This window comes from Rhinolophus hipposideros, assembly GCF_964194185.1.
Source record: "Rhinolophus hipposideros genome assembly, chromosome: 25".
Taxonomy (NCBI): Eukaryota; Metazoa; Chordata; class Mammalia; order Chiroptera; family Rhinolophidae; genus Rhinolophus; species Rhinolophus hipposideros.
In genome coordinates, this window is record NC_138071.1 from 14,458,975 (window position 1) to 14,603,153 (window position 144,179).

The 144,179-nt window shown below is 43.5% G+C and overlaps 5 protein-coding genes across 9 annotated transcripts in view; 4 read left to right on the forward strand and 1 right to left on the reverse strand.

The window, feature by feature from the left end:
- The first annotated feature begins 11,264 nt into the window (after positions 1-11,264).
- CPA2 (carboxypeptidase A2) lies at positions 11,265-33,924 on the forward strand. The gene is made up of 11 exons (XM_081038534.1): positions 11,265-12,260; positions 14,682-14,763; positions 15,408-15,542; positions 16,690-16,785; positions 18,501-18,602; positions 20,527-20,625; positions 21,963-22,073; positions 23,187-23,277; positions 24,892-25,091; positions 27,143-27,227; positions 33,417-33,924. The coding sequence occupies exons 1-11, from the start codon at positions 12,196-12,198 to the stop codon at positions 33,602-33,604; spliced, it is 1,254 nt and encodes a 417-aa protein (XP_080894660.1). The 5' UTR covers positions 11,265-12,195; the 3' UTR covers positions 33,605-33,924.
- Positions 33,925-35,940: 2,016 nt separating this feature from the next.
- Positions 35,941-57,421, forward strand: CPA4 (carboxypeptidase A4; the record flags this gene model as incomplete). 2 transcript variants are annotated; one of them, XM_081038457.1, is made up of 11 exons in its annotated part: positions 35,941-36,008; positions 41,385-41,466; positions 41,899-42,033; positions 43,098-43,196; positions 45,889-45,990; positions 47,135-47,239; positions 48,013-48,123; positions 49,257-49,347; positions 50,862-51,061; positions 52,178-52,262; positions 56,082-57,421. In XM_081038457.1, 11 exons carry the CDS (start codon positions 35,941-35,943, stop codon positions 56,267-56,269), a joined length of 1,266 nt encoding a protein of 421 aa, XP_080894583.1. In that variant the 3' UTR covers positions 56,270-57,421. The 2 variants fall into 2 exon arrangements, with proteins under 2 accessions (XP_080894583.1, XP_080894584.1); XM_081038458.1 differs by lacking the exon at positions 43,098-43,196.
- An 18,694-nt stretch (positions 57,422-76,115) lies between these two features.
- CPA5 (carboxypeptidase A5) lies at positions 76,116-94,436 on the forward strand (the record flags this gene model as incomplete). 2 transcript variants are annotated; one of them, XM_081038720.1, is made up of 11 exons in its annotated part: positions 76,116-76,231; positions 77,390-77,471; positions 78,517-78,651; positions 86,250-86,348; positions 87,557-87,658; positions 88,819-88,920; positions 89,271-89,381; positions 89,831-89,921; positions 93,166-93,365; positions 93,652-93,736; positions 94,214-94,436. In XM_081038720.1, the coding sequence occupies 11 exons, from the start codon at positions 76,116-76,118 to the stop codon at positions 94,399-94,401; spliced, it is 1,311 nt and encodes a 436-aa protein (XP_080894846.1). In that variant the 3' UTR covers positions 94,402-94,436. The 2 variants fall into 2 exon arrangements, with proteins under 2 accessions (XP_080894846.1, XP_080894847.1); XM_081038721.1 differs by lacking the exon at positions 93,652-93,736.
- An 8,931-nt stretch (positions 94,437-103,367) lies between these two features.
- On the forward strand, positions 103,368-109,781 carry CPA1 (carboxypeptidase A1; the record flags this gene model as incomplete). The annotated part of the gene is made up of 10 exons (XM_081038316.1): positions 103,368-103,432; positions 103,920-104,001; positions 104,446-104,679; positions 104,906-105,007; positions 105,416-105,517; positions 105,697-105,807; positions 106,474-106,564; positions 107,083-107,282; positions 107,803-107,887; positions 109,594-109,781. The coding sequence occupies 10 exons, from the start codon at positions 103,368-103,370 to the stop codon at positions 109,779-109,781; spliced, it is 1,260 nt and encodes a 419-aa protein (XP_080894442.1).
- A 4,268-nt stretch (positions 109,782-114,049) lies between these two features.
- The window catches only part of CEP41 (centrosomal protein 41), a 42,162-nt gene continuing 12,032 nt past the window's right edge, over positions 114,050-144,179 (reverse strand). Inside the window, exons 2-11 of one of the 3 annotated variants that reach the window (XM_081038728.1) lie at positions 142,994-143,057; positions 133,107-133,154; positions 128,840-128,901; positions 127,773-127,842; positions 124,042-124,186; positions 122,366-122,517; positions 121,894-121,961; positions 120,727-120,841; positions 119,860-120,075; positions 114,050-119,187 (exon numbers count right to left, since the gene is read on the reverse strand). In XM_081038728.1, coding sequence (XP_080894854.1) covers positions 119,039-119,187; positions 119,860-120,075; positions 120,727-120,841; positions 121,894-121,961; positions 122,366-122,517; positions 124,042-124,186; positions 127,773-127,842; positions 128,840-128,901; positions 133,107-133,154; positions 142,994-143,057 — 1,089 coding nt within the window. In that variant the 3' untranslated portion in view covers positions 114,050-119,038. Of the gene's footprint in view, positions 119,188-119,859; positions 120,076-120,726; positions 120,842-121,893; positions 121,962-122,365; positions 122,518-124,041; positions 124,187-127,772; positions 127,843-128,839; positions 128,902-133,106; positions 133,155-137,037; positions 137,226-142,993; positions 143,058-144,179 lie in introns of those variants that run through there. The other 2 variants (XM_081038729.1, XM_081038730.1) reach the window with 2 other exon arrangements.

Here is a 144,179-nt window from a genome sequence, read left to right on the forward strand (position 1 = left end):
GTTTTTAAATAATATTGAAAACAGTACTTTTTTCAGCCTAATAATGATTCGAGTGTATTGGGACTAGGTGGGAGGTAGGGGGCTGGATTGAGGAAGGGTGTGCAACTGGGAAGGTGTGGAAGAAGGTGACTTGTATGAGGGCAGGGTCCAGGCCTTAATAAAAAGGAGACTGTCACCTTCTCCAGCTGAGGAGATGCATTCTGCAGGTGAGAAGCTAAGGGTACCTGGTACCCCAGGTTACCACAAAGGACAAAATCAGTTCATTCAGCCATCTCCTGTAAAATCTCCTGACCTGCTCTGCTCTTGTCTGACGTTCCTCTGAAGAGGGCAAAGCCTTTTATTACACAATTAAAGATAAGATAAGAAGGCATAAAATGCATATGTAGGGTTGGAGTAATACTTTTATTGTGAATGAGGTCAAATCATCTATCAGTAAGTGTAAGTCTGGCATCAGACCCTTCCCTCTTTTGATGAGGGGAAGTTGGGAGGGGTGCAGAAAGATGGTATTAGGACTTTAAGAAACCCCTTCCAGCCTAGCTATCTTCCTACATGTGATTCCTCTGTCTGAAAAGCCAGTCACTGAACCTTTAAATGTTGGGACTCTTCAAATGTTGAACCTTTCCTCAATTTTAAGACCAGTCTCAAAGATCACCCCTCTGTAACATTTTCTGTGGCTCTCCCAAAAAAGCTGGGTTCTCACAGTTGAGGCCCCTGTTGTAGCCCTGATCATATCTTACTGTAATGAGCCCCAATCCTTCCTCTAATATGTTTGATGTTCAAGTAGCTGGAAGTTTTGGGCACTGTGCATTGACTTAACTCCCAGAACTTGAATTTTTATATTTGAGCTCATGAATGAACTTTTCAAACAACTGCCTTGTTTACTTTAATGGCATCAATATCTTTGTGCATCAGTGTTTGTACAACTATTTGAATATGAAGTCCTTGATATTTATACATGGAAAAATAAATGTGTTGATGTTAGTGATAAGAAAAGTAGATTTGAATATATTTAGTTTGGTTGATACGAAGCTGGAAATCATTAGACATGCATTTTAGCATCAATCACATATTTGGACTTAAGCCTGTTGACTGTTCATTTATGGGGGAAAAAAGGACCAAAATTTTAAAAAACACAGGTAAAATGCTGAAAAATATGTTCCTGAAGAATATATCTGAAAGGTAATGTGAATTAATTCTTTATATAAATATTAATTCCAGATGGAACAAGATTGAAAGATAAAACAAGGAAACACTAAAACTACTAGAAAAAAAGCACTATTAAAAAGTTTCCTAATCTCAAAGTAGGGAAGACTTTTCCAAGCATAATATAAATAAAATCCAGAAGCTTTAAAAGAAAAGACTGATACCTGGACTGCACAAAAATAGAGAGAGAAGGAGAGAGGGAGGGAGAAAGGGAGGGCAGGAGGGAGAGAGAGAGAGAGAGAGAGAGAGAGAGAGAGAGAGAGAGAGGAACTCAGTTAACAAAGTGAAAAGGCAAACTGAGAAAAACTTAGGAACACAAAATTGGGGCAAGCCCTAATATCCCTAATACATAAAGAGTTTTAAAATAAGAGAAAGCCAAACAACTTAGAAGAAAAAGGGTCAGAATGTATAAATAGAAAGTTCACAGAAGAGGAATTCCAAATGACTAATAAATACATAAAACGATGCTCAACCTCACAAATAATTTAAAAAAATACAAAATAAAACAGTGAAATAGTTTTTTTATTTTGGATTGGCATAGGTCCAATGGTTGATGATAATCAGTTGTGGGAAACTGGAAATCAGGCCGTTTCAAAGCAATGTTGGTGAGAAAGAAAATTGGTATAATTTCTTTGGAGGGTAACCTGAGAATATAAAAAATCCTCACACTTTGTAACCTAGTAATTCCATTATTAGGAATTGGTCCAACAAAAACATTCTTTCAGATACACACACACAAAAATATATATATATATATATATATATATATATATATATATATATATATATATATATATATATATATAGATACATACTTAAGGATATTCACTGAAGTATTTATTATATCTGCATTAGGTGGCCACATTCCCAGAGTCTGCTTTTCTAAAAATGACATTTTTATTGTGTTGTTTTCTGATTAGAATACCCATGTGCATTGTAAGAAATTCAAATCACACATTTATGTTAAAAAAGAAAATTCCATCCCAAAGATGATGACTGCTAACAGTTCCATGCGTATTCTTTCCAGACCATTTTTTGTGTGTGTGCATAAACACATGTAATAAGCTGAACTCTTGCTTTCCAAACCTAGGAACTGAATAGATTCAGATAAATATTTTGAGATATATTTCTCCTTATCCCAAGTCTTGTTATTAGCTATCTGAAACTTCAGAGCTGAATACATTTGGAAAACTTAATATCCTTCACTGCTTGAATTCATTATCCAAACTTTAACTCTTGCTATCTGAATCTAGAAATAAATAGATTTGGATAGCCAGGGATAATTATGCAAATATTATTTTTCTTACAAAGGTTGAATTGTAACACACACCATTCAACCACTTGTCTTTTTTCCTTATTAATGTATTTTTGATATCATTCCGTGTTTGTTCATAAAGATCTGTCTCTTTTCCCTTTTTTTTTGAGTTGACATCTTTTCACACTTTACTTATTTTGACATTCAATATTATTTTATATAATTTCAGGTGTACAGCATAGTGGTTAGACATTACTATAATTTACAAAGTGATCCCTCTGACCAGTGTAGTGCCTCATAGCACTATGCACAGTCATTACCATATCGTTCACTATATTCCCTATGCTTTACTTTACATCCCTGTGACTGTTTTGCAACTACCAATTTGTACTTCTTAATCCCTTGACCTTTTTCACCCTGGCCCCCAACTTCCCTCCCATCTGTCACCCGAATAAATCTAGTACCCATCTGACACCATACGTAGTTATTACATTGACTACATTCCTTATGCTATACCCTACATCCCCATGACTGCTTTGTAGCAACCATTTTGTACTTCCTAATCTCTTCCTCTTTTACACTCAACCTCAATCCTGCCTGCCCAATATGGCAATCATCAAAATGTTCTCTGTATCTACGAGTTTGTTTCTCTTTCGTTTGTTTGTTTTGTTCTTTAGATTCCACATATACGTGAAATCACATTGTATCTGTCTTTCTCTGTCTGACGTTCCACTCAGCACAGTATCCTCCAGGTTCATCCATGCCACTGCAGATGGCAAGAAACCATTCCCTTCCGTGGCCAAGCAATATTCCATTGTATCTATGTACCTCTTTATCCATTCTTCCATCGATAGACACCCAGGCTGCCTCCACATCTTGGCCATTGGAAATAATGCTGCAATGAACATATGGATGCGCATATCACCTCAAAGTAGCATTTTGGGTTCCTTGGATAAATACCCAGAAGAAGATTACTGGGTCCATCTTTATCTCTTGTTACAGCCTTTTTTAAAAGTCTGTTTTGTCTGCTATAAGTATTGCGATCCCAGTTTCTTTTGATTGTTTCCATTTTCATGAAACATCTTTTTCCATATCTTTACTTTCAATCTGTGTGTATCTCTGAATCTGAAGTGAATCTTTTGTAGGCAGCATATGTAAGGGTCTTGTTTTCTTATCCATTCAGCCCTCCTATGTCTCTTGATTGGAGCATTTAATCTTTTTACATTGAAAGTAATTGTTGATAGATATGTAGCTGTTGCTATTTTACTATTCATTTTTATTATTCATAATTTTTTTCTTTTGGTCTTCAAGAGGTTTCTCTGAGATTCCTTTTACTACTGGTTTGGTGGTGATGAACTCCTTTCACTTTTTCTTATCTGGGAAGCTGTTTATCTGTCTTCCTTCGATTCTAAATGGTAGCTTTCCTAGGTAAAGTAATCTTGGTTGTAGTACCTTTCTTTTCATCACTTTGAATATTTCCTGCTACTCCTTCTGGCCTACAAAGTTTCTTGGCCACGTATGTTCCCCCTGGAGGAGTGAGATATCCCTCCCAATTTTTTAATTTATTTATTGGGGAAGGGGAACAGGACTTTATTGGGAAACAGTGTGTACTTCCAGGACTTTTTCAAGTCAAGTTGTTGTCCTTTCAATCTTAGTTGTGGAGGGCGCAGCTCAGCTCCAGGTCCAGTTGCTATTGATAGTTGCAGGGGGTGCAGCCCACTATCCCTTGCGGGAATTGAATTGGCAACCTTGTGGTTGAGAGGACAAGCTCCAAACAACTGAGCCATCTGGGAGCTCAGCAGCAGCTCAGCTCAAGGTGCCATGTTCAATCTTAGTTGTAGGGGGTGCAGCCCACCATCCCTTGTGGGAGTCGAGGAGTCAAACCAGCAACCTTGTGGTTGAGAGCCCGGGTTCCAACCAACTGAACCATTTGACCACTCGGGAGCTGAGCGGCAGCTCATTGACTTCATTCTAGTTGCAGAGGGTGCAGCTCTCTGGCCCATGTGGGAATTGAACCAGCAGCCCCATTGGCCAGAGCTTGAGCTCTAACCAACTGAGCCACCCATCTGCCGCTCCCTCCCAATTTTTAATGGTCACATGCTTGTGAGGGACCAGACAGTTCCACGTCTCTCCCCCTCCTACCAGTTTCAAAATGGCTTCTTCTGTATGTCCTTAGTTGTAGAGCTTTGGTTCAACTAGACTTCAGGTGATTCTCAAAGATAGTTGTTCTGTAATTTAGTTGTAATTTTGATATGGTCATGAAAGGAGGAAAGCACAGCATTTACCTATTCCTCCATCTTGACTGGAAATCTCCTTCAAATTTCTTTTTAATGGATGCATTCTATTCCATTGTGTGTGTGTGTGTGTGTGTGTGTGTGTGTGTGTGTGTGTAATAATTTATTGAACTAGTTTCTTTTCGATGAGCATTTATGGTAGCCTAAGTATATGCGCTGACATGAAATGGTGTCTAAATAATATTTTTAAGTTAGAAAGTAATTTGTATTGGTGTATAGTCTGTCTAAAATTCTGTAAAACAAACAAACAAACAAACAAAAAAGATAAGCTAGCAAATAGACACAGAAAAAAAATCTGATGGAGTATACACTCAACAGGTAACAATCGTCAGACATACAAAGAGGAAAGCAGGAAAAATAAAAATAAAATGTATACAAAGGTAGTAAAGAATGTTCTTTGTAATATACTTTGAAGAGTAAAAATTGGATGCCATAAATAAGAGATTGGTTAAATTATAGCATATCCACATAATAAAATACAATTCAACTCTCCCCAATGCAGTAAATCTCACACTTACAAAAATAGCCAATAGTAACAATGTGTTTTTATATAGCTCAAACTGTCAATTATCTCTAGGGATACCTTAACTTTTTGAGTAATTGCTGTAATGTTTCAATTCTTAATAAACAGCATGACTTAATTTTGCAATTGGGATAAGAAGCTATTATTTAATGCAGGTTGAAATTAGGGATTTTGTGACTTTTTTTTCAGCCCTGGAGAATTAACTACCCCAGGTAAGTGTATTGTTTAACTTTTATACATTAGACTTTTGTATATGTTTCTGGGAATGTATAGTGGATGTTAGTAGGAGTCTGTTTGGACATCACCTTTTTTCTCTCTAGACCATTTCTACCCAGTAGAAATTTAATGCAAGCCACATATGGAATTTTAATTTTTCTAATAACTACATTTAAAAAAGTAAAAGGAAACAAGGGCAATTAAATTTTTTTAAAAGATTTTATTTGGGAAGGGGAACAGGACTTTACTGGGGAACAGTGTGCACTTCCAGGCCTCTTTTCCAAGTCAAGTTGTTGTCCTTTCACTCTTAGTTGTGGAGGGCGCAGCTCAGCTTAGATCCAGTTGCCATTTTCTAGTTGCAGGGGGCACAGTCCACCATCCCTTGCAGGAGTCAAACCGGCAACCTTGTGGTTGAGAGGACACGCTCCAATCAACTGAGCCATCCGGGAGCTCAGCGGCCGCTCAGCTCAAGGTGCCATGTTCAATCTTAGTTGCAGGGGGTGCTGCCCACCATCCCTTGCGGGACTCGAGGAATTGAACTGGCAACCTTCTGGTTGAGAGCCCACTGGCCCATGTGGGAATTGAACTGGCAGTCTTCGGAGTTAGGAGCTCCAACCACCTGAGCGAGTTGCCGGGCTGGCCCCGGCAATTAATTTTAATAATCTATTTTATTAACCCAATATATCCAAAATACTATCATTTTGACATGTAATGAATATAAAAAATTATTAATGAGATATTTTGCATTCTAATTTTCATACTAAGTCTTTGAAATCTGGTGTGTGTTTCACATTTACAGCATGTCTCAATTTCGATGCTACATTTTCAATAGTTTCAGTGTTCTATGAAATCATTAAAGTGTGTTTAAAGGAAAAATATTTTACACTGCTTCAGTTTTTAAATTTATGTTAAAATTAATTAAAACAAAATTAAAAAGTCAGTTTCTTAGTCATATCAGTCACATTTCAGGTGGTCAACAGCCATGTGTGTCTGGTGGCTATATTATTGGGCAGTGTAGATATAGAACATTTCCATCATCATAGTAAGTTCTATTCAATATTGCTGGTCTTGATATTTAGCTCTTGGCTGATAAAATCTTATTCATTTTTGGAGCCCTATGACTTAACAGTACTTGTCACACAGTAGGTATTCCAGAAATGAGCAATCCATTCATGGATCCTGAACTGGGGTGATCATAAATGAGAATGTAATGCAGAAGGAGGAGGATGAGAAGACAGATCTTCACAACAAGACGTTGGGTGGCTCTGTTTGCTTTCAGCTGAGGAAGGACAAATAGTTTTTATACTGGACATCTTCCAAGCTTGGTGTTGCAAACAGCAATGATCTGTGGAGCGTATTTGTTCTTCCCAACTGACTTCATATAAAAAAGAATTTGTTTAATAGATTTTAGACCCAAGTAAGTACAAAAGCTGTCTTTGGAAGAAGGCCAGAACCCAGTGTAAACTGGATCCCACAGATGACCACAGTGGTTGACTGTTGGTGGCAGGAGAGCAGGCAGGGTGATGAGCTCTGGGGAGTCCTATAGGATGAATAGGTGGGAAAATGGATTACTAGGGTGAATCCAAATGAGGAACTCACAGACTGAAGGAAAAGCCAGGCTAGAAGCAACGTATCAAAGGAACCCCACCAGGTTGGGACCAAAATGTAAGGAAAGATGCTGACATCTGTGGTTGCCCACCTCAGAGGGAGTTTTGGTCTTTCCTTTTTTTTTATTTGAATTATAAGCAAAATTAAGAAAATTAAAGTTACTGTTAACCAGAAAGAAAATTTGGCAATTAGTGTAGCCAAATCACTGGGTTAAACGTTTGGTGTATTTCTTTCGTACATAATCATTTTGAATGCATGTTTTGTTTTGTAAGCTGCCTTTAAAAATACCATATAATTTTATTAACAATGTCACCCCAATAAACTTAATACAAAATGAATATTCCATAAACATCTTCCCATATCTTTACATATTCATAGTTTCTTATACAACATAATTTTTAATGGTCACCTCATCTTTGGTTGGTGTGGATTTGCTCTGCTTGATTTAACCAATTGCCAAACAAAAGGATTTTTCTAATATTTCACCATTTTAAACAATATAAATTCTAGGTAAATCTTTGTGTGTATCCATGATGATCTCCTTAGAATAAATTCCTAAAAGAAAGTAGAATGGCAGGTATAGAGGTCCATACCTGTAATTTTTTGGATCTGAATTGCCAAATCCCTCTCTTGGAAAGCTGTAAGAATGTACACCCTTCTACTAGTGCCCATTTTCCTAAACCCTCATCAATTCTGAGTATTATTAAAAATAAGCATTGAATGTGTAGATTGCTTTGAGTAGTATGGGCATTTTAATGATGTTAATTCTTCCTATCCATGAGCACATTGATATCCTTCCATTTATTTGATTCTTTTACCATTTCTTTCTTCAACGTCTTATAGTTTTCTGGTATTTTACCTCCTTGGTTAAATTTATTCCTCGGTATGGGTCAAAAAGAGAAAGGGATTAAGAAATACAAATTGCTAGTTTTAAAAATAGTCATAGGGATGAAAAGTACAGCATAGGGAATATAGTCAATAAATTTGTAACAGCTATGTGTGCTTTCAGATGGGTATGAGATTTATCAGAGTGATCACTTTATAAAGGATATAAATATCTAATCACTATGTTGTACACCTGAAACTAACATTGTATATGAACTGTAATTGCAAAATAAATTTAAAACCAACCAAAAAAACAAGCAAACAAATATCCACTACAACTGAAAAACCCCAACAACTTTGCTAACCTGATTGGGGAGAAAAAATGGCATCTCATTTTTTAAAAACAGCATTTCTTTGCTTACTGCAGATATTGAACATTTTTTAATATTTGGCAATATATTTGTGTGTGTGTGTGTGTGTGTGTGTGTTGTTTGTTTGATCTGCCTTTTTTGTTATTGTCCATTTTCTACAAGATAGATATTGTCCATTTTCTTCTAGGGTTTTGTAAGTGCTATCTAAACAGTAAAAATGTTAACCCCTTAAAATATATGCTGCAAATATTTCTCATTGTATATTGTTTGCGTTTTCATTGTTTTGCATGTGGCTTCCTGGAAGGATTTAATTTTTTAATATACTTTTTATTTTGGAGTAATTTTGGGGGTAACGTTATATTTACAGAAAAGTTGTCAACATAGTATAGAAAGTTCCTGTATACCTTTCACCCAGCTTTCCCTAATGTTAACATCTTACATAACTATGGTATATTTGTCAAAACGAAGCAATTCCATAGAATTTTTGAGTTAACCTTGTTCATGTGCAGCAGAGAATCAATCAACTCTGATATAATCATCTTCCTTTGATGGAAAGTTTGGTTGAAAGTCTGGCTGATTGAAGGATATTTGGAAGACTTTTTTTTCAGACACTATAATTTTGTATATTTTTCAGTGAAAGCACAGAAGCCTCTTTAATCCACAATTTTCTGAAATAATCCATAATGTTCATTAGTAGTTTACTAATGGAGCTGTAGAACTCTTTTTACTATGAGTAATACCATTTCTGCATGCAAAAGCATTCAGAGTTTTGATTTTGGAGTGCTTTTGAATCTGCTAACTCTACTAAGGATTTCATTTGTAGTCGGTTCTCCTATGGTTCCGTTTAGTGTCTTACTCTCCCTACTATTAGGTGGCTCACTTTCTGGGGTTAAAGGGCAAAAGTGAGAAGTGTGCCTAACATCATCCTTAATAGGAAGTAACATGCCATTAGACCACTTTTCTAAAGAGAACTATCATGTTTCTCTTTCTGAATTGCAGCTTCCCCAGGGATAGGTTGATAAGGAAGTGTTCGGTCTGAAATGGTCTTTTCCTAGAGCTGAGTAGAATTACCTCAGATAACTGGACAATCCAGAGTGTCAGAGCAGTGACCCGGGGACAGAGGATGGTGCCCCTAGAACCTGTTCCAGCTCCAGGTCAGCCGTGGGGTTTTGTGAACTCACTTCCCCTCTTGGGGTCTTGGTTCGTCATCTACAAAGCAAGCGACCTTCAGTGATGTCTTTCCAGCTAAGATTTTTTCAGTGATTCTCAAAAACAGATATTATTGGGGGTTATGCCTGTGTTCATGATGTTGATTGTGGTGATGATTTCATGGGTATATGTCAAAACGTATCAAATTGCATATTTTAAATATTTGCAGTTTTATTGTATCTCATGTATACTTCAATACAGCTATCTAAACAGATTTTATCCAGCCTCCAGAATAATGAGGGCTAGAAGGATGAAGCTGTATTTTTTTTAAAGCCTCTTTTTTTCTTTTCTTTTTAAAAAATACTTTATTGTTGCACAGAGTTTCATAGTTTTTTCCAGGACCCATCAGCTCCAAGTCAAGTAGTTGTTTCAATCTAGTTGTGAAGGGCACAGCTCACAGTGACCTATGTGGGAATAGAACCGACAACCTTGGTGTTATGAGCACCACACTCTTAACCAAACGGCTGCCCCTGAAACTCTGTTTTGATAGGGATCTGTTTACATTGTCAATAACTGAGAGAAACAATAGTACTTTCTAGAGTTTTTCCCCCCAGCTCAGGCATCGTCTTGTAGTCCTCTCTCTTCTTTGGACTAATCCTAGGCTCAGAGTGAGGGATCCAAGCTTCTCTTGCATGTAGCTCTAGGCTCATTTCCCCTGTCCTTTTCAGGACAAGAGCTATCATGTCCCTAACTCTTACAGTGAATTCAGTTCATTGGGTGGTACTTCTCAGTAAAATTTCCTCTTTGAAAGAGTATTGTAGGGGAGATAAAACAAATTTTTACAGTGGGTTGTCACACAGTGTGGCCATTGGACGAAGAATGGCTGAGAAGCTGCCTGGAGGGGACTATCTGCCCACTGGAAAGCACCCTTTCCCTGACTTCTCTACCCATTCAGGCACCAATCACTCACCACGGACTTGTGATTCTTCTATTGAAATACCTCTTTGAGCCCATCTCATGCCTTCGCTCTGCTACCACCTAGTCCTGATGCATCATTTAAAATCTGGATTTCTCTAGGAAGCTCCTTACTTGGCTTGGAGTATGTCTCCTGTGCAACCCATTCTGCAAGATTCATTACTCTCAATACTGCCTTCGCCGTCACTTACCTGCTCAGAAACTTTCTGAGGCTCTCATCCCGTGTAAACTCCTCTGCTTGGACCATGAGGCCTTCCAACATCGACCTCCGCCTTCTCCTATTTTACCTTTCCCACCATGTCCAGGGGCAAGTCTGCACAAATGGGACACTTTCATCCCTAACCCAACCGTGGGCCATGCGTTTTCCCAGTCCTCTACCTTTCTCTTGTTTCCCCATCACCAGAAATCCCGGCTCTCCTTGGCAAATCCTACCCACCGTGAGACTCAGTTCAAACCTCATCTTTTCCAAGACACATTTATTGATTCTTCAACTACATTCATTTCAATTCATACAACTACTGTTTACTTCATAAGTGCTAGGTACATGAGGACGAACTATGGCCTCTGGCTCTTGGTTTCTGTTTTCTCTGGAAGCCAAGAAGAATAAAATAACCAAGGTAATCCAGGAGTTTCTTAAACCAGAAACACCAGCTTTAAGCTTTTCTTCTTCAAGTAGGTACTTAAGAATTCTAAGCCAGGGAGTTCAAGTGTGTGCAGATGAAGAATTTGAACAGAGAGGACAGATGAAAACTTTCTTATGTCTGTGGTTGAGTCTTGATAGGTTGGATATAATGTGTGTGAATGACTAAAATGTAATCAACTATGATTCCTAAAAGTAGGTAGGTGTATTTTCTTCTTTTGCAGTTTTTACAAAATGAGATCACTGCAGTTTTATGCTTATAGGCAAAAGAAGATCGCTTTTGTTTAAAACAGTCTAGGTTTAAAAATCAGACTATATGATATGCTCTAATCTTTGTTTAAGGAAAAGCTATAAAACACAGAAGTCTGGAAACCCAAATGGTTTTCTTTGGGTGGAAAACTTATTGGTGATTAAGTAAAACACTTTCATGGCATCTAAACTGTTTATAACAAGCAATTTCATTGTCAAAATCAGAAAGACATTTTCATTTTGGGAAAAAGCACAGAAACAGGGACATCAATTTGGTACAAATGCAGATGGATCGCTTTAGAGACAGTTCAAATTGGATATTAAAGGACCTTCTGTTTTGTTTTAATATAGAGTGAGAACTGGACTGGGCCACATCTACAGGGAGATTTCACAGATGTGGACTGAGGGATTATAGTGTTTCAGGGTAAACATTATGAAAATAAACAAATGAGCAAACTAATGGAATGTGATAGACAGAATGCCTAAGTAATTAGTATAAATGCTGTGCCCCAACCCCACCCCCCCTTTTTTGGTCAGAGACCCAGAAAGGACTTTAACCTCTAGGTCTATCAATCTGGCTTCGATCACACTGGACAGAGCTAGTGGCACTTTATGTTCTAAATAATAAATACGTGATTTGCCCTTAGTAATTTTGTTTTCTTTTCCATCAAAGTTTGTTATCTCATCATAGGAATGGAACATGTTTGAGTTGGTGATATCACAGGTGGGTGTGTACAACCTTGAGAATTTGATCTGCAGGTGGGAATTTTACCATATGGGAATTCATTTGAGTTCTTCGACTGCTGACAGATTAACCTCAGCTGTGGTCCCTATAAATAAAGTACAGGAGTGACACTGAATTCTACATTCGGGGAAGACCCTTGACCATGAGGTTGATCCTGTTTTTTGGTGCCCTTTTGGGGCATATCTACTGTCGAGAAACATTTGTGGGGTAAGTTATGCTTTCTGATGCCTGTTTGAATTTTGCTTAATTCACAGAATCTCTCACTGGATTGGGACAGAATAATGGGTGTAAGTGCTCAGCATTTTCAGAGTTCTCTTAGATTTGGAGAGGGCATAGTGGGAATAACAGGACTGAGTGATTTAAAAAAAAAAGCGATGAATGACATTTAGAGAAAAAGACAAAAATGAACACTGAACACATATACCCTATTTCTCTCTGTCCTTACTCATTTTCCCTTCTGATGATCAGAAGGTAGGGATGTGGAAATAGAGCTGTTTAGCCATTTGTCTCAGCGCCATCTGTCCCACCTCCTCCTGCCTACCTCCATGTCAGTCTTTGTCTTCCCTATTTTCAGATCTAGGGTCCCAGCAGTGGGGCCTCATAAAGTGGGAGGACCAGCGCTGCAGATTTCAGCCCAAATCCAACTCTCATGGCTTTGTAGAATTCATCTTTGCTCCAAAGGACTTTGGTTCCAAGATTCTGTGAAGGACTTTAGACAGCATTTCTTGAAGAGTGTTCCAGGGAACTAACGAAGTGGTCAAATAAATTTGGGCCCCCAAAGTGGGTGGTCAAATAAATTCGGGAAGCAGAGGGTTAAATAAATTATAGGATTTCTAGGTACTTTGACTAAATTGGTGTGCATTGTAAATCTATCATAGGAGAACTAGGTGTTGCATATACCCAACATTTTTGATCATCAAACTCCTCCCCACTTTTTTTTCTGCGCTGAGCAACTCAAAGGGCTACTATTCCCATTACCGTATGTGTGCTATTCCTTAGTACACATACCAGGAAATAATAGCCTGATGTATTACTTTTCCCAGTGCCTTTCCATTTTAAAGGGGGGTACTCCTGGGAGTCTATGTAATAATCAAAGAGAATGACATTCAAATGGAAGAATTTTCAGACCATCGGTGGCAGGTGGATGCTTGAAGGCAGGCGAGCCTTGAAAACCTTCTTTTATCACTTATGTATTCCGCTAGAGATCACTGGAAATTGCATGGTGTTTGGTTTCAGAAGACCTGAATTCTCATCCCTGTATATTGCTCTTTGTACCAATCCATTGCCCATTGCAAAAATGGGCAGGGAAGTGACACAGGAAGTCAGCCTACTTGGAGAAAGGAATAGAAGAAAAACCTTTGTTACCAAGGAAGGTTTATAAGAACCTGGCTGTGCTACCCAACTTTTTTCTAAGGATATGTGTTTGCTTGTTTTGCAATTTCTCTTGCCCACCAAGGTCTCCTTTATATCCTTTATTCCTCATTATGTGTATGTACCCTGTTTCCCCGAAAGTAAGACCTAGCCAGACAATCAGCTCTAATGCGTCTTTTGGAGCAAAAATTATTTTACCAGGTCTTATTTTACTATAAGACCCGGTCTTGTATAATATAATATAATATAATATAATATAATATAGTATAATATAATGTAATATAGACTGGGTATAATATAATATAATACAATATAATAAAATAAATATTGACTGGGTATAATATATAATATAATATAATATAATATAATATAATATAATATAATATAATATAATATAATATAATATAATATAAATACCGAGTCTTATATGAGATTGGGTCTTATATTAATTTTTTCTCCAAAAGACGCATTAGAGCTATTGTCCGGCTAGGTCTTATTTTCAGGGAAACACGGTATCTGTGTGTGTGTGTGTGTGTGTGTGTGTGTGTGTGTGTGTAGAGACACACCATGATTTTCTGGGTCCCTGTAGTCCCTAGGCATACCCCAAGTTTGGGCTACATTAATGGGGTTTGGAGACGAAACTCTGATACATTTCAGTTAACAACAGCAAAAAAGCACCTTAGGTTTACCCATCCATGAATTCAGTTCTTCTTACAAGCACCAAACTAATTACTCCAAAATTTTAAAACTTATTTCTAAAAAACAGGAATCGGCAAGTTTTAAAAGCCAATGCTTTGTGAGCAGCAGGTGTTATTTGAGAATAATCATTAGCTAAAGGAAAGGTAACTTTAATGGCAAGCTTCCTGCGACTGTGTTTCCCTGAAAATAAGACCTAACTGGAAAATAAGCCCTATCATGATTTTTCAGAATGACATCCCCTGAACATAAGCCCTAATGCGTCTTTTGGAGCAAAGTTAATATAAGACCCGGTCTTATTTTCAGGGAAACACGGTAGCAGCAAGTCATGTCTTAATTATTATTTAGATAACATACCCTTGGAGGCGTAAAGTCATTCTATCAACTCCTCATTCTGGAGATGTGGGTCAGTATATTATTTCTTAGTTTCTTGATTGTTAAAGGGATTATTGACTGCTGCATTAACCTCTTGGCACATGGGAAGCAACAAGAGCAGAAAGCAACAGGAAACAATGTCCAGGTTTTGCTTTTAAGTTCATGTCTGTGGTTAATATTCTTTAGAGACCAAGTTCTTGAGATTGTACCAAGGAATGAAGAACAAATGAAAAATCTGGTGACTTTGGAGGCTGAAGAACATCTTCAGGTATCTGCTCTAGAGGGAGTTTCTATTTCTCAGAGTGACTGCTCCACAATTAGACACGATGATTGAGATCTTTTACTTTGGACTGTATCTCATCTTCTCTGACAATGTGCAGAATGCTAACTCATGTTGCTGGGATGCAGAAAACCTGGGCTCTTGTCCTGATGATGTGACATTGGGCGAGTTACCTACATTTCCTGGGTCTCATTTTCCCCTTTAGTATAATGAGGATAAATAAACCATTCTCTCTCACAGGTTTACTCCATGAAAAGAGAGATTGAAGAGATTGAAAAACAAATTGAACACATTTAACACATTATTTCCCTCCTAAAATAATTTATAGTATTAATATTCTGTTAGGAAATGAATTGAATCATTTGAACATCAACTGTTAAAAAAAAAACTGCTGTAGTTTTAAATAATCTTTTCCTTCTGCCAGTTTTAATATCTAACAATGGAGGAGGTTATAATGCATATGCCAATGCTTGGTTATTTAAAAACCCTTCTTGCAATATCATTAGATGATTCCAGTCTTGTGGGCTCGAGATAAAATAGGTAGAAATTGATCTCTTAAAAATCTATCCGTGCTGAGCTGTCCATTTCCTTGGAATGACCCTCTCATTGCCTTGGATTTTTATCCCTTTTAGCTTGATTTCTGGAAATCACCCACCATCCCAGGGGAGATGGTCCATGTCCGAGTTCCTTTTGTCAGCCTCCAGGCAGTCAAAGTTTTCTTGGAGTCCCAGAGCATTCCTTATTCCATCATGATTGAAGATGTTCAGGTAATTACCCCACAGACCATCCTTCTAGGGGCATGCTGGTTCACATGAACTAAAGGGCCATCCTCTTTGATCCTTGGGTATCCTCTGCCAGGGAAGGGACCTGTGGGTACCACTAGGGCCTTCCTGCAGTTTGGGCTGCCCCTGCAGAATGGGTAGAGAGGCACTGTTCCTCTCTCTTTTGCATTTGGCACAATTGGGATATGGCAATAAAAAATTTAAGGGAAAGGGCAAAAGAGTCTTCGGCATGAAATAGAAAATGCAAACTGATGGGCATTTGTCAAAGTAAGATGTTATTCATCTAGTTTTTAATTGGAGGTTACTGTGGCCTTGTGGGATGATAGGCCAAAGGTATAACGGCCACTGTAATGAGAAAGTATCTTCAGACTGAAAGACAAAGCATGCAACTCCGTAGACTATAACAGAATTTATTCTAGGGTAATTTACTTACGGGAAGATTGGGCTGGAGCAGACAGATGGCCCAGCAGTGTTGACAAATTATTCTCTGCTATCAAACCCCTGTTACAGTACCTTTTTGTATAGTATACTCAGGTACTAATGATTGACAGGACAAAGGGACAAAAAATGTAGTAATGCCAGGGGCCAAACCTCCTGGTCGTCTTGTGATAGCTCATTGTTTATAATGGATACTATTACCAGTTTGATATTTATGTCAGTTGTCATGCCATTCCTGATGTTGCTAACAAAAATATTTATGGTTACATTTTAAGGAACACAGATAATCATCAACTAGAAAGCTTTGATATGCTTGTTAAGGACTGTGAAGTTGGTCAAAGGTCATAGCATAAAACTTACAAATGAAATGAAATCCAGGACACACAGATGGAGATGGTTTTGTTCACATCTATCTACATCTATATACTGTGGGTTCAGATAGGTAGGACGAGCCATTCGATAACCACGGGACTGTCATCCTGTATTTGCAGCATCTGGCTGGCCAGAAGTCCCATTAATGCCCTATCCACTTTCAGGGTGCTGCCAGAATAAGGGAAAGGCATGACCCCAAAGCCTAGAGGACAGAAAGAGGAAAACTTGGGACTGGGGACCTGAGTGTCACCATTTCCTTCACATTTGTAGATTCAAATGCATTATTATAAACTAATCACAGGTATGATTTGGTTTATCATAGGTTCTGTTGGACAGAGAGAATGAAGAAATGTTATTTAATCAGAGAAAAGAACGGAGTGGTAACTTCAACTTTGAGGCTTATCATACCTTGGAAGAGGTAGGTGTCTCAGAATGAACATCGGAGAGATGGATCATTCTTTCCTGAGATGACAAAGCCTATACAGCCACTTAGTGATTCGATGGGAACGATTCTCCTCTTTTCTAACTTATCCAAGTTTCCCTAGGGTTTCACAGCCAGTATTAGAGTCACTGCCTTAAGGCAGGACCTGAGGCCCACCTGCCCATCCCAGCAGCCATCCCGTTCTTTTGGAAGCGTCCAGGAGTGTCTTGAGTGAGCATACAGACAGCCACCCGTGATCATGCCCTCCACTCAAGACCTCCTTGCTGATCTCTGACCTGCGCTGCCCACGAAACCATTTGATAGCTGTGCTTTATGGCTGTCTCTGATGATGGAATCAGGGGACACTTTGACACCTCTGACTTCCAGCCAAGAGTGGGGTCTTCTCTCAACCTGCCCAAAGCTCCCAGACTTCAGAGTAGCAAAGTCTTGTGTAGTCTCCGCTGTCTTTGCTGAGTTTTGTTGGTATGAAGAATATCTCCTTCCTCCACCTGGGTCACGTGCTGCTACCTGGGCTCCTGGGCAGCATTGCACTTGCCTCTTTGTGACATGGAGCTTTTCTTGGGCCCACAGGGGTTTATATGCACTAATTGATTTGGGGGTAGGAGATGAGGGGATTGGGGGGTTAAGGGAGAGGTGGTGAAGGATGAAGGGGCCAGAGAGGAGGTATCTGGTATATACTGATTCCCTGATCAGGAATTGTAAAATGCAAAGAACTCTGAAAACGAAATTTCCCCCCTAATTTATTTGGTGGCAAAACCTGATATGACCTAAACTCATTTGGAGGCAAAATCTGACCTGAACTGACTTACTACTCATTTGTGTCACTGACAGAAATACTGATGTATTTGAATTGTGGAACAACGCCACGTGTGTAATATACAGTACATGCTTCCTACTTTCCTAAAATCCATCCCCCACCCCCCAAAAATCTTGAAGTTATGCGTGGCCCCTAAGGGTTTCAGAAAAGGGATTGCGGACCGATACCCTGAGGGAGAAAAGGGAGCAAAGCAAACAAGAGGCTCTCTCCTTTGTGGGCCTCACAAATTGCTGTCTGTGTCCTGGAGAGCAAGTGCTGGCAACAGCTGGAGGAACTGCTTTCATGCGGTTCCCTCTCCAGACACGCCCAGACGTGTCTCAGTCCCAGCAATGGACACAGCTTGGGTGCCCCAGCTGCACAGAATTTCAATCACTCTGGCAAATAGTCACCCTGGTCCTCGCTGGTGACAAGTCTGAGGCAGGCACCCTGCTGTCGGTCCTGAGCTAGCACTGTAGCCTTTTGTAACGCCCGCCTCACCTCTGAATCCACTTTTTTTTTTTTTTGGTGCCACAACCGACCATTTGTGCTCCTCTGCTAGCGAGGGCGACAGGCTTTCTGAGGTGGGTGACGTTCCACCTCAGGGCAGGATTGAGGCAAGCCAGGCAAGCCAGAGAAGTGCCATTTTGTTTCAAGCACAAAACTGGAAAGAGCCGGTTTTGCGGCTGCTGCAAAATGGCTTCCTCCGTCCCAGCCCCTGCAGATGCCCAGTGATTCATCTCTCAGCTTTGATTCAAACGTCCCCAACCCTGCAGCATGTGCCGCGCTGCCCTCTCCACTCTGTCCCGAGGGCATGGAAATGGGAGAGAAAAGTCGCTAATAGATGCATCAGATTATTCATTTACAAATGTCTATTTATTCCTCTTAAACATTTCAGATTTACCAAGAAATGGACAACCTCGTAGCCGAGCACCCTAACCTAGTGAGCAAACTGACTATTGGCTATTCTTTCGAAAAACGGCCCATGAACGTGCTCAAGGTACACAGGTTGCGGCGGTGGTTTTTCCTCTCGATGCTTCTAGAATCCTGCTCCTCCCAGGCGGGCTGTCACTCCCGGCTCTGCCTGCAGATCATCTCCCCCATTCCCTCCCCCTCCCGCCCCTCCTAACCGGTCCTTGCTGGTTTTGAGTATGCACCTCCCCACTACCCCCACCCCCTTCCTTTTTCTGTTTCCTGCGCAAACTGACGCAGGTCTGCAGGAGTGAATTAATGTTCTCGTCTTGATAGATTCACTCGCAGGGAAAGAAACGAACTCGCCAATAGGAACACAGGGAGGGGGAGGTGGTGCGGGCCACAGGGTGAGGCGGGGGGGGGGGGGGGAGGGGGGAGTGGGGGGATAGGGGAGGTATTCTGTAATTAATCAAGCTAGTTCTGTGCCTTGTTTCTCTTTCTTTCCTCTTTTCTTTCCTCTCTCTTTTTTTTAAACCGAGAGATTTAAAAAAATGAAATAAAAAGCGCCAAGTATTTGCCTGAACCTCATTTAAAAAAAGAAGTTCCCGCAGTGTGCGAAAGGATGACAGGCAACTACATCGCAACGGCAAATGCCCAGAAACAAGGCTTTTTTTTTTTTTTTTTAGGTGTTTGCTGAAAAAGGTTAGGGTTTTACTCCAACCTGTAACCTCTCACTGTCTTAACGCTGATAATTTCAAGCCTTTTCACCTTGCCCTGAAAAAGAGTGAAAATTATTTCTCCAGATTTCCTAGAAAGAGTTTGTTAAAAAAAAAAAAAAGAAGAAGAAGAATGTCACAACTCCCTGCTAAATTTGGAAACGTTATGGCTGTGAACCAACGGTCTCGCTGGGACAGATGGATTTTTCTCAAAGCAGGCCTGGGAGGAGTGGTTTGCCTATTTTATTGACACCGGGCTACATTTGCTAATATTTACTACCTTCCTTTAAAATTTTTCCTCTTGCCTGTTTCTGCTGAAGCTGGGTCAGGAAACCGCAAATTCTCCTTCCCGTACGAATATCCTGGCCGTTCTCTTCTCCAGGGTGGTTCATGGTTGAGAATGTTATGTGCTTTTGAAAGTTCCATGCTTTTTACATTTGGGCTCTTTGGAAGAAAAGGCACGAAACACCTTCAACTAAAACCCTCAAAACCTGTGAAATGTAGTTTTTAGCAAGGATTTGCATTTCTCATTTACCTTATCTGCTGTGTTTAGAGTGCTGCACAGAGATAGAAGTTGATGGTGCAAAAATAATCTTTTCCTCCCCATTTACTGATCCAATTGGCAAAGCCACTGCTCCAAATAAAACTGAGTCACTTAGATGATAAAATTTAAACTCTGGAAAGCCCCTCCAGAGCCAACCAACTGTTTTTATGAAGAACTCAAAAAGTTATCATGAGACTTTTTTATTACAAAAAAATAAGTCATTGTATAAAAATTGGAAAAAGAAATAAAAAATTCCATAATTCTAATTCCACAACTATGGAACGATAGCTGTAACATTAACAGGTTGCTGTTTGTCTATTTCTTTTTCTTCTTTTCTCTCTTCCTCTCCCTCTCCCTTTTTCTTATGTTTGTGCACATATACATACATACACGTAAACTAACCTTAAAGAAAAGAAAAATGGCATCGTTCTATTCTGTAACGTGTTTTTCAAATTTACAACGTATGATGAACATATTTTCATATCATTACATTATCTGCAACTTTTTTTACAAACACGAAAGAAGAAAAATACGCTGCTCTTGTTAGCCTGCGTTTATGCTTACATTAAAAGAAGGGGACAAAAAAAAATCACACTGAGAGGAATTAATGGATAACATCACTGTCTACACTTCCTCCTTCTCTCTCAATCACATCAAGTACAGAAAGAGGGACAGACAAGGCCCCTGGGAAAAGAGAGCAGACAGGGGGCCGGTAGCGGTGGAGCGTTCACATTTCCACGCTTCTTTTGCAGTTCAGCACCGGAGGAGACAAGCCGGCTATCTGGCTAGACGCCGGGATCCATGCTCGAGAGTGGGTTACACAAGCTACTGCATTGTGGACAGCAAATAAGGTCATTTTGCCTAAAATCCCTCGATTATTTTGTCTTGCTAGGATCAGACCCCACCTAACCACACTATACGCCCCGTGGTCCTAACGGCTGCCTGCTCTCAGCCCAAGCCCTTCCCTTGTCACACAGGCAGGAAACGGACCCATTCAACCTTTTCTGATATTGCCCCACCCAGCACCCTGGCTCTCTCCCTCTGGCGGGCCACTGTGTGCTCTGTTAAAAGACTTAGCGAACTAGAAGAGATTGAGAGGGTAACAAGGAAAGACCCCAGGGAGTCAGATTTCAGCATAAGAACAGACTACAGAAAAAAGCTTTGCTGCCTTGAATTCCCAGGGCTGTGGCATGATGTGCTAGAAATCTACACAATCAAGAAAGGAGCTCACATGGAAAATATATAGACAGGGGCTAGAGGAGTTTATTTATTTTTTAAGAAGAGTTTACTTTGACCTACAGATCCAAAGTAGAATTAACTAAGGGTTTTTGGTTGTTCTGAAAAATTTCCTAATCTGATTTTGAAGTCAGGGTGTGGTGATACCTCTCTTCCACATGTTCATTGGAATTAGAGTCAGGACACCAGGCTGGGTGTGACCTCTCCTGGTATTTCTTAAGTAATTCAAAAATGACATGCTATAAATCAGAATGTTAATTCATGAGCAAAAGAAATCAATCCACATCAGACCATTCAAGCATGTGCAACCACGTGCAGACCGACTGATACATTTTTCCCTTCAATTAAAATGCGGTTACCTTTTGGGTATTATGAAATGGATATTTAACAGTTGAATAATAATGCTGTAGGTTGGCTGAGCACAGGAAATGAATAAATTTTAATCCAGCAGAAACTTCAACTCTACTGCAATTGATCGCAAGTAGAAATTTAATTCCCCAAATGGAATTTAACCGGTTCTCTGTATCTTTAGAAAAGTCTCCGCATATTTCAGTTATCTGATGTTGGTTGTGAGTTCTTTTGGAAAGCTACGCTTTGTGGTGATTAAGGAAAACTGCAAAAATTTCTTTGGTTCATAGATCCCTATTAACTCTATACACCGTTGCCCACCATTGCATAATGCTTCACCAGAATTAATAGGAAGAATTCTGCTTTTGAGAGAGATTGGATAAGTGATATCTGATTTTTTAAAATAAGTAAATAATTCTGACCAGAAATAAAAGTATAGACACTGGCATATGAAACACATTAACATTGCAGGAGATTGGACTCATTGACCAGCAATGATAGCTAGCTCATGTTTGGAAAACACACATTGCCTTAATATTCTATCCTGTGTTCCCTGGTAAAAGGAAAGTATGAGCTTGACATATATGTTGTTGTCTCTGCTCAGATTGCCTCTGAATATGGAAATGATCCATCCATCACTTCCATTTTGGACACAATGGATATCTTCCTGCTGCCGGTCACAAACCCCGATGGATATGTGTTCTCTCAAACAAAAGTAAGCGTGGACTTTTTCTCTTCTTCTAACAAGACTCTAAGGAGATGTGTAGGAACTTCAAAAACAAAATAAAAGTAATCTTTCTGTTCTTGATTTACTCTAAACAGAATGCCTAATCTCTCAGCGGTGGCTCTGAATTGAGGCATATAGTGGAGTTTATAATCACTTCTTATTCCAACACACGATGTCTTCACATATTGCCTCCGTCAGAGCCCATTTCAGCTGTTAGGCTGGGCTATTAGAGTTCAGTGTTCACCATGAGTCACCTAGGAGATTTGTTCCAATTATCTCTGTGTTTTTGTGGTAGGATTGCTAGAAAAGAGAAGGCGGATGTTACCTGCTGACAATTAGATTTGCGGTAGGATTTAGGTAGGCAGTACAATACATCTAACATTGTACTTAAAATCTGTAGAAATCCTCTAGAGTATTACTAAAAGGAGTTATATAGTTCTTTTTTTCCTTTAAAAATCTCATTACAAAACGCCATTGTGGCAACCATGACCCACGTATGTTCAAAATGAATCAGAGCTGCAAGTTTATTTTTGGAGAGATGTATGGTAGTGTTTTTCAACGTGAGTTCAAAAGGAACTTGTACAAATACTAGTACTCATGAGATACCCTATGAATAAAGGTTCCACACTCAAGTTTGTGAAATACCACACCATGTATCCCTCTCTTGGAGCTTCGTGAAAAATATTAAGGCATTAAAAAAAACCCTTAGAAGTTCTAAAGCAAATGAGCCAGTTTAGTTCTGTATTTCCCCCAAATATTGTATCACAGAACCCTTGCTCTCTCCCCACTTTTGTTGTTGTTGTTGTTAACATGTAATAGAACTGGTGTTCTATGGAACGTGGTGTGGCAGGTATTCATGTGAGAAGATGAGGGAATATCTACTCGCTATGGTGAGACTGCTGAGAAGTTCCAAGCAGAGCTACCTGAGGGCTCTTCGTCACCTCTGTGGCAAGGGAAATTAGGGGAGCTCCAAAAGGGCCTTCGGGGAGGGAGTGAGGGAAATTAGCAGAATTCCAAAGGGACCATCTCATCAGGCTCAATGACCGGCTTTCTTTCTTTGTTTTTTCCCCCCCTGTATTCTCTTCTGGTTGGATTTTTAAGAATCGTATGTGGCGGAAGACCCGCTCCAAGGTGCCTGGGAGCTCCTGTTTTGGTGTTGACCCTAACCGGAACTGGGATGCAGGTTTTGGAGGTGAGCACAGGGACCTGTCCCCAGGGATGGTCAGCGTTGTCTGGCCAACTAGCTATTTTGCCGGGCTCTGGAATGCGGTCAGCCAGCTAAGCCCATTCAGGATGCAAGCCATTTAAAAACCTATTTGAAAAACACTTAACTAAATTCCCTTCGCAGGCGCTCCGTGCTGTCACAGAGCTCTGAGCAGCATTTAATATATTTTGCCTCACATCTTGGTTTTCCCACCAGCGGTAGCCCTGCTCGGCTTCTGAGCATTCAGAGTAAGACTTGGCGCAATGGCGGGAGGCCTCGGGAAGCCCAGAACCAACCACTAGAGGGGGTTAGGATCTCTGCAGAGGAGAGGCATTACATCATCTATAGATGCTTCGAGAAAGAAAACTAAAAGAAGTATAGATAGGATTAAGAAGTTGATTTTCAAAATAAATTCAAAGAGAAAATATTAGCTTGCTGCTCTAGCTTTCTTGACTTGTAGCTCTGATTTTTCCAAGTTCAGTGGCAGGCTGGTTGGGGCAGGGGGGTCTCCTTTATGATTGAAGGCATCAGTTAAAATTCCTTATATTTCTCTAATCACAGAATTGAAATTTGTTTCGTTTTTTCCTTGTTTGTTTCCTTGTTTCGTTTTTTCGTTGTTATTAGGTATGATAACAGTGAGGTGAGAAGCTGTCTTTTTCACTGTAGTATTTCTAGTACCTAGCACAGTATCTGGAACATAGAAGGCAATCACTAAATATTTATAAGACAAATACATTAACTAGATTCATCGAACTAAGAAAGGACACACTAGGGAATTGTGACAGGACATGGGTGAGTGGCAACTTCATTCACCACTTTTACAGTCTTTTCCTTTTAGTGTAGGAAGAAAATCAAAGCATCAGATCCAAAATATTGAACAATGCCCAACAATTCAATGTCATTCCCACCCACACCCCTGAAAAGTTTTTCTTAAAAAGTAATCCTAAAATAAGGTGACAGGTTGTATTTCTTTTTTGTCCATATTCACTTAGAGACCCTGGGGAGTCTAAGCCCCTTCTCATCTCATCAGAGTTTCTCCAGCATTCAGAGCCCTAGCCAGGCTACAGCAGACCCACTTCAGTGGTCATGAGTAACTCTAGTTGCTGGAAAAAATCAAGGCCAAAGGTGGCCTTGTTGTCAAATGTGGGTATGATTTCCTCACTGTAGAAAGGGTGTCAGAGTTTCCTTGCATTTGTAGCTCTGTGACTTAGAAGTACAGATACATAGAATCTTCTACTCTTGGACTCTAAGAATTGGAAAAGATCCCAGAACATGAGCTTGCTCAATTCCCACCCAATGCAGGAATTCCATCTATAATATTAAATCTAGCTTTTCTTCCAACAACTCCCACAGAGAGGAGATGATCTAATTTGATAGTTCTTTCTGCCATATAGAGGAACCATATATTTTAAGAAGAGAGATGTGTCCAGAATCACTTCAGTTAGGCTTCCTGACTACACCCTTAGGTAGTAACTCCATCTAACACAATGACAATCTTGCTCTGATTTCCAGAAGAGGAATTTAGTGATGTGTGATAAGTGCCTCACATAGTCTCTCCTTAAAGCTCACTGTTCTCAATCGGCTCTTTCTGCATCCCATCAGGACCTGGGGCCAGCAACAGGCCTTGCTCTGATTCATACCATGGACCCAGTGCCAACTCTGAAGTGGAAGTGAAATCCATAGTGGACTTCATCAAGAGTCATGGAAAAGTCAAGGCCTTCATTACCCTCCACAGTTATTCCCAGTTGCTGATGTTCCCCTATGGGTATAAATGTACCAAGTCAGATGACTTTGATGAGCTGGTGAGTTTCTGAAACCTCATTTCAGCTCAGCCACAAACATCCATTGTGTGGACAAGTAAGTTTTAGTCAGAAAGTTAGGTACCCAGATGGGAGTGAACAAGTGATAGGTTATAAAGAGGAATGAGACATAATACGTCCAACCACTGAGAACACTGTGATGCAGACTTTCCTAAATTAAGTTTCCTTGAGAAATAGAATTCATGAAATTATTATTGCCTTAGTCTAGACAAGCGAGACCCTGATTTGAACATAAGCTCCCAGGATGTACTTTCTGTTGCTTAGGAAATAACCACTTGGATTTGGACCTGAGGATCTTGGATCTGTAGTCAGATGCTCTTTGCTAAACAATACTGTCTCCCAGCTCCTTGCTGGATACTCTCCTGGTGCCTTTGGCTCTGAAACCTGCCCTCGTGGTGCACCGGTATATGATATTGAGTGTAAAACACTCACTTCCTTAACTTGATATCTGCCATCATCTTTCCTGTTTCAGGAATAAGCAAACTGGTGGCAGCCTTAAGTCAGATGGTGACATCTTAGTGGCTACTTGCAACTGAGCAAGAACTATCCCCAGCTGAAGAGAATGTGCAGATATTTCCAATTTGGCTTTTAGGCTTGGTTTTTGAAATCCATATGTTAGAGATAAGCTCTGAGATGGGACCTTTTGGTCAATTTACTTTCAAACAGATTATTGTCAACAGCTCCTGGCAGCAATGGAATAGATTATTCAAATGCAGATGTATCTTTCATCTTATCAGTGGTATTTTCGCACCATAGGATAGTTTTTAGGGTTTTGATGATATTACCACTCAAGGCTGAATTGGGGGGAAAAGACTGTCAGGGGTGAAAAGAACCTAAAAGATACTTTTAGTAGTCCTAGATCATCAGACATTTTTCAAACCTGGTGCTTAAATCTCTGCCAGTAGTACATTCAACCTTTGATTGGATGGCTTCCTGCCTTTAAAGGAGCCTAGTCCACGCACGTCGTAGCTTATTCGATTGTTTTCATTCTTCCTTATAGACAGCCCATACCACTTCCTTATGGTTTTCACCTACTAGCTCTGATTTATCATCTGGCTCCACGGAGCAAGTTTATTTCCTTGTGAGAGGCAAATGTATTCATTACTTAAAGACCAACTGACCTGCTTCTCCTAGGTGTTTCCTTATCTCTACTCAACACCTGCAGTTCTTTCAAGCACTCGTAGTATGGTCCCAAGTTTCCACACCGTTCAGGTTGCTATTTTTCAAACCTGCTTTGGTTGGTCTGTGTTCATCAAGAGTAGCTCCCAGCAGTCACTGTAAAACCCGTGATGTGACTTCACCAGCACAGCAGAGCATACTTGTCCCCATCCAGGCTGTGCACTTCTGCGGATGCAGTTGAGGGTCACAGTTTTTGGCAGCAACACTGTACTTATTGACTCATGTTGGGCTTATTTACAACTGAAACCCCCAGGCTCTCTGAGGTGTCTGCCGAGCCAGGTTTCCCCCATCTGGTAAGTGTACAGTTGTTTTCCTGGACCCAAATTCAAGACCTTAAGATTTGTCCCTAGCAAGGATCGTAAAGCCTCAATCAGTCAAATTTGGAACCCTCAAATAATGAAAATATTTTGCTGAGCTCTACTTCTTGGAAAAAGAGACAGGGGAATAAGCCAATGTAAGGATCTAGCAAAAAAAAAATAATAATAATAAATCAACTTCCTGGGTACATTCTGAGGTCAGTGCACATTCTATTGAGCTCCTTACTCCCACCCTATTTCCATCCGCGCCTCTGAACAAGGAAGGCTAGTGGCAAAATGACTCTGGTCATTATTAATGCAAACACCTAGATAATCAGTGCGGGTCTTCATGTTGTATTTTCAAAGCCAATGAAAGTGAACTTGTGCTTGCTTCTCAGTGAAAGTGGTTGAAACGAAAAGGACGTTGTGCTTAAGCCTCAATTAATCAGAAGTCCAGTTAATCAGAGTGTCCCCCCTTTCTACATTCTGATATCAGGCATCTGTTCTTTCAAAAGACAAGTGTTATCCATCCACCTTCCCTTGGTTCTCTCCCTCTAGAATGAAGTGGCCCAAAAGGCTACCCAGTCTCTGAAAAGCCTGCATGGCACCAAGTACAAAGTGGGACCTATCTGCTCTGTCATCTGTAAGTATCTATATGTTTTTACAAGTGACTCACTAAGATAGCAGGCACAATGTGATTTGGGGTCGAAGCTTTTTAATACCCTGATGTGAAGTAGATAGGCCTTCATGCATGAAGCTCAGCCTTCCCCAGTTTCCCTCAGTAAGGCTAGGCCTCTTCCATGAGATACTTACTATGTGATATCTGGAACAAAGAACTTCCTAAATATTGGAGCTGTGTACTCTTTGCTTGTCCCGATCCTTACAGCTTCCTCTCATCGTATGTACTCTCTGCCTGAAAGTAGGCCTTTATCAAGACCTGGTCCTACGTCGTCACTTGTATGAATTATACCTTGCTGGGCTAACAGGAGCTCACCTCCTGAGTCATCCCATGTGCTGTGTGTGAGGACAGAATGGCTGTGACTGTTGAAAAGGAACCATCTGAATGACTCTATGGCAGTCATTTGCCCATGCAGAGTTTGGGGAGATGAGGAGGACAATAGGAATAAAGCTGGCGAGCCTGTGTCCGATTGCCTGAAACTCCCCTCTCCTACAGCGGACTGGGATAAAACCAAGCAATAACTTCAGTGCCATGGGAAATTCTAATGCACCCTCATGCAGATTCGGAGTCCCCAAGGATTCCCTCCAGTTCCTACGGACACAGCTAGACCCTCAGGTCCCCACGGTTGAATGCCCAGTAGTTCCCTAGTGTTCCGATGTGCAGGGATCCTTCATAAACAAAGACATGCACTCAGTTCATCACACATTTGTTAAACATCTACTACGTGCTCATTGTTATGCCAAGTACTGGAGACATAACAAACCTACAGAAAATCCACTGTTTAATATTGGAGATGAACAGGGAGTCAATGAACTTTAGTGTGATATGTGCAATAAGAAGCTAAACATGGTGCAAAAGTATTAGAAAGTTGGGCGGATTTGACAGTGGCAGAGTCAGGAAAAGCTTCATGTAAGAAGAGGGCAGGATTTAGAAGGCTGGTCACCAGATAGCTAGAGCCGGGTAAAAGACATAGGGCACTCTAGCTCCTTAATGGCACATTGCAAAGGCACAGAAGTATGAAATTTTATAATGGGAACTGTGAACTACAAGGTTCGGGACTGCTGGAATGAAAGTGGTAAGAAGGGGAATAAGGGAATTCAGGTTTTTGTGTACCATGTTAAGGAGTTTAAGTTTCAACCGAAAAGATTCGGGAAGCCATTGGAGAGTTTTCGGCAGGGCAGTGAGTGCTTCCAGGCATTGTGTTTTAGATAAAACATGTTGGTTTCAGTGTGGAGGATGGAGTAATAATGAACTGGAATTAGGAACATGGAAGAGTAGGAAGAATTTGAAGGAGAGATAGATGGTGGCCCACACTAGGGCAGTGCCAGTGAGGACAGGAGGGGGACATTTAGGAGGTAAAACCAAAAGGCTTTTGTCATTTATTGGATGTGGAGAGTTTCTTACTGAAGGACATTGAATGGTGCCTTTCACTGAGGAAGACATCCAGGAAGGTGAAACGGGTGGGGTTGGAAAGATAATGAGTTCAGCTCTGGACATGTGGAAGTTGTTTTCAAGTGGAGATATTCGGCAGGCTTTTGGCTACAAGGCCCCGAGATTCTGCAGAGAGAGAGAGAGAGAGAGAGAGAGAGAGAAGAGAGAGAGAGAGAGAGAGAGAGAGAGAGAGAGAGAGAGAGAGAGAGAGAGAGAGAGAGAGATTGGATTGGTTTAGGGGTAATTGACACAGAGAGGATGGTTGGAACAGGAGGACAAGGAGATCATTTGGGGTGGGAATAGCCCTGGGTGGAGGAGGGGGGCAAGAGGTTAGGCAGAAGAGGTTAGCAATCGGAGGGACACACAGTAGGGCTGGTCAAAGAGGAGGCAGTGAATGCTGTGTTTCAGAAACCAGGGAAGGAGCAATCGTTGGAAAGGAGGCACTAGTTAACAATGACCGAGACCACAGAAAGGCCAAGTATTACCAGGACAGAAGATTTACTATTGGATTTTCATCACTAGTGTTAAAAAGCAAAATTCAACCAAGTAAATGTGATTTTATTTCAGTGTGATCTAATTGACTTTATTAAGTGATTCATGAATTGGACAGCGTCCTATCTAGCAACAAAAAGGGCGCTCTGGATGTTGCACAAAATGGAAGGTTTTTATAAGCAGAGAGAGGGTGGGACTTAGAAGTGAAGAGTGTGTTATTTCAGGCAAGGACACCTTCCCTTAGGGGAAAGTAGGGGGTCTTATCAGGGATATTAACTCACTAGTGTGGATCTGGAAATTCCAAACTGATTTATTTAAAATGCCACTCCTGGGAGAGGCTAAAACCGCAATTAGGTTAGGTAATAAATCTAGGTTTGGTATCAAGGGCTTTTAGTACCACTGATGCCATTTTGGGCCTCTGGCTTTTCTTTTTAACACTAGTGTGGGGGAGGAAGAAACTTTTCTTTTTTCCTCAAGGTTCTTTTGGCTGGTCTAACGAATAGACATGAGACAGATTAACAAGAGAAAGTGACCAAATTTAATTACATACATATGTATGGGAGCCCCACAAACATGAGAGAGTCAGAGTCCCCACATACATGAGAGGTTTAATGACAGAAAAGGAAAATGAGGTATATACGCATATGACATTCTAAGAATCACCGTGGGGCTTCCGAGGGAAGGAATGTCATTGCAGGGTGGTGAGAAGACCAGATGTTACTTAATTAGAAGTTTGCCCTGCCCTGTAGATAGGTCAAAAAAAAGACTATCTCTGATAATCTCTTATTACGGGCAAGGCCCCTAATTCAAAGTTTTCTAGGTAGTGAAGTGGGGGAGGGCAGAAGTTTCTCTTGAGTCTGCAGGGTCTTGGTTGCCTTTAGCTTAGAACAGTTCGCATACCACAGAGGCACGTCTTGGGGTAACTCATTGTGAACCCCTACACTAGCTTAGTGGTGACCTTCACCAGAACAGTCTCAGAAGTGTTGTGAGAGTAGCTGGAGGGATACAGGGCTGGGGAGAGGGAGCACTGCTGAGTAGACCACTCTTTAGCGGAGCCTGGATGAGAAGGGAAGTAGAGGATTCCGATTTTTGAGATAAGAGATTCATTTACTGATTGTGGGAAAGGATGAAGTGAGGGAGCGGTGAAAAAGACAGGAGAAATGGCCAGTGTAGTACTGTTCCCGAGTGGGGTGAAGAGGCGCAAGAAGGGAGCAGGCAGAGGACGGGCAGATTCGGCTTGAACAAGAGGGTGAGTCGGCAGACGTGCTGGGGGCAAAGCCATAGCTACATGTCTGTTCTATTTCATATCCAGCTTTTTTTCAGTTAACATTATTTTCTTACAGTTTTATGTTTTTCCAGTCTAGGTATTTGTTATTTTATTATGGTGCTATATCCCAGTTATTGGGCCTTTGGATTATTTCAACTTTTTGCTAAAAAGTGCTGCTATGAACATATTGGTACAAACTGCCTTTCGGTTTGGATCTCTTTGGTGTAGGTTCCCAAGGCAAGATTACCAAGGCACATGGGATAAACAGCTTTGGAGCTCTTTTATAGGATTTTCAGGCTCTTCTCTGGGAAGACTGAACTGCTTACAGTCGCCCAGACCTTTTTAACCATGTTCCATGTGATGTCGTCCTCCCCTTTGGGGTGTGTGTGGGGAACCGCCAGGGAGGAGGGCCTTCTGAGTGGTGGCAGCGGTGGGGAAGGCCATCATAGCCACTTAAGGCTGAGGAATGCATGTTGTCTCTGGTTGGCAGCCTCTGAGTGAAGGCGGAAGTTTGGAATGTCAGCAGGATGGTATCCTATGCCCCTGAGACCCTCTAATGGGATCTCAGCCATTTTATTACAAGGAATCTAGTTTTCACGCTCCTTTGCTTAGGTATTTACAAGTAAGGTAGACCTTGGAAGATTGAGGTTTTGTATGTTTTTCTTGGTAAGGTCATAGATATTGAAGGTACTTTGAATAAGCAAATATCAGACAGGTATAGGGTTTGCTGTCTGATCTTTTGGAACCTGTCCATTAGTGGTCAAGCAAGTTCTGACTACATCTCTGCCCAGAGCTGACTCTGTTATCTTTGATCCTGGCCTGGTGTCAGCTTGAATAAACACTGACTCTAGGAACTAGTCCCAATTAAGTACTTTATGCCTCCTGCCCCAGAATGGTATGCAGCTCTGGGCTGAGCAGCTGTTTCACTCCACCCAAGATGTGGCGGGACTTCTGTGGTGGGTGAGCCATTTCCTGGACAGTTTCTCATCTGGAAAGGACTGTGACGAGCTGCACTACCAATGGGTATTTGGTCCAGGAGAAGTTGTTACTTGAGTTCTTTCTCAGGAAAGTGTAGAGGGAAAAATCACAGTCCTGGGGGGACAGGGAGCCTGGGTTTGAGTTATAGCTCTGCAACTTTGGAACCAAGTAACCTTGGGCAAGTCACTCATCCTCCCTTGGTTTTTTCATCTGTGAAATGGGTTGTCGAGAGGCTCAAAAGATAGAACGTAGAATAAAAGTTTCCCTAACTCTAAGGCACTATATAAATGTTCCTTGATAGTTTCCTGGTGAACTATAGTGGTACCTCGGTTTTTGAATGTAATCCGTTCCGGAAGACCATTCAAGTTCTGAAACGTTCGAAAACCGAGGCACGGTTTCCCCATAGAAAGTAATGCAAAACGGATTAATCTGTTCCAGACCTTTAAAATCAACCCCTAAAACTGCAAATTTAGCATGAATTTTACTATCTAATGATACCATAGATCCATAAAATTTATGGCGTTCATAAACCGAAATGTTCGTCAATGGAGACGTTCGAAAGCCGAGGTACCACTGTACTCTGCTCCAGAGACCTCTGATCCTTAATGTGGTCCAACTTTTTTTTATAGGATCCAAGTCATTTATTGATAATGATAGTTATAATCATAACTGACATTTATTGAATGCCTACTCTACGTACATTATCCCAGCTTCTTCGCTTAATCTCTCTGAACCTCAGTTTCCTCATCTATAAAATGGAAATAATACTAATATCTATCTCATGACCCAAGTGGGGATTAAATGAACCAATTTACAATAGTGCCTAACACGTTTAGTAAGCACTCAACAAATGTTGGAATCATAAACATTACAGTATCCCGTTTAATTCTCACTGCTCTGTAAAAAAGTCATATTATTATCCCTATTTGATGGATGAAACATTTGGGACTCAGTGAGATAAGGGATGTGTCTTAGGTCACCCAGCTAATGAGTTGCAGAATCAGGATTCAATCTGAAGCCAGTATTCTGTCCACTATGGACTTCTTAGTGGGATTGGCTGTGTCATGTAGCCACACCAAAGGTATAAGTTAGTAATTTTGGTACCCAGGAAGGTTCAGTTCAAGTCAGCAACCTTCCGGGATGTGGTATTTATCAGGTGCTACCATCGCTGCTATGAGTGAAGGCAAAAACACAGGTCGCAGGTTCATAGTGTTAGTTCACAATATTAACCACTAGCCCTGCTCCTCCCTGGAACAACCTCCCTAGCCTTCCCCTTTGCCCAGCTCCATTCTTAGGGACTAGGTGACTTCCTCCATTTTCCCCCCAAACCATCTCTTCCATTTGACCTCTACTTGCTCTCCCTAGGCAGGGCCTCTGAGCCCGTCCATTAGTCAGCTCTTCTGAGTTATGATTGCCACAAGTCTTTGTGGGCTAATGCCACCTTCCTTTGTCATTTGTCATGTCAGTGGCCTTACATCACACAGGTGCCTGCTACTCTAATGGTTGAACGCATCACACTTAGGTACTGGGCATGTTATTTGATATTCAGAACAAAGCCTGTTCTATCCTTATGCTAAGAGTCCCCTGAGGGTAGGGACCAAATCTTTTCCTCTATTTGTAATCCCTCCTCTCCCACTAGCGAAGATAGCATCTGCACCCAGCACTCTTTTAAACAAGGAAGTGGGGTAGCCTCCCTAAGGTGTAGAAAATGCCAATTAGGAGAGCAGGAAGGGTTCCAAGTGGGTGGGCGAAGCCAGAGAGACTCCTAAGAGACTCCTAAAAGGAAGGCTAAGTATAGTGTCCATTTACATAACACCTTTTGCTTTTCAAATTAATCTTGTATTTTCTTCATAAGCCATCTCAGCTCTCAAGGTCCATGCAGATAGGGGCCTAACTTATCTTTGATAATGGTGGAACTTAACATAGAGGTTATATATCTGTGAGAGTCCAGTGGGGAGAGTATAACCAGACTTTGTTCTCTTTAGACCAAGCCAGTGGAGGAAGCATTGACTGGTCCTATGACTCTGGCATCAAATACTCATTTGCTTTTGAACTGAGAGACACGGGGCGATATGGCTTCCTCCTGCCAGCCAAGCAGATCTTACCCACAGCAGAAGAGACCTGGCTTGGCTTGAAGACCATCATGGAACATGTGCGAGACCACCCTTATTAGGGCTCTGGGGGAATAAACACCATTAAAAGCTCTCTATTTTGAAACAAAATTGGGTAGTAATTATTCCTTTTTTTAATGCTGACTTAGGAGGATTATGTTTTTAATTTATGTTGCCCTAAAACACAACAAGCCACTGAGCTGTATCCCTTCATCTTTTGTTTTTTATTTTTTTAATCCATCCTTAGCAAAATACTCCCAACGTCCTTTCAACATTTGTTAAAAATTGTGGTAAAATATACAAATCATAAAATTTTACCATTTTCACCATTTTTAAGTGTACAGTTTAATGGTATTAAATACATTCATAATGTTGTGCAATTATCACCACCATCTATCTCTAGAACTTTTTCATCATCCCAAACTGAAACTATGTATCCATTGAGCAATAACTCCCCATTCCCTTCCCTCCAGCCCCTGGTCACCTCTATTCAACTTCCTGTCTCTATGAATCTGCCTATTTTAGGTACCACATATAAGTGGAATCATATTGTCATTTTGTGACTGGTTTGTTTTACTTAACATAATGTTTTCGAGGTTTACCCATGTTGTGATGTGTCTTCTCCTTCATCTTAATAGAATCACATTTTAGAGCTAGAAAGGGACTTTTGAGTTCATTTATTCGATAAATACTAACTAAGCAACTACATTGTTCCAAGCATTATGCTAGGTGCTGTATCCCCTGGTTCCATTGTTGTCGTTGCTTTTCTATTTCTGATGTGCTGCATTATGAAATCTGGTGGGGACTCACACCTCTTCCTGTTGCCCCATCAAGTCTGGGTCTCAGATTTCATATACCTTCTCTTTAGACATTCACTTACATGAGGGGTTTAGATTTTCTTCATGTTGATGGTTTTCCCCGGGAGAAAAGGGTGGGGTAAATTGCAGCTTGCCTAGAATTCTGGGTGCTAGATTCTTTAGTTCATATTTCTTGCAGATTCAAGCCTCAGCTCTTCTTGTTACTCATTTCAAAGCTGAAATCTATGTTGGTGAAGGAGAGCCCAACCTTTGTGATAGACCATGGTGGGCACAGCAGAAGGACAACCGAGCCTTATAGAGACCCCAGGCCTACAGCTCCCGGCAAACACTCTCCTTGACTGAACCTAGACAGGCTTCTCTGAGATCTGTTTTTGAGTAGGCTTATCCTTGGGCCCTGTCTACGTCAGTCTTAGCAAGAATCCTGCTAAGCAAGTCAGCCCCCAGTCCTTAATATATAATCCAGGTCCTCATCCTCCACTGTTGATGTCTCAGTCTTGGCAAGCAAGAATTCTGTTAGGCCAGTTAAGCAAGAATCCCCCCTACCCTTGCTGTCTTCTCTTAGCAACGTTCCATCCACTGACCCCTCACTCTGTCATCTTTACTGTATTCTGAGTTAAAAACCATCGCACTCTCCTATTGCATGACCCCTATTGCAATAATCTTGAATAAAGTCTTCCTTACAGTGTTAACAAATGTTGGAATAATTTTTCTTCAACAGCCCCAGTCATGACCCTTGGTTGTATCCACTCCCCTTGAGCAAGTGCAGAAAGAATGTAGACCATGGGACAGTGGGTTGGGGGAGGTTTGTGGGATTTAGGGCTCCCGGGACAGACTCAAAGGACTCAGAGACCACGGAGAAGTCATGGAGATCACACGTGTCTTCCATGTATTCTGCTATGACTTGGTGTAAAGGACACTAGACTCAGAGCCTAGCAAACATAATTATTAATACCATTAAGGCTTACCTGAGTTCAGACTCTAAGGAAAACTGGTAATTTACTCAGACTAACACATTCTTCCTATACGCTGTACCTCATATATTTCTACTTTCTTACCAGAGTCGTCAGAATTCTATGTCAGATTCATAACAGAGGCCACAAACTGCCATCATTATGACCTGCTCTGGTGATGTCTCTGCCAGGGCTTGTCAAGTGTGTGGTCTTGGAGCTGGTGTGCGGTTTCTTTGATAGTCTTCACTTTTTTCTCTCTCTCTCTTTCTAGAGGTAACTCCGTTTTAGGGTTGCAATCTGGCCTCTCCTATTAGTATAAATTCTACCCAGCACTGTGGGACTTTCCTATTGACTCAAAAAACACTATTCAAACACAGTGTTGAGAAATATGGTACCTTTGGCATAGAGTTTGCCAGCCTGAGGAACAAGTTCCTGAACTTGTAAATCAGGAGGCTTGGCTTTTATCACTCAGCAGGAATGGAAGAGGCACAGGTAGGGGCCCGCCTGGCTACCAAGAGAGTTGCAAGGCTGCTTGGGAATCACACGAGCATTTTTGAGGACATGAGTCGGCCTCTGACTCCTTATAAATACAACTTGACTCAGTCACTGTGTGACTGACACCTTTCAGACATGAAGTGGATACTGTTCTTTGGGGCCCTTATTGGGCCCAGCATCTGTGGCCGAGAAAAGTTTTTTGGGTAAGTTCCTTTTGGACTTATTATTATTACTTGGTTTGTTTAGAGATATGGGAGTCAAATGAATTGGAAACGAATGGCTGATTATCCTTCAAGGGTATGGCATTGGGAAAAAAGACCTGGGCTCCTGTCCCAGCTCTGTCCTGTCGTCCTGGACAAGTTGCTTTTTTCTCAGGCTCAAGTCCTGTGAATTCAGGACTAGGTGGTCTCCCTAATTCCCTGCCAATTCTTTTTCTTCCTAGTTCTTATTTGTAAAGTCAGTTCTAGGCATCTCCGACTTTCTTTTTGTTCTTTATTAGTTGTTTTCTTTTTTCCTTTGTGTTTTTTTTCCTTTAGTTTTTTTCCTACTTTCTTACTCCTATATTATGAATTACCAGACATTGTTTCTCGTGTCTGTCATGTGTAAGGGCAAATCTGGGTCTTAGGCTTCTTGGTTTCACCTCTCTGTTAACGGGGAAGGCTTAGTGGAGCTGGTACCTTCTTGTCAGCATCTGGGACATGGAGATTTGATAGGTCTTGCCTAGCCACAGCTCTGAAAAGTGACATGCAAGGGTACACCTTTGGAGCTCAAGATGCTGCTCACAGAATGCTCTGTGGTTTGCAAAGGACAGGACATTTGGGAAGTAGGAGAAAGGAAAGGATGCTATGGTACCCCGCCAGAAGATTGAATTCTAACAACTCATTACTGCAGGATGCTTTGCCATTTGCAAAAAGCTTTCATGTGCATTATCTTTTAGATCACACAACAACTCTGCCAGAGCAGGCGTGTTATTTTCCTTAATTTAAACATGAAAAAACACAGCCTTAGAAAGGTTAAGAAACCCACCCAAGGCCCCTTGCTGGTAAGCGGGGGAGCTGAAACTCTGAATGCAAAACCCATACCCTTTTGCTATAACACAAAGTAATCTTCAGATAGAATCCAAGATCTCACTGATGAATCTATATCTACTAGTTTACTCTCTATTATATTATCTGGCTAAAGGGACTTAGGGGTTGTTTACTGAGGTAATTACAGGTAGTCTCTCCTTATCTGCAGGGGATGTGTTCCAAGACTCCAGGGGATGCCTGAAACTGCAGATAGTACCGAACCCTATAAATACTCTTTTATCCTATGCATACATATTTACGACAAAGTTTAATTTACAAATTAGGCACAGTAAGAGATGAACACAAATAACTAAAAATAAAATGGAACAATTATAACAACATACTGTAATAAAAGTTATGTGAATATGGTGTCTCTCTCTCAAAATACCTTATTGTACGGTACTCACCTTTCTTGTGGTGATGGGAGATGGTACAATGCCTACATGATGAGATGAAGCAGGGAACTCAGAATGGTGTGTAATTTAAAACTTACGAATTGTTTATTTCTGAAATTTTTCATTTAATATTTTCGGACCACACTGACCTTGGGTAACTGAAGCCACAGAAAGCAAAACCACGGATAAGAGGGAATAACTGTACTTATATGAGGCTGAGTGATTTTTATGGTGATGACTTCTGTTCACACCTGGTCTATTGCCAAATAGCTGAGAGGGCTTATGCATAGCAGGTGGCCAGGAAGGAGATTTTTCCACAGACAGCTCAGCAGTAGGTGTGTAATAACTGTGCTCGCCGCTGTGTGGGCTGACGCATGCAGCTGTCAGGCTCCCACTGCAGCTATTCACGTGGCTGAAAAAAAATCTGTATTTCTCAGGATACAGACCTCTATTATAATGTAGTGGGCACCTGGGTTGAGACAGCTGGGCTGGGCACTGGAGTGATCACCCAGGAGGGTGCCCATAAAGCGCTGTGTGCCCGGGGCTAACTGCAGATGGTTTTAACCATTCGTGTCATCCTCTCACCCTGAAATCTGGTATCACCCCGTAATAGGGAACCCAGCAGAGGTGGTGGAATCCTTCCTGGGATTCACAGAAATGCCCCAGAACGTTTAGAGCATGGGGAAGCTGACCTCTGAGCATTCAAGTGGTTAGGAAGCCAGGACACAGGTGCAGGGCTGATGGAGATGAGGGTGATGGCTCCCCCCAAGCTCCTCACTCCAGTCTCCCTTCCTTTCACCAAACACACCTAACTCCCCAGTCTTTCTCATTCTGCCAGTGTCTTCTGCCCTGATCTTCAGTCATCTTAAAGATGGGGCAGTGGCCAGGATGCCCAGAGGCATAGGGCAGGCAGAGAATAGGAAGTAGTTGCAGAAAGGGTCATAGCATCAGCAGTAACTGGCAAGAGTTCTGTAAAATCACCTCTCAGTACACATGGCGGCGGCTAAGCCTGGCTGGGGATGCAAATGAGAACGGAACAAAAACCAGGCCACTTGGCTGCCCGCGTGGTAAAAGGGGGAGGGATAGAAGCACGGCAGTGCTAATGAGAACTTGGGACAAGTGTGAGAGAGTAGAGAGAGCATCATCAGCCATTGTGCAGGCAGTAGCTGGACAGCCCAGGGCATTGGAGAGAGTCAGAATTTAGAAGAGCTGTGAGAACACTTGTGTGGAGTAGAAGGGGTGAGCACGGCAACCTGCAAATCCCTTCATATCCCTGCTCCTAGGCCAATCTTCCATGTCAGAACGAGCTTAAGGTCTTTGAATGGATTTCTAGATGGTGGAGATAGGTTGTGTTTAGCCATCCACACTCTATTTCCCAAATAGAGACAAAGACAATGAGGACGAGAAAAAGGCTGCCCTTCACCTGGAACCCATTTGTGGTCTCTCTGCTTCCAGGTTTTGATGGTTTATGAGAATAATGTCAGACAACCCCCCGCCCCAATTTTAACACCATCTGAAGACTGTTCCTAACTTGGCCTCCTCTGGGTAGGGAGAACCTCATGGTTGATGGGAGTTGGTCCTAAAGCCTGGGTGGGAGATTGCCAGGCAACTAACGAAAAGGGCTGGGTGTCCAGGCAGAAGGCACAGCATGTGCAAAGGCATAGAAAGGCAAAGTACATGGTGAACTTGGGATTTGCTTGAGGCTGAAGCCAAGAGGGCACAGGAGGAAGTGGAGGAGAGACAGATGGGGAAGGACTCTCCCCTGCACCAGCCCTTTGTCGACATCAAAATGTCCAAACCTGTAGAGAATTTTTATGAGTGTATTTGAGCCAAACAGATGACATGCCCAGAGGCAAGGTCTCAAATGCTCCAGAGAATGACAGTTTTGCAATTTGTTTTATACATCTGGAATTAAGGAGGGGAGGTAAGGAAGATTACATGAAGGTGGGGATTACAGAATAGGTAACAAGATTATGCACTTCCTTGAGGGGCCTGAAAAAGGTGCATTTCACAGGAGTGTTAACCTAGATGTACAAGAACAATGGACAGGGTTTTGTGTAAGGCAGAAAAGGTAAACCTTTCTACAGGCCTAGGACGTGACTACCCACCATGACCCGCCCAGTTAGGAATTTATGATCAGATCACCCGGTGAGGTGACTGGGGTAGATTTATCACAGGGCCCCTTTTTGTCCACATGGCCTTTCTGAATACTGCAGTTTTAACCTGTGTTGCTGGGCTGATTAGGGCCTGATGAAATGGGTTGTGGATTTCATCATCATCAGGGCCGGTGAGAATCAGCGTTCCATTGTCACAGACCACCCCCAGGAGCATGGAAGTTGTGTTGGGAAGAGGAAAGCACATGCTCTGGGTGAATGTGTAACATGATTTTTATACTCCGAGAACTCCTTCTTCTTAGTTCCTTCCCCCCCCCCCCTTTGCTTCTTTGTGATTGCTCTTGTCGGTGCCATATTTTACAAATGCCCAATTTTGCCAATATCCGTGCACAGGCGCTTTCTAGAACACCATTTCTAAGACATTCTTTTTCTGGAGTGTTGGGGGTGGGTTGTGACAGAGCATGAGTTTGGCAGATGAGCCCTGGTGCTCTGCCAGAGGTAAGGATTTCCCTTCTGTTTGAAACCCTTCTCTTTTTTGTGAGGCCTGCCTGTGTCAGGGAAATGGTGGTTTGACTCCCCATCTTCCCAGGGCTGCAGTCCAACTCCTAGCAAGCCTGTTGGGTTCAGACTGAGACCTGTTCCTCCAGCAGCTTCATCGCCATGGCCCCCGCAGCACCCGTGGATGCGGTTAGCTGCCCACTTCCCAGGACTCTGTGGAGACCTGATGAGTTACCAGGAGAAAGTGAGCTTTCAACACTGGCATTTCCTCCAGACCTGCCACTTGCAGTGGAGGCGACTCTTCATTGCCTCCTTGGGGCTGCACTAGACCCCCCAGAGGTCCTCCAGAGCCTCCCAGAACAAAGTTACATCCTGAGAGTCCAACCGGATTGAGCCGGTTTTCGGATGAGGAGATGCTGACCCGCCACGTGAGGCTGCACGTTTCCCTCCCTGTGACAGAACCATTTTCTCTGTCAACAGGTCCTTCAGCCCACAGCTCTCTCCAGCAGCTCTTCCTGCATTCATTCCTGTCAAAGGGATGACGCATGTGACAGCATCGAGTGCGGATTCATTCGGGCTGTCACCTAGCAACGGCCTAATGGCTCCCCTGGCTACTTGAGCCGGCAGAGAGCACAAAGGCAGCTTTTCAGGCTCGGCCTTCTCCCACCCACACACAGGACTTTGGGGGCCTCTATCCCTGCGCTGCGGTGGATGCTAAATAGTGTAGATGAAGCAAGTGCAGGACAAACAACAAAAGGGGGCTCGGGACTGGCCGGCTTCCTCTGAGCCCTCTCAGGGCCCCCTTGGGAGGATTGAATCCCAAATTCAGCCTCAGCACCTTGGCCCTGATCGTAATTCGAATTTTTATAGGGTTCTGGAGCTGGACGGTATTCAAAGAGCACCCAGCCTCTCCCCTCTTTGCTCAGAGGAAAATAGCTAACCCTTCAAGGAGGGAAGGTCTGTTCTCTTTTCCAGCTCTTTCCAGCATGGACCTTGTGCCAGAGTTTCAGTCCTAGCCCCTGACAGTGAAGAAGTGCTTCTTTATGTCTTGAGTTAGCTTTGCGTGTAACTCAGGAACATTCCTTTCTGCAAAATATATATGTTTTTCATTATAAAGTAATATGACCACATTACAGAAAACAGATACAAGGGGAAAAAAAAGTCAGTCATCCATAATCCCACGACCCGAACATAAGCACTGTCAGCATTTGCTATATTTCCGTTGTCTGTTTTTCTTCCAATGCATCTGCTTTTTCCATACTTGTGATCATGGCATACATACAATTTTGTGTCCTGCTCTTTCACTTAATATTTCCCTTAAAGTTATACCATAAGCACTTTTTCATATTTGCCACGTAGTCTTATTTTTAATGGCTATACATTATAACCAAAGACTAGACCATTTCCTCTCATTCAGCCCAGTTATGTCTGGGAGAGTCGGCTTGGGGTTTATTTGTCAGCTGAAAGCTCACCATTATCTTTTGCTTTTTTTTCCCCTCCTCCAGGGACCAAGTTTTTAGGATTAACGTCAGAAATGGAGACGAGATCAGCAAACTAAATCAGCTAGTGAATTCAGACAACTTGAAGGTACCTGGTTCTTCCTAGACCTCCTGGGTATCTTCTAACTTCGGGGAGAGAAAACTTGTACCACCGACATTATTTCTGAAGAGCTTCTGTGTGTAATCCTGTACAGGTCAACATGCTTTTCCATAATAGAGGGTCGAGGGGGGAGAAGTGCTGTAGATCATAGAGCAGTGCTGTTCTGGGAGATAGGAGGCCTCAGCAGTGGGCGCCATCTTTCCATCTGCTATTGACTTTTTAATTCTTGGGTTTTGCTGGGCATTGCCTGCTGGGCAGGCCTGAGCTGATACAACTGTGAAATGGATGAAGTTTGCCCTTGGGCAGAACCCAGCTCCTCAGGGATCACCCTGGCTTTTGGCCGTTGTTCTAGAAGAATGAGCTCATTGTGCCTTTTACCTGAACCGTACTTTGACCTGGTTTTATTTCTGTTCACTTCAGCTCAATGTCTGGAAATCTTCCTCAACTTTTGGTCTTCCTGTGGATGTCCTGGTCCCATCTGTCAGTCTGCAGCCAGTCAAATGCTTCCTGGAGTCCCAGGGTTTAGAGTACTCAGTGACAATTGAAGACCTGCAGGTGAGTAGGCCAAGACCCCTCACTGGTCTTGCGTATGGCAAAGCAGCCAGAGTGGGCCCAAGACATTTCTAAGTTCTGGTCTTAATCCTTTTCCATTTCACAGGTGAAGACATGGAGGTATATGGAAGTAAAGTTCAATGACTTGTTAGAGAATGTTGTAGTAGAAAGGGCATGCATAGGGTAAGAAACCAGACAGATCTGGATTTAAATCCTGATTTTGCTAACTAGCTGTGTGACTTTGGACAAGCTTTTAACCTCTCAAGCCTGTTTCTTCATCTGTAAGATGGTAATAGTGATACCTTCTTCATTACAATTTATGGAGAAGAGTAAGTGATTAAGTGTATGTAAATGTCAGAGATGCCCACAAGTATTAAGTTTCTCTCCTTTTTCTTACTTGAAGTCAGGAGGGAAGAACAGAGAGGGGGGAGGGTGTTGGAGGCCAGTCTTAAAAAGCATTCTTTGAGAAAGGAGGAATGTCACCAACAGCCCCCAGCAGAGGTGACATCACCACCCAAGCCAGGCACCAGCCTCACGACCTGTATCTGAACAGCAGGACAGTGTCTGGCTCATGTTCTCTCCTTCACCGAGGTAGGTTATGGACTAATTGGTAATTTGGCCCTGGAGTTTCCTGATGGCATGAGCAGCTGTGAGTCTATTAATCATCCTCACATGTCATAGACATCTGCCAGGAACCTTCAAAGTATGAGTGGTTATAAGAATTTCTTTGTTTCTGAATGGTTTCCCAAGCTGTGTATTTCAGAGGCACTGGATACCAGATGCGGGCTGATGTCTAGAGAGTTCATAGAATAACCAAATAGCACATATGTTGCTACCAGGGAGTAAGTGGGTTTTGAATGGAGTGGTGTACGTCGGGCTCCAAGGAGTAAGATTTTATAGATATATGGAAGCAATCTGACCCCTTTTACACCTTGTCATTTGTGCTGTGTGATGTGTGTGCTGACGGTGCCACCATCTTGGCTAGCCCATGTACCAAGATATGGCAGAAACGACATGAACCTCCATGTCCAATAAACCATTTCACCATGTTGCTGTGTCTGTTTTAGGCCCTTTTAGATAAAGAAGATAAAGAACTGCAACACAATGAAAGGCAAGAACGGAGCAGTAATAATTTCAACTATGGGGCCTATCATTCTCTGGAAGCTGTAAGTTTCTGAGCTAGTTAAGATCAAGGTCATTGGCCCTTTCCTTACTTCCAATACTTCCTTACTTTGAATTAGGGGCCTTAGCACAATATCCCTTCACTGAGGGGCTACAATGAGGACATTTCAATTCCTTTCTAATTCTTGGGCTGTTTAACTCCCACCTAAGAGCATAGTGAAAGACACACTGAACATTTTCTCCCACCTGCATCCTTCGTTTCTTCAGCAACCTCTTAAAGGAAGCCATGAAATAATTGCAATCATTTCCAGTGCTAGTAATTCAACCTTCTTATACCCCACCATAATCTTTGTATTTGATTCTCCCAGGTCAAAATGTTACTTCTTCCAGGCAAGTAGACAAGTGGTTATTTCAAGGTTAACCAAGTATTTCCATTCATTTATCATGACTACTTATAATGTATATTTGTTCCATAATGCATTTTAGTGCTGTGTTTAGTTAGAAACCACTTTATACAGATGACTGGCTTTCAAGGTAAGCCAACCCTTCAACTGAAAAACTTGGAGTGAAATAATTTAATATGATATTGGAACTTTAGGAATCAAGAGGGAACTAATAGAATGGAATGCTATCACATACAGTACAGCTCTCTTATGTCCCTCACTGTCTTCTTCATCAGTCCGGAAACTACTAGCTTAGGAACACAACCCAAATCTAAATTGATATTCTCCTTCCTATACCTCAGTACATGTTGTTATTTATATCCAAAAATGGTGTTCCTGGCATGCTTTTTCATAAAGCATATACTTTGAGTTGTTTTTCTTCTAGATGAGAGATTTTTTCCAAAGCCTGACCAATTATTTCCACTTCTTTCCCATGATTGTCAGTGGCTTTGTTTATTGTGTACACTTCCAACGGCACTGCCCCTCGATCCCTCTTGTGACCACTGACATACATCTGCAGAACAGCTGGATAAAGTTAGGAGTTCAGACGAGGGCCAGGGACCAGAGTTCAGGGCCCAAATAGGGATCAAATCCATAACATTAGCTTTATTAACATCGGCCACTCCCTAGCTGAGCTAACCAGTTGCAAATGTCACCCAAGACCCCAAACTCCGTGGCTCACTTGCCTGCTGTGGGAACCTCACTCCTTTATCCACTAGCTTTTGTTCTCTGGCTTTGGGTGCCTTTGTCATCTAGTTTACAGCTATCTCTTGTTCCTTGGAAGGGCTTTTACTGTGGATTGGTGTACCCTCTCCCTCCTGGCTTGATCATATTCTGTTCTTTCCAAAAACAACTTTTTAGAACTCATATCCTACAACCCCACTTAGGCCTCCTTAGATCTCTAGTGGGAATTTCATGTTTGTCTCTGCCAAGCTTTCTAGTTTCAGACCCTTTGTGTGTGTTGTTGTGGTTGCCATTATTTTTATTAGTTTCTCAGCTGAGTTTTCCCTTGATGTTGGCAGTGTAAATTTGAACCCTTTGTCTGGACTCAGCTTGGTGTTTTAACTTTTTCCTCTCATGGCTCAGGGCCAGCATGCAGCTTTTGCTCCACTTTCTAGGGTTAGTGGGTAGAGTTTCCAGACCCTTCTCAGGGCTCAATTGCTAATTCCCAGCTCTCAAATTCCAGCCCTTGCCCTACGCTGGGTCCTATTCCTGGTTTGCCCCAGTTTCTAATGCAGATACCTGGGCTTCATCTTCTGCCCTCCACTCTGCTAGCTAGGTTCCCTCTTCTTCACTGACACCTGCAATTTCCCCTTTCTTGGCTTTTAGCTTGGTTGTGAATCATTTCCATTGTATCTTACCTGGCTTGCCTATATATTTGGGGGGTGATTTCTTACTTCAATCTGCCATGTTGACTGCAACTCTGATAGACCCTTTAAGCTTGATTTTATTCTGTAGATTGATAGCACATTTTCCTCTTCTGTAAAGCTCCTTCTTCCAATTTTAAGGTCTAAATATAAATTTGTTTGTTTTCTGCTTTTGACCCTCAAAAGGTTGAGCAACTAAGATGGATGAACCTTATTTAAATTAAAAAAATTTTAACTGAAAGCAAATGGAAGCATTTGTAGCCACAAATGGCAGCTCTTCACTTGTTCCTCTAAAGGAATCATCTCCAAAGTGGGGTGCCCGTACTGCAGGTATAAGCAATATGGTCACCTGGGATGGAGGAAGGAACTATTACAACTTCTATTCATATTTCTACATATATTTCTATTTCTTATTAACACAACTATCTTTATTTTTATTTTTTAAATAATGCACATATTTGTGTGGAGACATATATATACATATATGTATAATATATGTAACAGATATATTATATATTTATGTATATAGCAAGCTAATTTTTTTTTTAACTGATGGTGAAAGTGATCAAAAAGTTTGGAGGGCACTGCTTCCAAGAACCTTAGATAAGTGACTTTGTTGCTAATTACCCAGTTTAGTACGGTGCAAAGGGCGACACTGTTGGAACGATATCTGCACAAGTCTCTAATTTAGTGGACTATAATTTTGTGGATAGATACAATATGTTATTCTCTAGAATACTGTAGAAAAGGTCTCTTTAGACAGCTCTTCAAGACTAAGCATTCCACGCTGACCGTATCGTCAGTGCCAAGGTTGACAATAGGGAGCTGGAAGGAATCATTAAGATCAACAACATAAAGTTCCGATAGCTACCTAGAGCTGAACACATTTTTTAAATGCCCCTGAATTCACTTTTTTCATGCTTCAGATTTACCATGAAATGGACAGCATTGCTAGCGATTTTCCTGACTTGGCGAGCAGGGTGAAGATTGGACATTCGTTTGAAAACCGGTTGATGTATGCACTAAAGGTGAGACTCCGTGTTCTTCAAGGGGCCAGATTGAATGTGGGTTCCTGGTTCCTTGTGTCCAAGACCCAGCTAGTGGCCTCCCACCACGGGAGACATCTCTCAGTGTTCAAATTTAGTCTGACAGAGAGCCCCTACTTGCACATCCCATTCCAAGTTTTGAATGAAAGGCAGGATTAAGGGGGGTATGTACGGGGGTGAGTGGAGGCAGGTAGTATTCCCGAAAGCTCTCAGGTAGGCCACAGTCTTTTGCCTTTATTCCCACCTTCTGTAAATATCAAGACTAATAGGGATATTTCTGCTTTTTGGCTAATTTTAGGGCTGATGTAATTTTAAGCTCAGCCTATAACCCTTGGCTGCTCAAAGCCTAATTTCCAGATATTTCTAACAGATTCAGGTCTATATTGAGAAAGGAGGTAGAAAATGTATGGCAATGACATAAATTACATAAATAATCTAGCCGAATGAATAAAAGGGAATTTGGAGATATGAACCGTGGAATAACTGATGATGCTAAGAATTTCTCAAACCCTTAGCGTCAGACAAGCCCTGAAGAACCCAGGCTGATAGCAATGGGTAAATTACCAGTGGGAGGAGATCTGCCACTGAGCTACTTGCTCTAAAATAAATTTAGATGATTTGCCAAACTGATGGACACCGTGGCTTCATTGGCATCAAGCTCTGACCCAGGGGGCCCCCCACTAAAAGGCAGGATCCAAAATTCATTTAATGCCATTTACAACGAGCCGTAGTGAATCCTCTCTTCCTCTTTTTAAAACTGAATTCATTTATTGCATCAGCCAGAACAGGCTGGTCCATGCACAGTGGTCTCTCTCTGTTGGGATACCATTTGAGGTTTTTCAAGAGACATAGTATTATCTCTAATCACATGAGTATTATCATTCACAATAGCAGTTGTTTCCCCTTCCCATTTGCTTCTAACCCTGGAGCTGCTCAAGCTGCCCAGCAGCCAACCAATTAAGCTCCCTGGTCACGGATAAACCTGATAAATAGATGGTACCCTCAGGAACATTTGGTCTCTGAATTGTCTTAAATGGATTAAATGAATAAGGGCAAGCTGGGGAGAGGAGAGGTGACACTGTCGGGGGCAGGAGGGTCATTTTCTGGTCTCTTTTTCCTTCCACAGTTCAGCACTGGAAAAGGCAGTCAGCGTCCAGCCATTTGGCTGAATGCAGGCCTCCATTCCCGGGAGTGGGTCTCACAGGCCACGGCGATCTGGACCGCGAGGAAGGTCATGTCATCTGATATTAGGAGGGATTTCTGGTGGGCCTGGGGTGGCCCTGCGGCCTCCCATGAGTCTGGGCCCAGGGGATGAGGTAGGAAGATGCTCTGCATGGATACAGTAGGCTGGGGGCCTTTTCATTTTGGAGAAACAAAAGGTCAGAGCCCCTTCATCAAGCCACAGTGGCTAAATGACAGTCCATTTGTGGCAGTGAACAAGCTAACAAGCTACAGAGGTGGCCCTAAAATGTGGGTCCACAGTCAGCCAGCAGAAAGGGAGCAGAGCCTGGTCAGCAGCAAAACTCAGATGAATTCTGCCTCCAGCCCCTTCCAAGGCACCCCCATCCCCCACCCTCAACCCCGGCTCTCAGTGACCTCATGCTGTCTCCATGTCGCTCTGGAAAGTCTGCTTTAAGCCAGCACTGGAAGAGGAGGGGTGGTGTGTGTGGAGGATCCATCTTCCCTACCACTATCATGGAGGCTCAGATTCCTATGAACTGTTATGATGTGTGGCTCTCCCCTCCCCTATCGCACCCCTTGGAAGGAATGAATAAACCAGGCAGCTCAGGACTCATTGCAGTTGATGACATCACTCAGCAGTGATCACCCAGGTTTTCAAGTGCTCCCAGGACTTTGCAGAGAGCTGAGCCTCTGATGGTGGCAGGGAGTCTGCAAAGGGTGGATGCTGTTCTGAGAGCTGGGCATCTGGGGAAGGTACACGGCCCTAGACCTAACGCCCCAGCCTGCAATGGCGTAGCTGATAAACTCATTGTCTCTGCTTAGATTGTATCTGATTACGGGAAGGATTCAGCTATCACCTCCATCTTGGAGAAAATGGATATTTTCTTGTTGCCTGTGGCCAATCCTGACGGATATGTATACACGCACACTCATGTGAGTAACACCAAATGGGCTGTTTGGAGTTAAGTCTTGTTTGTTGAATTCCTTGCTTTGCCGCTGAGGAGTTGTATGGCCTTGGAGAAAACGTCCACAAATGTGCATGTTACGAGTTTCCTTGGGGGTCTCATTTCCAGTCATTCTCTAAGCTGAGAATCACCAGGGAATAATTTTTCTTTGAACAATCTATTGAATTCCCTGTCACAGATTCTGAACAATTATCAACACTTTCCCAATCTTCTTTGCATTTCTTTCCCTCCCACACATTTTTTTCCCTGACATATTTTCAAGCAAATCCCAGACATCAAGTTATTTCACCCACACGTCTTTAGTATGCCTCTGTAGTTGATGGTAATTAAAACAAAGAAACAAACACCACACCACTATCACCTTTAAAAAAGTAATAGAAATTCTTTACGTCAGTTTGTTGAAATCAAAATCCAAATAGGTTCTATACCTGCATTTGGTTGTTTATGGCTCTGCAGGCCTTTTTATTCTACAATGTTACCCCCACCACACACACACACACACACACACACACACACACACGCGCGCGCGCACACACACGCACACACACCTTTTTAAAATGTCATTCATGTGTTGGAGAAACCAAGTAAATTGTCCTATAAAATGTCTCCCATTCTGAATTTGGCTGATGGCTTCTTTGTTGTGTGCCATTTAATTTGTTCTCTTATCCCCCTATTTCCGATGCACTGATGGTCAGATGTAGAGGCTTGGTTGGATTCAGGTTCATTTTTTTCAGCAAGACTATGATAGTTGTGCACTTCCTATCACATCAGTGATCATTCAGGTGCCTGATGTCTGTTTGTTCCACTTTTACCAAAGCCAAAAATTATTTAGTGGGGTCAGGGGGTATTGGCCTGGTTCTTGCATTATAAAGTTCTCTTCAGGGCATTTGGGGAGAGTCCTTCTCTCAGGGCCAGAAGGGCTAAGCATCATCTCTCTGGGGCAAGAGGGCAGGAACCCCAAGGACCCTCCAGAAAGAACGGTAAGCAGCTCACCCTATCCTTGGTGCCCACGTCCATCATTGGCCCCCAAAGAAAATCTTTGCCTCGCTTGTGTCCTGACTCATCTCTGGATGTTTGTTCCTTCCTTGGTGGTGTTTTCAGAACCGATTTTGGAGGAAGACACGGTCCCTAAATCCCAGAAGTTCCTGTATTGGTGTTGATCCAAATAGAAATTGGAATGCTAGTTTTGCAGGTAGGTTGGGGAGATAGTTTTCAAATCCTGCTACCCCTGGGTAGCCTGGTCCACAGGGTTCCAAGCTGGCAGTGAGGGAGCCGTTTCCAGGCTGGCTCCATTGCTGATTCATTGAGAGACTTGGGTGAATCCTGTAAGCCCTCCATGTCCTGTTAGTTAATATATTTTTTTTTTTTTTTACTTTTGTAATTTTGAAAGGGAATGACTTAGCAATTCCTGTCCTCCTAAGAGAACCTAATATTTTAAAAACCATTCTGGTCTTAGATATACAAATCCATACCTCTTCCTTATATACCCTGGTCACCCTAGCTTGTCCTGGGGGTGTTACTGGGTGGATGGAAAGGTACCTGGTGGCAACTCAGAAGAGACCAACTAGTACTGTTATTGTAACAGGCAAGATCCCGTGGTAAGAATTAAATTCCAGCAGTTTACACTTAGATGTGTAGATATGAACCTCAGCTCCTTGATGTCATGGAAAGAGAATGAGAATTAGGACACCTGGGTTCTGAGTTCCCGCTGTTTAAAAATCATTCCCACAATAGTCCCAACTGTGTGTCAGGTATTTTCCCATATGTTATCTTATTTATTCTTCTGAGCTAGGGAATGAATTTTATTATCTGAAATGGGACAATTGAAGCTCAGAGACCGTCTCAAGAGCTTATGGTTAAGGGTTAGGATCTAACCTCACCTTGTAATGACAAATTCGAATTGTTCTCTTTCACCATTCCACAGCGTCCTGATGTTTTGTTCTTAATGTACTTCTTTTGCTTGCATAACAATACCACACAAGCTGTTGGAAAGAAAAATAACATGACTGTGGGAAAGGAGCTCAAATGTGGGAACCGAGGACATCAAAGTTAGGCCAGATATTCCACAACTGGGACTGGGTGGTTTCTCTCTCTTTCTCTCTCTCTCTCTCTCTCTCTCTCTCTCTCTCTCTCACACACACACAAACACACACACACACACACACACACACACACACTCACACACTAGATACCTCAGGGAGCTATATTATGAAGTAACATTGAAAACAATATTTCTAAACACCTGTCAAATAATAAAGAGATTTTAGTCACAACAATAGATTATTTGGCAGTGTTTGGCCATTAAGATCTGAACCAAGAGAATGAGTTGACACCAGAATAAATGGAGTCATTTTCATTATTAATTGGTATTCATATTAATTATCTAGAATACTGATTCATTACATCTCATTGTCAAATATGATATTAATTATTTATGACAACTGTTAGTGATACAATACAAGGTCAACTCTATCCTTTTAAAGGAGTCCTGCCAGTTTTCCTTCTCAGCTGTGGCAGATCCAACACCTCTACTTTCCACTTCTGCACCCGCCCCGCAAAATATACACATGTGGACCAGATTCTTGGGGGCATCAAGTAGTGGTCTGCCCATTACCAATGTCTTCTGTCCCTCCTCACGTTGGAGGATCCTGTATTTCTGTTTTCTTGGCCTATGGATTACTATTTCTGCTTGGGTCATCCCCACAGGAGAGGGAGCCAGTAGCAATCCTTGCTCCGAAGTGTACCATGGACTCCATGCCAATTCAGAAGTGGAGGTGAAATCGGTGGTAGATTTCATTCAAGAACATGGGAATTTCAAATGCTTCATTGATCTGCATAGCTACTCACAGCTGCTGATGTATCCATATGGGTACACACAAAAAAAGGCCCCAGATGCTAAAGAGCTGGTGAGTAAAGGGCTGCCTTCCACACAGCCCCAGGCCTGCTTTACCCTTGGGCACTGCAGCTTTATAGGGAAAGTCCGGGAGCCTGGGCTTGTTTCATTAAGGACCCAGTCTTCTCTCTTCACCTTTGGGTGCCATCATGCCTGCTGGGGACAGGAAGGAGTTGGTGCCTTTATTTCTGTGTTTGCTGTCAGTTCCAAGAACTACATCTGACCCCCGCCTTTCCTTCTCACTTGTTTTTCTGACCAAAACGTATTGCAGACCTACTGCTCGCTGAGAGCTGGGGGTGGAATTTTGTTGAACAAGGGGAGGTGTCCCTCACTCCAGTTGAGGTAGAGCTTAAGTAGCATGTAGGCCACAGCCTAGGAGTGTTCTGTGTCACATACAGTGACTCACTCCAGGATGTGAATAGGCACTGAGGGTGGATTGACTGGAGCTGGGCTGGCATCTGTAGAGTGACTGTAGGCTTTTCTGTCTGCGCTGGTTGGCTTGACTATGCCCCTCTACCTAGGATCTCAGCTAGCCCATAAACCTCCCAACAGATGTGGGGCTAGCGGCTAAGTGTGGACTAGATTCTGGTCTCAGTAGGTGCTCCGCATAGGACACATCCATATATGGCAGTCCCATCTCCACCTCCATTCTGGAAACACCAAGCTTAAGGTTTTCTCTTGAACATACTTGGTCTTCCCTCGTGTTCACAGATGTGATATTCCCTTCCCTCATGGTAGGTGAAGATGGTGTCTTTACTAGATTCTTAATGGGCTGGTGAGCAGCCCTTCAGATATTTGGAGAGCCTGAGTACAGTTCTTCTGATTCGAGTATATAACGCACACGTTTTCAGAGCGCATATCTGGCCCTTCTTCCACCTCTCTCTCTATCCTTTCCCCAAACAGGAAGTAAAGAGCTGGAGATGTGGTTGGAGAAGGAGTTGGAGGAACCATGTCATTCCCCTGAGTTTGTGGTCAGGCCTTGGCTTTAGTTGGATGGGAAAGAAGAAGAAACAGAAGGGAAAGTTGGGGGAGGGGCTGAGAATCTTCCAAATCATTGCAGTGCAGAACAACTGAGGAATATCAGGCGGCGAAATCCATTCTTTCTCACTCTGCTGATTCCCCCTCCTAGGACAAGGTGGCAAAGCATGCAGCCAAAGCTCTGGCTTCCCTGTCGGGCACGCAGTACCAGGTGGGCTCTACGAGCACCACTGTCTGTAAGTACTCACTCCATTTATTTGTTATTTAGAAAAGGCTTTGAGAGGAAACTTGAAATACAGCAGAAGAGCTGCAAGGTAGACTTCCTATGCTGTCGTCTGATTGTTTTTGTTGTTAGTAATAGACTGAAGTTATGTCAAGCGTGTGTGGTAATAGCTGTTGCAGGAAGTTATCTTCAGCAGCTCATCACTGCTGTCATGCTATTTATTATGTGCTCATGATGAGCTGAGTTATATCAGTGTGGAAGAGTCTGCATTCCTTATCTTCCATTAAAAATCCTGACATGGTTTGTCAAAAATTCCTCAAGCCCATCGTTCCATTTTCAATGGAAGCCCACCTTTGGATTGGCAGCGTGAGGTGGTGGTAGTGGGGTGGATGAGACTCCCTCACCTTGCTATCAGAAATGAACATGTGTTGGAGCATGAGAGGCTGGGAGCTGGGTTGAGGGATCCTCCCAACGATGGTTAATATCAAGCCAAACAGAAAAACAAAAACAAAAAACAACTCTACCAGAACCCCAAACCTGAAGATGGTCTTAAGGCTCATTACCCATGACCTCAAATTCATTTTGAGGAAATACCATTTTGGTTTCTCCGTGAAGTGTTTCATCTGTGCAATTCATTCTATTCCTGCTGATATCCTTCCAGTTCCTGTATTCTGTGAGACTGATCTTTAAATTTAAAAATGGAAGGAAATGGTCATTCTCCAGAACCTTCGCTGTTAATTTGCTGTTGGTGTGTAAAAATGCAACTGATTTCTTAACATTAATTTTACCTCCTGCTACTTTACTGAATTAACTTATCAGTTCTAATAGTTTTTCAGTGGAATTTTTGGGGTTCTTTATCAGGGTGCCAAAAAATGTATATACATGACTTGTATTCATCTTTTGTTATTAGTATATATATTGAGTATTACAATTTTAATACAGTTTTTTTCCTTTCTTAAAATGTGTATACATTTTTTGGGGCACCTTTTATATATATAGTATCATGTCATCTGCAAATAATAACAGTTTTACTTCCTCCTTACCTATTTGGATGATTTTAGTTCTTGTCTGATTGCTGTGGCTAGGACTTCCAGTACTATGTTGAATAAAAGAGGTGAAAGTGGACACCTTGTTTTTTTCCTGATCTTAAGGAGAATGATTTTAGCCTTCCCCCACTGAGTATGATATTAGTTGTGGGTTTGTCATATATAGCCTTTATTATGTTGAGATATGTTCCTGGTATTCCCACTTTGCTGAAAGTTTTTATCATAAATGGATGCTGGATTTTGTCAAATGCTTTTCCTGCATCTATTGATATGTCCATATGATTTTTATTTTTAATTTTGTTTATGTGGTGTTTCACGTTAATTAATTTATGTATATTGAACCAACCTTGCATATCAGGAATGAATCCCACTCGATCATGGTATATGATCTTTTTAATGTATTTCTGACTTTCAGACTGTACCCCTTTCAGGCCAACTGCCTATAGCAGCCCTTTCCCTTCCTCTTACTGATTTTGATCTTCTAAGGGCTTGGAAATAAGTTCTTTGAGCTGGTTTGGCTTGTTAGATTGTGAGTATTAAGGATGTTCATGACAGCATTGTTTATACAAAAGACTGGTAAACATCTAAATGTCCATCAGTAGAGTGCTGGATAAAAATACATTTGGTGCATTCATCTATGAAATAGTATGCAGCCCTTAAATGAATGAGGTGGAGCTATATGTGCTAATAGTCTACAACCTTTAAATATTAATTAAATATACAATGTGCAGAACAGTGTAAATGGTGTGTTCCTATTTGTATTAAAAAAAAAAAAGAGTAGATAGACTTTGAGCAGGGACCCAAATAAAGTGAAGTTCATGAACTTGATGATTTGGTCAGTAGAGGCCTTCTTGCCTTCTTCCTGAATTTTAAATGTGTTCTGAAATACTTGAGCTTGCTGTATATATAACCTCTAGAAACCTCTGGTGCCATTGTTTGCTTTTTATTCAGCATTTTTTTAGGGTAGAGAAAGGCTATGGGAACAACACAAAGATTTGAGAGAGTGTAAGAGAGCCTGCTCCATAATCTCAGGGAACAGGTAATCCAGAAAACATATCTAGAAAAATCACAAATGGTATAATGAGAAATAACCCTCAGGAACAGTGGAAAAACAAAAGGACTCACGTTTTCATTTAACTGACATGTAATATACCAAATGGTCTGGAAGTAGGTTGAAGAATGCATGGGCTTTGTCATCAGATGGACCTGGGTTTAAATTCCATAGCCATTTCCCATTGATATTTCCGCAGATAAATTACCCATTCTGAGCCTGGATTTCCTCATCTGGAAAACAAGGACAATAATACTTACCCTCACTGGGTTTTTAAAGATTAAATGAGATCATAAATGTAAACTTTCCAGTATAATGAATGGCTCATGGTAGATGTTCAATAAATGACTGCCACTGTTGACATCATTATTTTATTATTCAATATCATCTACACTTTGCACTCTTACCTAATTTCTGCTTTAGTTGAGTTTGGGAAGAAGCAAAAAAACAGGCCTCTTGCCTTTCCCCAGCCTTTTGGCCAAGGGAAATCCCAAGGGCTGTGCTGCTTTCTGTGTATCAGTTATCTCTTGCTATGTAAAAAGTTATCTTAAAACTTAGCAACTTAAAACAATAAACATTTATTTTTTTAATACTTCCCCCCCCTTCTTCCGCCTCCTCCACCCCCCCACTCCGGTTCAAGCCGTTGTTTCTCAGCCTAGTTGTGTAGGACACAGCTCCCTGGCCCATGTTGGTATTATGAGCCTTGCGCTCCCCGCGGCTGAGGCAGTTGGTTGCCGGTAGTTGGTCAGGCTCCCAGCAGTTCCCAGCAGCTCTCACCAGCTGCCGGCCACTCACACTGGCTGCCGGCCACTCACGCTGGCCACCGGCCGCTCATGGCAGCACACGCCAACTTCCGGCTGCCCACAGCAGCCCAGCTCTAGGGAGAGCCATTGTTCACTATCTTAGCCATAGAGGGTGCAGCTCACTGGCCCAGGTGGGAATCAAACCGGAGACCTCAGCATTAGGAGCATGGCGCTCCCACCACCTGAGCCATGGGACTGGCCCTAAACATTTATTTTCTAAAACTATTTGTGGGTCAGGAATTCATGAGTGGCTTAGCTGTGTAGCTCTGCCTCAAAGTCTCTCATGAGGCTGCAGTCAAATGTCTTCTAGGGCTACAGTCATTTAAAGGCTTGATTGGGCTGGAGGGTCTGCTTCTATGGTGGCTCCCTCAGGTGCCTGGTAAGTTAGTGCTGATTATTGGCTGGAGGCCTCAGGTCTTCACCATGTGGACCTCTTTATAGGGCTGCTTGAGTGTCCTTATAAGATGCCATCTGGCTTTCCTTAGAGAGAGCAAGGTGGAAGCCACAGTATGTCTTCTGACCTAGCCTTGAAGGTCACGGACCTTCACGTCTGCAACCTCTTATTAGTTACACAGGTCAAGTCAGCCCTATTTGATTTGGGGAGGGGAAATGAATACCAGGGGACAAGGATCATTGGAGCGGTTGTGGAGGCTGTCTACCGTACTCTGTAAAGACTGGTTTGGAGTGACCTACAGGTGTCTACAGAATGGGTTAGTGACAAGGTGGAAATGAGGATTTTATCTCTTGACTTGAGACTAGTGAAGAACCTCATGGTGCAGGAAAGCCTGAGACATACGAAGCAGACCAAGCCTAATGACTTGCAGAAAGCACTCCCGATCCCTAAGGAAACAGGCGTGCAGAACTCCTGGCCCCTTCCCACCTAACCCTGAAAGGAACTGAGCTTCAAAGGTGTTTTCTCTTCTGACTTGCAGATCAAGCTAGCGGGAGCAGCATTGACTGGGCCTATAATAATGGCATCAAGTATGCATTCACTTTTGAGTTGAGAGACACTGGGCAGTATGGCTTCCTCCTGCCAGCTGACCAGATCATTCCCACCGCAGAGGAGACCTGGCTGGGGCTGAAGACCATCATGGAGCATGTGCGGGACCACCTGTACTAGATGAGGAGCCCTACTCTGTCTACAATTCTTCATCTCTACGTATGCACAGCACACTGAAGCCACCATTAAAGGGACCTTGTTCTTTCACGTGTGAGTCAGCGCCCCCTAGCTTTGTAGAGAACACAGGTCAGCCCCTCTCCTGCCCGCCCTTGCTGAAGTTTGAACATTCTGGTGGTGAACCTGAGAGAAGCGCGTCTGTCACCTGCCATATTTTGGTCCTGCTGTTTCACTGAGCCCTTTGTATGCTTTTCTTTCTTTGCAGCTGGTTAGGCAGGCCACACTTAGGATCGCCCCTTACTGAGTGGCATGTCTCTACCTCATTTTTAGAACAAAAGGATATCTGAGATGGTTCTCTAGCCTCATCCAATCTAGCCAAGCTGGTGCCCTTGCTCTTGTGGGGGCACAGTGGTCTCAAAGATGATGCAGATCCCCCTATAATTTATCTCAGTCCTTCTGGAGCATATTTTTCTTTGAAAAACAAATCCTTCAGGGTTATCGATACAGGTCGTCCCTCCCCCACATTTTTTGTTTTTTTGTGTGTTTCTGTCTGAATACAAAGTAGAGGGTCACTTCTCGTCACTGGGCCAAGAATTCCCAGATGCTACGGAACAGTTCTGATCACGGTCTTCCCTTTCTTATTCAATGTAACTGGGATCCCAGAAGGGCATCTGTGTCACTACAGATACGGCTCACCCGGAAACCCTGGATAAAGTGATGATCTAACAGCAGGATTGCTAAATTATCCCCATCTGTCCTAATGGGCTTACCTCCACTTTACCTTTTGAACTCACTTCAAAGATCTTGCCCTCACCCTACAGGTCCTAAATCACTCCTCTGGCCTGGATAATCTCACTAGCCTGGTACATCCCTCTCTGTGCTGTGGTGTGCCTTGTGTTTCCTTCCTCCGTTTTGTTTGGTTTGGTTTGGTTGGTCTTTAAAGTCATCATCTTCTATTTTGCATCCTGTACCAAGGTGGGGCAAGGATGCTTCAGTCAGGTTTCTCTTGCTCCATCCCTCCTTAGCATGTACCATCTGCACCTTCCCTTTCTTTTTTCTCTTTTTCAAATATGTCTGTAAATCTTATCCTTCTGCCTAGGATTTGTGCAGCATCTGGTGTGTGCTCAGAAGCCAATAAATATTCAACACAAGTCTTATGATTGTCTCCTGTTCTTTGCTTTCACCTGAATGGGACCAAGCCATGGTGTTGAATATGCAGTTTGTTATAATGTCAAACATTAATTTTAATCCCTGTCCGTATCGCATGACATGTAGGAAGACCTTCTCCATCAGGCCGCGGGGCCTGCAGGGCAGTGTTACCTTGGTGATTTCACTCTGGTCCTGGGTCTAGTTCTTAGTTTTCAGCTCAGAAGCTTGATATTCTCTGTGTCCCTGTTGATTAGACTCGGGGATGCTGACTCACGCTTACAGAGCTCAGATGAGGCAGATGATAAAACCAGAATACGAATTTATTAATTTACATCATGGCATGTAACTATTTAGTGGATTGGATCCTCACGTCGGCCTGAATAGTACATTCTCTCCCTGTAGGCAAGATACATGGGAAGCCAAATTATAATCAGAAGGTTGTTTAGTGAGCGGGGCATCAGAGCAAGGAAAGTTAATTACAGCCTATGATTAGAATTTTTAATGGTATCCAGCTCTAATAGCACGATATAGCCAATTTTATAACCAAAACACACCTGCCAACTGGGCAGCTGCTTGTGCTGGCTGGTCAGGGCTGCCTGGGACCAGACGATGCCTCAGCAGGGTATGACAATGCTCGTGTCTGACTCACCTGTAACCTGGCTTCCTTTGTGCCCCCCTCCCCCTAAGATTAAGATTGTCCTTTAGGTTCCTTAAGGGAAATATTTCTTAAACAAGATAGAAAGAGCCATAAAAAGAATACCTGTGATTATAATAAAATTAAGAACTTCTCATTAAAAGACAGCATAAAGAGAGAAAAGTTACAAACTAGGAAAAGATATTCACAATATTCAAAACACACAACAGACTAAGGACACATAAAGAACTCCTATAGATCAATAAGAAAAGCATAAGTAAGACGATAGAAAAATGGACAAAAGATAGGAGCAAGCATTTCACGTAAGAAGAAACAGGTATATCTGACAAACAAATGAAGAGACGAGTAGTGATGGAGGACACACAAATCAAGACCACAGTGAGATACTATTTTATACTCCTTCAATTTACAGAAGTCAAAAAAGATGATAGAGCTCTTATATACAGTATTGGTGAACATGTGAATTAGTAAAACCATTTTGGAAAACAGTGGCATTATCTTTTAAAGTCCATACCTTATGATCCAGCTATTTCATCCCAGGTATAACCCCCCAAATTCTTGCACATATGCAAGAGGAGATATATATATAAGAACATTCATAGCGGGGCCAGCCCGGTGGCTCAGGCGGTTAGAGCTCCATGCTCCTAACTCCGAAGGCTGCCGGTTCGATTCCCACATGGGCCAGTGGGCTCTCAACCACAAGGTTGTCAGTTCAACTCCTTGACTCCTGCAAGGGATGGTGGGCTGCACCCCCTGCAACTAAGATTGAACACGGCACCTTGAGCTGAGCGGCCTCCTGGATGGCTCAGTTGGTTGGAATGTGTCCTCTCAACCACAAGGTTGCCTCTCACCACAAGGGGTGGTGGGCTGCGCCCCCTGCAACTAGCAACGCAACTGGACCTGGAGCTGAGCTGCACCCCCCACAACTAAGACTGAAAGGACAACAACTTGACTTGGAAAAAAAGGCCTGGAAGAACACACTGTTCCCCAATAAAGTCCTGTTCACCTTCCCCCACCCCCGCAAAAAAAAGAACATTCATAGCAAAATGACTCGACCTAAAAATGACTCAAAAGTCCACTGGTGGGAGAATGGGTGAATAAAGTATGGTATTAGGTTGGTGCACAAGTAATTGTGGTTTTTTTCAGTTATTTTTAACTTTTTAAACCACAATTACTTGTGCACCAACCTAATATTTTCATATCCTGAAATATATAACAATCAAAACAAAATTTAGTATGATTTCCTTTCCAGAAAGTTCCAAATAACTGAAAAATATATACACACACTTTTAAGGAAGACAGACAAAATTTTATAAAACTGTATAAAAAAGGAAGCAAGATGTAGGAGAAATGCCCGGACCCCCTTTTCCTGGTCAAGTGCACCGATCCCTAACTGCTATGAGTGTTGGCTGCCCACAGCCCAAGGCTCCATCCTTCTCTGAAGACTTGCTCTTAGCCACATGGGGCCTGCCTCACCCAAGAGGCTGTGCACCTGCTTTCCCTATATCACCTCCCCAAATGTCAGTCAATGACTCACTGACTTGGGGGTACAAAGAGCTAGTCTTTTGCCTCAAGTCCAGTCAATGTTGCAGTGCATTGTGGGCTCCAGAGCTCCGAAACTACTTTCCAGCTGATTCTACAGCCTTGCCTAGCCATTTCTCTGGCCCCACCCTACTTCCCAACCTCCCCTTCTTCTGAGCACTGCTTTACTAAATCACCTAAACAAAACTCCCATCATCTCAGGCTCTGCTTCTAGGAAAATTGACTTAAGACTAAGAAACGAACCTGGGATTCTGAATGATGATGACCTCAGATGAGGAAAGGCAGGGGGATGAAATGGGGGTCAGAGTTAGATGAAGGACCCTAGATTTTGTTTTAGGTTCTGTTTTCTCAGGTACTTATTATATGGGTTTTTAAAAACCCTAATCAAATAGCTAAATAAATAATAAAAGAGGGCCATGCATGCATCAACAATGAGTGTGCCATTAACCAAGGATGGTGATGATTCTAGTGCTATGGACTTGAAATCCAACTTTTAAAATGTTTCTAAAGATACAGATTTTAACACATAAAGGTGTTGCTATTCAACAAGCATTTGTTGAGTGTCTAGTGTGTGCCAGGAACAGGCTTAGATGCTGGCAATACAATGGCAAGAAAGAAGACAAAATCCCTTCTTGCGTGGAATTTTTTTGTAGTTGGAGAGACAGGAAATACTCAAGTAAACAATTAAATTTATAAATTTAATTTTGGTAATGAGAGCTGCTTTAAGTAACAAAACAAAACAAAACAAAAAACCTGGCAGCTGTAAGGGGAGTGATGGGTGATGGTGGGGGGCCTGTAGGCTGGGAAAATTAGAGAAGATGGCATTTGGGCTTGTATTATAAAATTGTTCTTAACTTTTGTCTTTGTATTCTTTTTGAACTACTCAAAACCACGTGAAAAAGGCAGACTAGATGTTATTATCCACATTTTACGGGTGGAAAAATTTAAGAGCAATATGTTTCTTTCCCAAGACGAATAATTAATATGTTCTGTTTTGTAAGTGAGGACCCCACTGGAAAAGAGAAAACCTAAACATTCATGGACATGACTTAAATTTCTGAAACACATTTAAGTTCAAAAGGCTTTTGTATGAAATCCGTCTCCATGGAATTTTCCACTATTAAGGACACCAGTGAGCATTGATAATGGAAAAAGTATTTTGAGGGTTATTGTTTTTTTTTTTTTTGGCAGTACTGGGAAGGGGATTTGCTAAGCCACCTCCAGGCCTTACGGCCAATCCTGTTGGGGACCAAAAGAAGATCTTGACAGGGTGAAGGATACAGTCCATGGCTGTGGATGGATTAGCTGTCATCCACGTGCTGCTCACTGAAACTGGAGCCATTCATTGATCTGCCTACTCAAAGGCATCAACTTCTGTCTTCTAGGTTACAGATGGTGAGGAAAAGCAGAATAGCCCAACTCCCTCACTTAGCTATGTGACCTTGGGCCATGATGTAAATCTCTGGGAGCCTCCATTTCCTCATCTTTAAAATGAGAATAATGATATTACGTATAATCAATTATTAAGAGAATTCAGTCAGCTAGTGTGCTGAGCATTGTACTGGCAGTAAAAGCACTCAGTGTGTGTTCGCTGGAATTATCATCCTCAGCAAGTGATAATTTATTTGTGAATTAGGCAATTGGCATTATCCCTAACTGGAAGACTTCTTCTCTTCAGGGTTTTCATGAGACTTAATGACAAAGATCTCAACAGTTCACAGAAAGTCATGAGTTGGATGTTAAGTCATTTTTAGTATTTGGGTTTGGAAATACTGGGGTTCTTTCTCTGAGAGCTTTCGTATGTTAAATAGAAATGGATGCCCTTTTACTGGAATAATATAAAGAATAATTGCCTGAAACCTTCCCAGGTCCACCTTCCAAGTACAACCGTGTCAAGTATATGGGGTCACCTTTGATTTTTACAGGTGCTGGGAAGGCCCTGGCCTAAATCAATTTCTGGTGAAGTTGAGGTTATGTTCCAGCTCTGGAATGTTCTGTGTAGATCACACTTCTTTTATGTCACTGTATTAAGGCCAACTATGAAGAATCACTTTTATCATCACCATCCTTATCTTTCTGTTTGATGAACCCTGGAATTTTGCCAAACCAGACAGCTTGTAAAAGAAATTCTCTCTACTATTTGTATTGAGCCTTAAATTATGAACACCAGCTGTTTCTTGTATTTGAAGTAAAGCTCCAGGTGTGTTGGGGGCATTCAGAGAACATAGGCAGTTCTTTCCTCCTCTAGAATATAGGGGTAAAATGGGGCATTTGGGCAACTTGCTCCTTTAATGCAGAAAGTGAATCTCATCATTTTCTGTATCTCCTACAAGGCCCAGCGCAGCAGCTAGTAAATATTTGTTGATTCGATTTGCTGCAGGGCAGCTAGTTAACAGTCACATAAGCCATACCCTCAACATGTTAGGGCAGCAGGAAAAGAGTACTTTTCCCAGCAAATTTCATCAGGGGATTTCTGGAAAATAGATTGGAATGTACGTCCCTAGGTTCTAAAAAAGACAGAGCATAAATTACACCTTCAGAGATAAGGAAGATTTGATATTGGTTAAATTGCTTGCATTTTTGTAATGATTTATAGCTTGAAAAAGCTTTCATAGATATCGGATAATTAAATTATCACAACCACCTGGTGATATATGCAGGATGGGTATTATTATCCCTACTGAAATGAAGAGGAAACAAAGTCTTAAAGAGAAGTAACAGGCCCGTACACAGATGGAAAAGGTGACGCAGATTATCAGGACCGGCTCTTTTAGATTATCGCTGAGAAAGCAAAGAGGCCACTATTTTGCTGACTTTGTGTTTGAATCTGAATGCCTTTCAAATGCACGGAGTTCCTCCTGCCCCTCTGGTTTCACAGCCCTGTATTATCTGCCTGGCTCCTGAATCCTTGGTGTTCTCAGTTTGGCAGCGATGAGAGAGAATTTAGGGAGGAAACAGGAGCCCAGCCACCCTCTCTGGCTGCTGTTGATGGCAGATGACGACCACTAATTGAAGGGCGCTGCATAGTTCCTATGGGTCGGCCCCCTCTTTGTTTCTGTGCTCAAGATTGTCATCCAGGGAGAATTTAGGGTAATGTTTTAATTATTAGGAAACATTCAGAATGGACCAATGACACTATTTCCATCCTTTAGGTACTTTATGCCCTTTCATCGGGATTAGACAGCCCCTAGAACCACAAAGCCCCATCTTGAACTATTAGCCTCTCGAAACCTTGGATGACAAAATGTCCACGTGTTTCGAGAAGCAAGTAGATATGTTCTGTTTGAGTATTTAAACAACATGGCCTAACCTTAGAAAACCATTAACCCAAGTTTGGGGCTTACAATTCCCTCAAGGGCAGAGCCAAAGTTTTATTTGTTTTGGATCCCCAGCACCTAAGCACCCAGGGGTACATAATAGTGCATCGTGCAGGCATTAAATGAACACTTCCAGCAGTGCCAGTTTTACATCTGACCCCAGAGAAGCCCAGGGCCTTCTTTCCACTCTAACTGGCTGAGGCAGTCTCCTTCCTCAGCTCTGAGTACCTTGCCTTGGCATTGTTGTTTTCTGATGGACATGAAAAACATAGACGTTATGGAAAGCAAAGACCTTCTGCCCGAATTTCAGCAAATCAGTATTAGAAAGCTCAGGAAGGATGACCTATCTCATCATCCTGAAGTGGTATTTCTAAAATGCTTCCAGAGGCAGCCGGGGGTGGACAGGTATTAACTTGTTAAGGAGGCATGTCGAAGAAGAAGGCACCAGATCTCCCTCCCTCCATCTCTTCCTCCCTCCTGCTCTGGGGCCTTCAGGAGGATCAGTATTTAACTGGCATGTTTCTCTATGTCCTCAGGGCTCCCTAGTGCCTGGCAGGAGGTCTAGGAGCCTTCCAGTTACTCTGGAAAACAAATACAGAAATTGTGTAGCCAGAAAGATACTTGTTCGAGCTGGAAAGTGAACAACTTGCTAGGCTGGGGAACACCTGTCAATGAATAGCACTGGCCTGCAAGAGGATGTTCCCCTCCCACTCCTGCCAGAGTTGCAGGGGCCAATGGTATCATGGCCTTTGGAAATTAGGCCAGGAGATTGGGAGGAGGTGGTCCCAGAGATGACCATCTTACTCCCAACAGGAGAAATAATAACCAGTTGATCAATGTTTTCCTGAGTTGCTCGAACCTGATAGATTTTTTGCTCCAGCAACATCAAGATTTTACTTTTCGTTTCTCTGACACTTAGATCCAAATTTGTAGACCCTTCCGCAGCTGCTACCATCATCAATATTTGAGCCATGTAAGATTCAGAGTAAAGTTGTTGCTTAGGACTTAATGGCCCGGGGTTCTAAATCTCTGTTTTTCGACACCCTGACGTGTCTTCCAAATTTCTCATGATCTCAACACCCAGAGTCCCAGGAAAGGGTGGACTTCACTCTTATTGCAAGAACCGTCTTCCAGAGTCCGGTTGTCTTCTCCTTTTATATGTGATAAATTCCTGAACATGTATATTTATAAAGCCTAAAGTGTGAAGTCTAGCAGTGGACACAGATTATAATGAGAAGTGGATTCTCAGTGAGCCAAAACCTTTCTACTAAGTTCAATGACAATATCAGGCAATACAAGGGAGTTTGTCAGAAACAGAATCTCTGGCCTTACTCCAGACCTACTGAATCAGAATGTGCATTGAACATGATTCTCAGGTAATTCACATGCCTTGCAAAGTTTGGGAAGCAGTGAGCTTAAAATATATATAACGAATTATACCTCATCGCATTATCTTTTAGGCAGGTTCCCTAAAATATCTTTTAGAATATATTTTAGAATCTCCTGGGGGCTTTTGCAAACTGCTGATGCTTGTGTTCCATCCCAGACCAATTAAAACAGAATCACTGGACATTGGTTTTGTAAATATCTGCTCAGGTGATGCTAATGGACCACCAAGGCTGGAGGCCACTGTTTTAAACCCAATTTCCATTGCCATTTCCCAATGTTTTATACATCATTTGGGAGACAATTGTCCACGGGTCACTTACGTTTCTGCATATCTAGATTATTTCAGATTATCTTTTCAAGGATGTTAAAATAACAAACAGCCTTGGAAGACAGAGATAATGTTTCCCTCTGGAATGAAGGGCAGATTTGTTTACTGTCCCATATAATAAAAATAATCACCATATTCAAACTGCAAGAAAATAAAGACGGAGAAAATCTGGAAAGAAAACCAGGGTGGTGGTAAGGGAAATCACCTCCCCTATACAGAAACAAGAATAAGAATTACAGGGGGCTTCTTGTCAGAAACCATGCAAGAAAGAAGATAGTGGAATGAAATACTTAAAGTATTGAAAGAAAAAACCCACCAATCTAGAATTCTTATCCCGAGAGATTATCCTTCAAGAGTGATGGAGAAATACTTTCTCAGACAGACAGACAGACACTGAGGAAAATTCATCACCAGCATTCAAAGATGTTCTTTGGAAAGTAGGAAAATGATATAGGTCAGAAATTCATATCTACATAAAGAAAGAGAAGGGAAAAAAATAAATGAAGGTAAAATAAAATATTTTATTTTTCTTATTCTTAGCTGATCTAAAAGATAACTGTTTAACGTCATATAGTAACAATGTACTATGTGATTATAGCTTATGGATAAGTGAAATATAGTTCAGCAAAATCATAAAGGATAGGAGGAAGGAATTGGGAATACTCTGTTAAAAGCTACCTGCACGACATGCTATTTGAAAGTATACATAGTTAAAAGTGTACATGGCAAACTCTAAGGCAATTACTAAAATAATTTTTAAAAGACGTATGTCTACTTGATGTGCCAAGATAGAAGACGAAATGGAATTGTATGAAATGCTCAATTAAAAGCAGAGAAGACAGGAAAAAGGGAGGAACCAAAGAAACAAAGAACAAGGATAATAAATAGAAAACAGTTACAAACACAGTAGCAATTACTCTACCTATATCAGTAATAAATTTAAATATGAATGGTCTAAACACACCAACTAAAAGACAGAGATTGTCAGACTGGATAAAGAAGCATGACCCAACTATTAAGCTGTCTACAAGAAACCCAGTTTAAATTTAAAGATTCAGTTATGTTAAAAGCGAAAGGATGGGGAAAGCTATTCCGTGTTAACGCTAATCAAAAGAAAATTATAGTAGCTATCTTAATTTCAGACAAAGTAGACTTCAGAAAAAGGAAAATTATCAGGGATAAAGAGGGCCATTATATAACAAAAAAGAATTTAATTTTCCAAGAAGATATAACAATTCTTAACATGTACGCACTTAACACAATACATGTCACAATACATGAGGCCAAAACTGATAGAATTGCAGGGAGTAATAGACAAATCCACTATCTGGTTGGAGAGTTGAACACCCTTCTTTCAGTAATTTATAGGTCAAGCAAGCAGAAAATCAGTAAGAACGTAGTCGACCTGAGCAGCACCGTCAATCAACTTGATCTGATTGACATTCATGGAACACTCTATCCAACGGCAGTAGATTATGTGTTCTTCTCATGCTGTCACGGAACTTGCACTAAGATAGACCACATTCTGGGCCATAAAGAAAAATTTTTTTAAAGAAATTTAAAATACAAATCATGAAAACTTTCAGGTTTCCTACACTCAGGATTCCTCTCTTAGAATTCAACCTACTGCTTGGGCAGGTGTCACCTCTTTGTGGGGCTCACGGAACTGGCACAAATGCTGATATTGCCATAAGTAATAAAGTCCTTTGTCGGTGACCCAGGATTTTTGTGTCTTCTGCTGACATACACGAAACAGTGGCAAGGTAACTTGTTAGCTCGAAGGCAGGGTAAAATCTTTGACTTTTCAGAGTTCTTGATAACATCTGTTACAGTTTTACTCTTTTCCAGCCCCAATCAATACCTAGCCACCTAGGTTCATCCAATGAATGACCAAGTGAGGCTGACTGTTTGCTTCCAGAATGTTTACTGCCATCTTTATCTCAGTTGCATCAAGTTTATCTCCGTTGTTTAATCACTGGCACTATGAAACTCAGCTTCCATTTTCCACTAATTTTTACAAAAGGTGGGCGAAAAGCACAAACACTGCTGTCTGGATGAAATCAAGTGAGACGAGGAGCTAAATTGGCAGGCAGCCTCCACCACCACCCACGTACTTGTCCTTCCACGTTGCACAAAAGTCTGCTGTTGTAAGAGACTGAGTTCAGTATACATAGGGGGTGTTACTATGTAACTGGTGCAAGTCAGGGAGAGCCTGAAGTATTATAAACATAGCTTCGGTAATCCATAGTCTTAAAATTCTTGATCCCAAAGACCTGCCATGGGGGAAAATGGTTCTGACTGTCTGTGGAAAAAAGGAGTGGCAAAGTATCAAAATCCCAACCAGACATCCGTTTCCAAAGGCAGAGCCATGCTCATAGCAGGGCTTAAATGTCTTTTCTTTTTCATAATACATTGATCTCAAGGACAGTGAAATTCTCCTATATCTGTCAACATTGATTTAAATAAATTTTCATTGGAAAAATCAGATTTTGCCACCCAAGACGCTGTGAGAGAAGAGGTACTTGCAGAAACAAAAGCGCAACAGGGTATGGCTTTTCAACATAATTGCCACCAGCTCATCAAGCCAGTATTCTTTAAATTATTTTCATACTGCGCCCCTATAATTAAAAAGCACTGAGCATGTCACACCCAACATATATCATTACGTATTTATAAATTCTGTGTAAATATCACTGTCCTCATGTATTTTATAAAACACAAACAAAACTTGAAATAAAAAAAGCATGAGATAAAAATATACAAAAGTCTCAATTATCTCTTCCCTTATTCCCAATAAGAGTGAATGCCTCACTGGGTCTGATGGAGGAAACTTCTAACTTGCCTCTGATTTACCTCGAGCTTTCTAATAGTTTCTAATAGTCTTGTGAATGAATACCTGCCTCTTCAACTAGACCAGGGATAGGCAAACTACCGCCTGCAGGTCGAATCTAGTCTCTACCTATTTTTGTATAGCCTGAAAGCTAAGAATGGTTTTTGTTTTTAAACATAAGAAAGACTTACTCTATCTTAGCTTGTGGCCCCCAAAGCTTCAAATATGTACTCTTAGGCTCCTTCCAGAAGGAGTCTGCTGGCCCCTGCACACGGAAAATGCCTTTCCTTCCACACAGGAGGGTCTTCCAGGCTCGTCACAGGTGGCTCTCCTGTCCACAGTTGGCCCTGGCAGTACCTACACCCCTTGGCCTGTAGCTGCTCTTCCTCCAAAGAGTAGGAAGTGGCCTTTTGGATGGTGGCTGCCAACCCTCTGCCTCCCTGGGAGCAGGCTGTTAGACTTGGGCACCTCACAGCTGTCATCAGCTGGGTGGTCCTGAGTGGTCAGACCCTCCGCCATAGGGTGGTGAGCTGTAGGCTGAAGGCCGGGCAGGCCATGTAGCTGGGCAAACCCTCTTCTCCTCAGAAGTCGGGTGGAGGTGGGCTGTAGCTGGGGATTCCCTTGGCGGGTGGCTAGACAAGTGAGTAGGTAAAGGGGGGGGAGTGTTCTGCAGTTGGGAGGAGGCCCACTGGGTGCTCAGGTAGAGGCAGCCATGTGACAGAATGGTGGCCTAAGAGTCTGTTATCAACCACTGGGACTAGGCCTGAGGATGGACGCCAGTCCTGGGGGAGAGGAAGTCAAGACCTTTCCTTGGGTTAGAGGGCTGCACTCAAGGATGACACCAGGTGAGGTCTCTGGCTTTGGGTGGTGAGAATGGGGTCCGGTAACTAAAAATGGGAAGCAGGACAGAGCAAAGATTTAGCTCTGAGCTGATGGTTGCTGAGCAGGTAGAATAAGCAAGGGGCCTGGGAAGCAAGGGTTTGTTCCCTAAGCTTATGGCAGTCATTTGAATGAGTGAATCATCAATCATCGTGTTGGCCTGGGCAGTGGCCTAAACTGTATGCAGGGTTCCTGGGGTCACGGCCCCCGCCCACGAGGAGTTTGTTTCATGTTAGAGTGATGCTTGTAAAGACTTAGAATCTATATGATGTGTGATGGCAGAGGGGACACAAGGTATGATAAGGTAAGATATGTTTAGTACGGCTTCTGGGGTGGGGGCTTTTGAATGACGAAGCAGATTTAGAAACTCTAGTTTAGAGTGTAACTCACCTTTTGGTGGGTCACTATTATTTTTGGATTTTCAGTACCCAATTTCCTTTCAAAGAACCCGTTTGGCATATTTCTGGAAGGTGGGATAAGCCTGTTCTTTTGTTAATTAAATCACATTCTGAGTGTACCGTGGGAGCTGACTATGTAAATTCTCTTGTTAATCAAAGAGTCCTTTTGTAATGTGAATGAGAACACTCCTGGTTGTTTTTTTTTTTTTAAAGATTACACTTGATATATTTATTTCCATTAAGCACCCAAAGGGGACCTTCAGAAATTAAACATAATTTAGTTTGGGAGTTTTATTTGCAAATATTGAAGCACCTCATGCAATCTCTGGAGACCCTCAGGGTGGTTCCCAACCAGCTGTGGGAATTAATACCTTTAATAAAGAAGGGATTCAGGGCAAGACTCAGATTTCCTGTAACCTCCTCACCCTGCTTCAGCTAATTAACTCCTTCATACCTTACCTAACTCGGCTCGAATGTCACTCTTTTTTTGTTTTGTTTTTGAGCTTTAATTTTTTTGTGTGTGGTAAAATAAGTGTAACATAAACTTTACAGCTTTAATTATTTTAAGTGTACAGTTTAGTGATGTTAATTATATTCACATTGTTGTACAACTATCAGCACCATTCACCTCCAGAACTTTTTCATTTTCCCCAACTGAAACTCTGTCTCCATTAAACAAACACTCACCCCCCATTTTTCCCTTCACCCATCAGCCCCTGGCCACTAGTCTGCATGCTATCTCTATGCATTTGACTACTCTAGGTATCAAATGCCACTTTTTAAATTTCACTTTTATTTTAATCAGTTATACCATTAAAGAAATTGTTTAAAGAGTCATGTATTTCTCCAAGACTTGTTATAAAAAGCAGTCGAGTTCTGCTCCCCCTTCTTTGCTCCCCTGTCTTGCTCTCCAGCAATAACCATACTGAATTCTTGCAGCTTTGATATTCACGTCCATAAACCTAGATAAGGTGCGTCTGTTGCTACTTGATTTTTCAGGTTTAGGCATTTCCTATTGATTTTTCACTATGAAAAGCACAAATTTAGCTTTCCTACATTTCCTTTAAAGTATGTTTTATTGTGAAGTATATCATATATATAAGAGCCTGTATAAAACTTCCATAGCCTGTTAAAAATAAAACTCACACCCTTTTCCCATCATTCTGCTTAAGAACAATCACCTAACACGGCCTTAGAATTCTGCCTGCGTGTGCTCTTCAATTCCCGTCCTTCCCATCTCCGGATGAAACTGCTAATAATTTCCTTCCTTTTCCTCATATTTATCGTGTGTGTACACATTCCTAAACAATATATTGTTTTGTCTTACCTGTCTGTGAACATATATAAATGGAAACATACAATGCATGTTCTGGTTTTGTTTCTTTCCCTCAACATTGCAGTTTTGAGCTTCATTTCACCGAATGCATGCAGCTGGAGTTGATTCATTTTCTCTATTCTTTTGCGCTCTATCTCTGTCTGTGTGTTCCACTCTGTCTCCATTTATCCAGTCTTGTTCATGTATCTTGTTGCACATGTGCAAGACTTCCTCCAGGCCATATAGCTGGGAGTGGAATTGTCAGGGCATAGGGTGTGCAGTACATTTTTTTAACTTTACTAGGTAGCAACTGTTTTCCAAAGTGATTTTACCAATTTGAAGCTCCACCGGGGTGGATGAGAGATTCTACTGCCCACCCCCATCCTTGGGAACACTGGGTATAGACTGACTTTAACTTTTGCCAACTTGGTGGTGTGACATAATTTCATTGTGGTTTTAATTTGCTTTTCCCTGATTACTAACTTTCATGTTTATAGATCATTTGTGAGTCCTCTTCTGTGAAATGGCCTTTCATGTTTTTTGCTCATTAAAAAATTAATTCACAGATGTTCTTTGTATGTCATGGATATTAATTGTTGACCAGTTTTATATGTTATAAATATATCCTCTCAGTTTGAGGTCTGCTTTCTTCTCTTTGTAAAGAGTCTTAAGGACAGAAGTTCTTAATTTTAATGTAGTTGATTTTATCCATCTTTCCCTTTATGGGAACATTTATGTTTTTTCTTTTTTTCCCTTACGTGTCTTATTTAGAAAAATGATGACCTAGCCCAATGTCATAAAAATATTCTCTATATTGTCTTCTAAGTGTGTTATAGTTTTTTGCCTTATACATTTAATTATTTTAATCTACCTGGAATTGATTTTGGTATGTGGTGTGATAGGGATTCCATTTTTCCCATATAGATCTATAATTGTCCCAGCAACATTTATTGAATAGTTTGTTTCACAATGATCTGCTGTGCCAAGTCTGCACAAAATGAAGTTTCCAGTATGTTTGGGTTTGTTCCCGTGTTATGTTCCGTTTGTCTATCTGTGCCAATGAGCTACTGTCTCGATTACCCTAGCTTTATAACATACCTTAATGTCTGGCGTAGAAAATTTTCTTCTTCAGGATTATCTTGACTCTTTTTAGGATCTCTGTGTTTGCATATATATGTTTTTATCAGCTTATGAAGTTTTGTAGAACTGCTGGGCTTTTGACTGGAATTACATTGAATCTCTAGATCTATTTGGGGAGAATGGATAATTTTATGACATGAGTTTTCTCATCCCAAAATGCAGTATATCTTTAGATTTGTTTAGAACCTTAACATTTTGCAATAAAGTTTTATAATTGTCTCCAGGAAAAATTGCACATTATTTGTTAGAATTATTCTCAAATATTTTTATATGTTAAATATCCTTGGGAAATTGAATGTAGTATTGTTATGTAGTGACCCTCTTATTTTTGATAATATTTTTTGCCTTAAAGTTTATTTTATCTTATATTATTAATAACCCAACAGATGCTTTCTTTTGATCAGCATTTACCTGTAATATCTTTCTTTCTCCTTGACTTTTAGTTTCTCTTTGTTCTTATACTTTCACTATATCTCTTGTGAGTACATGTAGCTAGGTTTTTAAAAAAATGTATTCTGATAATTTTTGTCTTTTATTGGAGAGCTAAACCCATTTACGTTTACCACAATGAGTTTCTTCTTGTTATGTCCTTTCTACTTGTCCTACTTTTAAAAATTACTTTTTTTTTTTTTAACCTTACTTTCTCATTTTCTTTTACTGTATTTTCCTCCCTTTTTCTCATTTCTCCCTTTCTACCTGTTTGGAAGTTGTGTGCTTTATGCCTAATCTTTTAGCTATAATTCTAGTAATTTAAATATTGCACACTTACCAAAGTCTAGAAAATTATCCATGTCCGACTTTTCTCCCAACAACTCCAGGACGTTAAAACACTAACTCTGTTTACCCACTTTTAAATAATATGCTATTATTGTCCAAGATTTAACATCTCTGTGTTAGGTGATCTGGGGGAAATTGTCCTCTGAGAATTCATAACCACAAGTAAGCCCACACATGAGTTTGTGATCTGAATTTATGCTAGCTATGCAGTCCAAAAAACTCAAGCAAATAATTTAATGTAGAGTAGTCTCAGGTAGTGCCTCCCCCACCAGGCAACTCAGAAAAGTAAATGCTGATCCTCTCTGAAGGAACTCAACTTCAATCTAGGCCTTAAGGATTTCCACAGATAAAGATCCAAAGGAAATGATTGGTCACAGATAAATGACACAAGAAAACAAGGCACCATGGGTGAGAACCAGCAGAAACAATATACAGCAGAAATAGACTTACAAAGGCTTCAGATATTGTAATTATCTGACATAGAATATGAAATAATTATATTTCATAGGTTTAAGGAAACAAACAAGGAGCTTTAAAATAGATAAGAAATTCAAGTAATTTGGGCTTGAAAAAGAATCCAACAGAACTTTTAAAAATAAAAAATGAATACCATGTTGTGTTGACTATAAAACATGATTGATTGTAAGACGCACCATAATGTTGTGTCATCAGAAACACGGCAAGATACCACTGATTGTGAGATGCACCCTGATTTCAGAGGTATTTAAATGTGAGGGGGGGAAAATGTCTCAGAATTGATTATTTATCGAAATTGAAATTTAAAATTTAGCAGATTGGTTAAATTACAGATTAAACTCAGTGGATGATACACTCAGTTAACTGGAAGAAAGGAACAAATATGTGACACAAATAAATGATCCAAGATGTAACCTAGAGAGGCGATAAAATGGAAATATAACAGAATGATTAAAAGTTGGAGGGTAGAATGAGAAGGCCTAATGTAACTAATGAAAATTTAGTTGGATGGTAATAGAATGAATGGAAAAAAGGCAAAGTTTAAAAATATAATGACTAAGAAGGTTGTGAAAACAGTGGAAAGAGCTATCCCCAGATATAGGAATCCCAATGAATCTCAAGCAGGATGAACCAAAAGAAATGTGCACCTGGCCCAGGAGTGTCCAAACTGCGGCCCATGGTCCATTTTTAATCGGCCCCCGCAGCAAATTCCAAAAATATATTTTGTTTACTTAAATAAACCAGGTGAGGCAATACGTACTTCACCTCGAGTGAGTGGCCCGGCTGTTTGTGTATTTTACCGCATATGGCCCTTGGTAAAAAACGTTGAAAAAAGTTTGGACACCCCTGACCTAGACACACTGAGGTATATCTGAATACATGAAGGTAAAACTGCAGAACATCAAGGTATAAGAAAAGATCACCTACTAAAGAACAATAAAAGGACTAATGGGTCACCTTTAAATGGCAAAAATGGAAGCCAGAAGATGGGGGTATTGGTGGGGGTGGGGGTGATGGGGGTAGTTTTCAACATGCGAGAGGAAAACAAGAATCAACATAGAATTTAAACCCAGTAAAACTCTTTCAAGAATTAAAGCAAAATAATTTTCAAACAAATAAAAACGGACACCTTCACTAAAGGAATGTTTTAAAAGGTACACTTCAAGCAGATGGCAAATGATCCTATATACATACAAGGTGTACTTTTCTAGGAAGAAGATCAAGAACTCTGTCTGGGGTTCAGGGAACTCTTCTGGGGAAATTTGCTTCTCTGGCGTCTGGCTTTTCCTCCTTTTTGGAATCTGTAGAGTCTTACTTGCGCTAACCAAGAGATACATTTCCAAAGTTATTAGAAATATGTTATCCATCATTTTACTTGTTTCATTTGAGCAGGATCGTTGAGGTATCTAATCCACTCACCTGTAGGAGATGTAAGTTCTCCAACAAAATTTCTTTAGGGAAACTCTTCCCCGTGTCTTTAGTCTATATGGAGTCCATGCCACCTGTCTTCATTGGACCTTGCCCTTGTAGCACACACACTAGTTATATTTTTACATTTATTTATGTTCTTTAAATTGTTTACTTACCCCATTAAGAAATCTAAGTGCTTTGTCTGTATCACTGTTTTATTCCCAGATCTTAGCAAGTGCCTGGTACATAGTAGGTATTCAGTGGACATTTATTGAATAAATCACTAGATAAGTCATTAATTTCAAGGGGGAAGCCAATATTAGGTATTAGATTAAGCACAGCCGTGTGTCTCTGCTTCCGGTCCAGCCACTGGAGGCAATGCTTTAGGGCTGATGAATTCACATGTAATGATGCTGTGAATACAGTAGCCGTTAGCCACCTGTGGCTATTTAATTAAACTAAATTAAAATTTCAATTCCTCAGTCACACTAGCCACATTTCAAGGCTAGTGGCTATCCTATTGGACAGTGCAGACCTAGAACATTTCCATTATTATAGCAAGTTCTATTAGAAGTGCTGCAATAGAATTCTTGAGAATTCTTAACTGCTTCTCTCTCTTTCGCTCTTGCTCTTGCTTTCTCTCTCTCTCTCTCCCCCACCCCCAAACCAAGCACAGGGATAGTTGTCTTATTATTAGTGACTTAAAATGATGCTTTTGAACAAGAAGATGCTGGGTACTTTTGGTGATGAGGACCATCCCCACTTTTTTTCTTGTAAATCCCTGAGCTATTATTTACTAATACATTCTTTTATTCCTATTTCTACTAATGCTGAACGTTACTTGGGTGGAAAGCGTATTTGCCTTCTTTTGAAGGTCCTTAAACCCTTTGCTCAGGTTTCTGTCTGAGAGTTCCCACAGCCAGGGTTCTAGGAGAGTTTGGCATATCTGAACAGCTGAACCACGAAATAATGGAGTAGGTCCGGTGGGGTGTGGGAGCAGGGCAACCTGGTAATCAAAGAGCTCCCCTTTCTGCACACACGGCCAGTTAACTGGCCATTCTGGGAAGGTATGGATGGGGCAGGGGGGCTTCCGAGAATTCACGACGGTGACAGTTAAATGGCCTTTGTTGACATCCTCTGCTGCTCAACTTTGTTGAATTTAATCTCTACCTTTCCTCCACCTCCCATGGTTGTCTGTCAGATTCATCATTTACTATTCAGGCATCAGCTTTCAGTTTCTCCTTCCAATATGACTGCTTTGTGCGCTGGTCTCTGCTGTAGTCTTACTATTCCCAGACCATAAAGAGGGGTGTGTGGGGCTTTAGCAGGACCAAGAAATTGACTCTGGGGTCTGTGGAGAGCTATAATAAAGACTGCAGGGACCTTCCCGTCCAGCAGAAAATGCACTACCTATCTTGGCATGATGGTGACCACCTGAAGATAGAGAAAAGGGAATTTTCACTGAATTCCTTCTCCTACCATATTTATTTCCTTTGTTCCCCTCTCCATTCTTTTCTCTCCCCTTTCTCCCCATTACAATTGGAGTACTGACCTAAGATGTAACTGTGACTCAGAGTTAATACCTTTGAAATAATAATACATTACACTTTGCAGGCTTTGCCGAGCCAAGTTACCAAAGTTGTCTCATCTAATACCCCCCCTCCCACCCCCAAACTTTGTGAGGTAGGGAGATGAGGTGTTATTAACCCCATTTGACTGACGGGTAAACTGAGAGGTAGAGAGATTAGGTCTCAGATCTTTTAGAGAGGAAGCGAGCACCCAATTCTTTCTCTAAACCCCCACCCCTACCCCAGGGAAAGTGTGAGTGGATAGGGAAGGAGAAAGATGGCAAAAAGGAAAGAATTAAATGAGGAGGGAGGAAAAGAGTAGTTTACTTGGGCCTCTAGCTGCTCTCATCTTTCTCCGGAGATGGAGGATTTGGTGTTCGTAAGAAGCTGGCCCAGCAAAACTCCAGGGAGGACAGAAAGCTATGGGCTTTGTCTTCCTCTTTCCCTCTTTCCTCTCCCTGACCAGAAGAGGATTTGCCTAGAAGTGGGGGAAGGGTGACCCTGGCTCTCCCAAAGCCCAGCCTGTGGGAGCCACAGGCTGGGTCCCCCTGGAGAGAGCCTAACAAGCCCATTCTCAGGCTGGGCCTGACGACCTTTAGGTGCTGTGCTGTCCTGAGACCTGGGCCATGCCCGTGGGTGAGGAAAGCCCCTGAAAGCTCTCCTGGAGGAAGAAGCATGCAGGGCGCCCCTGGAGGAGGCCTGGGCCCTGGGCTGTCCCGTGTGGACAGGCGGATGCTCCTGGTCTGCAGCTGTATCCTGGCAGCAGCTTTGGGCCAAATGAATTTCACAGGGTGAGTGGCTGCTCCATAGATAGAGGGAGGACTGTTGGGAGCTAGGGGACCGGGGGTCCCAATGGGGAGGTCACTGTCCTGCTTGGACCTGATCAGGGAGCAGAGTCAGAACTTTGGTTTCCATCCTGAACCCACTCTCAGCTCCATAACCTCCCCACTCTTGTGCCCAAGGGCAGGACAGGACATACAGCAGTATGACTCACCCTCCCCAAACCCAGAGTTCTTCATCTGGGGTCGGTGGGTAAGTGTTAGGGCTCTAAGAATTCCCTGAAATCATATGTAAAATTTTTTGCATATGTACTTTTTTCTGGGGCAAGGATTCATAGCTTTCCTCAGATTCTGAAAGGAGTTGGTAACCCCCAAAATACTATGTACGCTGCCATAGATTGACATGACATTTTAACTACAACAAGCACCAGTATTATACACCAGGCCTGTGGACATGATTTCTCAGTGTCCCAAAGGTCCCATAGGGTAGATACTCTGTGGCATGTCTATAGTAGAGAAGAGGGGACATAAGCTTAGAGAGTGTGTTCATCGTGACGGTCTCAGAGCTGGTCCTGGAGGGAGCCAATGCCATCCCGGCCATCAGACCCCAGAGGTCACATTGCAGGTTGTTCAGTTACACCATCTCTCATCAGGAAGGAGCTCAGCTTCTGGAAGGCAGAGTGAGGCTGATCTCCCTTCCATGTCCTCAAGCTCTTGGGAGAAGGCAGGTGGGGGCATGGGGTTTGGACAGACCATGGCCTTGGGACCCATGTATGAAGAGTACTTGGGGCCACCACCGGTCCCTATCACCCCAGGTCTATTCCTTTCTCCCCTTCATTCCTCTTGTTCTCGCATGCTCCTCCATCACTCACATTCCTTCCCCATCTTTCTTCCCCTGATGAACATTTGGTTCATCAGTAGCACTGATACGTTTTATTTAGTCTCCTGGGTGGTCTGTCCTTAGGGCTTGAGGGATTCTGGTCCTGGGCGGAAGAACTTGAGTGCTTTCCAGAGCTACGAGTCCTTCTGCTTGGGAGTCCTTCCGCCTCCCAGCCATCGTGCCAGGTCCCTGTAGCAGGGTCTCCTCTCCATGCTGCCTCCTGCAAGCAGCAGAGCCTTCCAAGGAATCTCTCTCAGCAGCTCCTTCTGCCCCTCCCTGTGTCTTTCCAGAGACCAGGTTCTTCGAGTCCTGGCTAAAAATGAGAAGCAGCTTTCACTTCTCAGGGACCTGGAGGGCCTGAAGCCCCAGAAGGTGAGGATCCCTTGGGGCTTGGAACACGATCGCCCCTCCCTCCCTCTCATGGCTTGCTCCTTTGGCTCCCTGTCTTGTTACCCCCCACCCAAACCTGCCCACCGATGGCTCTGCCAAAGATCACAGCATTGTGGAAAAATCAACTGTGGCTCCTCTTCAGGAAAGGTTGGGAACACTTGGCCAGAAGGTTGGGTGGTTCTCTTTGGCTCTCCCCTGTGTCCTGGATTGGGGGCTGCTGAGCAGACCCTGTCAGGGGCTGCTCTGAAAACAGCCGGAATGTCCTGAAGCCACACAGGGGGTACATATGTCTCTGGGTAGGATGCCATGCAGCACACAGACTGGGCACATCTGTTTGTCAATTCAAAGGGCTTAGCTTGACAAACCTGTGTTTTATTTGGGCTCGTCCCTGTCAGCCTGAACATTTGTTTCCGAGAACATTTGTCTTCTGCAAGTATTCCACAATGGAAAACCTTTGTTTCAACTATTAATAATAGGGTTTTGTTTGAGGGCCTTTGAAACAACCAGATATATCTGGATGTGGCCCAAAGGCCTTGTTCCTATTTGTACAAGTGCCCCTATCAACCAGGGCTCATTACACCTTATAAAAATTCTCTCCATTTTATAAATTGAAAAACAGATGTAGCTTTCAGATGACCTGGGGATCCAGGCTAGGCCTTTCCTGACTCTCCAGGTTTGGGGGGCAGTGCCATCTTTCTCTTCTGACCAGGGTTCTTGACCACGTTAATGTTCCAGATGTGGATCTGTCACTTTTAGCAACGGTTTATGGCTCTTTGGAGCTGAGTGAAGTTGCAATGTGTGAGTGAGGCTGTGAGGTAAAGATGCTTGAAATTAGGGACAGAAACTCAGTGACTTGGGGATTTGTTTGTGTGTGCCAGTCTTTCTCCTGGGCCTTAGGATTTTCACTGTGGCACCAGGGCCCTTTGATCTGTATAAGAGAAGATCCCCTGGTTCTCCAGGGTGCCCCCGCGACCGTGTGCAAGGACCTACGACAAACCTGCCTATTTTTCTTTCTTTTGTGAACAAGGTGGACTTCTGGCGTGGCCCAGCCAGACCCAGCCTTCCCGTGGACATGAGAGTTCCTTTCTCTGAACTGAAAGATGTCAAAGCTTACCTGGAGTCTCATGGTCTTTCTTACAGCATCATGATAAAGGACATCCAGGTGAGGCCCCGTCCCCAACCCTGCAGCTGGGGTCTCACCTTCCACATGCCTTTCTGGTTGGGGCCTAACATGAAGGAAAAACATCCAGAGCTAAAAGTGGACAAGGGAGATACGAAATAGCTCAGGCCTTTTCTTTTTTCAGGCCCCGTGAGGGAGGCAGCTCTGGAGGGCTCCCTTTGCTTTTCTAACGGCTCCCTGCTCTCCCTGCTGTGTGTCAGCTATCCAATACCAGAGAATTTCTTCATTCCAGAGGAGCCAGTGCAGCCCCGCTGCAGACCTGCCTGTCCCCTGCCCCCACCTTCACCACAGGCCTCTCCTACTAGGCACCTCTCCCCTGCAGGATTCTCCCAGAGGAACACCCCTTGGTAGGGTGAAGGGAGACTTCATCCTAGGCACCCCAATCTCCCCACCCCCACTTGTTGCTGCTCCTTACAGCGTCTTTTCTGAACACTATGAAATCCTATTTCAATTGTTCTGTCTTCAAGGATATACCAAGGAGCCTCCTTCCTTAAGCGCTTTTTTGGGGGAGCGTCACTCGTTGGTTAGGCCTCCTCCTGCACCCCTCTGCCGATGGCTGTTGTGTACCTGTGGAATTGTATCCTCAGAGATTCATTCCCAACCGCGTTGTGCTACAGCTAATCTCTTCTCAGGGCTGGGAGGGTGGGAACAGAGTCTCCCGGAGCGCACACACTTGACACCACATGCCAAGGGATAAACGCATTAGGCAGCATTCCTTTCCCATGCAAGCACAGGGCTGGGGCACTCAGGTCCATTCAAAGACCTTTATCCTCATCAGGCACATCTGTTTCCCGCTCAACATGTGGGGGGGGTGGGCTATTTCTCTAATTAAATCCCCACAAACAAAAATGGGGAAACTCCCACAGACGAGAGAGGCCACCACATCAAAAGAATAGCACTCAGTTCTCATTGTAGCCCATGCCTGCATTTCGAAGTTTGCATTTCCCTGCTCCCGCTCCCCCCTGGAAACCCTGCAGCATTTGGCAAACAGATATGAAGAGGGCTCTACAATGTTTCTGTTGATTTCCGCACATCAGGAATGGCCCCCGAGGCACCTCCAAGCCTCCTCACTGGCTCCTCTGGAGCTAGTCGTCCTCATTCTCATCCGCCTGCCCTTTTCCGGGGTCCCCACCTTTGGAATCCCTGGAGGTGGGTGGGGGGCTTTTTATTCTTTCTCAGTAAAATGCCCTGGACTCTGGGTCCCGACCCATCTGGGCAGGATTTTCATTAACTCACACTTTCTGCAACACATCAAGCTCTGATTGTCAGACTTGAGATCAGATTTTTGGCTTCGAGGGAGCTGGGGGTAGGGGGAGGGGGGAGACTGCTGCATTGAGCCGATTTGTGGTGATGATGGGGGAAGGTGTCCAGGAGGAAGAAAGCTCAGAGGTGCTAACAGGGGAGGAAGGGCTTTGCACCGCGCAGGTTGTTGGCCTCCAGGCTTATGTTTTAGCTATTGATGCATAGGTCTGATTTCTCCCTGTCTTCTGCATCTTCTCAACCTATTTTTGGCATAGTGTCGCCTGCGTGGTGTGCCCTTAACAACTGTCTGCTGAATTACTCTAGTGGCAAGTTCCGGAAGAGCATGCCCAGGGAGGGACCGTATTAATATGTGCTGGTCTTTGTCTCCAAAGCCCTTTCCTCTGAGTCCCTCAAGGTCCAGGACCACGTCCCTTATTTATCTTTATACTCCTGCACCTACTATAGGACCTGCCACTTAGGTGGAGCTTCATAAATGTTAGTTGAATTAGTGGATGTGAGAAGGAAAGGAGGAAAAGGGTGTGTTTGCTCCATAGCCCTAGGCTGAGAGGGACGTTAAAAAGCCTTGATGCTGGCTTTCATTTTAGCCAGAGGCACTGGAGAGTTTTGAGGAGTGAAGTCTCCCCCTCCCCACCATGATCAGAGGGACGCTTGAGATAGAAGAGGTAGGCTCCTTTGCTCATTTGTTCTACCCGCAGATACAGAGATACCTACTGTGTGCTGGGCAAGGGGCTGGAAATGCAAAGATAAGAAATCCGGTCCCTGTATCCAGGGGAGCTGGTGTGTCATAGGGGCGGGGGGCAGAGGGAGTAAATCAGTGATGACAAAGGAGTGGATGAGTGCACTGATGGAGAGGAGCAGGTTGCTATGGGAGCGAGGACAAGAGGCCCGGCAAGTCGCTCTGAAAAGGCGGGTAATTACGGTGTGGCTGAAGAGCCCAGAAGGGGGACTGGGAGGGTAAGGGGGCCCCCGATTGGCGATGAGAACAATCCAGATCACAAAGGGCATTCTCTGCCTGGTGAAGAGGGCGAGATTGTATCCCCCAAACCACGGAGGAACTAAGGGCCGTCTCCGACTGATCAGATTTGCATTTAAGAAAAATCCCTGTGACACTGACCATGTTGATGGGAGCCAGAGAAATGGACGGGCAGGAAGGTGGTGAGGAAATTGCAGTGGGCCAGGCAAGAAATGATCAGGTTCTGAGTGAGAGCTATTTGCATTTCATTTTTCTTTACCTCCTCGTTCTTTTAAGCCCTTTGGTTGTTTTTTTTCTTTTTTTTCTTTTTTTCTTTTTTTTTTTAGCTTTCCCTAGGATGAGTCACTGTGGAAAAGCTTCACTTGAGCAATCAGCTTTGTGGATTTTAATGTTTTTTTTTCTTCTGATTACAAAATTAATAAATATTCATGTTAGGTAATTTGGAAAATAGGGGAAAAGCACAAAGGAGAAAACAAAAATCACCCATGCTCCCAGCAGCTAGAGCAGAATACAATTTAGTGTAAATATTGCTTTGCCAATTTTCCCCCTCTCTACTGAATCACTCCCATTAGCATACAAATATAGAATTATTTCTCTCATCTTAAAAAAATCCTCTCTTGATCCCTTTCTCCCACCTCCAGCTATCACCCCATTTCTCCACTTCCCTGTAGAGCAAACCTAGAAATCTTCTGGGCTATTCCATCTTACTGGCTGCTCCTTTGCATGTTGTTTTCCTGTTTCTCAGCTCTGTCCTTTGACCTCTCCTCTGCCCCCTCATCCAGGATCATGGCGTTGAATACCTTCAATGCCCTGAATACTCCCGTATTTATAGACCCAGCCCGACTCATATATTCGATCTGAACTCCAGACTCATATACCTGACTGCCTACTGGGTGTCTAATGGGCCTCTCCAACGTCACAGGACCTCCGTGCCACTTCCTCCCCGGCCTTCCCCATTTCGGGAAATGGCCGCGCCATCCTTCCGGTCCCTCAGACAAGAAACCTAGCATCACCTTTGACTCCTTTCTCATATACCACATCCAACCCATCAGCACATCCCAATCAAAATTGTATCTTACCATATCCTCTGTTACCACCTGGGCTAACACTCCAGCAGCCCTCACCTGGACTGTTCCCGTAGTTTTCTAAATGCTCTCCTTGATTTCATCCTTTCCTACCAATTGCCTAGTCTCAAAATAGCAACCAGAGGGTCCTTTAAAAATATGCAAGTCTGATTATGTCATTCTTGTGCTTAAAACCACCAATGACTTCCCGACTCTCTCAGAGTAAAAGCCAAAAGTCCTCCAAATGGCTATAAGGCTCTGCGTGATCTATGTCCCACCCCATGTCACTGACTGGTGCCCCCTTGCTCACTCTGCTTCAGACACTTGGACCTCCTTGATGTGCCTCAAACTTGCCTAACCCATTCCTGCTTCAGGGCCCTTGACTAGATTAATACCTCAGGGCCTTTGCATGTGCCGTCCTTATAACGGGAATGCTATTTCTGCAGATATCTGCCTGGCTTCTTCACTGCTTTCAAAACCTTATTCACATGTCACCTTTTCACCTTATTTTAAATTGTACTCTTCTCCCCCCTCCCCCAATTCCCTCCTTCTTTGGGCTGCATCACTTTTCTCCTTGGCACTTACCGCCTTCTAATATCCTATGTGATTTATTTATGTTGTTTCTTGTCTCCCCTACCATATTGTAAGCTCCATGAGGACAGGCAGTTTTGTTTAGCTGGCTGCCATATGCTTAGTGGCCAGTGTGTGCTCAACAAACGCTTGTGTGGCTGGGGAGGGGGTGGGAGGCAGCTCTAGAGAAGAGGAGGAAAGGTAGGTATGAGTGCAGGAGAAGGCAATGGAAGGAGGAAGCCATCATGGACAGGGCCCTGAGGGAGAGGCAGAGTATGGCCGCACCAACGGGGCAGTGACAGAAGAAGGACTGGCCCCTCTGTTGGTCCTTGGGAAGAGCAAGTGCTGACTGACTCACCAAGTGACCATCAGTGAGGGCACTCTGCCATCCCAAGTCCTACACACACCACTTCCCTCTGGAGGAATCCAGATGGCCTGGTCATGCCTTCCCATGATTGTTCCATCCCAGAGTCCTGGAGTCACCCCAGGCGTGACTATTGTTGTCCTCTTACTGCCACTGTCACCATCATCATCATCATCATCATCATCATCATCATCATCATGGCTAGTATTCACTGTATGCCAGGCGAAGTGCTTAGCATTTTACATGTCATTCTAAGCATTTTACATGTATTAATCCTTCTCAGCCTCATGAGAACACTTTGAAGTATGTGCTCAAGTATGTGATAACATGATGCTCAACACACAGAGAAATGAGTAATTTAGTAAACTGAGGCACAGAGACATGAGTAATTTGCCCAAGTTGCTGACAGTGTCAGGATTTCATCAGAGACAGTCTGGCTCTAGTCCCGACACTCTCTGCTCTTGTGCCATCTGCCTCCTCAGAGGTTGTCATTGTTTGTGTGGTGTTTTGATTTCGCCTTTTGGGCAGTGAAGACACAGGTCAGCCTTGATGTCTCATGGGGTCCATTCTAACACCCCCAGATCTGCAGCTACCTCCCAACCCCCCATGTAGGCATGGACTAGAATTGCCACCAGCCATGCAACTGCCATATAGTTGCAAACATTGGGCCCGGAAAAGAAGGCCAGGGATATACGAGGAGATGTGCTCCATCTCCTGCTCCCCACTCACTGTTCCTATGAGCTGTGTCCATTTTATGTCTGTGGTTGGAGTTCAGCTGCCCAGTGTCAATTCCCTTCAGGTGTCAACTTCTCCTTTTGGGGCCCTCGGTCTCTTCCCTTCCCCCTTCCTGGAGGTGCTATTCTTTGCTTAATGCCCCCATCCTTCCTTACCCCTGTCATAAATTAATTTACATCCAGGTATTGCTTTCCCGTCAGGTTATGGCTTCCAGAGAGGCAAATGGCTTACTTCTGAGGGTTTTCTTTTTTTCTCTCTGAGAAGCCTGACAGGGCTGTAATTAGGCATTCTTCAGCCTGTGGCAAGACTGCATTCTTAGTTCTCCCACCCCCTTCCCTCAGACCTGTGAAGGGAGCAAACATCTGTGTCTTTTTCAGGCCAGGGTAGATTAATGTTCCTGGAGTTAGGGCCCAGCTGTGAGAGCTGAGCATTCCCAATCTGTAAGCCAGTGTCATATCCATTCACAAGCCTGTGAGGGTGTTTGGAAAGATATTTGCAGTGTGGTGCTGATTTCCCATTTGCCTCCAAGCTGTTGTGTGGAGCAAAGGACAGCCTTATGGGAGCTGTCTTCTTGGCGGTGTCCCTGGGCTGTGTGGGAAGAGCCCGGCCTTCTCGTCCTTTCTTCTTCCTTTCTCCTCCCTGTTCTGCACCTTCACCCACCAGCCCTAGGAAGTTAGCCATATGGACCCTTTAATTTCATTCTTGTGAGAGCTTCCCAGGGTGGTGCTTTGTGCAAGCAAGGATCAAGCCTCCCCCAGCCATCTCTAAGTCAACCAGCAACCCCAGTGCTGTCCAGTGGGACAGCCTAGCCCAGCCAGTTCAGCCAGAAAATATTGCAAGTACAATTGCCTAGCGTGTAGTCAGCACTCAAAAATTAAAATCAAATAGAATGAAATGAGCCCCAAACATGGATTGCCAGTCCTATTTTTAAATCTGTGAACTTGAGCAAGCTGGTGAGTGTGCTGCCTGGTCTGCAGCAGATGGGGGTGGGGAGGAGCTCTCTTCCGGCCCAGGACTGAAGACTCCATGGCTGCGTCTGTATTTTAGCCACCAGGGCTTTTTGGTTTTGTTTTAGCATTATTTAATCATTTGGAAGACTTTACTTACTGAAGCAGTATAAGGACGTTGCCAAAATGTAGAAACAGAGAAAAGAAAGCAATTTTTAAAAATCATAATCCTTCGATCCCAGCAGGCATTACTAGCATTTTGGTATATTTTTTGGCATTTTAGTGTCTTGTTGTTCTATGCTTAGGGTATTGTTCTTCCATTATTTTAAAATACTTTTTAATTGCAAAAATAGTAGGATGGACTTTTCACCTGTTAACATTTTGAACATTGTTTTGCTCTGTGTGTGTGTGTACACACACGCACACACACATATGTTTGTTATTCCTATTTTAATAGCTAGCTAGCTAGCCTTAAGAAACCCAAGGCTAAGAACTAAGATATCTGGGTTCTTATCTCAACTCTGTCCCTTGTTAACTTTGCCATTAAGTCCCTTCACCTCTCTAATCTGCTAATCTCTAAAACATGAATGGTTAATTCCTGCCCTGTCATCTGGTCATCTGATCAGATCAAATGACATAATAAGAGAAAGATGCCTGGTAAATTAAAAGGCTCTGGCCTGAAGCAAAGGAATCGTCAAAGACTTGTGACTCAGAGAGGGCTGCAAACCAGGGCAACTTGGGGTTTGGGTCTTCTGTTTGCTCAGCACCCTTTGTGGCAGAGGGACCCAGGTACACCCCGTGCGGCACAGTCAGTGCCCTGGATGCCAATGGAAGGGGATATGAGCTTAGGGTGAAGGGTGCCTGCCCACCTCACTGAGTCCCAAGAGGGGAAAAATGTCCCAGGATGATGTGGGAGGTCAACCCAACCCAGACCCTATCCTGCCCTCTCTATGATCAGTGGGAAGTACCATGTCAGGATTAAGTGCCAAGTCTAAACTGACACCCAAGAATATTGCTTTTGGCTCACCCATGTTTGTGCTTAAGGGGCAGTGAAGATGGTGAGTGAATGTCTGTTGGCACTTTAACCCAAATGATTTGGACTGGCTTTCCAAGTGGCTTGGGCACCAATTGTCCAGGCCACTTCCAGGGCCCTCCCTCCGGTAGATGTGGGGCTGGGCGCCCTCTGTTCTCCCGGGCAGGGGTTGGTCAGTATTCATGCCTCATCGTGGACCTTGACTCAACAGAGTGTCTCGAGTGGCAAAAGCAACGTTGGCAGTAGACCATGACCACTTTTTCCGAAACACTTTCATAATCCATTACTACATTTTATCCTGTGAGATGGGCAAGGAAGGTAGGTCCTGCTGGCTCAGTTTTCAAGCCGAGGCAACAAAGGCCAAGTTTCCACAGCACGTTAGTGGCGGTGGCAGACTTAGAACACAGCTCTCCAGACTCCCTGCCCCGTGCTCATTTGGGAAATGGCATGAATGCCAGCTTCTCAAGCTGAAGAATCACCCAGAAACCCGGCATCTCCTCCTCTTGAGAAGCTCGGGCTCCTGGTAGCTCGTTCTCTTGTGTTCATGCTGTCTTTGTGCACACAGGGCTTGGAAGAGGCAGGTCTGGCCCAGCCCTCTTTTCTCCTTCCAAAGTGTGCTCCTGTCCCTTAGGTGCTGCTGGATCAGGAGAGAGAAGCCATGGCGACGTCCCGTCGGCTGGAGCGCAGCACGAGTAGCTTCAGTTACTCCTCTTACCACACCCTGGAGGAGGTGGGTCCGCGTGGTCTCTGTTGTCCCTTTGGGCCCTCAGGGTCGCCAGACTCAGGCACAGACTAGTGAAGGACTCTGGGTTCTATGGGAGATTGTGAACTGACACGTGGGGAGTACAGAGCAGACATTGGGGGAAGGTCTGTTAGGTTGACCGTCAGCTTCAGAGGTCCAGAAGCCAGGATTCAGATAGAGGGGACCGTGGTTCAACAGTACAGCCCATGGCAGGTACAGGACCAGAGTGATGAAATGGGGCTACGGGCAGAACACGAAGGCAGGGATTCATCACTGGCCAGAAAGAAGCGGGTAGAGGCATCTCACATCCAGCACACTGGCTAGGGACCCAGGGGTCTTGACCTCTCCATGGCCATTCCTGGGGGTAAGTGGCCCCAGCTGTAGGTACTGGAATGTAGAAGGGGCCGGTAACCAGGGACATTAGAGGGCCATTTTGTAGAAAAAACAGAATGACCTTCAATTGGACAAAATTCATCACCACAGTTGCAGCCAGGTAGGGCAGACAGGACAGCCTGTGAGTTGTTTATAAAGGGAAATATGCAAGGAGAACTTAGAGATGCCCCGTTCAGAAGGCAACGCAAGGCCAGGTCCCGTTTCCATGTAAAGGATGTGACATTATTGTGTCATTATCATCTTCACTCTCCTCATTTCATAAGGCTTATGATAAGGAAACCATTTTCTTTCATATATTTGTTAATTCAGTGCTATGTATTGAAAAAATAAGAGACTGAGTTAGCCTGCCAGTATTTATTGATGTCAGAGATAAATAACCCTGCCCTCAAGTGGCTTAGAATCTAAAAGGGGCGAGAAGACGAAAAACAACACTGCGAGGTCTGAGGCCTGTCAAGTGGATTGAATGGGCCAAGAGAACGGAAGCAAGAGGAATATCCAACCAGAGAGAGCCTTGCAGGCTGATCTAGGGACTGGGTAGGCTCAGCACATGCTGTTCTTCCAGGCAAAGGCTTAGCCCTGCACTGTGGTGAGAGGCCTGGGTATCCACGCCAACCACAGCTCGTTGCTTTAGGCCTGCCTGGAGGGCATCTTCTTGCACTTTTGATCTGGGTTCTTTCAGATCCTCAAGGGAGGTGGGAAAGCATTAAGAAGGGTGGGATGGGGGAAGGAGAATATTTGGAGATACCCTGGGGTTCACCTCCTCCTTACTTAACTGCCTGTCTGGTAAACTTCATTCCTTTCAGATATATAGCTGGATGGACAACTTTGTAACTGAGCATTCGGATATTGTCTCAAAAATTCAGATTGGCCACAGCTTTGAAAATCGATCCATTCTTGTCCTAAAGGTAAAAGCTAGCCGTGTTGACCACTAAACTCTCCAGCGAGAGCGTCTGGCATAAGATTGAGCCCATGTGGAGTCATGGCTGGGTGGGAGTTTATGTATATTCCTGCCCTCAGGTGACCCATAAGCTTTGGGTTTGTGGTATTCAGGGACCCACCCTTGTAGGTATGGACAGGTGACAGTGCACTAACCTGGTATGTGCTGGGTCAGGAAGTAGGTGGGAGGGTTGCTAAGAAGATGGAATGGCAGAGTGGCAGTTGTCACCCTGGACTTGGAGTGTGAGTATGGGTGAGTCAGCATTCTTCCTGTTTTCTCAGTTGCTTTATTCTGTTAAATGTGAAGAGAGGTACCTAGTGGCCTCATTTACAAATAACTGAGGTCATCTGGCTCAGGCAGCCCCAAAGATAGGCCTGGGTCTATGGGGAGACCTCCCAGACCTTCACAGGGGCCACTGGACACAGAGTTGGAGCAAATTGGCAAATTCGTGCCCTTGGTCACGGAGGAGGCAGGGTAGAGGAGAATGTTGAGCCCACCAGAAAACAATTCTTAGGAAGTGTCCTGAAGGGCACGTAGGAGCGTGTACCACGCAGGGCATTTAATGTCCAGCCCAGAGAAGACAGGCGCTACTGCTCTCTGCAATGCCCTGGGGAACTCTTCTGAAGGGTCAAGTGGTCTCAGAACTTGGGACCTGACTTCGCCTGTCCTTGCTTCGATTTTCCCCAGGGGTTGTGTTCTCTCTTTAATTTGTCTGAGACCTTGCTACTCAGCGTGGTCTGTGCACGCTCAGCAGCAGCTTCCCCATGAGCTTGGTAGACATGCCCAGCCTCAGACCCCTTCCCAGACCTACTGAATCAGAATCTGCATTTTAGTAAGATCCCCGGGGGACTGATTCTCGCACCCTTTAAAGTTTGAGAAACACTTGAAATTTCTACGATACTTTCAAACCTGGGAAGTTCTGTGCTTCTGGCTGGATCACTTTGCTTTCCAGGGGCACCACTCTGTTGCTAGGGCCCCCACACCTGTGCACTTCATGGGCTCACGTGCAGGTATCTGCACCTACAGCTCCCCGCCAGGCAGTGAGGACACTGTCCCTTGCAGGCAGCCTAGGGACACCCTGTGGGTGTCTTTGTTCACATGTGTTTGGGGCCCGGTGCTTTTTCCCAGTTTAGCACTGGAGGTTCTCAGCGCCCAGCCATCTGGATGGACACTGGAATTCACTCCCGGGAGTGGATTACCCATGCCACCGGCATCTGGACTGCCAAGAAGGTCAGCATGGATGATGGGGGCTGGGGCAAAGGGCCAAGGCTGCTTAACTATTTAAGGGCACCTCCAGTTGAAATATTATACTTGGTTTTTTTAAACTCAGGGTGCACTCGACCCTCCTGCCCCTAGGAACAGCTGCCAGCTGGCCTTTGGCAGCACAGAGCCCACACCTATCCCCTGCCGTCTAGTTGTTTAAATTCCGAGCCTTTGGTTCTGCCTGAAGGAGGTATCAGATGGCCTGATGGCATGCCTGCCTGTGGTCACTGACTGTGCAAATGTCCTGCTCTACCTTGTATGAGAGCCCTTCACAGCCTCCCATGCCTCCCCCGTGCCCATTCTGTCCTTTCCTGCAGATTGTCAGTGAATATGGCAAAGACCGCATCCTGACAAACATACTGAAGTCCATGGACATCTTCGTGGAGATCGTCTCCAACCCCGACGGGTTTGCTTTTACCCACAGCATGGTGAGGGCATCTGGGAAGGAAGGGGTCAGGGGTCAGCTCAGGGAGGAGAGAGCAAAGGTCGTTTTGGCTTCGGGAAGCTGGGCTGAGGTTCCCTGAAGGCTGGCTCTTCAGGAGATCCTTTCATGGGGTTTCACTGGGGCAGGTGGGCTGCTTGGTACTGTAGCTGTGGCTTGTGCCCTCTGACCTCACTCCTGCTGCCCAGGGAAAGCCACACTGTTGGCAGTCTGTGCTCAGGCCTCTGCCCACACCCCGGCTTTAACCACAGAGAATCTGATTTATAGCCTTGGCCCAGTTGCATGCCCATCCCATCCTGCCCTAGCCATTCCTTCCCTTTGCTACTCCCTGTCCCATCAGACCCCCACCCCCTCCGTTCTTAGCCAGGATGTCAGGGGCTCCCACTCCTGAGAATGGGCCCCATGAATGATGTTATCTGCCCTGGGCTTTCTCAGAATCGCTTGTGGCGGAAGAACAAGTGCAACAGACCCGGAGTCTTCTGCATTGGTGTGGATCTTAACAGGAACTGGAGGTCAGGCTTTGGAGGTATGGCCCTCTGGGCCTGGGGGCAGGGCTGGAGTAGGACGTGGTCCTTGGCGTGTCTCCGCACAGATTATCTTGACTCCTGACTTGGGAGGCAACGTCATAGTTGGCTCATGCCAGTGACTCATGGCCAGGGACAAGCAAGCACGTGCCTAGGACTGGCCATGGGGTATGGGAGAGGTTACCCCTGTGTGTGACATGTATACATATCCTGCATGGGGGCTCACTAACTATGGCAGAGAAGGGCTTAAGGAGGCACAAGGTGGCCTTGCCATTTGTTCAAGACCCAGACTTCATGGTGCTTCTCCAATGCCTCTCGTCCTGCCTTAAAGGGAGCATGCTACAGCGAAATGCCTCCGAACTCCCTTCCTGAGAGCTGTGACCTGAAGTTTGCCCTCTGGGAAGGCCAGGACAATAGTTCAAATCCAGAATAAGCCAAGCCTTATCAACACTGACTTGAGCCTGGTTTTCAGTTTTGACCTGATGACTTCATAACCCTGGACTGATGGGCTGTGTGATTCCAGGGAGGAGAGGGCAGCTCCCCCCCGCCCCCCCAAGGTCCTGGGTGTTCTTCCTGATTATCTCCTTTACCATGTCAGGGGCATGGGGATTAGATGAGGAAACAGGCCTCCAGAAAGCCCAGAGATGGGTATGTGGACCTGGGAACGCAGCGATTTGATGGGTAGGATGCTGGGTCTACCCAGGACAGGGTCCAGAGTGCAGCGTCGCGTGGGCACAGCTTCCCGTCCCCAGCTGTGGCACCCACACTATATTGGGGAATCAGGGTTTGGTACCACAGACCACAGTGCCATTGCTGCTGAAAAGTCAATTCACAGATGGGTGGCTAAACCAACGACATAGAACATTCCAGAGCTGGAGGCCCCTCACTTTGAAAATCTGACTTCTTTTACTCTGTTCTCATTGAAAAATAAGGACAGCTCTAAAGCATCTAGAAAGCTCTCCCTGCGCCCCCCGCCAACCCAGAGTGTGGGGATTTCTCAAGATTCTGGGTCTGTGTGTGTAACTGCTTGTGTAAGGGAACAACCATGTAAAATTAGGCATTTCCACCTCTAAATGACCAGACACTTGTCCCAAGAGGTCATCCAGACAGGCCCCTCAGAACCGGCTGAAATGAGTACCTGCAGACCCTGAGATGGACTGGCTAGTAGAAAGATAAATCACCTCTTAAAGAAAATAACTTTTGTGGTTTCACCACAGGGAAAACAAAAATCAGTACATACACAATGTGAAAAAAAAAAGCATACATATGGAAAAAAAAAAAAAGCCCAGAGGGGACAAAAAGCTCCCATAATCCCACTACCCAAAGATTACTGCTTTTAATAATTTACCATGTCCTTCCAGAGATTTCCCCTTGCTACAAATTACATTTTTAGAGAAGAAAAACTAAATAGCTAATGAATCCATTAGCAGGTACTTGTGAAACAGGCAGGCTCAGAGGACTTGGTGAAGTCAGAGAGAGGCAGGCAGCTAATTCCCATTTGGTCAGGGGAAGATTAGTTTATTCTGCTTAGCTCAAACCAGAACTAATGGCCTGAAGTGTTTCTCCATATTTGGGCAAAGCCACCTGGTCGTTGGCAGGGGAACTGCTTTCCGTGCGTGGGCTGCAAACGCAGACAAAGCTTTCAGCCTCCCCCGCTCAGCTCATCTGTTGCTATTTGTCATTCATCAAGTGTAGCAGGTGCAGTAGCTCCCGGCAGACACAACAATCAGGGCCACTGTTAGCCAGGCTGCCTCCAGACTGGGGCTGCACCTCACCCACCCCCACCCCATCCCCCACCCCGCCCTGCAGGCACATCCCCTTCTAACCAGGGTCCCTACCCCAGGTGAGGACCTGCAGATCAAGGGGTATGTACTCCCAGGTGACAGAATTGCCTCTGGCTAGAAATAGCGTGTCTGGGTTGGTGACTCAGGCAGGAAGATTTTGTTTATGGTTTTATTATTGCTTTAATTTAATTGCTGTGTAATGAGTAATCTGTACATCATCCTTCCCACCCACGCCGCCCTCACCTGCACCCTTGAGGAGGAGCCGTTTGCTGCAGTCCTCTGAACTGGTCCATGGGCCAGCCGCTCAGCTCTCCCGCCAGCCCACTGCCCTGGGGGTCAAGAGAGGTGCTCTGGCTTCCTCAGGAGGCTTCAAAAGTTGGGACAGTCCCTGGCCCCTGGACCAGGCTTGTGTGCAGGCATTTTGGGGGAGGAGGATAGAGAGGAAGAACTGGGATGGCTCTTTCCAAATGTGTCCTTAACCCACAAATCTTACCAGACCAGCCCAGTCCTCCATGCCATGGCCCTTGGGGAGGGGAGGAAAGCAGATTAGGAGGGAAAGGGGATAAAAAGAGATGGGGAGCAATCTAGGAGATGGGAACAAATTAAATTTGTGAACAAAAACAGAAACAGCTTTTCTTTGCCCTCTCCCCCAACTCAGGTCCCCAAGAAGAATTTTCAAAGGCTCATTGCATCTGTGGTTCCCAGACCAGCCTTGGGCAACTATGGGGATCTAATCTCTTTTTCCTGCCCCCCCAGGTCCATGTTGCTTCTGGGGCAGTGGTTGTGGCAAAGCTTGAGTAGACACCAAGTCTGTGCATGCAGCTGATCCAAGCCTTCCCCATGGCGGTGAAGGGTCAGCAGAGAAGGGTCAGCTTGAAGGGGTTGCTGCTCATAGGGGAAGTTTGGGTTGGAGACCTGGAGAATTCTGGGGCAACTGCTGAGGCAGGCCCGCCTTTCTAATGGAACCACAGTCAGGACTCAACCATAGGACAAGCCAAGTGAGCTCCACAGAGTTGTTGAGTTGTAGTTTGGCTACAATCTTCTGACATATTAGCTAGGGTAGGCAGCAGTAACAAATATTCCTCCAAATCTCAGTGGCTAAACACAACACAAGTTTGTTTTTCATGCACCTGAAGTCCAATGTGGGTAGGGGACTGTCCTTGGCAGTTCTCTTCCAATGGTGACAAACTCCATGGTAGCTTCCTCCATCTAGAGTGTTTTGCTTCCAACCACACAGACAGAAGAGAGTGTGGAGAAGTCATGCTTGGTCTTAACAGCGTCGAACTAGAGGTGACGTACCATTACTGCTCACATTCTCATTGGTCAGAAGTGGTCACATGGTCTCAACCACACTGCAAAGGAGGCCGGGACATGTAAAGGAATACATGGATATTTTGTGAGCACTGTCTTTCCCAAGCCTAGGAATTCAAACCCTTTTGGTGTCTTTTTCTTTTACTTCCAGGAAATGGTTCTAACGACAATCCCTGCTCAGAGACTTACCGGGGGCCTTATCCTCACTCAGAGCCAGAGGTGGCTGCCATTGTGGACTTCCTCACGGCCCATGGGAACATGAAGGCCCTGATCTCCATCCATAGCTACTCTCAGATGCTCATGTACCCTTACGGCCACTTGTTGGAGCCTGTTTCAAACCAGGAGGAGTTGGTGAGATTGGCCGCTTAGAGGTTGCGGGACGCACCCAGTAGAGTCCCAGAGGGTTCAGGCCCTCACTCAGAAACCAGGATGTGGACCAGTCAGCCCCTGGTAGGGAGGAGGGGGGAGCTTGTTTTCCCCTGTGATCCAGTTCAAAGCTGGCGGTGCTGTGATTCCTTCTCATGAGAACCATTTACACATTTAACTTCCAGGACTCCTACCTTCCTGCCCTGAGCAGCCGGTGAGGGTGTGAGGTGTGGGGAGCCCTGGCCTCTCATCCTCTGATGTCATCTTGCAGTACAACCTCGCCAAGGACGCAGTGCAAGCCCTGTATGAGGTCCATGGGATCAAGTACATTTATGGCAGCGTCAGCACCACCCTCTGTGAGTGTGTCCCTTCCCCTGGCTGCTGCTTCAGGCACCACGTCCACCTGGGGTGGGGCACGTGCAGGCTCTTTGTTGACTGGCAGGCCGTGTTGGCCACAGGGCAGTAACAAAGATCTGGCTGGGCTGGCCCAGGGCTGATTTTCGCGCTTGGATAGAAGGGTGAATGGTGGTACCCAGAAATAGGGAGCTGTTTCTTTGCAGCATTAGTTAATGCACAGCTCCCAATGCCTGGCTTACTGGGATGTTCCTGGAAGGGGAAGATCCTAAGTCTGGTGGCCTCAAAGAGCTTTCTTTTTGCCGGGGCAGAGAATGGGCTGGGTGGGCCCAGGTTGAGACCTGAGTCAGGAAGCTTGGCCTGGCCTGGGGTGGATGGGGTTTGGCCTTCAGGGCCCATTTTCCACTCAGGATACCTCTGTACCTGTGGCCACAACCTGGTCTTCCTTTGGGGTCATTTCTTTACCTGCTGGCACCCAGATGTGGCCAGCGGGATCACCGTCGACTGGGCCTATGACAGCGGCATCAAGTACTCCTTCAGCTTCGAGCTCCGGGACACCGGGCGCTATGGCTTCCTGCTGCCGGCCACAGAGATCATCCCCACGGCCCAGGAGATGTGGATGGCGATTCGGACCATCATGAAGCACACCCTGAATCACCCGTATTAGCAACACGACCAAGGGCAGAGTAGGAGGGTTCGTCCTCTCCCCCAAGGCCTGGGGCTCCTCCTAAACCCCAAATTATGTACCCTACCCCCCACACCCCTGCCCTGACCCCTTAGAAAATAAAAGCAAGTTTGAACAAGCTTGGTGGCCTTTTGCATTGGCCCCTTGGGCTCAGCACTGAGGAGGGGACAGGGCAGCTTAACTTCGCTCCCTAGGTATGCAGGAGGATGAGGGGGCCGACAGGACTTACCTTTTCTCCTCTTGTGGAGTTCTCGGGGCCCAGAACATGTAACACCCCCTGGAAGCTACCAATATACACACTGTCCCCTTGGTGGTATTTACATTTTTTGACCCCAGGGGACAATGTTTGACCTAAAGGAATGGTGGCGTTTCTGGCATTTTGAGGGAAAGGTTAGCATAGAGATCAGTCTCCTCTTCTTCCTGCTTCACTTCCCCTGCTGGGTAGGGTGCAGGGGCACATTTCAGAGCCCCTCCCGCCAGAAGATCCCACTCATCCCATCAATGAGAGCGAACAGGCCGCTGGTTTGTAACCTGCTCTTCCTGGGTGCCCTCATAGGCTCTGCTGGTCTTGGGAGCAGAGTCATAGCCAGTCAGAGCCAACCCAGCAAAGCACCACACATCCAGGGAGAAGGAATCTTTCTCCTCCTCTTCACCATCATCATCATGGCTGTCATGCACTGAGCAGTTAGTTCAGGCCAGGCCATGTGCTGAATGAGGACTTTATCTAAGGGAGAGGAAGGGGTAATATTTTGAGATGCAGATGAGCTGTCTTCCATCATCCTCAAGCTTCCTGGTACCTTCTGCCTTCCCCCACCATCGGAAGCAATAATAGTAGGTCTAATTGCCATACTCTAGAGGGAGGGAAGATACCCCCAAGAAGCAAGAAGGCAACTGGAGAACTGAATGGGTCTGAGGCAGAAAGCAAGACTTTCATTTGCAAGGGCCAGCCGTTTGTTGTTGCTGTGAAAGAAAAGGATTGTGGGTACCTGTGAATTGGCCCCTGCAGGCTACAGAATACAGGGTTTTACTACAAATCACAGACAGGGAAAAAAGCAGGGTTAAATAAGAACAAGTTTCCCCTTTCCATCCAACTCGTACAAGAATATACAGGTTGGACCCGTTAGTGGAAGGAGGGGGTCAGTGGTGATCAAAACTCTAGGTAAGGCCCATGCCCAACATAGTACCTGGGCAGCAGATGAACAATGGATGAGTAAGGGGTCTGGAGAGGTGATTTAGAAGTAACTGTATGGCTGGGTATAGCTGTTGAGAACTCTGAGCAAATAAATGAGAAGGTTGCAGGTGAGGAGATAGAGGTAAGAAGGCCAAGGCCAGGGGGTCATTTGGCCAGTGGCCATGATGACACAGTGGGCATTGACAAAATGCTGATGCCCAGAACCAGGCCTGAGGAAGTCAGAGTAATGAACCTCTAAAGAACCCTGATTCGTCTTGGGGAAGAGCCAGCAACAGAGGAGGAGAGAATCCCAATTCAGGCTGCAGTTTCCCCAAAAAGACTGAGGTTTTTTTGTTTTTAAGATGGAAGTGGTGTGAGTGATCTAGAATTTCTAAGCTGAATTTTTCTATTAGCGGAAATACGAGGTTATGGGTTAAGTTAATATAAGCCATAGATAAATGAAGCACATTATACCTCTGCACACTAAAGCCTGTGATTATAACTTTTAGGTCCTCTGCACAATATTTTTATTTCATCCTCATGGGGAGGATATCACTTGTATTAATATGCTCATTCTTCAGATAAGCAGTTTGGAGAGGTTTTAAAGGCTAGGCAACGCCACATAGATGGAAAGTTATAGAAGTACTTTTGAACTTGGGTTTGTCTAACTCCAAAACCACTATGTTATCATTTGTCCAAGTATGGTTTGTGGCCACACCTGCAGCAGAATCCATGGGGAGTCATTTAATGTGAAGATTTTGGGGTTCCACCCCTAGGCTGAAACAAAATCTCTGGGGTGGACCCCTCAAATCTGCGTTTTTACTATCTACCTCAGGAGTTCTGAGGTCTCTTGAAGGCGGAGGACCACTGATCCCTGCTCTCCTGCCACCCAGAAGGAACATGTTTGAGTCTCTCAGGGGGAGTTGGGGCTTTGGGACCTTCTGCCATGGTCCATTAGGGCTGAAGGTGGTTACAATAATGAGAAGCCCATCATCCTTCTCCAAAATATTCCCAAAGGGCTGCCTTGGCCCTGGACTAAAGCAGTGTGGTCTGCGAGACCTCCAACATCACCTGGGAGCTCATTGGAAATGCAGATTCTCAGGCCATCTCAGGCCTATGGCATCCGAGTCTCTGGGGATGGGACCTGTGTGATGCTAATGCTAAATTGGAGAAGCATTGCCCTAGAGGCAGGATTATCTGGACCCCGGCGATGGGGGTGTGTGTGCCCAGGGACACTGAAAATAATAAAACCTTGTCTACTAGGTTGGTGCACACGTAACTGCAGTTTAAAAGGTTAAACATAAAGGCAAAAACTGCAATGACGTGTGCACCAACCTAATCGTACTTAGTATGTGCCAGGCATGGTTCCAAATGAATTACAGGGTTCAACACATTGCCTCCTCACAGCTCTAAGACATAGGACTCTTACTGTCCTTGTTTTCAGATGAGGAGTCTCAGAGAGGATAGTGGTTAAAGGGCATGCAGCTACTGAGTGGCAAGCCTGGGACCCACCTTCAGGTGAACCTGAGTCACGTGCCCAAACCCCTGGGGATGATGGGCCAGGAACTTGTTCTTACAGCCACATTGGCCAGATCTCTGCGCAGTCAATAGGTCCACAAAAATTGGGGCTGAAACTGCTTTTCAGATAGGTGCCTTGTTACAAGGCAACTTCCTCCTTAAAAATCAATGACTTAAAATAAAACCCAGCCCAGGGTGCTGCGTGGCCAGCCCTCCTTACCTCTCTCGCCTTGTTTCCATCCCTTGCTCATCGGTCCCAATCTCACTAGCTTCCTCTCAGCTCCTTCCCAATTAGAGGCCTTTGCACGTGCTGCTACTCCTTGTCTGGAATACTCTTTCCTCTCCCTTCAAACGGTCCACTCCTTAAAATTTCCTCTTCCATATCATTCCCTCACTAGCCCTTCTAGGCCCATCCACTGGATGTAGATTTTCTTTTCCAAAGCCTTATTTCCTTCATAGCAATGATAATAATCAAGTGACTTCTTTATTTGTTGTTAGTCTCGGCCACTAGTTTGAGAGCTCTGTGAGGGTAAGGGCCATGTCTGGGTTATTCATCCTCATTCGTTTCCTGTCAGGCACACAGTAGGTGCTCAATATTTGTTGAAAGATCGTTTCTCCTCCTCAGCCTAGTACAAATTAAGAATAGGATTTGTGTGTGACAGAAACCCACTTTATGGTGACTTAACCAGATTGGGGTTTTATTTTTGTCACATAAGAAGTTGTCTGAGGTGGGCAGTCCCAGGCTAGTTCAGTAACTCCTTGATGCATTGGGGACCTAGGCTTCTCTGGCCTGTTCTGTTTTGCCACTCTGCCATCATTTGGACCCCTCGTCTATCTCCATCAACTGACTGAATTCCCGGCAGGAAAGGCAAGGCACAAAAAATGTGAGCCAGCTGAGTTGGCCCAACCATGGACTTAAATTTGTATCTTATTGGCGAGGACTGTGTCGGGTGGCCATGCTCAGCTGCAACGAAGGCTGGGAAATCACTTTATAGCCGGGCACTTGGGAGCTCTCTTGGTAAGGAGGAAGGGGAGAATAGATATTGCGAAGGTAGCCTGCAGCATCTGCTGCAGCTTGTCTGAGGGGAGAGAGGATCTGAAGGGGGTTCCAAATCCATTTCTTCACTCTAGTTTACCAAGTGACTGACTGGCATGCAGGGACTCAGGTCCCTCTCCACGCATAAGAACGCAGGGTAGGGTGAGGTCAAAAAGGAACAACAACAACAAAAACAAAACAAACCAAAAAGAAGGAACAACAGAGCCATGGATAGGGTATTCATACCAGTATAGTCTCGCTGGTGGCTGGGTTAGAGACCCAGGAAATAGGATCAATACAATCCGCGATCCACCATCTGCTTCTCTGCCAACCAACCAACCAACCCCTTGCTAACTGCAATCCTGCTTGCTAGCTCAGCCACAGCAGTTATATCAGTCGCCAATGGCTAACTAGTTGCAACTGATGGCCAACTAGTCACAGCTGATGGCCATCTACTACCCCACGTGAGGCCAAGGCCGAGAGCCTAGAAACTGTTCTCTGGGACTCTGTCCCCATACTGACTTAATCATAAAACCATAGAACTTTCCAGATAAAAGCGTCCTTTAAATGCTTCTAATCCAAACCCCTCATTTTGCAGTTATAAAGACTGGGGTCTCTGGATCATCCCACTGAAGGTCCCACATCAACCTAATGGCTGAGAGGGGATTAAAACCAGGTCTTCCTCCTACGACGGATGGGGTCTCTCAGTAAGCCACCGGAGGTGATGGCTGGGGGTTTACATTTATCAAATAAAAGCTCAAGACTTAGACATGCAAGTTTTAGATATTACAGAATACTCTTTTTTATAAAACCTGAACTTTTAAAAAAATTTTTATATCTTAGGTATATAATGCTAAACAGGAGTTTAGTTTTTCTACATTCGGCTTGATTTTTTTTTTTTTTCTCCCAACAAACTGCTCTTTTTAGGTATGTTTTTTCATCCTTTTCACCAGTAAAATTTATGAGCATTTATTTAAAAGAAAAAAACATTGGAAAAACTGAAGAGAGAAAGAGCGATTATACATATGGAAAGCCATAAAGAACCACAGTGAATGTGCTGCGGTTATTGCTTTCTTAAAAAAACAAACCAGGCAGGCAGTTTGGAATGTGAAAGAGTCCTGTGTGAGGGCAGGGTGGGAGGCAGCGGCCTGGGGTGATGGGCTAATGGCCGGGGTCGGGGTGCTTCCGCCATCCTCCTCTGTCTCCCCGCTGACAGCTGCACACAGGGCCAGAGAGAAAAGGACTCGACAAGAAAAGAAAAAAAAATCACATTTAAAAAAGCTTCTTTAGAAACATAAGAAGGCCCAGGCAGACACTTAGTACAAACGGAGATAGAATCCAGGGAGCTTTGGGCCTGTCAGTGCTTCACACACTGGTGAAGGCACTGGTGGGGGGCAAATAACTGTCTTCTGGGGGATGAGGGGGGGTGGGGTGTCCTGAAGGACAACTCCAATCTGTTCGGCCTTCAGAGACTCTCCTTCCTCAAGTATTTGGGACAATCCTTGTGAGTGATGGCATGTTTGCAAATCCATTCTTGTGGCTTGTCGACCGTCGCTGGCCTCTTGCCCCTGGGTCTGCAATTGGCCTCTCGCTCTCCCCTAATCAGCTTCACCAAGGCCTGTGGCTGTCCATTCAGCCTCCTGCCCCTCAGCTCACCTCCCTCGATTCCCCAAAGCATAGCTCAGGCCTCAGAGTCACATTTCACAAAATTTTACTTGGGCATACAGAAAGGAAAGACAATGTAGAAAATAAAACACCTCAACTGGATGCTGGCATGGGAGTTGGTTCATGTCCTTTTGTGAAGCAACCCCTCCCTCCCTACAGCCTTTGATCTCTTTGATCCTCTGCCTGCTCCCTGGCCGAAGCAGGGGCAGCCCAACCTGCACCCCAAGTGCAGGAACGCCCCTCTAAGGGCTCCCCAGCTCGTCAGGCTCAGTCAGAAGCAAACCTCCCCTCCTCTCTTTTCCTTTGACATTGTGGGCCGTTCCTGCTTCGATCCTCTCTCTTCCGTGTCTCTGTTCTGAGATTTGGGCTCTGACTTGACAGTCCCTAAAGACCCATTGCAGCATGTCTCTCTTCAGGTGACTTTCTCCAGAGAAAAATTCTGCTTCCACTTGAGACAAGCACCACTGCCAACTTTGAAGTGACAGTTCTGCAGCTTCAAAGCAAACAAACAGGCTCTGGGCACTCAGTTATGAAAACAAAACTCAAAGAGGCCCCTGTCAGAACTTCCTCCTCCCAGCCTTCCAAACCACCCCCAAGCCCTGCCACCCTCCATGCAGCCTCAGCAGGATGTGGCCCCTTTTGACCTTCACTGCCCTGGGAACACTTACCCATTCCAAGCCACAGTGCTCCCGTGGCTCTATTCTGATCTCCCCACAACCCTGGAAAGCCTTTCTCTCCCCTCTGCCTAGACAGGTCAACACAGCTGTGATTTGTTTGGGGGTGAAAAATACAAATGTCCTGGAATCAGAAAGTGTCACAGCTGGAAGGGACCCTGGAGATGGTTCTGACCAACTTCCTCATTTCAGATACAAGGAAACGGACGCCCAGGGATGTGCAGGGACCTGCCTGAAATTTTATAACGGCTTTGTGGTAATCTACTTTTAGAAGGCATTCCCTCTCCCACTTTGTTCTCTTCTGAAGTTAGAGAATGTCTGCATTAGTTGTGCATTTTTTTCAGTCACATGTGACACAAAAACCAACTTGGAAAAGCTTGAGGGGAAAAAAGAAATGGAATTTGTTGGCTCGTCCCGGGAGCCGGGGTGAGGGTGGGTGAGGAGATTCTCTTTAATCTCATGGCCTGAGTTGGAAAAGGTGGTCACTAAGGGAAAATCGAGGTGCTGTTATAAGAAGGAGGAGGACACTGGGCAGGGACCATGAGAGCGGCCCTAAATTCTCATAGACGTTGCTTCCCAGGATCACCACTGTGTCACATACAACCCTAAACACACTTGCCAAAGGGAAACAGCTGAAGTCTCACTTAGCTACTGGATCTAGCCATTCTGATTGCATCTGTTTGTGCTCTCTGCAACGATCTCCCTTTGGTCCCTACTATGGACATGGGGAATTGGTTCTTCTGCCTCTTTAACGAGACATTTTCTAGGTTTTGGTTTGGGGGGTGTCTCTGAGCATTGTCTTAGAGCCTCTGTTTGCCATGCTTGGGCATTCTCTGGCATCCGGGCTGTCTTAGTGTTAGACTTTAGTCCCTGAGCTGGGAATGGGGTGACTGTCCTGAGGGGTGACGCCCGCACGCAATCTGGGTTTCTTCAACCAGGAAGAGGGAGGGCCGCTGTGAACACTAGTCAGTGTGGCTACAGCAGGCCTCCACGTATTTGCCTTCAGGCACTTAGCCGGTCATCTGTCCTTGAATCTAGATGCCAGCCTGGTGGTTTCTTTCTCAGGCTAATAGCTCTTGGTGCTCTGCTGATTCCCCTAGCTCTCAGCCTCATGGCCTTCATCTTTGCCCTTGCTTTGGACCATTGTGAGACAAGCCCATAGGGTGGGAAGGCAGAGTTGTGGCTCTCTGCCCCAGGTTCCATTCTAGCAAACTGGTCTTTACCAACAGGCAATTTTCACCATCCTAAAGTGCTTTGGAGAAACCTGGAACATCAGGCTTAGCCTCTACCTGAGACCTAAATTCCTCCGTCACTGTGCTTTCAGCTTCCTGCCAGCACTGGCCCTGATTTCAGTTTGTAGCCTTGAATTAATCCTTCCCAACTTTTCAAGAACATGGATTATATGACTTGGATACCTTAGATGGCTGGTTGGAGGCTGCAAGCAGCCCTCTCAGGAGGCCGCCCTTTCCCCACTCTTCCTCCCTTTTCTCATGAGTTTGTCTTTAGTGGAAAGGATTCACAAAAGACCCAAGAATTAGTCAACACCCCCGACCCGCAATATGTGTAGTGTACATGAAATAGAGTCAAAATGATAGGACAGCTTTAGATTTAGACATAGAAAAATAAATATTGTTTTCATAATGAAAACTAAAGAAAGCTCTACAAAACCTTTTTTTCCTGGTGGGGAATAGATTAAAAAGCTTGAGAAGACTGCAAAGCTCTAAGAGATGAGGAGAATATGAGGAATGGGTAAGAGGGTTCCTGGTTAAGGAAATTTATATAGGAGAGACTTGTGGATGAATATGACAGGGTCACTCTGTCCTGCCATAGAAGGGTTGGCTAGTTACGGGGTGGGGGAGCGAGGCAGAGAGGACAGACGGAAACCAGAAAGGGCTGCCTCGGCTGTTGTCAGCGCCCAAGCCTGAGGCCCTGATACAGAGTAGGGGCCCCAGATGGTGCCAGGAGCCCTGGGGGGCCCCTAGGGGTCAGGGTGGATTTGCGTTAGATGTCTCTTCAGTGAGGTCAGCATTCAGAGCCAGAGCGAATTCCCCTTGTGAGCTCCAGTTTCTCCTGTACGCTGTGCAGTCCCAGCAGGGTCTGGCCCTGTTCCCACCACCACACTGTCTACTCAGATGACGCCTGTTTACCGTTCTCATCGAGGGGAACCCTGATCCCAACAATGGGGGTGGAGGGAAAGGCTGGCGCGAAGTGGGCTCTTGGCCCAGCTGCTGCTGCCCTGGCCAGACTCCCACAGGCTGCCAACACTGTAGGACAGGGGCTGGGAAGTGTCCTTGAAGGGGCTGTCCCCGAGATGGGGGTGTGCCACACAGAGGACAGGGGCAGTCCTGGACAAAGCCAGTGTGGCGAAGAGCCAGCACGTACAAAAGCTGGGTGGGCCCGAGGGTCCAGGCTTGCTCTGTCACAAGAACAAAAGAGCTGGCACTGAGGCATGTGGGAGAAGGGTATTTCTCACACAAGGCCCCAGCTGGTGTGGCCACTCCAGAGTCCTGGCTCTGTCTCCACTCTTGGGGCCAGCTGTGGGTGCCCGGGCTCGTAGGCTTCAGGGCTGTGTGGGCTGTGGTTGAGCTTGGTGCCCACTGGAAGACCTTATGATGCAGCTGACCTTCAGGCCCAAGCTGGCCCCTCATGACCAAGGGGTTGAGGCCCAGTTTATCTCTCCAGCTGCCCTGCTCCCTGTCACTTTATCAGGGAGGGTGAGGTGTCAGAGCTCAGCACTCCCACCCCCCCTTCCCCGTGGGACAGGGCCCAGGTGCAAGGGGAAGGACAACCCTTGGGCACAGCCCGGAGATCTCTGTCCTGGGAGAGTTTAAAAGGCCCCAGGACCTTCTCCCAGTCTCAGATGACCTTCCCAACTAGCTGCAGCATGAGGGGGCTGCTGATTTTGAGTGTGCTGCTGGGGGCCGTCCTTGGCAAAGAGGACTTTGTGGGGTAAGGTGTGTGGGGGGGTGCTCAGAGGGGGAGATAGGGAGGGCTCAGCCTCCAGCCAGAGTCTGGAGGAGACGGACAGACGGTCGCATGGGAAGACGGCCAGAAAGGAGCAGACTAGCACAGCCTGGGAAGCAGGCTGACCAGGGACCAGGGTGGAGAAAGAGTCTAGTGTCTCAGGACAGCCTCTTGAGCCCTGGAGAAACTGAGCTCTGATGAGGAATTTCCAGGAGAGGAGACTGGAGGAAGCCTTGCTGGCTTTGGAGAGAGAAACAAAGTCTAAACTGGGAGTGGGGACCGCAGCAGTGTCCAGAATGACCTAAAGAGCCCAGACCATCTCTTGCTAGGACCCCTTTGCCTGCCCCGCTCAGTCCAGAGCACGGAGGCCCATCCTGGGGTTTCTGGACCACCTGCCACCCTCCTCCCTGGGAAGTGTGCATGGCTGGTAGGGGCTGCTCACACCCTCATCCTCCCCTCTCACTCTGTCCAGGCACCAGGTGCTCCGAATCTCTCCTACTGATGAAGCCCAGGTCCAGAAAGTGAAGGAACTGGAGTATCTGGAGCACCTGCAGGTCAGACGATGGGGGGAGCCTATCCTGAGGCCCCAGGGTACCTCTCAGGCCAGCTGGACCCACCCTAGCCCCCCAGCAACCCCTGGGTCTTGGGCTTTCTTTCCCCAGACACCCAGAAAGGAGTCATGGGACTGATGCCTGTTAGAAAGTAGTTCAACTCCCCAGGTCCTGAATCTTGGTGTCCTCGAGCTTCTGAGAAAAGTGGGGACCCCTGTTTCAATACCCACTTTGCTGTCTCAAAGCACCCCTACTCTGCTTCCTAGGCCATTTCCTTGACCACAATGGACTTTGTCCAGTGCCCAGGGTTTCCCTTTGTCTCTGCCCCAACATCCATGCCCCATGCCCAATTATATGGGAGATTCGGGAGCCCACAGGCCCTGCCACCAGGCTGGCCCTTCCCGGCCTGCTGTGACAATGCCAGTTCTTGTCCCCCCCCACCCCCAGCTGGACTTCTGGAGGGGCCCTGCCCAGCCTGGCTCCCTCATCGATGTCCGAGTGCCGTTCTCCAGCGTCCAGGCCGTTAAAGTCTTCCTGGAGGCCCATGGCATCGAGTACTCGATCATGATTGAGGATGTGCAGTCGCTGCTGGACGAGGAGCAGGAGCAGATATTCGCCTTCCAGGCTCGGGCCAGCTCTACCGACAACTTTAGCTATGCCACTTACCACCCCCTGGACGAGGTGAGGAAGCTCTGGGCCATGTCCCACAATCACCAAGCTCTTCATCGGGCTGCTGAAATGTGGCCAGAGCCAGGGCCGGCCTGGCTGTGTGTGACACCTGCTCTGTGTCTACATAGCCTGGGTGCCCTGGGCCACGGCTCACAGCTGGCCAGCTAACGGAGCTGCTAAGAGGCATCCGGGTGCCCGGAAGCCATTACAGCCGGCCTTCCCCACCCTCCCTTCTCAGATCTATGGCTTCATGGACATGCTAGTGGCTGAGCACCCACAGCTTGTCAGCAAGCTCCAGATTGGCAGCACCTACGAAGGCCGTCCTATCTACGTGCTGAAGGTAATGGGTGACTGCGTGTGGGTATACTCGGGCATGGGTGCAAAAATGGGCACCTATGTCTGTGTGTAGGTGGGCTCACGGTCACAGGGAAGACACCGTCATACGAACTTCCCATGCCAGCACTGGGAAAGGGTTGAATGTCCTGGCATACCTGTACACAATTTAAATTTTTAAGTGACCCAAATGTTTCCAATCAAGTGTCACATTATGGAAAGTATTCTGGGGTTGGGGTAATCCAGATAAATAAAACAGTTTGTTTATGACCTCCGACAGAGAACTGGTGACCCCACCTGAATGATGGCTCCACAAACAGAGCCTCAACCTGAGATACCCAGACAGCAAGCGGCCTCTGGCCTGGGGTATGTTCCCCTTCAATGATGACACCGTTTCCCTGTTCTTCTCATCCAGTTCAGCACTGGAGGAAATAACCGTCCTGCCATCTGGATTGACACTGGCATTCATTCCAGGGAGTGGGTCACCCAGGCCAGTGGGATCTGGTTTGCAAAGAAGGTAAGCATGGGGTGGGGGGGGGCTCTGGCCCAATGGGTGTCCAAGACCCACAGAAGCCCCCCCTTCCCATTCAGAATCGTTGACTGCAGAGGGAGGCTGAGGGCAGGTGTCCATTGCTCTCGCATGGCAAATGCCCGGCCTGGCTCGCTCTGCCCCACTACCCTCTCACCCTCAACCAGATCACACAAGACTATGGCCAGGACCCAGCTCTCACCTCCATTCTTGACAACATGGACATCTTTCTGGAGATTGTCACCAACCCCGATGGCTTTGTCTTCACCCATACCAAGGTATATACCTTCTGCTGTTCTTGGGGAAAGAAGGGTGGGCCTCTGGCCTCTGAGCCTTACAAGCTACTCACCCCTAATCTCAACCTCCGGAAGTCAAGGGAAGGGCGAACAGGCCTGTCCCCCTAGACCAGGGTTCTCAACCTTGGCATTCTTGACAGCGTGGGCAGATAATTCCTGCTGTGGGGGCTGTCCTGTGCATTCAGGGTGTTTCCCAGCATCCTGACTCTCACTAGATGCCAGTAGCAACCCCCCCCCACCACCACTGAGACCACCAGAAACATCTTCAGACATTGCCAAATGTCCAGGTGTGGGGGTACAAAATTGTCCCCAGTGGAGACCCACTGCCCCAGACCTTGCGTCCTGGTTCTATTTGATTTTTATGGCAGGTACAGCATGCTACCAATCAAATGTTTATGGGGGCAGGGGGTGCACCTTATGCCTTCTTCACTTTCCACCAGCATCCATTGTGTCTTCCATTCTCCTCCAACCAAGACCTTCCCCTCTGACAACCAGTTGAAAATGGTTTGTGATTCCACGCCGTGTCCATACCCAAGCTCGGGTCGGGTGCTTTGTGTTGATGGAGGCCTCTTGCAGTCCACCCTGTGGACTCTGAACCCCAGCCTAGCATGGCGACAGTGACAGACAAGTGTCTGATTCCTTCCTCAGAACCGCTTGTGGCGCAAGACTCGCTCGATCACACCTGGCTCCTCCTGTATTGGCGTGGACCCCAACCGGAACTGGGATGCTGGCTTTGGGAGTAAGGCCCAGTGTGATCTGGGGAGCAGGGATGGGACAACCCAGAATGACTTCTCACTCTCCTTTGTCCTGTTGCCCCAGCAGCGAGGACAGCATTTGGTGGGTGGTGTGGGTGGCGGGCATGTCACCCCCAGTGAGGAAGGTGGCGCTCTGAGGCTTACTGGTCCCTTGTCTGTAACAAGAAAGTTCCTCCCCATGAAATTCAAGTCTGAAACCTACCGAGGGGTTTTCTAGCATGACCTCAGCTCCTTCCCTTTGTCGTTTCACTGCAAGAACCAGTGTTGCTTGAGGAGCCCTTCTCACCTCCCTGGCATTTCATCATGTCTGCTCAAGCCTGGCTGGGGAGGGAGGTGGGACCCTCAGGTTACAGAAGGCCCCTGGTCTTTTTTTAATCTGGGGGTGGCGGTGAGCCCTCCTGCATCTCACCTCACCCCTATCTCCATGCAACGAACGGGAAGCTGTGGAAGCCACACCACTTGGCTGGAAGGAATACCAAGTACCCCCTTTCTTCTCCCACAGAGGCGGGAGCCAGCAACAACCCCTGCTCAGAGACTTACCATGGCAAGTTTGCCAATTCTGAAACGGAGGTCAAGTCCATCGTGGACTTTGTGAAGAGCCACGGGAACATCAAGGCCTTCATCTCCATCCACAGCTACTCCCAGCTCCTCCTGTATCCCTACGGCTACACGACAGAACCAGCCGCTGATCACAACGAGCTGGTGTGTGCTGACCCTGCTTGCCCGCCCCTCCCCAAGGCAGCTTTGGGCAGGCCTGGGGTTTCATCCATCAGACCTGCTTAAGGTGCCAGAGCCTGCACTAAGGTGCCGAGCACCTCTTTCCCCCGGACACCTGAGCGCTTGGGATGTCTAGCCTTGGGGCAAGGCAGACTAACCTCCCTTTTTGCCTGGGAAACTGAGGCACAGAGTGGTGGAGTTACTTCCATCACATGACAGAGTGAGGGGCGGGGCTAGACTTTGAGCTTGTACCGTAAGTTCACCCTTGGAGCTGCAGTGTGACCGAAGGGCAGTGAAGCACCAGCCAGACATCCTACAGGGTCGGAGGATTGTGGGGCTGTTGAGCTCCAGGGCTGATCCTGCAGGCCCTAGCAGGCCCTGTGCTCTCTTCTGGGGACCCGATATTACAGGGTGCATGCTCCCGGGTCACCCTGCCTGGTCCTGCTATGCTGGGGGCCCAGTACTGCTGGCCATGACAGCTGGTCTTGCTTGGTGTTTTCTCCAGGATCAGCTGGCCAAGTCTGCTGTGACGGCCCTGGCCTCTCTGTATGGCACCAAGTTCAAGTACGGCAGCATCATCAAAGCAATTTGTAAGTGGGTGCATGGTCTCTGCGGGTGGCCTCGGGAGGAAGCTCAGCTGGCTTTTCCTGCCCCAGGGAGTGTCCCTCCTGGAGGAAGGAGCCAAGGGTGCCCAAGTCTGGGAGCATGGGAGAGGAGTACGGCCCCCGGCCATGCCTACCACTGCTGGCTTGCGGGGCAGCAGTGGCTTTTCCTGATGTGAACTCTGCCTTCTTTGATACCTTCACAACAACATGTTAGTTCCTCCGAGAACTCTTGTCCCTTTGTCTTGGGGTTAAGTCCAGCTTCAGGCATGGAGGGGGCGGAGAGTTCTGCTGGCATTTTAAAATCACCAAGAAACTCAATTTATAAAATCCTCCTCTTCCAATGTCCTTCCGTTAGGGAATATATTCTCTCTTTTCCCAGCTTACTTCTACATACAGTGCCCCTGGAAGGAGCACTGCTACATGAAAATGGAATTAGGTCAACAAATGTTTATTGAGCACCTGGTATCCACCAGGCCTTGTTTTGTTTGCTTGGAAATAAAATAAGAGGAGACCAGAAAACTTACATTCTAGACAAGGAGACTGACGATACACTTGAAGGAGTAAATGATACAGTATGTTAGGTGATAAGTGACAGGGGCAAAAGGAAAACTAGAACCGGGTGAGGGGACTCAGGAATACTAGGGGTGTAGCAGGCCGGGGTTTGAAGGGGAGGCCTCATTGAGAGTGAAATTTGGGCAAGTGTTAAAGGAAATGAGGGAGCGAGCCAAGAGGCTATCTGTCTGGGGGAGAGCTTCCAGGCAGAGGATCTAGAACAAAGGTCCTACCATATGGTCTGGCCTGGAGTAGGAATAGCAAGAATAGCATGGAGACCCTTATGGCTGCAGCCGAGTAACCGCACAGGATTGTAGCGACAGGTGGGGTGCGGGCAGGTCCCATGGGGCCCTGAGGGAACCACCAAGTTTACCAGCTGACAGAAGGCAGGAGCGCTGAAGAAGCAGGGGGCAAGGACAGAGCTAGGATGGCACACACCTCTCACATACTTCCTGCCTGGAGTGCCCAGGTTTGGTGGGTGAGTGAGTCACAGTTCTCCTGAGGGCTGGCCTTGATTTTGAATCCCGGGCCCTCTTTGGAAACTCTTTCAACCCTGAGTCAAAAGGATTTTGCTTCATTCAATGTTGTTGAGTTAAATTCTGATATGCTATCTTCTGTTCCTTCCAAATCTCTTTAAAAAAGTGACTATAGAGCAGGAGGTTACTGCCTGCTCAATTTGAAAGCAGCTTCATAATTGGTAACTGCAAATCTGGGCAAAGTTTCTTCTGAAAAGACAGACAAGGGGCTTTTGCTTTGACTGGCCCTTTGCACTCTCCCCTGGAGACCACAGCTTCGGGGAACAAATCCTGGTTATCCAAGCCGGTAACTCTGGTATATTTGGAGTTTTGACCGAAATGGTTACCAGAGGATGGAGGCAGCTTTCAGGGGGGCTTTTGCAATAGCAGGAACTCTCCTGCATCCCTCAGTGACAGAACCATTGCCTCTCTTGGCCCCTTGGGCTGAGACCCTTCAGGGGAGGCCTTGGGAGGAAGTCAGGCTGCTTGGTCAACAGCAAACACTGGGTAGGCGCTAACTCCTATGAACACTGCAGAGGCTCTGGGCTCTGGACCACTAGCCCGGCCCATGGCAATGTTTCAAAATAATGGACCTTTGCGTTCCCGTTTCTGCTTCTGCCCCAGACCGAGCCAGTGGAGGCACCATTGACTGGACCTACAACCAGGGCATCAAGTACTCCTACACCTTCGAGCTCCGAGACACTGGGCGCTATGGCTTCCTGCTGCCGGCTTCCCAGATCATCCCCACGGCCCAGGAGACATGGCTGGCGCTGAAGACCATCATGGAGTACACCATGAACCACCCCTACTGAACTGGCCCTTCGCCTCTCTCCTCCTTCTCCTCTCTAGCCCCACCCAAGCAATCAAATAAAGTTTGAGTGTATGGAACAGAATCTTGGGACGTGCGTGTGGGAACGCATGTGGTGTGTCTGTCTTTTCAGGCTGGGACAGGAGTGATTTAGTTCCTGCAGGCCTCCCTGGAAATGTGTGGGTGGTTGGACTAGATGACCCCTAAATCCCTCTGCATTCCAAGGTCCTGTGAAGTTGCATCCAACTGGTGTCTGTTTTAATTAGACCACCCTGAGCTCAGCTTGTCAGTGGGGTGATTTGTTCATACCTTAGCAGCAAGCAGCAGCCACAGCTGCTAACCAAATGCCTGGCACCCCGCGGTGGTGAGGAATTCAGCTTGTACAATAGTCTAGCTGGTTGGACCCATTCATCTACAACAGCAATAACTTTGAGTATGAAATAGAATAATAGTGGTGGCCACCGCTGTCCCAAACAGATGTTGCGGCCAGGCAAAGCCAATTTCTATAAAGCAAGTATGGTCTCCCACTCCTGAATTAAATTGGAAGAGAGCAATTAGGTTAAAGGGAATCATTTGTTGAAGACAAAGAACAAACACCAATCTGGGGACATTTTATTAATTGTAGTTTATCACGAAGTCTTCGTCTTTAGGGATGGAAGTGGTTTACTTAACATTTGCACATTCTTTCGAGAGTTTTTTCCAGACGGTGTCTCTGTTCCCTCTCCTGTTCCACCCACCACCACTCCTTATCATTCGCAGAATTTCCCAAACATGAGACTCTCCTCTTATGACCCTCCAAAGAGCTTAGAGTTTGCCTTCTTCCCTCCTGGCTTGGCGATTCTGATGGCTGTGCTATCACCCTTCGTGACTAGCGCCACAATACAGAGGGTATCTCAACTGTTCTCAAAGCAAGAATCTACCTCTGTTTCTTCTAAATCTCTTAAGATGTGACTGTAGAGCAGGGAATTACCCCCATATCCCAACTGAAGCCGATGCTTTGAAGTGGTCTTAATTTCTACCTATCTAAGATGGACTTCCACAGGTCACTGGGAAAGGGGTGGGGGTAGATTGCAGCCCCCTAAACAGAGTCTGGGAGTAAGGATGGCAGCCTCTCCCTGTGGTAGCCAGGTGGGGTGTCACAATGCATCCAGCTCCACTGACTTAAAAGTCTTGTATTTTCCCCACAGAATGGCCTTAAGATCAAATGCCTTTTTTTTTTTTAAGGGTCCATTGGGGAATTTTCATCTTGAAGTTTAAAACAATTATTTTTGTTACCAAACATTCTAAAAAATGAAAAGAACAAAGCTGCCTATACATGTATATACATAAACTTAGTTTATGAGGCAAGATAAATTAGTGTTTTAGTCTTTACAGATTTTAAAACACTTCCTTCATCTTTTGGGAAACATTTTCTTTCTATCTAGGAAGATAAGCTGAAACCCATTTTAACAGTTCAATTTGGTCAAGTGAAAAACTGATCTTTTTTGTTTTAATAAAGACCGGTAAGTGAAAAAATACTACATTAGCAAGATAATATATCAATTTACAATATTGGATTACTTAGGCTTTAAGGGGTTAAACTGCTTAATTTAAAATAAACTCTGCTCCAATAGTGGGGACCACTTTGGCATTCAATCTCCAAAACCATCAATAGTACCAGACATAGAGATGCCCTCTAAATATTTGTTGAATGGATGTTCTCCACTTTTACTAACGAACTCATAAATTTTATAATTTGTATATTCTAGGCTTGCAAGTTACTTTGAATTCCGTGAGTTGTAGTTTAGAAAGTAAGGTTCTGAGCCAGTAAAAGTCTTAAGAAAGGACAAGGAATGAAGCACCAGAATGAAAATTCCATGAGGGCAGGAACTGCATTGTTCTGTTCAACACTTGATCCGTACTGGCTGGCCAGGTACATGGCAGGCAGTTGGCACTTAATAAGTGCTTGTTACGTGGAGACAAGAAAGTCATTAATAATTTTTTTTTTTTTTTTTGTATTTTCAAAGTGCTTTACATTTTGTTGGCAGATACATAGTGTTATAAACCTACGGGTAAAGAATTTTTATTTTATACATACAAACAAAAAAACTAAAAAAGAAGCAGTAATTTTAGAAAATATTGCAGCATATGTGAAAAGGGATTAATAATTTTGAGGGGAAAAGAACTCTTATAGGTAAACGGGGTTAAAAAAAAAAAAGGACTAACATTTCAAAAGAAAAACAGGAAATTCCCCAAAGAAGAACACACAGAAAGCCAATAAATGTATTAAAGATACTGATTCTCTGAGTGATCTTTTCGTACACTAAAGAAAAACAAATATATCATTTTTTCTCCCATCAGATTGACAAAGAATAAGAAGACTGTTATCAAGGGTACGAAAAAGTAAGACCTGTCATATCCTATTGGTGGGAGAATAAATTTACGCCACCTTCCCCGAGGGCAATTTGGCAATATAAATGAAAATTTGCAATGTATTGCTTCTTTGACCCAGAAAGTCCACTCATAAGAATGTATTTTGTAAAAATATTTAGACACATTCAAACATATGTATGTACGTGGTTGTAACTATAAAAATTTAAATAAAAAGGAGAAGAACCTAAATATATACCAGTACTGACACTGATCTGACACGTTTACACAGTAGAGGATCATGAAGCCACTGAGGTTTGCGCTGACATGGAAAAATGGTCACAACAGACGAAGTGAAAAAAGCTGGCCCTTATGATGGAAATGTTCTAAAACAGGATTGTGGTGACGGTTGCACAACACTGTAAATTTACTAAAAATCACTGAATTGTATGTTTAGAATGGGTGAATTTTATGGCATGTGATTTATGCTTCCATACAGTTAAAAAAAAGCTGGTTACAAAATAACATGAGTATGAATATCAATTTTGTTTGAAACATACATACACACACACTACACACTATGCCTGGAAGGATATAGTCCCCAATAATTGTGGTTACTCTGGGTGGTTTTCCTCTTTATACTTTTCTGAATTTCTTGCAGTGAGCTTTTATAATTGGGGGTCGGGTGGGGTGGGGTGGGGAAGCTCTTTCAAGCACACCAGATAACTCGTGGGTAACGTTATGGAGTATCAGCTTATTATCAACATCAAACATCTAAATGGCCATCTTAATTCGTGCCCAGATTCTTTTTTATAATTTGTCTCAACTCATGTCTTTTGTTCTGGCATCATATTTTACCTTCTTGCCCAGAACAATGCACTTGTCTTATCTTTGGAAAAATTTACACTCCAGATAGGGCTGGAAGCAGCAGTGTCTCTACCAAGGGAAAGGGTTACTCGTGTCCCCCAGCTGGGGACCATTCCCCAAGCACGCTGCTATAGTTCCGATGAAAATTCCCAAAAGCCTTTCTGCTCACATTCAGTTCCCATAGCAATGTGGGGATTGATTATGCTAATTGTGATGCCTATTCTCCAGGGCTTTCAAAACTCCTTATTTTTAAATGAACTCATTTTACCTTTTCCTCAGACCATTACATATGGCTCTCAATGTGGCCTGTGGGCCATTGGTGGTCCACAAGAGTCCTTTGGGTGGTCTCTTGAATTAACACTGAGATGTGCACACCGCGCTTTCTGGCTTTGGCTTGAAGTTAAAACGGAACTGTCGTTGAATACAATCCAGATATGACCTCAGGGGTCCCTCATCTGGTGCAGGGCTGGCTGTTCATCAGCTCAGCAATTGTTTTGCAAGAGCGAGGTGGGAGTAGGTGGATTTGGAGATGCAGATGAACTCACGTTCTGAGGACTCTAAGGACAGAAACGTCACTCTGTGAACATACTGAGACCCAGAGGCTACTTTCAGGAAATTGATATGACCAACCGTGACATTCAAATTGGCCAGATGAAGGAAGAGCTCTGAGAAAAAAAGCACAGAGCACCCGTCAACTCTGAAAAACGGTCAAAGGGTAATGAATTCTCCCCAAAGCTTTCACGATCTGCATTCATTTGGCAACTCAAACTGTGAACATCATCTAACAACCCTGGAGACCGAGACTGCCAAATGTTGCTTGCCAAACTAAAAGAAGCAAACGAAAAGTCTCTTGCTTAGCCACAGTAGTAGTGTTCGGCGACATTCTAGAAGATTGCAGTGGAACAGGAGCTCTGCTAACACCAACTGAGGCACAGAGGGTGGCCGCTGCTTCCTCCCGTGAAACCCAAGCCTGTGACCGTGAACCAATTCATGGAATTTCTGTCTCAGCCTAAATCAGAAACGTCACCACAAAGGAGAGAAGAGACCAGACACAAGTCATTATCAATATGGTTTATTGAATGGATAGTTCAACCTCTCAGGGAAACAGCTTACTTTGTTCCTACAGTCTAATGGAGAGTTTGTAACTCTCATTCCTTAAGTGATACCTCAGTAGGTATCACTAAGAAACAAACCGTAGAAACCTTGGAACACCTGTCTTCAAGGCAGGCACCCAGACACAGACTGTGGAAATGTGGAAATACATAGTGTCAGGGACAGACGTCTCAGTCCCTCAATTTCCATCACTTTTCGTGCAGGCAGAGGAGGAAAGCTCTCAGTGGAATTTCAGGTGACGAGGAGGGAAGCCAATAGCCAGGGGAAAGTTACATTTTCGTTGGTACATTGGCGGCATGCCGATGGCTGTACCTACCCAGGGTGGGAAGTATGGAGCAGAGTGGCGGAATGAACTTGCTCAGGAGCTATAGTTCTCAAGCTGGATCCTGGCATCTCCACCTTCTAGCTCGGTGACTCAGGGCAAGTTGGTTAATCTCCACTCGACCCTCAGCCTCCTCACCTGAGAATGGGGGAGCCTACCTCGCAGGACTGTTGTTTGAGAATTAAATAAGTCTAAACATAAAACAAAGAATCTAGGAACATTGCCTAACACACAGTCAGCTCTCCATAAATGTCTATTATCTGGAAATCATCAAGATTTGAAACAAGAGAGAGAAAATACCCCATTCTCAGATGGGGATGGTGATGAATTACACTGATGAATTCTGAGGGTCACTTTGAGCCTGAAGGGACTGTGAAAATAGGCCTGGTTGAATGACAACGGCCCTAACAGCTCTCTGGGAGCCGCCTGCAGGGGTAATCTAAAAACCTCCGGTTGTGAATGCCTCTCCTGCAAAAACAGGATGTAGTACAAGGGGAGAAAAGATGCAGGCTTTCCAAATCTCCAGGGTGGCAGCCCCGTGTTGAGTGGCCACCACAACCGCATTACATCCCAGACTTCAGTCTTGCCAGGCTTAATTCATTGAGTCACACACCCTTATTAAGGGCCTCGGTCATGTCATTGATTTTCACCCTCTAAGAGCTTATATATAGTCAAAATAATTTCAAACAATTTACAAACTGTAGTCCGTCAATGACTTGTGTTTGCCCCACATTTTATCCTAGGCCTTCAGGTAGTTCAGAACAAAGGCGTCAGCATCGGAGAGTGAGCGATCACAAGGCGATCGCGGGGTGACAAACACAGTTTGGCAAACACACATAAAATCATGCACCGAAACCCATTCTGTCAGAATGCAACGCGGACACATTTCTACCATTAACGTATTTTATGCTACACTTGACCTGTGAACCAATTTAAGGATACCACAATAGACAGCTTCAATAATTACTACAATTCTGGGCAAGTACTACTACTCAAATGTATACTGAACGCTTTGGAAGCACAGCGTCTTATTTAGTGTTTTTACAAGGAAATGTATTTGTTAATCAAAAAATTAATTGAACTGCATATAAGCATGTCACCATGCTCACATAATTACACTGATGACTTAGAATCCACGTTTCTTAAAAAAAAAAGGAAAAGTATTACGGGAGTTACATCTTTGAAAGAATTGTGAAGAAAATAAACGTACATTAAAGACACTGAGAACATTTTGGAGCTGGAGAAAGAAGGGTTCTTGATTATCTTCAGAGTAAAGCAAGAAGGCAGTTGTGGATTTAAATCCAGGTGGATAGAAATTAACTATCCCCCTTTAAAAAGTCAGATAACATAAAAAATATATATAATAACCAATATATAACATCACAGAAACCAAAACCAACACAAGAAAAATTACCTGCATATTTATTCCTAGTCTAGGACTTATTTCACTTATATTCCACAAGGGAATTAGAGAAAAGAAGGTTTTTGTTTTGTCCTGTTTTCTTGGTGAGTAGCCTAAAGCCTTAAGAAGTTTTGCATAATCTCCATAGCACCACAGGAAAAATCCCTCAGCATCTAATGAACCTTATTTGTTCTCTTCTAATTCTGTTTTATACCAAGTCCTATGATAGTGCTGGTTCTGGTTTTCCAGTCAAGGTAAAAAAAAAAAAATGACTTTTAGGCCATTTGAATCATTTTTTACCTTTCAGTAGATTAAAGCGGACATTATTACAGCTCAAGATGTTCTTTTTATTTTCAAACGTGTAATGTAGCTTTTCCCTCCCTCCCTACTTCTTGTTTCCTTGCGTCTCCCTTTCCTTCCCTCCTTTTTTTCTTAAATACATAACTCTTTAAAGCACTGACTGTATTATTTAGAGTTTGGCCATCACCACAGCTCAGATGGAGCTGAAGCTGTCCATCGATAAATCACCTTCCATCTGAGGGGTTACGAGGCAAGGGCAGCTCATCACCCCCTGAAACACTGTCAGGGAAGTCCTGCTGTCATGTGTTTAAAATGGCAATTAGTCTCTGCCTCAGCATGAAGAGAAATCCAGACCTCTGACTAGAGAGCGGAGGTCCCTGGCCCTAACTGAAATGATTTCCTGATTTATTTATACAAAGAATATATGCCTTCCTGGGAGATGCAGCAAAAAGAGGTACTCTTTCAAATCATCCCAGTCTCACGTGGTTCCCCCAAATCATCTCAACAGAGAGGAAGAGAGGAGTTGGCAGATCTCAGCAATATTATTAATAGCAAACAACAACTATGGACTTTAATCTCCACTCTTCACAATTGCACAAAGTATCACCGGTCACTTAAATAATACACGTCAGTTAACCCAACGAAGAAACGAGTGAAGTAGAACACTCAAAGCAGAGTCTTGAGCACATAAAAACTGTCTGCGAGTGACATTTAACACCCAGAGTGCAGAATCGGAGCAGGTCTTTGAGGAGTAGTTGTTTAAAAGCCTTACCAAGAGGACAAAGCACTCTGGGGAAACCACATAAACATACTCATTCTGCCAGATTGCTCGGCTAAACACGCAGCAATGCTAACAGGTCTGGCTAACCTGACTTTGCACATATCCACAGTAGTTTCTGACACTCGGGTGTTGTTTCGTGGTGAGGGTGCAGAACAGGAAGAAAGGGGGCCCACCATGTACTCTCCAAATAGAACGAGTGGGGAAATCTAAACTCCTGACTAGTCAACTTTAAAATGGCATAACCAGAACTTTGTTACAGAGAAAACATTTTTTTTCCCCCCTTAAAAAATGTATATGTGTCAGAAATGGCTGAAAATCTTGTCCATGCTAGGGGAAAGTTGAGTGTGGAAAAATTTGCATTTGAAAAAATCTATGCTGTAAAGAAAATAAAAAGCCAGGGCGTTTTGGCTTTAGCAAAAGGCTGAACTAAGTTCTCAGGCAATAAATTTATGGGGAAACATGACAGGCTCCTCATTACAGCTATGTGTACGTTGGCTGAATTTTATACAAGATTCTTGAATCTTGTGGAAAATTGGGCACGGCTTGACATCTGAACAATGTCGCTGGTTTGTTTGACTTCTAAAGCATCGGAAAATGTTGTACTTTGGAAATCAAGTAGAGAGGAATAAACACTAAAACAGAATTGGGCTGAATCTGAAAGTTCTTTTTCCATATGCCTCCACGAGATATTTACTACCATTATTTCTCTTACAAACACAGCCCCCCCACCCCATGCTGGAAATACTGTGGTACTTTTTTGTTTGTTTGTTTTTTTGATGGTGAGGAAATAGTACCATTAAGGCAAATCTTACCCAGCAGCAGTAACCACCTAAGGATAGGCAATTTTCAGTTGGCTTTTCAGAAGCTGGTTGCCATGACAAAGAGCAAATTTATTCCTCAGTCCCTTATCACAGCTACAGATCACAGACCATAAAAATGAACACGGCTCTTTTCCTTTTCCTGAGGATTTCAGAGTTCCTCATCCTTACCTGAGGTCTTTTGTTCCCCCAATTAAATGGAATGGATGTCAGTCATCTAGCAATTCAATTAATGCTGATTCAAAATTCTGGCCCAAACCAGAATCTATAATCACAACCTCCTAATCACAGCTCAGTCATGAGAATGAAAAGTAAGCAGGAAATTGCATTAATTACTCAATTAGACTAATACTGTATTTTAAGCAAGGGCTTTAAGGGGCTGTCAGCTCTGACAAAGGACCACAGAGGCGTCTCACCTGTGTGCCCGCCGTGGCCCACCCGAAGCTGATCATTTTTACCCATCTCCGATGGACAGGCCCGAGCTGGGTAATGGAAATTCACAATTGACCCACCACCTGCAAATGAGGGACAGCTTGTGGGGGCTTCTGTGGCTCTCGACACAGCTCTGTACAATGGACGGGGCTTTCCTGGGAGGGGCCCGAACCCTGTGTGAAGGTGAGCTGAGCACACTTCATCACCTGAGCTGGTTCCAGGAAAGCGGCTACTAAGGAGGAATGTTCGGGAAGTGTGAGAGCTGCTCTACTGAATCTTAAAACTGAGCGATGCTCCCGGGTACCGGCTCCAAACTCACGCCTGAGCCTTCAGTGTGTGCTGGGAAGAGCGCCACGGCCGGTGGGCGCACACCTGATGGGGGGGCACCTGGGAAGGCTGAAAGCTAAGAATCCCCTGCGCCCCCAGGGCCAGCTCCTCAGGCCGCAAAGCCTACCTGGGGAGCCTTCATGAAACCAAGAACAGTGAGTGAGAAGGAACTGGTTGGGAAACGCACACCGGATGGGACGGAAGCCCTGACAAAACAATGCAGGATACAGACCGAAACAAGCCGGACCTGATTTAAAAACATTAAAGCCTAAAAACAAATTAGACTCTTTTTTTCCTACTCAGTTTCAGAGACTGAAGTATTCTGTAAACCATAGGGAGGACACTAGAGCCTGTCATGCCTCTGGCTTTTGTAAAACTCCTTCACGAGTTGGAGGCGGGAGAGGAGCAGGAGACAGGAAGAGGGAGGAGGGCCTATCACACAGGTCGTGGTCTTTCCTCTGCAGCAGTTTCTGGAAATGACCAACTGGGGAACTGTGCAGGGGTTCCGGAAGGAGACAAAACATGTACTCAACTAAGACAGACAAAGTCTTTACTTCCAGGGTTTGCCTTGCAGGTGGCCACTGACGAGTGAGCGGGGGCTCGGGTGGCTGGCAGGGCCCCCGGTGGGCAGGCTCTGACCGCTGCGGCTGCCTGAAACCTTGGAGTCTCTCCCGGAGGCATTAGCTTGGCTCAGCCGGCCTGAAAGGAGCAAGAAAGCAGGGAGCAGAGCTGCAAGAATGATTCCAGGGACAATCTGCCAAGTACACTTTTAAGCTAATGAAGTCTTAGGCTACAACCACTTTTGAGCTAATGAAGTCCTATTCAGCATTTATTTAAGGCGAAAACCTACTCTTTATCCTTGAGATTAACTTGAAGGTGGGGAAGAGGGCAGGAATGAAAGGAAACCCAGATAGCTTTTCTTCCTTCCTTCCTCTCCATGATCCCTAATCAACCTAGCCTTCTTGGTAGAGAAGGGGGCAGGAGCCATTAGAGGACAGACAGACAAGAGGAAGTAGAGTGCAACGGAAAGGTCAGAAGAGGTTTAGGTGTACCTAGCAGCAACAGGAGGAAATTAAAACTGTTCAAGAAGGGATCTGAACGCCTTAGCTTACCTCACCTCTCAACTCTGCCTCAGATACACGCTTTATTTGACTGATACATTTTCTTCTATGTCTGTGCACAATACCTAATTCTCGCCACAACCTGGGATCACCTCCACTTGCCCCTCACTCCCTGTACCACCCTGTACCAAATATTTTAAGACTGAATATATTACAAGAGGTCAAGCTTTTCGTATGATGAGGTGATGTTCAAAGCTGCAGATCTCAAACTCTACAGGAAACATTATCTCTAAAGGTTAAAATATCTTACTGGGATCGTCTGCAGGACCTTGATCCTCTTCCAGGTAATATTCTATCTTTTTTAGGTCTTCTGGGGTAAATCGCCACTTATTCTCAGCCAGTGGGGGTGGCACTTTGGGGCTGGATCGTTTCCGGGCAGAACCAGGAGGAACGGCTTGCTGGCAAGACGCTGGCAGGGAACCCGTAATCAGTCCTTCTGGGAATTTCTGAGCTAAGACCTTTAGACCTAGGTGTGGAAGGCCATCAGAAAAAGCAGCATTAACACGGGGAGGCCGAGGCAAAGTCTGACAAGGAGGCCTCATGTCTCCTCGTCTTTGGTCTCCAAGTTGAGGCCAACACAAGGACAGACATGAAATCTTTCTTACTTAACTGCGTCCCCATGAAGTAAAATACACTAATGTCAGCTGTTACGTGGGATTCTGAGAATTCCACCAGAAATCCTTTCGCTCATCTTCAGCATTCAGGCTTTCTTACAGTGCCCTGAAGCAATGTCAGTATTTCAGGAATTTAAAACATGTGATGATAAAGCTAACGGAAGCTTCCCAGAACTCCAGCCTCCCCCTTTCAGCCAGCAAGGCTTTCTCTCTTTCCAGAATACAGGCATACCTCGTTTAATTGCGCTTCACTTGCCTGCACCTCACAGATGTTATCTTTACAAAGTGAAGGCAAGACCCTCCCCCAGCAAAGAGCTTATGACTGGCTTGATTGTGAGACTGGCTTTATTGCAGTGGTCTGGAACCCAACCAGCAGTATCTCCGAGGTTATGTCTGTACTAAATTATGACCACTCCGAGGAAAAAGGTGACGAGGGAGGGTTGAAGGATTGTGAATCCAGGTATCTGTCTTTTCGTTCCTAAGGGGAATAAAGCCCCGCTCACCTCCGGAAAGCATGAAGAGGTTTTCAAACCCCCGCTCACACATGGTGGTGGCCGCCTGGCTGGCCAGCCTCTCATCGTCGTCATAGAGAATGATGATCTTGCCATGGGCATTTTTCTAAGAGGCAGATGAGTTAAGGTTCTACCACACTGAGTTAATGCTCTTAGACTATAAGAAACCCCCAAGGAACAAAGAGCTGGTCAGAGTTCTGAATTCAGGGGGACATCAGACAACCCTGCTCTTTCCTCATCGCACCAGCAGTTACTGGATTTCTTCCTGTCATGGAAAACACACAAGCTGGTATTCTTTTCTTTTGTAAATTAATATTACGATGGTCCAAGACAGCACGCATTATACACTACGCACACTTTAGCTCTGTTATCCTTACAACTCTGGAAAGGAAGTATTACAAGCTCCATTGTACAGGCAAGGAAATAGAAAAACTTTAATGTCCCCTGTGTTTTAATGCAGCCTTATTTCTAATATTGAAAAAAAAGGGAAATCAACTAAAAGTACAATAGGGAAGTTTAGTAAATTATAGTAAATCTGAAGATATCTGCATCAAAAGAAGAGTTTGAAAAGAGCTTGTGTTAATGTGAGGAAATACATTAATACATTGTAATATGAAGCAGGGAAAAGCAAGATACTAAATTATATATACAGTATAATTTCTACTTTGTTAAAAAATAAGAAGATAATCTGGAATAAAATATACAAAACCGTAGTAAGAGTCATTCAAATGGGTGATTATTGGAGATTTCTCACATATTTCAGTATTTAAATTATTTTTTCCTTGTATGATTTTTTTGAGCAAGAAAATTAAAATTTTAAGAAGAAATAAGTTGAAACAGAAGAAAACTTACTTTTTAAGTTTTACTTGGGAAATCTTTCTGGGGGGGGGGGAGTCTTAGGACTAACTCTTACTGTAACATAACCTTTCACCTGATGTTTTTGAGCCCAGTTGCAACATGGTCGGGAAGCTTCTGCTACAATAGTCAGGATACTCAGCAACAGTTAAGAATTCAAATTCCATGACATGCTAAGTAAGCTGATTATTATCAAAAGTCCTTCTCAGAGTTTCCCTACTAGGAGCACTTACACATTCATGGTAAGTTTGATTCTTAAAATCCTCATTCTGACCCAACTCCTTAAAATGCAACAAAGGATACATATTCAAGAATATCATTTGAATAAGGGTTCATTGTTCTAGACAGAGTTGCAATTGGGTAACTGTAAGCTGCAAAGAGAAGAAACACGTAGGTAGTTTATAGTTCTCTTAGTGGGACTTGGCCCCAATTCCTAGCTGGTGAAAAATCTAACTAAGAGTTAAAAGAAATGTATTTTCAAAATCAACAAGCCATAAACCTAAATACTTTTGTGAAAGGAAAAAACGGCACTATAAACAGAATATGAAGCTTCACTTGACTGTCTGACATTTAGCACTGGGCACCAGGGCCATGTGAGAAGCTCCCCAGCCTCTCGCAGAGCACTATGGTAAAGCCAACTCACAGGTTCCCATAATGGGTCCAGCTAACATGGTTTCCTTAATTGTTGACCATAGGACATGGTTCAGTCCTGCAGGGACTCAAGAATGGACTCTGTTTTGGCGAGTGAGACACGATAAAGCCTTCTCTCTCTTACCTCCAACAATGTGGCACTGCTGGTAAGAATCTCTATCTCGCACATCTAGTAGCAGGAAGGGGCAGTCGGGATAAGGTTTGTCTTTGGTGTTGGGCTCTGCTTTCTTCACTAGCCCTTTGTCTAGATCCAGTTCCCCAACACCACTGATGACGCTGCAAGTGAAAAAGTAGGTCAGCAGAAACTAGTCAGGGGTTGGTGGCTTAAAGGTCAAACGCGTTTCTTCAGAATAGCGAAAGAGAGCTCAGTGGCTTTCCAAAAGACACTTCAAAGAAAAAGGGAAATGGATATAGCGTCTCAGTTCGGCCTCAGAATGTAAGATCCTCTGGATTCCTATTCTATGTCACTGGACCCCAAAGAGGAGATGCACACGTCCACACTTACTTTCAGAGAAAGCACATAGCGTCATTTGGATGGCTGGGAGGGCACACAATGTAGGGTGCAGGCAGCCTCCAGCAGCACGAGCCACAACCAGAGAGAGAAAGGGGTGAATAGTTCATCCAAAGCAATTTTGAGGGACATAAGAAAGCGGAGCAAAACAGGAAAGAATAAGGTGGCTAGGACAGGAAACATGAAGTGTTTCTATGTGTATTATAAGTAATATAAAGTAACAACAATGTTATAATGTATTTCATACAGTAACCTATCCAATATGGATTTTGGACCTTAATGTTTTCAGTAGTTACCTGAATTTACTTGATTTTATAAGTTACAATGTTGAGGTAGAAGAGGCATTTAGATTTGGTGGCATTCATATAATGAGACAGAGGAAAAGCTAGCATTAAAATGAGGGACTTCATCACTGACAGTGCTATTTCCAAGATCATCAGATGACTGCAACTTGTTGCCATGTTAATACTACAGGCAAAATGTGGTGAAAACATGAAGTGAAAGAATAAAGAAGAGTATGGTGTTATGAACAAAATGGCAGTTAGTGAAATATCGCTAGAATAAGAAGATGATTACTTTCCGAGGCAAATGTGAAGACATATATGCCAAACCAGCGATGGGCAGGTAGCACAGTTCCTCTCCCACCCAAGCAAACCAAATTCTGCATTTAAGTCTGATAAACACTGGAACTGTATGGCACCTTGGGCTCCTGTTGGTGAACCAAAGAAGAAGAAACTCTATTTCATATGAAAACTGCATCCTCTGTGGAAGTCCTGTTGGTCTAACTGGTTTTGAACGCAATTTTGGTCTTTGCGCCAACGAAGTTATAAAAATAGTAACAGTGGTAGAGATGATAGCAATTCTTTCTCTAGTCGAATTGTTTTACCAATAGAAGGGACGGATATGAATATGTACTGAAAATCAGCACTGTCTTAGAATCAACAGTTACTATTTGAGAGAAAGGAACAAGAAGGCCCAGCCAAGTGCAGCATGGGAATCTGCCAAGGGCTGCGCTCCCTCTTTTTTGTAGCTCCCTACCTACTTCATATCAGAACACTGTGGGGAGGGAAGTGAGGAGTGAAAAGTAATGCTCCCCTAGTAATAGACTCTTACACTGACTGACAAAGAATGCTGTGAAAAGATTCAGGAGGTGGCACTGATACCAAGAGAAAGGAGAAGGGCTGGGATGAAAACGCTGGACTTCACTACCGCCAGCTATGTCCCGGAAATTGGTCGCTAGACTAATGTGAAGGTAAAATGCAGTGAAAACAGGAGTCCGATTAGAGTACCTCTGGAGAGTTGAGCGACTGGAGTCCCCAGCTCCCAAGCTATTTATGAACTGGACGGGGCTCGGTGACTGCTCCCCGGGGCTCCCCTTCCCGTTGGTCCTGGCGGTGATTTCAGCATCAGGGTCCGAAGTGGCAGAATCATTGTCTAAATTTTGCAAATGAAGAGATAAGTAAATTGAACTGCAGAATACATATTTATCTGTTAGGCAGTGTCATTGAAATCAGGTCAAGAAAAGGAAATCCCAACACCATCATTAAATTGTTCTATAAATTCTAATGGATAGGTTCTCGAAATGTCGTCTGTGGGCCTCAGGAGTTCCCAAGGTCCTTTCAGGGGAGCTGCAGGGTTAAAACTGCTTTCGTAATAATACTCGGATGTTGTCTTTTTTACTGTGTTGACGATGGCACTAATGGTGGATAACATTGCTAGCGTCTTAGCACGACTCAGGGTAGTGGCACCGCGTTTCATTCGTAATCATTCTAGTTTTCACCAACACTCAATCGGTGAATAAACATGGCAGTCTCACTAAAAAACGACCCTGATGAAGGAGTCACAATGAATGATTTTATTAATAAATCTCACCCTTAAGTACACACTTTCTAAAAAACCCCACAAAAACGGAGCAAGCTAACAGAGGAAAACAGAGGTAAACAATTTATCTTATTTTGGAGTTTATGAGTCTAAAGCAATAAAACAAAACACAGCATGAAAGGCTAATAGATTTAATCATGTGAAAATGCAAATCTCATATATGTCAAAAAAAAACAACATAAAGAATATTAAAAGGTGAATAACAAATTAGGAAAAATATCTGTGACATATGTGGATGAGAATAGGTTAATATACTTACTTTATAGATTTTTTAAGTTAACCAGCTCTTTAATTGAAAAAGGATCATATGTACAAGGTAAAAATGCAAACAAGATAAATTAATATGGAAAGGAAGTCTTCTTTCCACTCCAGACCCGCAGGCCCTCAGGGAACCAGTTTCAGATATTTATGTCTCCTTCCAGAAATAAAACAACTACATACTTTTGCATGTATTTTATTTCCTCCCTTTTTACATATCCAGGGGAACACCATTCATACTGCTCTACACTTTTAGTTTTTCTTCTTTTGTTGTTTAATTTTTAGTTAATACAGCTTGGCAATTGTTTCAAATCAAGTAAAGATTTTTCTCATTTATTTCCAAGGTTGTAATGGTTCCCAAAGTAAAAGGATATTATAACTATATAGAGCTTTCATAATTCAGTAAGCAAAAGGTGAACATTCCATTACGAGAAAAAAAAATGGGAAAGGACCTGTAATGTCCTGAAAAGAAGAAATATGTACGGCCAATAAACACACACATCCACAAAGCTCAATCTCACTATCAGAGAAATTCAAAATAAATCTAGTGGATATTTTTCATTTATCAAATTGGTGACTATTTACAAAAATGATCATTATTCAGCATTGGCTAGGACAGGGAGAAACAGGTCTACTTATTCACTAGGTGGGAATGCAGACAGGTAGAACCATTCTGGAGATAATGTGGAGTCAAAACTGAGTGTCTCAAAATGGTTCCATCCTTTGTCCACCCGCAGCAACTTATCTTCTGGAAATAATCAGAGCCACACAAAACTCTTATGCATTTACATTGCAGCAGTATTTTATAAAAGTGAAACATTAGAAAAATTGTAATGCCCAGCAATGATAAAATAAATTATAAATGATAATTAAATAAAATAAATTATGGTATATCCAAAGAATAGACATTATATGAGCACACAGCCTTTACACTAAAGTTCTGGAAGTCCATTTAATGACACAGGAAAAGTAGGCACGATAAAATGTTAATTGAAAACAGCATAACACAAAACTATATACAAAGAGTATGGATTTGGGTAGGAGTTAGATGGAGGGTAAAAAGACCAAAATGTTAACAGGGATTATTAGTTACTTTAATTTTCTTCTTTATATATTTTTTGCAGTCTTCTAATTTTCTAAAAATATACTTTTCAGTTAGGACACAACAATAAACATTATAAGAGGAGATTGTTTTTTTAATCCTTCAAAGATAGCCAATATGCAAACAGATACAATCTGTTCTACAGGCATTCCTGAGTGAGTTATTATTCTGTGTAGAGCACTAGAAAACCACTAATATTACTCACACATTATGGTGTCCTATTTTACAAGAGCCTATTTTGCTGTGCAAATTCATCTCAGAAGAGAAAATTGCCTGTGCCCATATGTCCTGGTGCTGCAATCTCTATAATGAATTAAAAGACCCAATCCAGGTACTTATATAACCAGGGTAAAATTGGGAGTACTTGTATGAGGAGACTCAATTATCTCTGTTACAAAGAGCCCTTATTTCTCTGCCGTGTGAGAGGCATCTGTCAAAGATAAATTCCTGGCTTTTTCAGATTCTCTTTATCCTCCCTAACAAAAACAAGCCCAGGGAAATGACAGTTGAGTTGCACAAACCCAGTGTTCAGACTTCCTGAGAAACTTGTCTTGAAATCAGAAGTCAAATTCCTGGCCTACATCAACCTTAACAAAACACATTCCCCTTCAATAAACAGCCACACATTGATTGTTGAGTACTTCAGGATAAAATAAAGACCTTAACTCTGTGTATTCTTTTCACGAGAGTACAACCAAGGGGTTTTATTTCGACTCGGTGTTTAAGAAAGGAAATCTGGAGCCAACTATCTTTCTAGCCTTATCTCCTCCCAGGCACCTATTCCTCCCTCAGACCATAGCCAGACTGGATTACGTGATTCCCCAGACACGCTTCGAGCTTTTTCTTCTCCGTGCCTCTGCTTGGGCTGCTCGTCTGCCTGCAATAGACTCGCCCTCAAGCTCCAGGCTTTAAGAAAGCCTACCTCCGTTTTCTAACTGGAAAATATTTTTCCTTCCTCAGAACTCCCCCAGCAAAGCCACTGGTTGCTACGGGAAGCCACAGATTCGTATCACAAGGCCATTCCTTACTGGCTGTATCATCTTGAGCAAGTCATTCAACCTCTGAGGCTTGGGCTTCTCACGTGTAAAGTGTACCTTCCTTCTAGAGTTTTTGAGAAGATTCAATAAGAAAACTCATGTGAAGTACCTAGCAATATACTGGGGGTGCCAAAAACATGTATACACATGACTTGTATCCATCTTTTGTTATTGGTATATATCGAGTATTACAATTTTAATAACAGTATTTTCCTTTCTTAAAATGTGTATACATTTTTTGGGCACTCTCTGTATATTCAACAAATGATGGTTTCCTTTCAGTCCTCTATTATGAATTTCTGCCATGTTAGTAACTCTGTGTTTGTTACCATTCTCCTCACCCAACATGCACACGTGTGTACACATGTACACACGACTACAAACTCCATGTACACAGAGCTGTGCTTTTTCATCTTTGTAGTCCCATAGCACCTAATTCTGTGACTTGTAGTGTATCTCAAAAACACTAACAATATTTGTTGAAAAAAGTAATTAGTATATTAAACACATCTAAAACATTTAAAACACAAATGTTAGAGCCAGAAATCCAGATGGCTGTTTTAAAAAGAAAGAAGAATTAACAATTAAAGTACCAGACAGCATTTCTCAGAGAGTAACAACCTAATTACAAGTAGATACATCAAAGTCCCAAGTCCCTGAGAACACAACTGCACCGGGGGAGCACGTCAGTCAAACAAACCGTCAATTCATTATTTTCCCCTGCATCCTCAATTCTCATTACCTTCTAGCCTTTGAATCTCCTCAGCTGTCACTTCCAATGTTTGATCAGATAGGGAAGCAACTTGGATGACCTGAGAGAAAAAAGAATGAAATTTGTAGATGTGTATATATTTGTTTGTCTTTAAACAGAGGCAATTCTGTCTTACAAAAGATGAGGAAACATCAAACATCAAAGATCTCGTTTTAAGAAACTGTCACTGTCCTCAACTGGAGACTAAAGCTCAGGTCTCTTTACTTTGGGAGTGGTAATTACACTGCAGACAATCATTCCAGAAAAAATGATGAATTTAAAACATTACACAATAAACTTAAAAGACCAAAGGGGTAATGTAGGACAAGAAACATGAATAAGAGTCTAAAACTGCATTCATATATAGTCTAGTCTCAACATGACATGCTATTTCTTGAAAGTGTGATACTTACAATAACAGAATTGTATCAGAATTCTTCATGCAATGAAGAAATAAATGTAATTATGAGTACACTGAGTACAACAATGTATAGCCACATACAGTTTTTAAAGCACTTTTCACATTTTAGCTCATAAGACCCAAGATTCATCTTGAGTTACATCAATGGAATTTTTGTTTGGGGGCTAAAGAGACACTTTGTCCGTAATTTTCAAGTGAAAGAAGAAGATAACTTTGCAAAAGTAACAAAATAACCCATGGCAGAAAGACTTAGAGAAAGACCTCAGTGACAGAAGACAGACAACCTGGTTTCCACAGAGAAAAATGTCCAAACAATCCAGAGTCCAGAATTCTAGATTCTAAATATTATCAATTAAATTAACAAGAAAAAAAGAAAAAATAACCCTAAACCACAAATTTGATGATTTAAAAGTAGAATGGCCTTTTTACTTTATAAAATTCTTATCCAAGATAGATTAGATTGTCACACCATCCTCGAATGAACACACCCCACACGCCAATTGATCCCTGCACGGGTGAAATAAAAAGAACCGGAAGAAACCCCTCTGCAAACATGTGCTAGGGTTGAATTCAGATATACTCACATAAAGCAGCACAAATCACAGTCTTTACTCCAACAGAAGATCATTAAACTTACCAGCTGGGCAAAGGTCGTAACTTTTAGTCTCTTGAAAAGCTCATCTTTTTTGTATCTATAATCTGAAAAGCAGGATAGGACAAATATTTTTCTAGGTTTATTTTGCTTTCTTAGAAGTATTAATTCTTTCTAGTCATCAGGTTCTATGGTTACGTTTTTCAAGTTTGTATATGCATTCACGTATATTACCTCATTTGATCCTCATGATATCCTGGAAATTGAAAGTGGCAGGTATTGTATCATTTCTCCCCCCCCCCCCCCTTGGCTTTGGCCAATAGGAAATCGACAGTTGAATTTATAAGCCACCTTTTTGTCTCTAGTGACTTTACCCCCTGCCTGTATTTTATTAGTCTACCATTTTCCTTTTACTGTCTCTACTTTGACCATATTGTATCGCGTGGATTCTTGTCAGCTGCTTTAAATCCTTTTCAGAACAAAGCAGAGAATAAATGCCTACATTTTACAAATGAGGACAGAGACCCAGACGCTGAATTGCCCCAAATCAAACAGCTGGTAAGATATTTACACCCACTACTCAAACCCTGCCTTGAAAAGAGAACAGTTATATTCCTGAGGTTACAAAACTATGCTAGAGACACAGGACCACACTGTGTTCTCTCTTCAACTCCACTTCAGTAAAAATTAACTTACTCAATTTTGCAAGATGAAAAAGTTCTGGAAATCTAGCATACAACAGTGTGAAAAAACTGAACACTATTGAACTGTATCCTTAAAAATGGTTACTTTTATGGTATGTGTTTTTTGCAATTAAAGAATAAAAATCCACCTAAAACATCAATATTTATTCAGTGCTACCTTTATAGTACTGAGACGTAACTCCAGTGAGTATACTTCTGCAATTGTTTGTGTTACTAATTCTTCATGTCACATGACACAGTTTAAAAAAAAAATTCGCCAATCTCACCTCATCTGATATCTAAGCATGTTCAAAGTTATCTTCCTTAAAGTTTTCTGATGATGGCTGCCAATTCTGAAGGTTTCAGCATTGAACTGTTACCCACTCTTACCCTGGCCTCCTCTTCTAGGTTTTCATACTGGAACCCATGACTCCTTAAAGACTGTTTCATTATTTCAGAATTACTAAAGGATAGCTGGATAATTACTATGGCCTTCACAGCATAAATGTCTCATAAGCCAAAACTCCTAGCAGAAAAGGAAAGGATTAAAGGTATTTAAGATTGTTTACTTGGTGTTACTAATCATTTCCATGAATTTTCCAAAAAAAAAAAAAAAAAAAAGCACAGACCGGATAGTTACTCTGGAGGATAATGTTAGCTTGCTTTCCCAAACACCTTACAACCGAGAGTCAGGAAATGATATTACCTTAAAGATTAGTCTTTGTAAATATATCAAGGCTTTTTCTTACAGGGAATTAAAGCATCTCTGTCCTAAAATGTCTTTTTCCCCCCTAAAATGTCTTAAAGACAACAATTTGGCTAATAAATGACCATTACTTCTAGAAAATTGTCACAACAGCTTCTTCTGGATACAAGAAGGTAACACACACCTCAATGCAAAGGATTCTAAAACCTGCCAGGATGCAGACCCCAATAGGCTGAACACAAGCTATAAAAAGTGCAACTGAATAACTACAGTATTCCCCTCAATTGCCACCAACCTCCCACCGAAAATAATTTATGGACATCAAAATGGCAATAAATCAGCCAATGAAAACCGTCAACAGCTTTCAAGTAGTTTGCACGGGTGCCATTTATCCATTCATATTCCTTTGGTATGGCTACATAGTTTGAAATACTTCTCCAATAGTTCACATTCTAAATACAAAACGTACACATTAAAATCCCCTTGAACTAAGTAGAAATTACCTCAAACAAAAAAATAGGCTCCGTTACATTCAAATGATTGGCATTTCTAGCGTCCTCTCACAAGCCACTAGAAATCCCACTGCTCATTTGAGCCTCACCTCTACATACCTGGTTCTGGTTTAGAAGGACAGCCATCATTAGGACTTTCTGACATTATTACTCAGAGATAAAAGATCAAACTAGACGTCTTACAGTAAGTTTTAAAGTTTATAAAAAGGATGACTTGGAAAGCTCTGTCAGTCTGTCCTCGCAAGGGCGAACAGAGCTTTAAGAATGGAAGCTTCTGCTACTGTAGCTTTCTCCCAAACTCCGTGATGGAGACAAATAACCCCCGTTTCAGAAATGTTATCAAGTTTTGCTTCTCCAGTAGGTCTGGAGTCTAAGTCGATCTCTCTCGAGTTACTGGAAGGACAGAGACCTGACTATCTAGGATGTTTCACACTGGGTCCAACAAGTGTCATCTAACCACCAGAAACCAAGAATAGGCTTTGTAAACGGTCAATAGACACAGAGTGTCTATTTTCCCCAGGCAGAGTTGAAAGAATATTCAGATTACAAAGGAATTCTACGTTTTCAGGGTGCTGTTAAAACACGTTATTAGCAAAGGGAAGTTGGGCTCACAGTGGAAGACAAATCAAAGGAAGTAACAGAACAAGGTTTGTGATTTCACAGAAAGACATGGCATCTAAGGTAACCCGAGAAAAGTGATGGGTCTAGGGTGTCACGAAACAAGGCAATATTCTCCTCCCTTTTGACCCAAAACAACACCTTCAACAGAAAATGGGAAAAGAGAAGGAAATATCTTCCAAAAAGTAGATCCAAACCAGAATCTGAAGTAATTCTAGTCGAGGAATCGGCACAAAGTGTGTGAAACAAGGTGAGAGGAACCTCCTGTCTTATTAAAAGGAAGCCCACAACTTCTGAAGAGGGAAGCAAGCATTTGCAAGGACTCTATTCCAGAGGTATTTCTTTGGGGAGATAAGCTCCATTGACAGTTCAGATACTGAAGAAACCACATTGTGCTTTTAAGACATGTTTTAAACGGGGTTTTTGCAATCTAGGTGGAACGAAACATTTTCATGGGACAAATTTTGGTGTGGACATGCGAGCTTACACTCAGCTACAAATGGACAGGAGGTGAACGAGACTCCAAGCCAAAAGTGAAGCAGGCCCGCTGAATTTTGCCTGCTGTGGATGACTTAAGGACGACAAAAATGAAGCCTAGGTGAGTAAACAAGATTTTCTTCATAGTTTAAAATTGTTAATCTAGACTTAAAATATACGTACTTATATATAAAAAAAAAAGCAATGCAATGTATAAAATATAGAATATGTAAGAAGAAAAGAGAAGGCTACCATGACATTACACATTAAAAAACAACTGTCTATCACATCAGCCCTTACAGCCAGACAAGGCAAATAACCGTCAGCAGAAAATGGCTCCAGAGTCCACATCTATTATCTGGGGGTTTCTCAGCAATTCAAAAGGAACAGGAACATTATCATTTAAATTAAAAGGACTGCTGTGTAAAAACAAAAGTTCTGGTGAATTCTGGATTTGTAATAGTCTCTTCCCAGAGGTGTATGACCAGAGCCAAGCCCTGAACTGTTAGCAGTGGGAGTACGCTAGCCAGAGTAAGCCACTAGCTAAATATCCCCTAGCACTGTGTTCTCCTCCTGAAGATATGAATAAATCCATTTTAGAAAAGAGATGTTTCTACTTCTTTAACTCTGGCCTTGATGTGTACATTTTACATCCGTTTTGGACAACAGATTGAAAAATTATGCTTTTGTGCAAGGGCGATGCACTCAATGGCTAGTAGCATATCTTTGCAGAAGATTCGTTTTTTTAAAAAGGATGCGCATGAAATATGATTTTTAATTAAGAGAAAGCAGACTGCAATGAATTTATAATGCGTAACAACACCACACTTTAAGAATAAGCGCTTTCTCACATCTCTAAGTCTTTCATGAATACTGTCTAATTTATTCGCAAAAGAATGTGATGAAATAAGAGAGGTATTATTACTCTGGCCTAGGGTATAGAGAAAATATGAAAACAAGAAAGACTAAGTACCTTGAAAAAGGCCATAAAAACTGTAGTACAATGAAACTAGAAGCTCAGGTTCTCACTGCTTCACTGGAGCTCCTTCCACATTCCAACATTAACACCTTTTACGGGCTTTAAGTCAGGCAGAAGTTGACCCAGAAGCCACAATCTTTGTAGCTGGCCAGGATGGCAAAGTGTTTCCCGCATCTTTCTAGGCACCTGCCAGGCTCTCCTGACGCCCCTAGCTGGCAGAGTGTGTCAGCTATAGAGTACAGTTAATAAGTAGTTATTAATAAGGGTAGATAAATAAGCCAACTTACAGAACTACTACAGGGTTCCATTACCCCAGCCCACCAATAGTGTTACTCACTTTTTTTGATCTCTTCTAGCTTCTCAATGTATTTAGTCATACTGTTACCTAAAAAGAGAAGAAGGATTTTAGATATGCTTTTAACGGGAGGAAAAAAGAGTAACACTCTGACAACAGAATGGAGAACAAGGATACCCTAAGTCTTCCTGTCCTGTTCTGATGGAATTACAGGAGGCAAATGGGCCACGGATAGTAATAGTCTTCTGGATTATACAACATCATTAAAAGATGAGGAATCAAGGGAAATATTTTGGTCAAATATGTTTAAGCTGGGGTGCACACCCAATAAACATTAAGAAAGCCCAGGCAGTACAGATGATCGATCATTTTACACACACACACACACACACACACACACACAATTTTTTTCTTTTTGAGTCAAGGCTTTCCTCCTTTTATTCCCCCCACCCATAATCTTTTTGAGGGGAAGATTGCACAGAGGAGAAAGAAAGAAGCAATGATTTCTGAATGTCTAAAATGTGCCGATGTGGCTATGCAAGCAATCCTTTCCTCTCCACTTAGTCTTGTGGTTTTCCTCTTTCCTGAACTTGGCCTTCCACTATTCATGCTGATGTTGCAGCCCGAACTAGAGCACACAGCCTGCACTCTAGGTCACACCGTGGATTTGATTTGCTGAGAAATAACAGCAGATTCCCATACTGTGGAGTCCCTAGGCCTCATGTTTTATAGCCTGGTTCTGCAATATGAAGTTCTAGCCAACGTGGGTTGGAGAGTTTTCGTACATTAAAAACTGGGCCAGGATCATTCTGGTTTCTGAATGAACTAAAGTTTAGCTCTCAAGCCAGTGGCGATTATGTTTTACTGGGCATGCTTTGATTTGGTCCCGTTCAACACAGCAAAGCTCTAGTTGGCACCTAAAAGGTAGAGCAAAGAGGGAAAATATTCCAAATAATTTCTCATTTCTAAAATCGTGCCCCTAACTTGTAAGCCTAGTCAGATTCAGTCCCAATTTCAGATAAAAGAAATGCTTCCAATTAATGGCATGAACTGATGTTTTTAAGGACTATTCCAAATTTTTCTTCATGTTTAAGTCAGAAGCAGAGGAAAAAGCTCTGAAACCCAAAATGCATTTTCAGAAAACAACTTATGTCATTTGTTATTATTAAATCTCTACCAGGAATTCATCATGGAATGAAATTCATCATGGAGTTAATTTTTTTCTTTTTTTCATCTGAAGACACACACTCTGGATCAGTGTAGTGAGTCTTAGAGCCAGGCTGTATCCTTCCAAAAGCTGAGCGAGACGTAACTGCCTGAGCCGTCTCAAAAGAGACAATGAGAATGTCTCAGAAGAGGTCCAAATAGCACCAAACACCAGGATTAGAACCAAATACAATCTTTTCTGGTTCTTCAGGCTGGAATTGACTTGAGACGTGACCAGCTCTCCAGAGTGCAAACCACAAATTCTTCCTAGACACACACGTCCCTCTCCCCTGCAATTCTGAACTCACGCGGGAACTCGGTGGTTAGTGCAATGGGGGAACAACACAGGGCAAACCGTGTGCCCTGTCTTTTTCTTAAAATTTTACACAATAGCTTTTGCTTATATGACCCTGAGTCCCGTACAGTTGCATGTTGTTGACATGATGCCTCCTTCCCTCCCTCCCTTCTTTCTTTCTTTTTTTTCTCTTTCTTTCGGCTAGTGCCACTGCAGGCAGTCTCACCAGAAAGCAGAGGTCCAAAAAAAATGACTGACTTGTCCAGTGACACAGCACGTTAACAACTAAGCTGGGGGTAGTATTCCCAGCCTCTTGGTTTCTAATAGAGCTCACAAAAACACATCGCTTCTCTAGTTGTGTTGTTTTAAAAACACGCTTCCACTGTGAGGTAAATATGTATGAAGTGTTACTTCCTTAATAGTAGCAGGTGGAAACCATTTTATGTTCTAAATTCTCCAAGGCATATCACTTATGGAAAACAATAGCCAACCTTATTATATAGTCTTTATTATTAAAACATTGCATTTCCGATCTATAAGCAGTTTCCACTAACAAAGTGTCTAAAATCCATTGCTCAATCAATAATCAGCATTTTCAGAGCATTTATACAGCACTTCATTTAGTACCCGGCAGGGCCTTAAACAATCCCGTGAAGTAGGCTGTCACTTTTACTGCCTGTTTGTTTTTCCCACTAAAGGAGAAGGCACGGAAAATAACGTCTTTTGCAGAGGCATACAAATATTTGGCAAAATTAAGATCAAATTTAAGAGGGCTACTGATAAGCTCTCTTCAGTAGAGACATTCAATCTACCCAAGGAGGGAGAAAAAAAAGAAAATGGAGGATTGCTGCATTGTTTTAGTTGGAGAAATGAGACAGTAGACGGTGGCTAATCGACACAAAATTCCCTAAAAATGACTTTAGAAAGTATGAAATCGAGTATTTTACCCCATTCACATAATGCTTATATCTTAACTAAGCAGTTTATCTTACCAGGTCTAATTTTGTCTGAAAATAGTTTTTCTTAACGACCTTTTAAAGAGATTAGAAATGAATCAGTTCTATAGTTGACTGATTTATAAACACATCTTTGTTTACTACAAAAGTAAGGCGCCTAAAAGACTATCTGTGACGCGTCACTGCAAGATAAATTTTCCTAGACAAGACTTCGATTAAAAAGAAATGTCAGTGGCTCCCTACTGCTTACTGACTAAAGTTTAAACTCCTTGCTCGAGTGCTGAAGCCACCTACATCTTACCTACCTCTTCAATCTTGCCTTAATTACTAAACTTGACAAACTGCTCTTCTTCGGTTCTCTTAACATGTCCCATCGTCCATGTAATCAAAACAGCTCACCCAGCTGGGAGTGGCCTTTCCCTCCTGCTGCAGCACTAGGCTTACCACACTCACAAGGCACTTAGCACTGTACTGCCTTTATCTGTGTGCAAGTCTTACCTACCGAGACTACTTACACACACACTCTTTATTCCTTCCATTGTCTAGTATAGGAGGCCCTCGAAACTATTTGCTAAAGAAATATACTATGAAGATCTACTGTTTGAAGAATCCTTATAATGAATTATTTTAGGATGCAAATGATTATACTTCAATGTGGTTTGAGCTTTGTACACCCGATTTTCTCTAAGCAATGCACAACCTGATTTATATTCAGTACGTTATACACGACCTATAGATGACCCAGGTAACCTAGAAATGTGTAAGGTGGTATTTAGCTTCTACTTAGTTTATAACTTAAGTTGCAACAAAAGATATATAAAAAAAGTTTTACAAGTTGAATCAAGAGGAAGAGAGAACCCAACAACATCGACAGTGCTAAGCCAAGATAGAACACAATCGATGAACTGAGTAACTCCATCATTAGATTTTTTTCCTTTGTTTTCCTATAATTTAATAACATTATTTGTACTGAGCCAGTAAGAAAAGCAATTGATTTTGAGCAGCAGTAATCTAAAGTAAGATTTATAAGGCACGAACTCGGTTGCTAAGAGACAATTCCATTGCTTTATTTTTCTTCAATATTTCCCTCCGCTACAGAGAAGTTCTTTTGGCTCAGAAGGAGCAGAAAGCGTGAAAAGAGAAGCACAGTGGTCCTTTGTGAATCTCAATAAGTTATACAAGTGTATAGTGCTTTCTGGTTTGTAAAAGGCTTTCACATACATTTCTTCCTTTGACATAAGGAACAGAATTAAATACCAAATAAAAATGAAGAGTACCTAGTTTGTAATGAGTTTGACTGCTAAAGATCAAGGCTATTAGCAAACATTCAGGAGAAGTAAAGACTAAAGAAGAAAAAAGAAAATGACGAGTTTGGGTAGAGATAACAAAAGGAAGGTGAATTTTAAAAAAACACGGCTAGATGAGACTGAGCAGAGAAAGTCTACAGAACTTTAGGAAGCTCAAGAAATTTGAAATTAGGTTGAATATAGATTGACATGAGAGGGGAACACGGGCAATGAAAGTGTGTAGGAGGCTACAAAGCGTTTGGAAAGGGTTCCTTCATCAGCCTGCGGTGCTGCAGAACAGAATCCCAGAGTGGGTGCTTGAGACACGAGAACCCCAGGGTGGGATTTCATCAGAGGCATAATCCATTCATGGCACAGGCTGGCAATGCTGGGGAGCTGGTAAGATACACCCAGGCACCTATGGAACAAAAGAAATACCTGAAGTTCAAAATAATCCTGATACTTCCAGCCATGGCTCTATGTCAGGGTTTGAGTGTAGGACAGAAGTCGAATCAGAAGCATAACAATAAAAACTAAGCTTTACCCAGGAAGAAGAGAATCAGTCTTTGAAGAATGCAATAGAAGGTGATTTGGGTGAAGACAGGAGATACCACAGGAAATTCTTGATTTCTTGGGATTAACTCTGATTTGTTCACTGTTTGGTAAGGAAAGATTAAAGACCCATCTATTTAGCCTAGAAATGAGAAATGCTCACGGATTCTTGGGTCTATTTCCACTGCTCTGACGGCAGAGCTTAAAAACATACCACAGACGGGAGCTCCTTACTCTTATTTGGGCTATAAGATCACTCTTACGTTTTCTTAACCAGGACTGCTCAGCCTTTTCACCTCATGGCACACATATAAGTGATGATATTTGGACAGAACCCAGGCTCTGATGGCTACCCAAGGGGCTGAAGGGATCTGTATCTTGGCACATAGCCCATAGGCCACTGTACTGAATGCACAGGGAGACACAGCATAAAAATGCATAGAAAGAACATTAAAATCTTTCCCCTAAATTGACTTTAAAATAATTTCTTAATTTGAAACAATGAAAGAAATCAGACAATAGAATACAATTTCTCTCCCACACTGACTTTACTTTGAATTTTAAGCAATGAAGCACACTGGCCCTTCCATAGTAATTAAGAACGAATTTGGGAGACCTCTGCTTCCAGGAAGATGAGGTTGACGTATTTTTCTCTACTCCTCCAGCTAAGTACAACAAGAACCCTGGACAATCCACAAAATGGGGAGAAAATATTTGTGAATCCTATTTCTGATAAGGGTCTAGTATCCAGAGTATATAAAAGAAGTCTTATAATTCAACATTAAAAAAGAAAAATAACCCAATTAATAAAGGAAACAGGCTAAAGGTTTGAACAGCCATTTCTCCATAAGAGATACACAAATGCCAATAAGCATATAAAAAGGTGCTCAGCATCATTAGTCATTAGGGAAATGCACATCAAAACCACAATGAGATACCACCTCACACACAAAATGATGACTATAATCCAAATGATGGACAATAAAAAGCATTGTTGAGGATGTGGAGAAAATAGTGCCCTCCTACATTGCTGGTGGGAATGTACAGTGGTGCGGCTGCTTTGGAAAACAGTCTGGCAGTTCTTCCAAAAATTAAACACAGAGCTAACATATGACCAACAGTTCAACTACTAGGTATATAACCAAGAGAATTGAAAGCATATGTTCACACAAAACCTTGTACACTCATGTTTACAGCGGTGTTGTGGCCAAAAAGTGTAAACAAACCAAATGTCCATCAACTGATGAGTGGATAAACAAAATGTGGAATAGCTACACAAAAGAATCTTATTTGGCAATAAAAAGGAACGAAGTGCTGACCCATGCTGCAACAATGATGAACTTTGAGAACATTACGCTAAGTGAAGGAAGCCAGGCACAAAAGACCCCATATATCGTGTGATTCCACTTAGAGGGAGTGTTAGGAACAGGCAAACTTATAGATACTGAAAGTAAATTAGTGTTTACAAGGGACTGGAAAAAAGAAGGAAAGGGAAGTGATTGCTACTGGGCATGGGGTTTCTTTATGGAGTGACAAAAATGTTCTGCAATTAGATAGTGGTGATGTTTTCACCACCTTGTGAATGTACTAAAAACCTTTGAATTGTACACTTTAAGAGGGTGAATTTTCTGGTATGTAAATTATATCTTAATTCTAAGAAAATAACACACCAATTAGAAAAAAAGATTTAATTAAAAAACAAAAAAACCCACGGACATTGTTTATAAAAAAAAAAGTAAGAAGACTCTGATAGATGAAGAGAGGAAGGCACCCCACCTAGGGACCTCGGGAACCAAAGAATGATATGACAGTTGAGTTACCTGGGTTTTTGTTTGTTTGTTTTTTTGCCTCATATACCCTAGACTTGAAGCTGAAGAAGCCAGCAACCCAGAAATAACAATAAACAGATAAAAAAAAAATAAATCCCTGACAAAAGCCTGCTGTCTCCATCCAAAGGACCAGGAAAACGGGCAGCCTAGCAAGTCAGAAAACCATCAGTCTATAACTGCCTTATTCCAGCCAAACCCCACAGAAAAGCTGTGGCCTCTCTTGCTAGTAAAGGCCAAGTGGGAGCCTTGATTTCCATCCTTGCTGAGCTGTGGTGAGATGCGATCCAAGTACCACAAAGAGGAGAAAGAGGGTGGGGCTGAAAAAGTATTCTAAGATATAATGGCTGAAAACTTCCCACATCCGGTAAGTGACATAAACCTAAAGATTTATATAGAAGTTGAGTGAACTCCAAACAGGACAAACCCAAAGAAATCCAAACCAAGACACACCATAATTACATTTCTGGGGGAAAAAAAAAAAAAAAGTCTTGACAGCAGCAAGAGAAAAAAAATGACACCTTACTTATATGGGAAAAACAGTTTGTATAACAGTAGATTTCTCATCAGAAATCATGGCAGCCAGAAGGAAGGGGCACAATGCTTTTCAGGTGCTGAAAGAAAAGAACTGCCAACCCAGAACCCTATACTCAGAGAACATACCCTTCATGAATGAAGGGAAATCAAGACATTTACAGATGAAAGAAAACTAAGAGACTGTCACCAGCTAAAAAAAGGGTAAAGGAAGTCCACTGATTATAAAAGAAAACAAAAACGGAGCCTTAGAATAGCGAGAAAAGGAAAGAATGCAGTAAGCAAAAGTATGGGTATATATATATTCTTTTCAAATGCCCATGGAACATATACCAAGACAGACTACATCCCGTGTAATAAAATGAACACCAACACATTTTTTAAAAAATGAAATATACAAAGTGCATTCTCCAGCCACAATGGAATCAAACTGGAAATCAACAACAGAAATTTAACAGGAAAATCTCCAAATACTTGCAAACTAAACAATATACTTCTAAATAATCCATAGGCCAAAGGGAAGTCTCAGGAAAACAGAAAGACACATTGAATTGAATGAAAATGAAAATACAACATATCAAAATTTGTGGGATTCAGCTTAAGCAGTGTCAGGAGAAATTCATAGCACTAACTACATGCATTAAAAAGAGGAAAAGTCTTAATAATCTAAGCTCTTTCCTCGAGAATCTAGGAATAGAAGAGCAAAATAAACCCAAAGCAAACAGAGGAAGGAAATGATAAAGATAAAAGCAATGAAATTTAAAACAGAAAAACAATAGAGAAAAATTGATAAAACCCAGAGCTGGTTTTTTGAAAGGATCAATAAGATGGACAAACCTGTAGTGAACAAAAAGATGTGTGAGAGAGAGAGAGAGAGAAAAGACCCAAGCTACCAATACCAGGAATGAAACAGGGCCTATCACTTCAGGCACCACGGGCATCAGAAGGGTAATAAGGAAACACTAACAACAACTTTATACACATAAATCTGAAAACTTGGATGAAATGTACTAATTCCTTAAAAAAAAACAAACTACCACAACTCACCCAATATGAAAAAGATACTGGGCATTTATCCCGGAGAAATGAAGACATATACATACAAAAATCTGTACACAAATGTTTATAGCAATTTTGTTTGTAATGGTCAAAAAGTGAAAACAATTCAGATGTCCTTCAACAGGCAAATGGTTATACGGTAGCATAGCATGGATCAGTAACAGTAACACCACCACCACCACCACCACTGATAAACACAAAAGCTACTAATACAGGCAACAAACGGGATGATATCCAGTATGCTGAGCGAAAAGGCCAATCTAAAAATCATGCATCCTGTATGATTCCATTTACATAGCATTTGTGAAATTATAGAAATGGAGAACAGATGAATGGTTGCCAGGAGTTAAGGAAGGGGTGACGTTGGAAAGTGGATATGGCTTTCACAAGACAATATGAAGGGTCCTCGTGGTGACGGAAGGGTTCTGTATTTAGACTATCCATCAATGCCAGTATCATGGTTGTGATTTTTCAGTATAGTTTTGCAAGATGTTACTATGGGAAACTGGGTAAGGAGTACACAGAATCTCTATGCATTATGCTTGCAATTCCACATAAATCTACAATTACCTCAAAATAAACAGTTTAATTTGCAAGAACACTGGCTTAGAAATCTCAAAATATAAGATGACATAAGTAATTACGAAGTATTATAAAAAGCAGATATAAGTATCTCAATTTAAAAAGAAAAAAGCTGAAATTAATTTCATGTACTATCACTGAGTCAAACTTTGGTTAGGAACTGAGAAATTAAAAGAGAAAGAAATGGGTGTTCATTCACAAATCCCAGTGCAACTCCCAGGAGAAACACATCAGAAAATACAAACCTACAGACTGGGAAAAAAAACCTCTTAAAAATTTTAATTTTAAGAAGGTTCTGAAAGAAATGCATGCCTTTATAGTAGTCTTCAAATGTTATCTGGACTCCTTAGAGAAAATATGGCATTTTTAATCAAAGTGCTTCCTTCACAGGATAGCTTATTCCAGAAGGGCACGTCACAGCTGCAGTTAAGGGGCAGACAGGTAGAGATGGACAAGCTGATGGCAGCTGTGGCAGAGGAGGCTGGAGAAATATTGGAACAGTAGGGCCAAAGGGACAGTACACAGGACCTGCCTCAGCTTTCCAGCCCCACTTCCTCATCCTGTATACAAATCCCAGCTCAAGCTCCTGTACTTAACTTCAAGTAGGTCACACAATCTCTGTGCCACCATTTCCTCTTTCTCAAAAAAAGAGGAATATTTTTTTACCTCCCATCAAACAGGATATGTGCAAGGAAATATCTGTACAGCACGGAAATGTTTGAAAGAAAGGTCCCCAGAAATAGTATCTGCAAGTGTGGCTTATTGCAAACATGGAAGTCTTTTATATGAGGAAATATGTATTGTGGAAGATAATGATTTTGAAGGAGACTGGAGAAAGAGGGCGACAAAATGAATGAGATTGAAACAAAGACAACAACCCACTGTATCTTCGCAGTTGTCTTGAAAGGTACCGGCAGAATATTCAGTATTGCTAAAAAGTCATGCGACACCCCAATCTACCAGCAAAACCATCTTAATAGGATGGATTTCCCACGGCAGGCTTAGAAAGTTTGAAAAAAAAAAAAATCAACAATCAAAATCTCCCACGGCTGCAAATCCACTAGGTGCCCGGGGAATAGTATTCGTCACAACACTGAAAAATGTGAACAGCATGGAAATAAGCCGTAATGCACTCCTAAATTTCATTTTACCTGAATTGCAGCACTAATTTAATTTTGTCTGGAATTTCAGTTACTCATTCAAGTCTGTCTGCCTCCACCTTCATCTAAGCACTCTGATTGTAAAAATCACGATCCACACTCATCTTTATATGTCCCATGGGCCGTAACTTTGCATGTAACTGGCACTCTGCAAATACTGAATGGAACAAATGTGCACAAGGAGAACCTATTTAAGGTGTTGCAAAATAGAGGCTGACCTCCTGATATTTATTAGCCTCAGCCCTGAAACTTATTGAACAATGTTTTCATCAATTTTCTAATAAGCAAAATTATGTAAACAGAAATTTTTACTGATAATCTGAAAAATAACTTTTGAAGATAAGTCTTGAGCCCAGAAAGACATCAGACAAGACAGTGAGAAACTGTCATACCAGGTGTGACATGCTGCTTCTTGTCAATAATTAGCTATTGGATTCAATAAAAACAGTTTCAATTTACTAATCTTTACTCACCAGTGTCCAGTCTTGACTTGACATGTTGATACTTTGGGTTTTGTGGGATCCTTTTGGTCAGATACTAAAAAACAAACAAAAAAAATCACAATTAATTGGGTTAATATAAGGATAAGGGTGGCAAAATGGAGAAAGAATCGGATACTTAAAAAATAGAACAAGTGCTAAAATTTCACTGAATTTAAAGATGAAAGGAGCTGTAGACTATTTCCTCAAGAGGACTCTTTGCATGCAACAACATGTCCACAGGTGAAGATGATTATCTTGTTTCTATCAAAACATTTCCCTATTTTGTCAAAATAATCTCATAGCACTATGTAACGAAAGCACTGGGATAAAAGTTCTTGAAAATTATTCCTGACACTGAGCCCACATTGGTCTCTAATTTCCATCCAGTCCACTGTTGCAACCTAGAATAAGCCATCCTACTCTGCCTCTTGTCCTTTTTAACTATACTCTGTGATGGTTTGTAGGCCATCTGCTCTGAATACCCTCTAGATTTTACCCACATCTCCCCTAAACAGTGGCATGTGGATCCAGATTGAGCACAGTGCCCAGCTGCTGTCAGGCCAGGACCCGGTTAGGCAGGCCTTTCCCACTGCTTGCCAGGAATCTAAGCCTCCACAGATGTCACTATGATGGCATCTGCTTTTGGGACAGCTGGGGCACATCATAGGCTCAGGGTAAGTTTCTGGTCAGCAAAAAGGCCTATGTCGGGTCTCCCCTGTCCTTTCCTCCGGCAGTGAACTCTGAATTTAAGCACGAGACATTTACTCATATTAAATTTCAGTGGCATTTTCGAAAGCCATTAAGTGAGGGAAGGCTAATGAATCAAGACATGACAAAATACAGCTTTCTTGCTCAGGTTTGTTTCTGGCCTGCAAATATGAAAACCATATGTTCAGTCACAGGTAGCTGTGGAATATGAAATTAAAGCCAGGTAATACTGTTTCAGCTTCATCTTCTGCCACTCACCCAACAGGTTCCCAAGAGTGCCACACTCATTCAGGTCTCCAGTCTCAGCAAAGGTCTACCTAGAATGCCTTTGCTCAACTTCTCCTTGGAGAAAATTTCACTTCCTCTCTACGCTGTCCTGGGTGGAATTGGGTATTTTCTTCTCCCTGGCTCCCAGCACATGGACACCCTAGACCATGGTGTACACCTTGACCTTCCTCTCTCCTCCAGG

Bases quoted from the DNA above. Each gene is read 5' to 3' on its own strand.
- CPA2 (XM_081038534.1), top strand. From the start codon at position 12,196: ATGAGGTTGATCCTGTTTTTTGGTGCCCTTTTGGGGCATATCTACTGT. The intron at 22,074-23,186 runs GTAAGCGTGGAC...TGGATTTTTAAG, and splicing joins ATGTGTTCTCTCAAACAAAA to AATCGTATGTGGCGGAAGAC. The intron at 25,092-27,142 runs GTGAGTTTCTGA...CTCTCCCTCTAG, and splicing joins CAGATGACTTTGATGAGCTG to AATGAAGTGGCCCAAAAGGC.